At 42.1% G+C, this 144,179-nt stretch overlaps 3 protein-coding genes across 4 annotated transcripts; all 3 read right to left on the bottom strand.

Annotated features, from left to right (window-relative positions):
• Nucleotides 1-14,760: 14,760 nt before the first annotated feature.
• On the bottom strand, nt 14,761-25,473 carry si:dkey-118j18.2 (uncharacterized). Its single transcript, XM_061093462.1, has 5 exons — nt 25,093-25,473; nt 24,745-24,845; nt 24,476-24,635; nt 20,312-20,444; nt 14,761-17,569 (listed from the first exon to the last, which is right to left on the bottom strand). The coding sequence occupies exons 2-5, from the start codon at nt 24,762-24,764 to the stop codon at nt 17,349-17,351; spliced, it is 534 nt and encodes a 177-aa protein (XP_060949445.1). The 5' UTR covers nt 24,765-24,845; nt 25,093-25,473; the 3' UTR covers nt 14,761-17,348.
• Nucleotides 25,474-26,327: 854 nt separating this feature from the next.
• On the bottom strand, nt 26,328-28,841 carry timm21 (translocase of inner mitochondrial membrane 21). The gene is made up of 6 exons (XM_061093817.1): nt 28,306-28,841; nt 27,751-27,813; nt 27,554-27,651; nt 27,373-27,446; nt 27,093-27,198; nt 26,328-26,927 (listed from the first exon to the last, which is right to left on the bottom strand). The coding sequence occupies exons 1-6, from the start codon at nt 28,619-28,621 to the stop codon at nt 26,835-26,837; spliced, it is 750 nt and encodes a 249-aa protein (XP_060949800.1). The 5' UTR covers nt 28,622-28,841; the 3' UTR covers nt 26,328-26,834.
• Nucleotides 28,842-33,668: 4,827 nt separating this feature from the next.
• neto1l (neuropilin (NRP) and tolloid (TLL)-like 1, like) lies at nt 33,669-96,851 on the bottom strand. Of its 2 annotated transcripts, none has more exons than XM_061094129.1 (11): nt 96,824-96,851; nt 96,045-96,101; nt 95,795-95,929; nt 95,123-95,371; nt 54,059-54,100; nt 53,744-53,871; nt 46,418-46,500; nt 45,415-45,560; nt 38,852-38,965; nt 35,596-36,217; nt 33,669-33,756 (listed from the first exon to the last, which is right to left on the bottom strand). In XM_061094129.1, exons 1-11 carry the CDS (start codon nt 96,849-96,851, stop codon nt 33,669-33,671), a joined length of 1,692 nt encoding a protein of 563 aa, XP_060950112.1. The 2 variants fall into 2 exon arrangements, with proteins under 2 accessions (XP_060950112.1, XP_060950113.1); XM_061094130.1 differs by lacking the exon at nt 33,669-33,756 and adding an exon at nt 34,710-34,770.
• Between the last annotated feature and the right edge of the window lie 47,328 nt (nt 96,852-144,179).

The raw sequence follows: 144,179 nt of genomic DNA, 5'->3' as shown, positions 1-144,179 counted from the left end.
GTAACCATAGACTGCATACAATGATTGGCGACAAAAGTGAAGCCAAGATGTCTCAACCTCCCCCTGGTGGCTGGCTGGTGTACACGTCATAAACCCTACCTCCTCCATGTTAGCAGATGAGACATGGACCAAACTAAAAGTCAAAATACACATCAAATACATTCTAGGTAGTTCCTAATATTTCGGAAGATTGGATTTGATTGCTTATTCGATGCAATGAAAATGAGTCATGAGTCAATGCTCCCAGCTAGCACCCAATCAATCTGTGTTTAACCCCACCCACTGTCAACAATTAAAACAATCAATCAACAGTGGGTGGGCATAGGCTGCAAGACAAAGGCCTACGAGACGAGACAAAATATCGATTCAAGAATATTCCCTGGCGTTGTTGTGTTTCCCTCATAATGAAAATGTGCATGTGCAGTGGTTTGTGTCTGTCTTATGTGTGTCTGTGCACAGTGATCGAAGGAAGGGAAACACTAACAACGGGCCAAGCACTTGCGTTGGTGCCAAACCACGGTTGACCATTGCTAAACCTCCAAATCTCTCTTTCAAACCCACCATCTGTCATCCAGTTCCTCTGCCGCTTCGAGCCCCAGGTCAGCGCACACCTCACAAACACAGCCAGCAAAGCAGAAATCACTGGGACAGGCACACACACTTACTCTCTGTCATATATAGGCAACATTTTCACACGTGGAGGTCGAGATCCCGGACACGCATGCACGACTGTGCAGGAGGGACTGCCAGTTTGACTGACTCGGTGAAGTGAGAGTACAGGTGAGCGAGAGGAGGGTGTTGTTGGTCATTTCCCAGGAGAAGAGAAGGGGGGGGACAGTCATGGGGAGATGGAGGAATAGACTGAAAAGATAGGGAGAGAGCGAGAAGCTGGCCAGCTGTGAAAGACTGCAGTCATTCCTCACTCTGATCCATACCTGCAGACTCAATGAGCCGTCCAAACGCTGCAGCAGGGCCAAAGTCGTGCGATTTCTCAGGCTTACTCAGCCTTGCTGCGCCCCCCCCCCAGCAGCAGCAGCAGCAGCAGCAGCACCACCCAAGGCCTCCCAGTGCCAGGACTCCACAGCATCTACTTTCACTGCCTCACTCCACCGGAGGAGGGATTGGTCAACGATGCCTTAACTGTCACAGTGTCAGAGGATGTGTGTCTGCGACAGGAGGGCCAGCACTTCTAAAGGAGATGACCTCAGCAAAAATGATTCAGAGGTACTAATTTGCCACAAATTATGAGATGATACTTATTACGTCCTGCGTGGTAGTTGTGTTTGCATCTTTGTTTGTTTGTTAGTTAGCAAAAACTACTCAATTTACTACCATGATATTCTTGCTTTGCAGCCTTTCCCACAGCACGTGCATGCAGAACTGCATCAAGGTAGCTCTCATGTGCAACAGGTTCAGAGTGACAGCTAAAAAGACTACAGAGTGAAGGTGCATGTAAAGGGCATTGAGATAATGTATGTTTGATTTGGCGCTATACAAATAAAATTGATTAAAATTCAACCTGTGGGTCGTGCACAGCTGTAGCTGAAACTCTAAGGTCTGACTGTCTGCGTGGATGGTAAAGACTTAATGGACGAGAGTGTGACGTAGTACTTTTCTCACCATTTATATAGATTTATCAGTAATTGATGGATCTTGATGAAATGTTTAGGAGACTGATATTTATGATATTTATGTCCAGGTTGGTTTGTGACCTGAGATCGACAAAGATTGTGAACATGGAAAAACAACAGACTGCCAAGCATATAGGTAAGTTAGCATTGTCATCAACATACCCCCCCCTCTCTCGCTTGTAGCATCATCACAAATGTTTTCTTCATCTCCTCTTTGTGGGTTTGTCCACATCAGTCCCAGCACTGTCCAGCATGACAGAGTGTTCCTGTGGCTCAGTTCATCCAAAGGTAGTAAATGAATGGAGTGCGTGAGATAATGAAATGCAGCAGCAGTCCAGCAGGGTCATCTTTCTCGCATTCTGCCCAGATTCTGGCCGCCTGTATTTGTCTTTGTCCTCCCCTCTACGGCCAGTGATGGATAGCAAAAAGAATACGGCTGATGGTGAGAATTTTTCTCTTCTATTTTTTAAGTGTCTTATATTTATTTATTTATTTTTCGATTACCGTTAGCAAAGTGGCAAAAGTTAAGGGCCGGAGAGATGAACTCTCTGAATTCAGCTGTGGGAAGTTGGAGTGTTGGAGGCGTGAGGCCTTGCCCCAGTGGGCAGTTTCCCGGGCTTCAGATTAATTAATGTCAAACTGGAGAGGGTGAGGCTGAGGAGGACAATTATGAATGTGACTCCTGGGCAATGGCGTTCACCGGTCACAGTGAGGAAGTGCCGTCTGCTGATTTTCTTTGGAGTTAAGAAGATGTTTTATTCCCCGACAGTAATTTTCCGCAGCCAAAAAAGCAATTTAAGTGGAGACAGAGTAGGCAAAAGCTACCCATGGCTAAATGGATAGAAAAATAAAGCCACTTATGTAAGTACTCAAGGCACGTCTAATCCAGAGGAGCTGCAGAGGGGAGAACTCCCACCATCTCCTGTGTGCTCTAATCTTCTGAAGGCAGACCACGAAATAAAATTACATTTCATTTTTAAAAGGTTGAAATTGTCCAGTGCGTCCACGTGGCACCTACACAGCCACTCCCCCCCCCCCCCCCACACCCAATTCATCCCTAGTGGAGGTTTACGTCGATGCACCATCACAGATTAATCAGACAAATGGAGTGGGCACTGTTCTCCTCGTGGCCACAGGGGACCGACGCTGACCAGACCATCACAGGACACCGGAATAAAATCCTCCAATTTCAAACTCAGCAGAAGCAATTTGTTTTCTTTTGACACCATCTCATGTTTCAGGGTGACTCCGCTGGCCTCTCGCCGCACAGAACCGTCTGTTCTCTCAAGTCTAACCGAGGGCACGGATATCACACACACACACATGCTAATGTTGCATTTCACAAACACCAGGCTGATTAATGCGCACGTGCACGACTATGCAAACACTTTGTTGCTTTGTCTTCGTTCCTTTCGGGCTCTCGTGCAGACAGAAAAAAACACCTTCACCCTCAGACCCAGTTTGTTTGTATTTGCCTGAACTCCAAGCAGGTGTGCACAGGAAATCAAGTCGGCTCTTCTCTCGCTACGCTGCGTTTCTATCTCCAGAGTTTCGTTGATTTATTTTTTTTTTGCTTCTCGGGTTTGTCTGCAGTGGAGAAATTGTCAAAATATCTCAGGGCCTTTTTTTTTTTTAAGTCAGACAGTCTAACAGGTACACACCCACACAGACTGAAGAAACAGAGCGGATTCAGAGGAAATGTTTAACTCCTATTAAACTATATCTGCTTTCTGGTAAACGTAGAACGTCACATGTTTGTATTTCACGGAGCTGATACTTCAGATATCCCTGACTTTCACAGAAACAACCGGACTTCACCAAGGACAACAGCAGGCAAAGTTGACAACAGTCACCAAAACTTGCATTAACTGATAATAATCACACTCATTAGCAGGGTATTATCATTTCTAATTCTTCTCAGGAAAGCCGATCCGGTTTTATCATAACGAGCCTGCAATAAGGCAGAGGAACTCATTAAAAAGGAGGCACCGATTGGAAATACAGACATCCATCATGTGAGCACGTCTCCTGCAGGAGCCAAGTGCGAGGGACTGCAACAAGCCGCCTATTCCTCTCTTCGGGAACGAGTTGTTGTCGACAAGCGAGATGGAGCCTGGGTAATTGTTTTTTTTTTGCCTCACTTTGGACAAGTTAATTAATTTCAATTACCGGCAGCTCTCCAGTCTGGAGGTGAGAAGTCAGCGGCGGCCTATTCTGCGTGGAGGAGGTAGAGTCTGATGTTTACGTTTCCATTTATCAAAGACGACATAACTGCACACACGGGTGATGACGAGGGAAAATGTTTGGACAGACGTTTCTCTGAAGTTTTATTGAAGAGCTGCTCTGACTACTGATGGACGGTGGAAGCTGAGGAAAGTGGGCACCGTGAAGATGGCATCATGAGATGGAAGCCATCCCACTCGGCAGAAAGGAAGAGCCTCTTTTTGCCTGGGCTTTGAACATGCCTTTTTTCACCCCCTCTGGGAGTGGCGTTGACCTCTTCCCATCTTTGAGGCATACCTTTGGACGAGATGAAAGCCAACGTCTGATCACTTCAGTCAGGGTGTACGAGACAAACTGTGCGAGGACGGCTTGTGTGAAGTAAAGTGCCTCTAAAAGCCGGAATTTAGAGGAGAACAAGGGGCTGCCGACGGTTTATAATGGAAGTGGCCAGATTGAGAGGTGCTGCACTTAAAAGAAAAAGAATCATCCGAGCCTGGAAGACAATTTGTAAAAAGGCAATTCTCTGGGAGCAGAAGAGTGAGACTGTGTTAGGGTTAAATTAATCAAGTCTGATGACTGGTAAATGAAATCATTAGCAATTGGGTTAAAAGTGCGATATGAATTAAATTCATATAGGTCAATTTTGAATGAATACAATTATAGCAACAATGAATTTTTTACTTTAGTTCTAAAGTCAAAATGATTTTCATTGCCATTACATAAACTTTGATTACAATTCATTATCCTGGAGAGTCCAATATTTTTCTATTAAGCTATATTAACAATATCGGTGATGTGATTTGAGCCGAATGCTAAGATCAAATGCTAAACTTGTTAGAATTTATCCAAAGGGCCATGATTGTCTGAACGAAATTTCATGAAAACTCTTACCATAGTTGTGCAGATATTAAATTGAAAGCCAAAAATGTCGACCTGCTGATGACAGAAGAGTCTTACTGTCGCCATGATCGTTAGAATATGGAAAACATGCATGAAATCATTATGCACCAAACCAGATAAGAGCAGTCAAACCCAAAATGATTAGGATTCATTTTTTAAGATTATTTCAACAAGAGCCATTACGTTTCATCCTCTGGGGACCATGAATGTCCCTGCACATTTTCAAAGACAAGCCAGCCGTGGAGCCACACTACTTACATGGCTAGATTTTCATATTGGATTTGGAAATGTAACACTACTGTCTCCACAGTATAATTATAAAATATGGCTACTAACCATATTTTATGAAAAGAGCTCTTTCAATCCACAGTCTGGACGATTATAAAACCATAACCAGCTTGCTCTGGACTCCATGAACCTTTTTCCTTTTTAAAGGCATTAAATTTCTGTGTGAGTCATGCAGACGATAGATCTGTGAATATTACGAGCTGTTTGCAACAGTCTTAAAGGAATTAAATATTTATTTCCTCGTGATCCATTATTAATTCAGGAGTTCATCAGATGTCTGGGGGAGTCAACACCAGTAATGGAGGAATTCTAGAGACACTCAAACCAGTCTTGTTCACAAACGCTCATTTGATTTTATGAGTTGTAGGACTCTCCACGGTGATATCAGCTGAATTTCTTTGTGCCCTGCTCCACATTTTAAGCCGCAATATGCAAATCATTTCTTAATTGTAGACTTGAAAGATTTCCCTCAGGACGGCCGCTGATTTCCCAAGTGCGGCCTCTTGGTTGGAACAGGCAACAGAAAGAATAAACAACCAGATTTGGTGCTTTGTGGAGCCAAGCGCGCACATCTCACTTCACACGGCACATGTAATACCACAGCGGCTCCATAGGAGCCCGATCAAAACCCTTAATTGATTGGCTAATTGCTCAGAATCCCTCAACTGCACCCTGATGACCGAGCGGCGGCGCCTTAGGGATTGCGGGATTTGTGTCAACATTTCCCCGTGCCACCCCTCGTTCACTCGCTCTCTTCTTGCCACTCTTCCGCGGAGCGTGAAGCATGAGATTGGATTTACTGTGTAATGGAATAAAGCACATTGTCTCTCATCTGTGAGAGAGGAGGATAGAGCTGATAAAGCCCCCGCCCCCCCCCCCCCCCGTGCCCGACTGGAAAGTTGATCAAAAGCTTTGCATACAGGAAAGGAAGATTTGTGCTGTTCTTGCTCGCTTGTTAAGTTTACTTCCCCCCCCCAAAAAACATAATAACAATGCAGGGTTTTTTTTCTCCGGAATGCTGTTGCTATCGATTTGCTCCTTCGTCTTATTCCGGGTTCTGGAGGAAGAGTAGGAGTGAATAAAAGAGGTCATCATGGCGAGATCAAAGCTTGCGGTGTGACAGGTGCGGTGTTTCCTCCGAGAGGCTTGTCATGTAATTTGTATAGAAACAGACGTGATGAAATTCATACCCCTTGGTGTAGGTCATTGTTGTGGCAGCTGTGTTAAAGATTACTCAGCACTCTTGGCGTTTACGCCCTCTCAACTTGAAACTCAATCAGGGGGAATAAAAGGATCTACTTTTTTCTTTGAGATCTACAGAACGTCCTTATTTCTGTTCTTTTCTATCCACTGACTTTCATGTGAGTGAATGGAGGAGCATTATCAGTTAATTAGCCCTTATCAGCGCTGCAATTACAACGATAACACTTCCAGTGTCACACCAAAGCAGAAGTTACAATGTCGCCGCAACAATTTATTACCACAACTTTACTTCCCCTTCCCGCAGGCGCGTCAAGGCGGAGAGCAGAACATGTATTTGCTCGGGTTGGAGCAATGAGAGGGGAAGGTCAGACTTGATGCAATTAGTCCGGATCCTAATAGCTTCTTTGGGAAACTGGCTCTGATGGTCTGTCGCTCAATTCACGGCTTGAGTTTTCAGTTCGGTCTCTTCTGCAGCAGTCAATCACTATCTAGTTACGATGTACAGCCCTGACACGGAGTCTGCAGGGGCCACAGTCTGGAAAAAATGTTATAATAGCCGTTGAAATTTGTTTTTTAATTGAGCCGTAATGGGTTCAGCCTCCATCCATACGAGTGCAAATGAGGCAGAGTAAATAAAGTCCTCTATCTGGTTCCTTCTATTAAAGTCACAAACAAATAAAAGTACCTCTAGGGAAGAGGTAAAGAGAAAATGAGAAAAGTTAACATTCATTCTCAACCAGAGGATTCTTACTTGATTCAGTCTTGGAAGAACAATGGTGAACAGTGTCCAGCAGCTTTATTCACACGATTTTATCTTTCAAAAATATGCAATTAGCAAATATGGCATGAAATGATGGCACTTGGGTGGTCTGCCCCTGTTAAGGTGGCCCGTTTTTTTTCTTTCTCACTATTTCACATATTCCCCCTTTACTACATGAGCCACTTTTTGCTCCCATCCAGTCTACACCTTGCCTAAAGCATGTTTGCCAAAAAAAGGCCCACATTTATTTTGGGATATTTGGGCCACATTTGCTAGTGGGTCACTTTAGGCTCACAACCATTTTGTCGGGGCCACAAACAGGCCAGAAGTGAGTGTTTGCTCTCTGAGAAAAGACTGAAAGGATTTTATTTCAAGTGAATGGTACAATAAATGTTATGCACAACGTTTTACAGTCTGGACCAAAGTTTATTGACAGTGAGACCAATTTGCGACAAGCACTGCAGAAAAGGTTATGTTCAACAGTTTTTATTATTTGATATTTGACAAATCTTTCCAATTATATAAACTTTTTTTAAATGCCATAAATGAACTGTTTCATGCTTCTTAAATGTAACAAATTTGCACTATTCAGAAATTACAAAAAAATGAAGATCCTTGAGTTTTTGAACTGTAAGTTGGAAAAATCTATATTTTAAAGAACAAACAAGAAAGTTAGGGAAATCGATAATGATCAATATTTTAAAAAATAAGTTGCAGCTCCGACACTTCCCACACTTTCCAGAGACAAAAAGCAAAAAAACAATGGGTATTTGTAATATCCAGTTTGAGAAAAATAGAAATTAAAACATTTCCGAACTTTACAACCTAGAATAAGTATAAACAAACCAAATCTCTGTTGATACAAGTACAATACAGTAAACACCACAAACCTTGCAAGTCTTTGCAAAATTAGCTTTTGGATCCGGCCATATCGTCTGATAGAATATTCTAAACAGATGTAAAAGGTGGACGAGACAGAGGCAGGAGCTGCTGACGAATCACTTTACCCAATCTTTTTATCTCAAATCTTATCAGACAGACTCTCAGAAGAGTCGGCCAACATGACACATCAAAGACACTGGAGGTGTGGACGCGTCCATCCTCATTAGTATGAGAGAGCACTGAGCTGTGAGTGATGTGAGAACACAGACACACACACACACCTTGAGCACCACTCCAATTCCCTGCTGTTTTCACACACACACAGGCTCCCTGTATATCTCTGGCAATGGAAGCATGAAAAACCTTGGCACGTTCAAAGTCATGAAAAACACAAACAACTCATGTGTAAACACGCACCATCCGGCCCAGCTGTAGCTTTGTGATATTCCTGCACGCCAAAATCGAAAAAAGAAAAAAAAGAAGAGTATTCCTGGTGATGACAGCGTGAGCAATGCCTGGCACATGATGTTGAATTCTGCAGCGTCAACGTGAGCGGCTCTGACTGGCTGTCATCTTCAGACTTGCACTTCAAACCCCGCAAGGTGCTTCTCTTGAGGGGCTCCGCCAAGCCGCAGCAAGCACAGTTTAGCTCAAACATCACGACTCAATTAAAATGTGAATTCTCCCTGAGCTGATAAACAGGGAGCAGCAGTCCTCTCAGGTCCGAGTGGCCCCAGACAGGAGGCGACTTTTCACAAAGAGACCTGGAAGTGTGTGACTCCCTCCCAAGCACAGTCAGACAGCAAATGGTTTCCTCTACGGCATTTTAATGAAGTCTTGTTTTCCACATCAAACCGTGAAAACTAGGTTATACCCTTTATATATACAGTCTATGGGTTATACACGGTAACAAAGACACAACATACAACGTTAGCTAGTTAGCAAACACAGTATCAATAATTACAATCAAGGTAAAAGTAAATAACAAACAGACAAAATACCTTGTTGGCTGCATGCTCTGAAAAGGAATCTTCTTATCTTCTCGTATACAACTTAACATAAGTCCTTATCACCTTTTAAAGGCATTAATCTTAGACATGTGTGTAACTACCTCTGCTTGCTTCTCTGTGTCTCGCACTCTAACAAGCAGCTCAGTGGAGGCGTCAAAATAAAAGTCTTATCTCTAATTACACAATAATGCTATATACAAATACAAAATATACATTGGAAAACCTTTACAACATATTAAAGTAATATAGTGGCAACAGTTATAAAGTGGCTGTTGGTATAGCAGGTAGCATCGGGGCCCCGCGGGCTGCTGGGGGGAAATACACCCAGGGTCAAAGGTCGGCAGGATTTCAGGCCATTCAGAGGGATTTACAGACTCGCCTTCTCTCTGCCGACTCCCTCACCTCTCCTCTCGCCTCCTGCACGGCTCCAATCTTCTGAGGATTGCAGGTCTTTGTCTGCTATTGACAGCTCCCCAGAAAAACTCAATCTGCTCAGCGCCAGCACCGTTGAAGGGTTTTTGACAAACCCCGCAAAAAGTGGCGAGACGTTGTCGACACATTTCATCCGACTCTGAAAAGCTCGGTAGAACGAGATGCACGTCACGTCAAACCCGACTCACCGAAGGGTAAACGCAACACATCGGAACGCTGAATCAAGATAAGAATAACGACATCTCTCTGAGTGAGACGTTTTACTTCCAGACTGTTTTCACAGCGCGTCTCGGCTGACTTGTTTTTTGACAGTGCAGTGGGAGCAGCAGAGGGATGGATGGATGGATGGATGGATGGATGGATGGATAGATGGATAGATAGATAGATGAATGCTTTTCTTCATAGACCAGTGCTGAGGAGAGCTGCAGGTCCTCCAGGAGGTGAGGTGTTTTTTGTAACTCTACCCTCCGTCATTCAGACGAAGCCACTGGTGGCTGTGAGTCACCAACACAAGCTCGGATGACAACTTTCCATTTGCAGAACTTTTTTTTTTCTGGGATTAGACAGGCAAGACAATTCCAAACTGGTATACCAGCAGATTAAAGAGAGAGCGGGAGAAACTCTCCTTCTTTTAGCAAGGACTCGTATAAGTGCTGGAGCCATCAACAATGAGTCCTGAAGAAACTGTATGATGATTATATCCAGAAACATAATAATACATTGTTAAAATTTAACAACCTGCTATCTTGGCTGCAGCGTAGTTATATCCAGTCTTCACCAGATGCTCATCGTGACATTCAGACATCCTCACTTAGCCTGTCATCACAAAGGCAGCGCAGACCCCTGCCCCTTAGATTATATCTGCAGCGGTGGGCCCAGGCTGAACCTGCTTATCATACTTTCAACACTTGATGTTAACCAAAGCAAGAGAGAGGACGGCAGTGTTTTAGATGTGAGGAAAACAGTCAGTGCTTCTCCCATTGTCTTGTTTTTCTTTCCTCATCACTTATCAAAGCCTTTTAAATAAAAATGCTCTGATCCCACATGAAATAACTAATGCATGTCGGCTGCTGACACCAGTGCCCTTTAGAAAAGCCTAAGATGGATAATAAAAGAAAACAGATCAGACAACCCAGCAAGATTATTTGTTTCTCGGTGGTGGGAGATGTTCTCGGATCCTTAATAAAACAACGTAAATATACTTCATTACAAATTAAAGGTCTTGAAATAAATCTTTTAACTAAATGTGCAAATGTAGCGTCAGCTAGATGTATTCAACTGATTTGAAAAATAATGAAATGTCAGTAAAAGTAAGTATAATTATACTTGATATAATATTAAACTATGAAATTATCAATGCTGACCTTTCACTTTGAAGCTGGCGAAGTGGAGCTATTTTAGTTCCAGCTGTTCCAAGCCAAAGACTTTGGCCCCACCCGAGGGAGCCAAGACAAATCTGAGGGGTCATAATTTGATTCATGGGGAAGAAGAAAGGAACAAAGAAAAACAAAAGGTGTGCTTCAGAAATCTGTATTTAAAACATTCTCTGTGTTTTCTTTTTTTTCCAGGGGGGAAACATCAGAGACATGCCTCTTTGCAGATCACTTCCACATGTAAATATCTTTCAATGTTTTCCACGCTTTGACTACATATTCCAAAAAGCAATTGACTGAATATTTGGTTGAATGAAAATGAACCAAATTAACAAGCAAAGAAAGAAATTAGAGCAAGAAGAGCTGGTGCGGAGGCAGAGAAATGAAGAAAATCTGTTGAGTTAATGACCTGCAAAACTCATTTAGGTTCCTTGATGATAGAATTTGAAGCATAATAAAAATAATGTTGAAAAAAACAAATCTGTGCTCACATTAGTGGTGGGTATTCCGGTCTGAAATGACTGAGGCCAACAGAAGTATTAACAGCAGTGTTTCTGACATCGTATCCATCCTCACCCATGTCTGGAATGTGCTTTCCTGCTGAATTCAAATTGTGTGGTGCTCGTTTTTCTTTTTGTGTCATGGCCACTGCAGGCATACCAGCCTCTAAATACTTGTCATTTGATAGGTAACGCACCTTAATGCAAGGCTGGGAAGTGCAACAGGTCTTTTGACAGACAACAGAGACCTCAGAGACCTCGATGATCCCGAGGAGATTCGGTGGAAATCCTCGAGGAGTGTTTTGTACTTTGTGAGCTGTTGTTACCGACATGTAATATGTAAGGTGGTTCAAATGATGCATTGTTAGCTGTATCCAAAAATGCTCATATTTTCCCTGAAGCAAAATAGACTTTATAAAATCATATATATTATATTTAACAGACACATTAACACACAGGCCAGGAATTTAATGTTAAAGGTGATTTAAATAACTGTTTGCAAACGTAGAATAACATCCGATTAAGCAGATATGTTTCTATTTTCATAATAAACATGAGAATGCTGACCATTTATTTCCATTTATCACATGAGAGCTTCACATCCCATACTGTTCTGACCATAAAGGTCTATATGCACGTTGAGTTGCCCATGCTCAGCTTATTTGTATGCAGCTTAGTGATGCAGCAGCTGAGAGGCTGAGATATGAAAAATGAATGTCCTTGAGTATATACGCCGCTGTTCGTTCTACGTAGGGCTGCTGCACAATTGATCTTGATGGTGCCCAATTATTTTTTCCATCTAAAAGCATAAAGTTTTGGAGCAAAAGTCAATGCCATTTTTTTTCTTCCTGTCAGTAAAACGTGTAATAAAAGACATCAATCTACACTGCAGCACTTCTTGTGTCACCGAGATTTGGAGCAACAAGTGCAGGCAGCTGACAAACGCAGGGCTGGAACCTTCAGTGGTGCAACACTGCTCTCTAGTGGCGCATCGGAGAAAAATGTGAATCTGTCTCAGAAATATAGACGTACCAATGTGAACATTTCAGCTCTGAGGTCCCTGTAATCATCCTTCATGTCCACCATGACTATGAAGAGACGAGGGACCAATTTCTCATTTAAGGCTTCAGTGGTTCTGTTATGTATATCAAATGGAAATACTCAAAAGTACACACAAATAAGAATAATAAAAACACTATAAACTGAAATGTAAAGAATACAGATAGGGGGAGTTAGCCCTTGTGTTTCTTCCATTATTAACTTTAGGTTTGGACGGAAAAGGAACAAACACAGCAGCCAAAATCTGGTTAAATGTTGATTTTGGCATTCGACTGTTGTACTTTGTTTCACTTATTTCTCAACACTGAGTAAACTCAACATAGCAGCGGTCGATTTGGATTCAAATGAAGAAACTCCACTTGTTTTGAAACTCAATGCAGTAAAAGGTCACCTTTAATAGAAATACCTTTCTACATTCTGCCGCAGCTGCTTCTAAAATGAAAGAAAGAAAGAAAGAAAGCAGAGAAGATGTGGATGTTGGGCTTTGATGGATCACAGAATGGATGCATGAAGTCAATTAATTCCTACGAAAATTGACAGATTGACTGCAAAGCCAAGCAAAATGGCAACAAAGAGATGAAGAAAGGTCGATGAAGTGAGTGAAAATGACCAGAGGAACTCAAAACATCTGCATAGAAACTCCAATCACCCACAGAGATACACAGCAACCGCAAAATACTAAAAACAACTACAAACAGATGCACACCGGCTACAGAGATACTTTTCTGTGTTCAGGGGCCCATTGTCTCATACTCCATCCACACGGTTGGCAGACAGACGCCGTCAGTCGTCTCACGGTACCGACTTCTCCCCGAGACGTGTATGAAGTGTTTTGGCAGCAGTTGGTACGTTTTTGGACGAGGGATCAACTGTTGTTTTGAGCCGCAGATTGAGAGCAGATTTGCACGACCCTGGATTCACCCGTCAGATGACGGGCGTGAGGATTCAGATTGTTTCTGAGAGCTAAAAGGCTGCAGGGGGAAAGTTAACTCTGAATGTGGGTAACTTTGACATAAAAGATGTAAGAGGCGCGAGCAATGAGAATACTAAAACAATTTGCCGCTTCCCCAAGGAGACGGTGACGTGAGAGAAATAATTCAATTATGGAAAATATCAAATATCACAAAACCAATGACATTGCTAAATGAGATGAGAGGATGAGTGAAAAGAGACTTTACAGATCTATCGAATCACTCAGCTCCTTGAATACTGAGGCGTTGAGACGTTCAGCTGACAATCCAAACCTGCATCTCCTCCACCCACTACACTTTATTGATCCATTTTAAAAGCACATGTCTTTTTTAGGGGTGAGTGAAATGTATCTGCCAATGTCACCCCCCTGCACCTCCTCCCTCTGCCAAGGACTGGAGACAAGAAGCAGCGTGTCAGAGACCTTGAAGGATCCTCAGTCTGACGACAGAGAGAAAAACCCCAGGGACATCAGAGCAAAGCGAAACCATCTATACCACCTTGGAGTATTTGCTTTATCCGCCCTGCTGCACCCTGCCCAGTTCTGAGGCAAAACAGACAGAGTGGAGGAAAGTGCGGTGACCCGGGCTGCCCCAGTTTGTCACACAGTAATTTAGACTTTGAGAAGAGCGACAGTTGTTATTACCTGACAAAAAATACAGTGTTTTTACAACTCTAGCTCGCTTTCCTTTACTTCTTCTGTTCCCTCGGTAAGAAACCACTGAACAATCTCAATTACGTATTTGATCTTTGTTAATAATGTATAATATAAACAAACTTGAACGGGTCTTTAGGAAGCAGAGTTGTTGTGGCACAGTGTTTGGCCCACACTGTCACACTTTCATCCGGCCCATGTACGGCTCGGAATGATAACACTTCAAATCTGTATTGTACAATCTGGGAATGTTTCAGTCAGAGTCAAACAGGGTGAAACTGCTTTCAGTTACGAAGCTGCACACAACTTCCTGATGCTGACAAATGTAACCAAACTCCAGCTCCTCTCACATTTAAATTAGAGACTCTGCTGTTATTCTGTGCAGTTGATTAATTCCGTTGTCTTCAGAGCTTTTATTACTTTTGTTGAATTCGGTTCAACTACAGACGCATTGACCTGTAACTGTACTTCTGTGCTTTTATTTATTGTTTACTACCTCTGCCAAGGAGGTTATGCTCTCTTTGCCATTTCTCTGTCTTTCAATAGAAGCCATTTTCTTGAAACTTGGTGGGGGGACAGCACAAGTTAATAATAAAGATAAAAGATGTGAAATGTAGGACCTGGTGTTCCTGGAGCTTGACCAATCCGAGAGGCGAAAAATCACAATTCCTGCTTTTACCCTTGTCTTTTTCTGAGTTGAGTGAAATTGCTCTTGTATCCCTTTAAGGTTTGAGCTCCTAAATATAAGTTTACCAAGATATATGCGACCAAGATAAACATACAATGTACCTGGGGAAGCCAAACAAGAGAAATAATGTATATCCACATAATCCTGAGGAGACTCCGTACACGAGTAAAGAAAACAACACTTGCGATATTATGAACAACAGTTTAATACAGAAGACACATTTCCCCAAAAATCAGACAAAACATAAAAATCCCCTCAACTCACAAAGCTACTCACTGAAGAGATCGGACGGGTCACCCACCACAGTAATGAACATGAAGTGGACAAACAGGTCGTGGGTTACAGTGGACGCCTGTAACACTAAAGTTTGGGTGGTCAGTCTTCATCATGCTGCTGCTATAGTGATGTCAACCGAGGTCAAGGCCACGCGCTTGTACAAGCTGTGTCGTATAAACGCAGCCTCTCAGTTGCATCGTCCAGATTGTGTAACCACAGGAGAGATTGTGTGGTAGCCTATCAGTGACGGCTGCTCCACGATTTGTCATCACAATACGGAGGATTATCATTGTAACACATTGAGTTGTGACATTTTCAGATTATTTTTATACATATATAGTTTCCCACAGGCCCAAAAATATGTTTATACAGCATTTAATTGCTTTTCTTTTTCTATCAGAAACTGTACACAGATTATATTCTTGCGGAAACAGAACATGAGAGGTGGAGCATCATCATTATACAGACTTATCTGAAATGCAGTGACACATAAAAAGCAAAGAACACATTAATAACCTTTTCCAAAAGCAATACTATAACAGAGAGCACAGGAGAAGAAACGACTGACCTCTACCAGCCTGTGGTAGATTCACATGGAGATGACAAGGAACAGAAGCTGATGGCATCATTTTCTTTTGGGTCGTTTTCATAGGAGAAAAAAAAGTGATAACTGAGTTTTGACTTAAAGCATTAGCAGGAAGCCGGGCGTTTTGTTTCAGGATTGTAACACATCATCCAAACTGAATATTAAAATTCACAACATCAAATCTGATCCGACAACTGGGTCAACAACTACAGAATATGTGTCGTCATGAGTTCAAGGACTTCAACTATTCTGACCTGGAATCTGTCACATCTGTAATGGCTGATCACAAGCTCTTAATACAGATGTGAGCGCATACAGAAGCATTGAGGACACATTTGAGATCCAATCACTCAGATCACATTGGGACGTATGTGGCAGTTGTTAGAATCAGATTGATTTGTAAAGATGTGCAGGGATTTCTCTTACACACTCATGCACACACACGCGATGGCGCAGCTATCCTTAGTAGGACGATGCATTGACTTTCAATCATTGTGAGCAGCCAAACCAAAGCCTATTTACCTAAACTTAACCTTGAATAATTCATACCAAACCCTTACCACAAAGTACATAATAAACCAAACCTTAACCAGGACCTCAGATATGACATTTGAACTCATTCGGACCAGGCTTTGGTCTCTATGAGGTCATGTCTGAAAAGGGTCCTAAAGATGTAACATAAACAAGTAGACACATATTTACATGATTTGAACAACATGATTTGGTCTTTGCGAACAGAAATGACACGATTACTTGCATATAGAGCGGGGAGGTGAGATCATATCACAAGTGGTCACAGGAGACGCGTTCAGGACGTAATTTAAAGTTTGGTGTGAAGAGACGACCTTCACGCCGACCACGTGGGATCAGAACTTACAGGACGGAAGTTAATACCAGGGCGGAACTTAAAGGGCGCCTTTCAGAAAGACCAAAATAGATGTTTGGACAGAACCTTGCATCCCGGCACGTAGGTGTTAATGTAGAGCAGGAACAGAAACAAAACGGGGCGGGAATGATGACAATCAACAGAGAACAATCTCTTGTCTACTGCCACAATTTGTTCCGTTTATTTCATCAATGTGTTCCCTTTTCCTGCTCACCCTCGCTCACTTCCATTCACAGACGTAATAAGCACTGGAGTTGCCTGATTATGTCCCCCAGGAATAATCACGATGATATAATAAACAACAACAGTAATGCAAACGAGGTCATCTTTAAGATGGGCAGTGCAATCGTTACTAATACTTCTTTGTCTGCACATTAACAAATGTGCAAACAGTTTGAAGAAGTTGAGACTGTTCATTTAATGTCCACATGTACATCATTAGACGCCATGGATTTTAGACGCTACGAGTTTTCAACCTTAGACTGTTGTACAGTTATTGTTTTGAGAACAGTGTCAACACACAAGCATGAACTAATGTGTAGCACAGCAGCAAGTACTAACAACTGCTAATCCTCTGATTTTCCCCAACTTCCCCCCCTGCTTTTAAAGTGAATTAATCTGTGAAAGGAAGTGGCTTCAGACTAACAGAAAACTTGGGAGAAAGAAAACACACTTTAAAGTCTCTGTCTCTCTCTGCTTATCTGTAGCTCCGCGATTTCCTGGGAGCTTTGAGTGGAGGGTGTTATCCTCGTCCTAGCTGGGAGGCAGGTTCTGCGGTCCTGACTGGGGCACACAGGCTTGCTGTTGTCATCTGTTTTCGCCACGCTCGTCAGATGACCACTTTTTGATGACAACAATACAAGTAGAAAAACAAGTCGGCTCTGAAAACCACCAAACACGCACGCACACACACTTGCGTCCAAATAAGCTTCTGCTCTCATGTGATGAGAGTTAGGCTGGCGACGATCACTGAGGTTGAATGTAGGAAGGCAGTGCATGGAAAAGGCAAACTGGCATCGGGGATCGATTAAGCGGACCTGCTCGCCGACTCGCACTCACTTAGGCTAATAGGGCCGTCTTGTAGACTGACTTGTGTGAAGGGGGACGCTGTGTAGGGAGGCGGGGCTTCGTTTATGCTGGACGAGTCTCCTTCCTCAGGAATTAGAGGAGTGCAATGGGAGGGACAGGGGGCGTCGGTCTCGTCGACTAGGGCACACTCGCTGTAGGGCGGGGGCTTGAGGTCGTCCTCTGAAAGGAATAGGAGGAGAAAAGTCAATCAGTGAAAATATATAAACAAGGACACAAAAGTGATAACATCAGGGCTGCAAGATTAAAAAAAATACGATGACAATCTAATCTAAAGTTTATGTGACCAAGATTTTGCTGCGTTTGCACTAAAAGGATTGATTGCATCAAAACAAATAAGAACACATTAGAATTTGTGCACAGCAAGAGGGAGACAGGGCACCACTGTGAATACGTCACTAAGATACCGTGAAATAAAAAGTTAATTACTTTTTCCTTGAGGTTGAGAAATACAAGAAAAGAAAACCACCATTTCAAAATAACAACTGGGTCAGTGGCAGTGAAATCACCTGATTATGTCGATGCTCTCGTCTAAAACCACTTGCTGCACTTCTTCAGTTTTGCAGCTTCTTCTCGTTGTTCAATTTGTATAGTTTTTCACGCAATTCATTTCGATCACAGACTTCATAAAGAAGGCACGCAAAACGGTGCAGATACATTTGGAAATAAAGGCTTTCCTACAGTACTGATACCTTGATGGAACAGCAAGATGAAAGCAGATCTATAAGAGCAAACCCTAAAAACCCCTGAAACAAGTGATAGGAAAAAGCTTCACTTGTGACGTATCACAATTAGTGGTGAACTGACTCCATTTCCGACCATATAACCACGTCCTGCTGAACGAGCAAGAAGGAGTCATTCGCAAAAGTAGAGACTAAAGCTTGAGCGGTCGTTAGTGATGTGAAAGCGGCTTGGTTATAATGGAAACACTATGACTGTCTTTCCTCTCCTTTAAACCTTACTGTTAAGAAGAAGGGAGATTTTAGCAATTCATTAAAAAATATATAAATGGATGAGGGTGACATAGAGGGAACAGTAGGAAGTGGGCAAGATATGAACAGACTCCTGTTTTCTCTATTACTAGATTTGAAATGAGTTGAGATTGCACTGGCACATGAGCAGTACACAAAAGGCTTAGCATGGTGTATAAAGAGAACTGGGGGTATCATTGTGATTAGGTTACTGATACTTGGTGTACTTTGTCTTTTTTAAAGCAGAAGAACTATTCCTGTCAGTTTACAGAAGTGCGGTAGCTTCGTGCTTTCGACTCCATCTGGTGTCAGTTTCCTGGTTGTGGTCATGACCCCTAAATGTGCAGGTACCTGGGTTAAATAATAATACGTTCTCTTTGTAAAGTTAAGGGTGAAGCAGGCTGCCACTCATTTCTAGCTAATCTTTTTCCAGGACATTTTCAGTGATGATCTATGACCACACCACACACTTATAAGTCTCTTTGGGAGTTTGATTGAAAAGATGTGTCCTCTCAGGTTATTATTCATCTATGAAATCATCTTTTACGTCATGACAAAGTGAGTACAGACATAACCTTTAAGTGTTTTAAAGTCACAAATTACTTCTCTCTCCCATCCAACAGTTTGTTATTCACCTCCTTGCTGGTTAAACATTTTTTGTTTATGAATTATATGTCAATTCTTGTCTGAACACCATAAACAGATCTAAATGCTTGATTCAAAGTGAGATTCTGAGTTGTTTAGATTATTAACTTCCGCTGACTTTGATCAGCATATCCCACTAAACTTTATCCCTTTTACTACCCATAATATCTGAAGTCTTTAATAAGGCTTATGACGTTCAATAGGAGCGGCTGCGACAAAAGTTGTATTGTCATGTTGTTTATTTTACCTAAACCCTGCTGTGGGCTATATAAAGAGACAATGCTAGCAGAGTGAAAAGGGGCTGTTAGCCAATATTTAGCCAGTGTCCTGACTCACACACTCAAATTCATTGCTTAACCATTGCTCCCAGTCAGAATTGAGTCACAAACCTTAAACCTGCAGGCAAAACAAGCTGGCAAGCATGTGAGGGCTGAGCAGCTGAATCAAACATGCGGAAAAATTTAATAATATTAAATTGTTTAAAACAGGTTTGGATGAAAGCAATGATTTATGAACTACCACCTACCACAGCCTGCGGTGACCAATGGGTAAATATTAAGAATGATGTAACTTGCATTTTTCTATTAACTTGCTGTTTTGGCCACTTGAGTTGTAAAGTAATTCGAAGCTGTATGTGCCATGACTTGGGGGATGTGTTCACAGCATTTCCATAACATTAAAAGACAATGACCTATGAGCCTATTCAAAAAACTCGTATCCATAAACTAGAATTTGATCGTTGAACGTTCAAGGCGCATGTGTTTCTACTCTGTCACCAAATGTGGGTTTCTTTTCTAATGTTGTCAGAAATCGTTCTAAGAGAAGACAACACGAGAACTGAAGAAAATGTCTCTATTGTTGTGATGATGAAAACTCTCATTGAGAAAAACAACTCCAGTGCAAACCCTCTGCTCGCAGTGACCTCAACTCTTAATCGGAGTAAATAAAACAGTGTAAATACAGCGACCGTATAGTCAGCACAGACTCTTCTACTGTTACTTACACCATGAAGAGAAGGACAAAATGTAAACACAGTTATTATGGGAAATGTAACTATAACATGATGGTGCTGGATCATCTATTATATAAATTTGCGGCGATGAATTAATAATGTAGACCTGTGCCATGGAGTCTACGCCGTGGGCCACTTACGGCAGTGGAAGACTGGCTTGCAGGAAGTTATGGGTTAAAAAACTAAGAATGTAGAAGTTTAGTTCAACTTTAATCATCTGAATGAATGAGGAAGGAGCAGATGCATAGTATGTGTGTGTTTAAATGCGTGCGCTACCTCCAGAGACTGCCTCATATGGTGGCGGCATGTCGAGGTGGGAGACGGATGATGTGGGCGGCAGCGTTGTGGAGGGCTCCTCTATTGACAGTTCATCCTGAACACCATACCAGCTCGGCCACACAGATGTTTGCTACAGAGGGATGGGAAACACACGTAGTTAATGATACACACAGAAATGCAGAAGTGCACACAAGCTCACATAGAGCAAACACACAAACACAGGCAATTTACACAGTCAGATCCGTGAGCTGGAGCGAACAGTTTGTACACCTCTGGCAATATCTTGATTCGAAGTGAGCTGGTTTTTCTGCACAAAGCTCTGGAGTGGTTCTCTCTCACACACACACACACACACACACAAGGAAGTACAAACATCACTTAACAAACAGCCAACAATATTCTCATAGAAGAGCGAGATACCATCCGTCTTCCAACTCTTTGCTGTGTTGTTTTTCAGCACCCGGATGACCAGCAGGTTAGACTTTCACCTCAAACCTGCAGGACAATTTAGAACCCCATAAAGTTGTTTACACACACCGCAGGAGTTAGAGGCCTGCCAGTTCATCACATGAATAGGCAGTGGCTGTGTACATTACAGCCACTGCCCATGAACCAATGAAGGCTCAGAATGAAGGAGAGCCTGCAGCTTCTGTCATTCGTCACAGTCAGTTTTATCAGATGATCTTTGAAGATGCTTTCAGACACGCACTGAACTCCAGACAATCTGAAATTATCCGGCGGGGTCATTTGCTGTAGAAATTCTCTATTTTTACTTCGAAAACTCTAGAGAACAAAAAAAAACAACCAAAGGAATGCAAATACTTCAGGGTGAAAAAGCCATGCATGCGGAACAGACGGAAGATGTTAACTTTGGGTTGACGCCGGTGCTGATGTGATGTAAACAAGAACATTGAGCTTTCTGCAATGGAATTTAAACGTCATGCCCCCCCCCCTGCATGCTCTACCCAGGCACCACCCCTCATCTGATGGCTACGGAGATTTTCCAGTTGTTAGCCGCACAATCTCCTGCTGTTTTCTTCATATGTGAAAGACAAAGTTCATATTCATTTCTTAAAAACTGCTTTAGCGAGATCGGCAAGCATGACAGCAGCACGCGTTAGCTCTAATGTCCTCGATCTCCTTTGAGGAAGTTCTCACTGCTATTTACTTTTGTTAGTCAGCTAACTGCGATGGGAACAGGAAGCAAACACACGCAGATCGGGCAGGAAGGTCACTGATGATAGACTGATAACCTTGTGGACTCATATCTCAATTAGTTCAAAATTGCCACCCTGTTGTTTTTGCGGTGATGGGGAAAGATGCAGCACAGACAGACCATCACGTTAAAAAGCAAGAACATTTATAGTCTATAGAATAAAAAAAAGAAAGAAAAGAAACTAATAAAACGGGTCCTTATAATCTAAGTACTATCAATCTTTCCCGACTCTATCTCCAGCCAGAATGTATCAACGGGTTTTTTTTCTTCCCCACTCTTCTGGGTTCACTTTGTCTCTTCAGGTAGCCACGGATAAGATTGTCCAAGAGGATTAGTGAGTGATACTACATCAAGACTTTTCCCCCCACTGTGTGTGATTCATTTAAGTCCAAGACTCGAGTCTTCTTGGCGTCCACCCAGAGAACATTCAGGGTTCGGAGTAATGGATGACTGTGGGGCCTCCCTGCTGCACATTCCATTAAAATCTAAACAGGGAACATTATACACCAGAAACAGCGGAGAGAACAAGAGGAAGAGGAAGAAAGGAAGGAGCAAAGAAGAAAAACAGAGGAGGAGAAAGGAGAAGGCTGCAGGAGCAAACTCGGGAGTTGCTGAACGAGAAAATATTACGACCTGGTGGATGCTCAGGAGGAAAAGGATGAGTGCAAGAAGGAAATTGGAGATCTTCTCTGTTACTGGACATGAAGCCAGTATGTGTCAGATAATAAGATAACAAGAATGGCAATCTCATGCTTGAAAGGAAATTTTTTGAAAATCAAACATTTCCAATAACAAACAGGATGTCACAACTGGAAATCTAAGGCCAAAAACCGTTCAACTCTCCAGTGAATTGGTTATTTCCTGTTGCACAAATATTCAATCAAAGCTAAAAATATCTTTGCCTGTGCCTCTTGCATTTAACTGAAGCCGAGTGATGATAGAAAAGGGCTTAAATGAAATTTGATGCAGAATTGGATTTCATTGAATCTGCTCTCAGAAAAATGCATTCACAAGTTACTGTGCTAAGTGGGCAAGCATTAGAACTGAACGCAAGAGAAACCTGTTTCATATACGATTCACCGGGCATATTTTAAGAAGGTTGTGAATCATGGCGATTGCTTCCAGGTGTGCCGGAGAGGCAGTAAAGCACAAAGGCCCTGGAGGAAGCACGAACATGATGACTGTTTAAACCTGTGGCGTAGCCCACAGAAACAACGCCGTAAGAGCTGATGTTGTGGAAAGGCATTAGTTCTGGAGCTCTTGGAAAACACAAACAGATAAAGCTACAGTCAAGGGGGCAATAAAAAGAGAACCCGGCATTTTGAAGTCGTTTTCAAAACACAAGATAAATGAAGAGCACGAGTTGCAAGGATAAAGAGAGGCTAGAAGGAAACTGTGACGGTTATTTCAATGATCGTGTGACATTTAAAGAGCAGCCCGAACAAAACACTATTCACTATGTCAAGCAAATTAATCATTAGAAGAGGCTTATTTTTTTCCATCTATCGTACGATTTACAAACAAGAACAGGAAGCAACAATAATGCCCTGAATCAGTCCTGTCCTGCGGTCTGTGACTTTAGTGATATTTGCACACACACAAAATTCTCTCACGCATGGTTCAAATTTGACAAACATGCTTAAAAAACCGTGCACTCACACAACCTTGCACTTCTTTGTTAGTGTAGAACTGTCAAAGCTGGGACTTGCCCGACCAGACCTCTGGTGTCAACAAGGTCAAACAAACTTCACAGAAAAAATGTCAACACCCAAGTGCACGCAAGACGAGAGGCGTGCACCTTCTTAAACATACTTCACTAAGTAGGTAACTGAAAGTGAAATGCAGCCTGTGCTGTCGTTGAAGGGAAAGTGACTGACCAAAAATCACATGCCCTCTCAAGAGAGAGAGCAAACAACTCTTCCACGAAAAATTTAACACAACCGTGGCTTTTATTAGAATTGCTCTTGCTTAGTCCTTGTATGTCTGTTTGCGAAACTCAAGTCTCACAGCTTACATAGATTCTTTCTGCTTTACAAGAACCTACAATTCAAGTCTGAGGTTTAATCTTTTTCCTGAAATTGAAGTTTTTTCCGTCTAGAAGTTGAGAAGTGGTAAACTTACAGTTCCTCTGCAGAAATGGTGACACAAACAAATCCCCTAGGTTTATCTTAATAGAATGAAGTGTGGGAATACACGGATGCATTATAAGGGCAGTTCTGTACTGCAAGTAGTAGTGGGGTTTATTTATATCGTAATGGTGAGAGAGGAAGACAGACTGGTTGGTCAGGGGCTCATCCTGCACCAAGATGCCGACCCAAAAAACAGACAGTATGTTTCAAATTATGGAAGAGCAGCAGAGTCATCAGATTAAAACTACATGGAGGTTTGGGATAAACTAAACTAATCCTGTCAACCCCTCACAGCACAAACCCATTCACACTCCCATATAGCCCTACTTGCTGCAATGCATTTTCTAATGAACACCACGGATATAGCCCTCAGAAGGAGAAGGGATCGAAACCGACATGCTTCTGGTAAGGGGATCTACACCCTGAGTCACGTCCGCCCTCATGAAGGTGGAAGTGATTCAAAACTACCAGAGCGACACACTTGTCTTGTCAAGTTTCCAAACCGAGTTTCATTTCCTTTCCAGAAAGAAACTGAATGCTGATGTTGAATGATTGGAATGATTTGATTACATTTTGTGTATAAGATTCCATTACTTTTTGTCTAATACTTTGTTCTATGCTCACATTTTATAGAACAGTGTGACACAATCTAAAAATATGTAAATTCAATGGAAGTGTTTGAAAACATGCGATCCCAAGTGTGTATAATTAGACCCCACCACAATAAATGTACATCCTGAAGGCAGGAAACCACTTTGGCGGTTGACAAGTAGCTCATGTGAGTAAAATGGAAGACACACTAAGTGCACAACTTACACTCTGTCTCTCACACATCTGATGGAGGTACGCTCTTCCTCCGACTATGACTATCTGGGCGTTGCGTGGGTTGCTCAGGTAGGCCGCCAGCTGCCTCTGTCTGGATCGGTACCAGCACACGTAGAAGAATATCTTGATGATGATGAATATGATGACAACTCTGTGGAGGAGAGAAGATTGGGTTGGACAGGGAAATGGGTGGATAGATGTGTGCAAACATGTATATATGTATATAAATAACTAAATGGAAATACACAAGATATACTCACATGTACCAGTACAGCTCCATGTTTGTGTGATGTCACTGAGCTAAGGCTCTCATAGTTGGGGAATAAATCTCTGATCCCTGGTCAAAAAGACTAAAGTTGTCCTGAAAACACACATAATTTGTATCGTTTATTCAACCTAAGTGGAGGAGATCACTACCACGTTTTAGTTGTATTCAATACTTTAATGATTATTCACAAACACGTTAACAAATCAGACGTAAAGCTCACACGAGTTAAACCCGAAGGCACTTTTACTAAACGTTAACAGATGATAACTTTCAGCGCGACGACGACTCCGGGGTAAACTTTGTTACCACAAACACAAAAGTGTGCTTTTTTTCCACTTACTTCCTGGCGACACTCCGGCTGTGTGAAGTTATCCGCTGCGGAGGTTTGTCATTTCCCCCCTCGCCCTTTGTGGGACGTGATGAGCTCCAGGAACCAGCGGAGGCTAAGTGCTAGCTAAGTTAGCTAACGTGAAGCAGGCCTAACAACAACACACATTAACCCAGGAGGAGAACAAAACAACAGCTGGAACTGACCCGTGTTACACACATGGCTTCCCGCTGTTACACACAGAGTCACCCGCTAGTTACCCGGGAAGCTGCTGGTTCACTCCGCCTGTGATAAACAACCAGACTGGTCTTAGCTCGGGTTAAAGTGAGTTAGCACGGTTAGCTCATCTCTGCGCGTTCAACGGTTCAACGCTGCGTTTCGTTTCACAGTGGGCGGTGTTCTCAAGAGTGGTGCGTTCACTGTACGCCGTAAAACTGGCACTCCTCAACACTTCCGTTGTAATTAACTGGATTGAGGTGATGTTGTTGTTGTTGTTGTTGTCGGGATGATATTACTTTCTAACTAACATATGGCTGCTGGGAGTGAATACCTTAAAAATACATCAGATGAAAGACTTTGAACAGTAATAAAAGTTATCGACCATCAGAGTAGCGCATCCATGCAGCAGTGGTGAAGAGTTGATCTGTCCTAGTGATTGTACTGATGTGGTCCATAAATAGGAATATTTCCGAGGGTTAGTAAAGGTAGCATAGGATTCTTCAGGCAACCTAGTTATTATGTTACAAAATGTGAACATACATGTAATGTCTAATATCACAGGATCCTATATGTGTAATATAACAATATCATACATGTATCAACATATACATAACATGGAGACAGACAGTATTCCAAGAATTACGTGTTCATTGTTTACTCATATGGAGGCTGAGGAAGTCTGTCTCCTCTGTAAAATCTTTCAAAGTCTATTAAAGAATGATTCAAAACATAAATTTAAATAAGTATAAACATATAAGTGAGTGAGAAATTATGAAATAATCGTCACAGGTCATATCAGGTTGTTTCGTCTCTCAATTCTATGCCTCCATCTAGTGGTCACAGCTCCAGAGAGCAGTCTGACAGTTCAGAGAGAAACTGCAGAATAATGCAACACAAATAAATGATGAAATAAATGTTTGTGAATGTTTTAACAAAGCAGACGAATCAGAATAAAGAGCACGTCTATTTGACTGTGTTCATTCCCAAGCAAAAACAAATGTATATGCAATATTTTCAAAATCTTCAACTCCTTTTTTAACTGTTTTATTAAATTGGCCACCAAAGCTCCAACTTAAACCAAACGTACAAATTGATACAGACAAAAGACGAATCAGACATGGTCAGAAAAATATAAGCACAGATTTTTCCATTGTATTTGTGTCTCTGTGCAAGTAAGAACCTTTTTATTACAATTTAAAATCATTTTGATTAAATGTTACTTCAAAATTCATTCGTCTTTTAGTCAAAATAAAAACCGAAACAAGAAAATATTGTTTTTTGGGTATTTTTTAAGTTACATTAACACAAAAGAGCCAAGATCATTTTATATTGGTCAAGAGACTTTGCTTAGCAAAGCTCTTCATCAAATTTAAACCAGTACATTGTTGCAGCAAAGTTTCAATCAACTACGACTGTCACAAGGCGTTTTATTCGTAAATTACAGTTTACACTCATAGCTATTTGTCCAATAACACAAACCTTCCTTTGAGAAACACATTATCCACATTATTGTTCAGCTAGTTCGACATCTTCTCTTATCGGTTATCTTCCACAATGATCGACCGTCTTGGGTATGTGTCCACTTCCACAAATATGTATCGAAACTCGTATTTTCCTGTTTCATTGTTCTGTAAAATGACAGCAAGTTATAAGTCTGTTGAATTTTAACCTTCACTTTAAATGTATAATTGTTAGGTATCATAGTTAAACAAGAACTGTACTGCTTTAACTGGCCATTAAGTCACATCTATTGCGAATGATGATTTCAAACAGTGAATTGAAATAATACCAACCTCTTTCGACTCTGAATGTACAGTTCCTTTGAGACCTGGTTCAATGCCTTCGATGTAAAACTTAAGTTGGAGATGCTTCAGTCCGTCCTTCAGGTACTCTGTGTGACTGAGATGGAAACAAACAAACACATCTGAGATAATACCTCAGTACTACCACTACATAGATGTTTACATAAGGGCCGTACAACTAATTCAAAAATTCAAACCAGAACATAGGAGGGATTGTTATACTTATTCACTGACATATTAAAACTATGTATAAAATCTATGCAATTCCTACCGAACTTGCTGTCTCCTTCCTCGACGTGTGGTCTCCCCATAACATTTGATTGGCTCCCCGAATGCACCGATCACCTACACATGTAACAAAAAGGTTAATAAATCCATGCATACAGTCAATTGATGACCAGTTTATAAGTCTGATACTGTTAAGCATTAGCAGTCAGTGATCTCATTCTTACCTCTGGGTTTGACTTGACTTTGTCAAAGGCTTTTCCATAGACTTTATTTGGACTGGAGGAAGAAAACAGCTCCTGGAACACCACATATAAGAGGCCACCTGAGACACACACACACACAGGACAAAACATGTCAACCTTATAAATCTGTGATAAATCTGTTTGAAAATTAAATGAACATATACAATTTTTATATTAACCTGTCACTCCAAGTCCTATTAGAATAACTATCAAGTAGGTGAAGTCTCTACCAGCCTCCTTCACTGTAAAAGATTAGAGATGGAAGTGGTTACAACTGTGGCCATGATAACAATGATAATAAAAAAACAACAACAAAAATGGCTAAATATCGTTACATATTTTGGAGATAAATCTAGTATAGATCAGTCCATGTCTATATTTATCATGTTAAAAGTAACATGAATGTGATATTATATTACATGAAATTATATAATGTCATTATAAAACCTTCTTTCTAATTTGTTTGTTAATGAAACTTAGCAAACACTTTTAAGGTGAATTACCGCCCCCTACAGGCGGTAGTATCGCGTTACTACCAGGTGCTGTTAAAAACACTGGCATTTGTATTTCCAAGTTGTGTAAATAATTAAGTGAACTGTGATTTAATTACTATTCAAACATCACAAGCCTTTACTCACAGTAGACGTTTCAACAGTGTGAAACCAGTCGGATCGTTTTTAAAACGACAGTATAAGCACAGAGGACACGTGTCTGTCTCTGAGAGTCTTGTTTACCTTTCTGAGCACCTGTAGGCTTCTGGCTCTGATACCTGGACACGGATCTGTCCCTGTCCTCGGGGCTGCTCCGGTTCCTGTCCGGGATGTCCACATGGAGACTCCGCCGGGAGAGGCAGCTCAGAGCGGGCAGAGCGGGCAGGGCAGCCCCGGCTCGGCTGTGGAGGCTCGGCGTGAAGGACGAGGTCCACACGGTCCTGTGGCTGTGGAACAACAAGCTAACCTGCGTGAGTTTACACGTGTGCACCGTGTAGTGATGCGTGGCCGAGGACTGGAACCCCCGATGCAGGGCTCTCAGGATCTGTGTGTAAGCCATGATCGTCCTTCCAATGGAATCAGTGCAACCAGCTAGCAACTTCTGGTGCTATATTCTTGAGCAGCGTGACAGCGAGCTAAAGCTAAAGCTAAGGAAGTAACCCCACGCAGCCAATAGGGAGGTAATGTTATTATAGAGATCAACAAATAAACGTTTACTACTAACCTACTCGAATACTGTGCATGATCCTGTGCCACAGGGGTGGTGTGTGTCAAACCAATCCTGGCGCATAGTTGTGTCGTCACACATCATCCAGAGGATTCATGGGATATTGAGTTTGTATGAGGAAACATAAACTGCCACTGCCACTGCCACACGTCTTCACAGCCTGGAGAGGGTTCATTATTTATAGTGTTAAAGGGGTATTATGTATGAGCTATATATTGTTTTTAAAGATAAATGACAATTAGCTTCTCTAAAAAGTGAAGCCAAAGCCTCTCACTCTCCCCCTGGTGGCTGGCTGCAGCAGGGCCGGCCCTGGCAATGTTGGCACCCTAGGCGAGATTTCAAATTGGCGCCCCCCCAACATACACACGCAAACTGTCATGCATCCACAATAACTTTGGACTGTATACAGATGCACACACAGACAGACAAAATTGTAAGCTATAAAAAACAATAAAAATATATAACAAAAAATATAAAGAGTCTGAAATCAGCTGTACTGATATCATATCATGTCATGTGGATAAAAATAAACATTAATGATGTCCACAATCGGGGTGATTCTTACCTCTATATTGTTCTTTCTTCTCCTCCTCTACTTTGTGGTGCTTTCTGAATTGTGCACCTGATAATTTCATCTTTTTTGATTCATCTTTGACTCCAACCGCGTGTCTGTTCACACAGGGAGCCCATCCATCCATCTTCTTATTGAGCTTAGTTCCCCACGGGAGTCAGCAGGCGGTTTGGCCTAGTGGTTAGAGCAGTCGTTTTTCAACACGAAGGTGGCGGGTTCATCCCCAATCTTTCTTATCTTCGTGCCGGCAATATACTGAACTCTTAAAATTGGCAGGATTTCCATCACCTAGTAATTGCAAAATATATTACACTATGTCAATTTAAATTAATTAAATATAAAAAAGAAAAAAGACAAATTAAATTAAATTAAATGAATAAAAAAATTTAAAAAAAACTCTGCGCGCAATTCCTGCGCAATGGGCTTCTGCGCAGGATGTGTGCAATGGGCTTCTGCGCAGGATGTGCGTGCGCAGCTTCTTTTTTTTTTTTTAATTTAATGTAATTTAATTTTTAAATTTAATTAAATTAAATTTTTTAATTTTTCCTATTTAATTTGAAATGGTTATGGTTCATTTTTGTTTAAAATGTACATATTATTAGATATTGTGCAATGAATAGGTGTTTGAAGTCCTGCCAACATGACAGCCTGCCAAACTTACCCATGAGTTCGGACCCAGCTCCTGTGTCCACTGGTGTCCTGGTTCCACCCATGGCAGCGTAGTGGCGTGGGGCTGGCTCATCCCTGCGGCCCAGGGAGCGCATTTCTCCGTGCTGGTTCAGGGGTAAATGATGCTGGTCTTCACAGGTGATTGACCTACCCAAGCCTGTAGCCGCCCCCCACCCCCCACAGGAGATTATGTGCTTGTGTGTGTGTGGCCGCGGCGCTTCCCGGTTCTTCCCGGAATTACGCTGCCGGTGCGAACATGGGCGAGGAAATGAGGCGGACCGCTTTTCGCGGCGCTTCTACCTCCGGTGCGTCCCGGGGTTAGAGGATGATGGTGTGACGTTAATATATTGTTTTACATTGCATGTGTCACGTCATGATAATTCAGTCGCTTGTGCCGCCCTCTCGGCAGTTTTCACCCTAGGCAATCGCCTGTACCAGGAGCCGCCCCTGGGCTGCAGTACAGTCATAATACAGAGTTCCATTATACCTCAGAGTTTGGAATTGCATACCCAGGAGTAAGGAAGTTGCAACAGGAGCGCACTCGCAAGTCGGAATTTAATCTTGGGAAGGTCATAGGAATGTGACATTTTAGCGGCACCTATAACAGTACACGTTGATTTGATCCACTGTTACTATACAAAATTTACTTTATAGCACATTTAGATGTTGGGATATTCACGCTTTATGAACTAGCAAACTTTAGTTCCATACATGTTTCTGAATTCTGGTGAAAACACACATAATCCTTTATTCTGTTGTTTGATGAGCTAAACGCAGTCACATTTACAATAAGTACAGCTAAAAGAATATCCTAATCTATTCTAATATTTGTCTAAAAGTATTGGGATCAATCTGTGTTATAATATGTCTTCACCATGCATTGTTCAATAGCTTAAAATACGTTCTACCAGGTTGGAAAAACCTTTACATTTCCAATAAAAAACAATATTGGAAAAAATGCCGGACCGGTAAAAGAAATCCTCACAATAAAATCAGTAAACATTAGTTTATTGAAAACGTTCTGTCATTCATTTTCTCTTTCTTATGTGGTTTTAAATAAATCAGCAATGGATTTTTTTTAATTGAAAGAGACAAAAACATAAATAAGGAATGCTCAGACATCAGTAAAGTGGGAATAAATGAAGGTTAGTTGATGGGTCAGTAATCATTGATCAAAGTTTCACATCACTTTATTTCATACATCCTGTTCTTTTCTCTTCTTCTTCTCAGGGCTTTAAGTTATTAGTTAAAAACAACCTGATACTCTACTAGAAAGGCATGAAATCAAATAGAACTTAAACTCAGCAGCTGAAATATGCAGTTTCATATTTTAATGCCTACATGAATATGATCTAAAAAAAACCTGATTCTGTTGTTTTTTCCTCCACGAACAATTTTACATTAAAGGTTCTCGATTTCTCAGAAAAAAACAAAACAACTTTCAGATACGTATCTGAAAGGATCAGTGTTCCATGGCTCGTCATTGTGGAGCACAGGTCGGGGGGGAAAAGCACCTCAGCGTTCCAAAGCAAAGACATTAAACTCGGTGCATACAAGCACAATCCTTTTTTTTTTTTTTTCCTTTAAAATTTAATTTTCTCATCACAACACTCTACATTGGTAAAGTTGCTCGGGGCAACAGTTCGCTCAAGATGCATAAAGGTGAGAAACCTTAGCTCCGAATGCTGTCAAACTTGGCAAGATGCAGCGGAATGATGCATCTGTCTGATGTATCTGCAGAGAAATGAAAACACTATTACTTGAGGTCTCTCCCGGGCGCCACACGTTTCTCATCCGCTGCCTCGGCTGCATCACATCGTTTCGGCTCAGACTTAATTACCGAGGTGTCTTCCTCCATCTACGTGGTGGCAGGTGATTTGTGTGTTTGTGTGTAAGAGAGTGAAAAACGGAGCCAGAGAAGGAGGAGTAAATGTGCGAAATGTTTTTTAACTGTTTCTTTTCTGTTCCGTAAGAGACGTGTCGACGCAGCTGTGAACCAGACACAACACAGAGAACAACAAAGTTTGTGTAGAAAAGAAAAGAACGATTTTATTGAGAATCTGCAGGAACATGAGTCTGTGTATGATCGTGGGTTAATGGAAGGAAAACAAAGCGGAATGCATGGACGTAAAGAAAGCATACTTTACACTGAATACAGAAAATAACGTGCACATAATGTAAAATACAACATTTACACAGTGAGAAGAAAAAGAACAGGTACTTTGACAATGACAGCAGAATAAAAATAAATGTGTCATATGCAGGTGCGAATGAATCACATGTTTTCATGTCACTGTGCTCAGAGCTGATCTACTTTTCTCACTTTTCACAAAATGCAGGTTGTTTTTTAAAACTTTTCCTTCCTACAAAACCAGCCTGCAAACACTGAGTTTAAATTGAAAAATAGAGCTAATTCTTCCCCTTTGCGGTACATGTATAGGGTTAATCTCATCAGGACAAACAGGAAATGTAATTTAACTTGTCTGTCAGTAACCTGGGATAATTAATTTGTCTGGGATTCATTTAATTGTCCTGTATCATGATGCTCATCCTTTTGATTTGGTTCTGTTCTTCCTCTAAAGCAAATCAGCCACAATAATTAGACCAACATCTGAAAAAAGCCTGACTGGGAGACGTGGATGCCGTGTTGCTGACAGTTTGAGGACTAATGGGACAGAGAAACTTCTGACCAAAAGCCAATAACACAAAGGAAAAAAATGAAGCTTTATTGTTATTTATTTTTTTACAAAGCATCAATAAAATCAGCCCTGAAAGATAGTTTGAGTACCTGTAAAAAGTGCCATCTGCCCTAGTATAAAAGTCTGTTTCAATACAAAGATATTAAGCTCTAACAGTAGAAGAGTTAGATGACAAACGAAGAAACAAAAATCTGTTATTTGCCAAAATGAAGCTGCTGTCAGAAAGTTAGTCAATACACTAAAAGGGAATTTGAATTAAAATAAAAACAATGATATTATGTATTCGCTCAATTATCTTATTAATCTAATGATTTAGCAACGCGACTGCATGCAATGCAATTAATACATTTTAAAGATGCTTTATTTTAACCACTTATAAAGCCCATATGATTTATGTATTAGTGGATGGGGGCCTTTCATATGTTATTCTTAGTATGTTATTGTTTAAATGGATATAAAAGAAGCATGCACAAGCCATCCAGCTGGACCTCACATAGTTATTCAAATTAAACTGCTTCTGGTTATTCAAATAATATTAAAATCTAATTAGGTTAGTCATTTATTTAGTTTAATTCCAATTTTCTCTAATGATGTAAATCTTCCCTCTATAATTTGCTATCAAAATCAAAACATGTATGCTACTCATTTGAAAAAGACATGCATAAAAATGAAGTTGAAGATGTTTATCCACATTCATTTTGCTATCAGCGAGGACGATGACAGATATGATCCTGACTAATGTCCCAAATTTAAATGTCAATAATCAATAATCAGATTCATCTTAAAGGTCCATATTATTCCAGCAGGACAAAAGAATCTGGACTGCCTACAGTACGTACACAGCACTGAGCTTAACAGCGTCCGACTGTCCTTTGTGTTGGTCTCTGCACATGGACAGACATTCAGTCGCCACAGTGTCCCTTCATCATCATCAGCATCATCATGCTGGTGTAAATCTCCGTTCCGCTCTTTCATATGTCAGTGACGCCCGTTCGTATTGATCCAGGATTTCACTATTCTCAAGAAGTCTACATGATGGAGACAATGCAACATAATGTAGAACATAAGCAGACATACGCACACACGCACACACACACAACAGGACAGCACACGTAAAGACAGAACAATGGGTAGCACCTCATGTGACTGCTCCACCATATGCAGACATTAAGTTGCAAAGTTTTCCTTTAACTTTATAATAAAGAGCTACTTATCAATTCATATTCATGCAACATTTTGTACTTTATCAAGTCGTGCTTACAGCAACCTCATTAATGCACAATTGTGGAGCGTGCACATGAAATGTTACACACAAGCGCAAATATTATGCTTCACAATTAACCAAAAACAAAAATCAAACACTAAAAGTGGCATAAATCATGCAGATTCAGATACAGGTCTGGATACGTGTGATTAGTACAGATTTGATAATTACGAAGAGTTTAATGAGATATTTAAATGATCTCAGTGTGCTTTTTTTTCAATGTGTGCAAAAATCATCCCACTGAAATATTGCCATGAAAACACCTGGGATCGTGTTTGCTTTCAAATTTGTGCTCTTACTTTTACATTTTTGAAATGAATGATTTGCTGGGATAAAAAAAGAGGTTAGACACGTTCATTGATTGCACAGCTTCAATTAAAGATGCCTGATAAAGGTCCATGCTGATGAGATATCCACTGAGTGATCAAATGTATGTCCTCGGGCAAAGAGGACATACAGTGTAAACTGGAGCATCACAAAGACGTCAAACAAACCCACTAGGAGGACAAGATGGCTGCAAGCAAGAAAACCATCTTGGTGGGAAATAAAACAATAAAAAAACAAACACATTTAAACAAAATATAAACTTGTGCAAAAAATCACAGAAATGAAAAAGAAAATACAGAAAAGTATATACTGACTGGGTAAATGATGACTACACAACAACATATAGAGATGTTGATTTTTTAATAAGGGTGCTTACCTTGAGATTGTCTCTTAGACCCTAGTTGTGTTGTACTCTGATTCATGTTTGCTCAAAGAGCCAATGAGGCAGAACCTGAAATGTCATGGCTCTTTCATTTAATATCAAATTTTGCATAGAGAGGTCAGAACTCATATTGTGTTACACGACAGCAAAACACTTCATCAGGGCTCGGTTAGGTCTCATGGGAGCCTCGCATGCAGATAAACAGTCAAGAACACTCGCATAGAAAAGGGCATGCAGGAGAAAGTTGCAAAGTCTTTTCTCCTTCACATTGAGTTTTTGTACACAGTTACTTTTCAAGCGGTGCAATTACACAGTAAATTACTTTTGTTATAAATCGGAAAATCTCTCATGCCAAAATGTGAAGCTATATAACTCATGTATTTTCAGTATCATAGTTAAAATACGAATGCCTTTTGATTGATAATTTGCATTCATGTCAATGAAATTAGTAATTTCTATGAATATCAGGCACCGATTCAAGCCCTTGTGTTTAACAGTCAAAAATGGACTGATTATATCTATCAAATTGAGGTTTGTATGTAAAAGCTTCGGATAAACCTCAAAGTACAGTTGAGTTTTATGAATATAACTTATAAATCCCCATTTGAGGAAAGGTTACAGGGAGTGCTTGACATGTTCAAGGAGGAGCATGCAAAAGGTAGCGTAAGTTAGCCCTTTGTGGAAAAAAGTGAAAATAGAAAGGGGACAAATAACAAGGATCAATGCAAACAAAGAAGCTTATCATAATTCTACAAAAGTAATGAGAGGAAGAGGGAGAAAGCTAAAATAATGAAAACAAAATAAATGTAATTTATCCCACATTCATTTCAAACACCCCCATAGTTAACTCTATAGTTGTTGTTCTTCCCTCATCAGAAATCTATGGATACTGACCGCTGTACTGCCTTTTCGTGGCGTGAAAGCCGGTGGCTGGTGGTGGGAACTTCTTCCATGTCGTCGTCCAGGTCACATCCATTGTCCGCCGCCTCCTGTGAGTAGCTGTGCTTCATGACCAGGATGCTCCTGCGGTTTGACGTGGCCGGCAGCAATGGCCGCACTGCCATGGGCGGCTGTGGAAGGTCCGTGAGCAGGGTGCCTCCGTCTCGGCCGCTCAAGTTCCCGCGGCTTCCTCGTCCGCTCAGTGACAGCTGGGATAAGTGGGCGGAGCCGGGGTTGGAGGCGGACCCACAGTGGTGGTCGTGGATGCAGCGTGAGGAGGCACGGCGAAGGGCGTGGTAGTTCTCAAAGTCTTCCGCCAGGTCGACTAAGTCTGCTGATGCCGCTGCGGCTGCGGTGGCACTCCGTAATGTACACAGCTCGTAGTGAGGCGGCTCAAACACCTCCTGGAACATGGTGGGGTCAAAGTCCTCACGCCGCAGGATGTACTTCTTACGTGGCTGCTTGATCTGGACGATGACGGAGACGATGAGGAGGATGAGGACGATGCAACAGGTGACACCGATGATGGTCCCGTTTGTGTTGTTCAGGTTGTCGAGGATGTTGGCTTTTCTTTTCTCTGTACAGTTTTAGAGAGAGAGAGCAGGGAAAAGACAGAACACATGAGAATATTACCCACATGGCCCTAAACCTGAAGATCATTAAAAAAACTACATTTCAAACTGTGTAATTAACAGATTACCAATTGTATTACCAGTTACTGACCATTAGTATTTCATTGGTTACCAACTAAGACTGGAAATGGTCATATTTCTGCAAGTTTATGAAGTGGGCATGGGGCTCTAGTAAGTGAAATACTCTGTATATAAAGAGTTTAGATGATGGGATCTCATCTCAAAATCAAAAATGCATGAGTTTAATGAGATGATTAAACTGTGTGTCTAGCACTGCTAATATAAGGGATGGTATCATGTTAGGTCAAACCAATACCTAAAGTATTAAACAAAGCATTACCTCTAAGGATGGGGGCATTTCATCTAACATTATTTTATGGGATTGTGTTGAAAAATAAACCCTGTTCAAAACCAGCACATTACCTGTGTAGTATTTCTTAACTGTTTGGAGGAAACCGAACCCATAGCTCACATGTAAAGATATCTCCTTACAGCCCAAACCTGTCATGTCCAAGGTTAAGCCTGTTACTTTTATCAGGTATCAAGCAGAACAAGAAGGTTCTATAAATCACAGCTGTGCTCTCTTTATCACACAGGAAACTACACAGAAGAGCACAAACTGACAGAGACAGTACAAGGACTCGTAAGGACACGTGGGGCTTATCTGTGGGGAGATGTGTGACATTTTAATACTGGATGAACCAGTAGCACAGCGACAGTAAATGGATACATTCAGAGGCGTAAAGCAGAAAGGAATGAAACTTGACATTTTACCACTAATGAGGACAAATGTGGGCCCTGTGGTGGACCTATGCATTACTTGAGCAGGGTAAACCGCTGAGAAACATGGCCGCCTCCTTGCTGAGTTCTGCACAATTTTAAACTTAGATGGGTATCTTAGTCTCTGTGAGGAATTGGCTGTTCAGGATCTACTTAATTGAAGAGATTTGTCATTGGTTTGGCTTAAAGAGAGAGATAGTTACAGTATATACAGAATACACAGACATCATCTCCAACAACTGTTGTCTTTGATTCAAAGAAATGAGGGGAACGGTGAGGCTGAAGCTTACTGTGGAAAAGTAGATTGAGACTTTATACAAGGTGAGACAGAGTTTGAGTTTTGTGAGTTTGACAAGAACTCATCTTAACCATACGTTAATGATAATCAAATTCACGTATTTAATTGATGTGGGAGTTGGGATGCGTGAGGGATCAGGGGAGCTGCAGTATAGATCCCATCTTATATGTATTGGGATGAGGTGATGGGTGGGTAAAGGTCAAGGACCAGAAACCTGGTTAATTGGAAATATATAATAGTGCGGAGAAAAAGTAGCTCATCCCCAGGGTCTTGACATATTGGATTAGAATCATAAATGTCGATGCTGCAAAAAGGAAACTCTCAAATCAGAGGTGCAGATTATCGAGCTGTCAGCATTATCTCTCTAACACAGAGATTTTACTTGGGTGTGCCACCCTGTTACATTAACGTCATTTTAGCAATGTTTGTATCCGACCAAGAGAATTATGCCATTCACGATCGATTAAACGGCTTTAACCCTTCTGTACCGGTTTATTCTGCTAGTGCAGGAGCACACTGCTGATGATTCCACAATGTGCCAGTACTGTATGAAGGTATGGATCCAATGGCTTTAAAAATTCTGTGTGGAGAAGAAGAATTTGATAGTATCACACACTCAGGAAGTTCACAGAACCTCGCTCAGCTTGAGCCACCTTCAAAGAACATGAGAGCAGTTCTTGTAGATCAACCTGGACCCAGATGAATTGAGTTTGTGATGAGCCTCATGAAGCCAGTTTGAGTTTTATAACGTGTACATCATTGTTATATATAAACTAGAATTGCTGCTCTGTGGTTTGTTAGGTTGTGCCATCAAGTAAAGTTGTAGGAAATAAGGTCTCATTGAATCAGCAGTGACTACACATTGTCTAAAGTACAACCAGTTTAAACTACTATAGACTATATACAAGGAGATGATATATTCTATATTCATATGTCGTCCATCTTTAAATGCAGCCTGTGGTTCAAGCTCTAACGCTCTGCCACTGTCCATGGTGCTGAAACCTTCAAAAGTACTGGGTGTCTCAACTCTGATACTTCCATCTGTATTCTTACAAGTGGGACACTATGACCATGTATATTCTCCGGCATAGTTTGTGAATTTCATGAAGGACAATATCTACCGGCTGCTTGGCTCACAATTTACATATTTTACACATTATGTGTCCTCTTTTCTCAGCCCCATTTTCAAAAGCAAAAAGAAAATGTTGGCGGCCCTTGCTGCATAGCCAAGTTGGCAACTGTTGAGGGTGATAAGTGTCTTGAGCAGCATTTCAAAATTGACTATTATGAGTGCACCATCTGGGCAGTCATAATGCTCTGCATATTGTTATAATTGTCAGTGTGCACACTTTTAAGCACTCGAGATAGCAAGTGTTAGAATGGGATGATTGATACACAGCAGAAGTCTCTTCCCTGGGTGCTGCAACTTTCTCTCAAACCATTTAAACCATTGGTTCATGTGAGACAAAAGGGTCAAGTGAACTGAAATGTAACATCTCACCTTTACACTGGTTCTCATCCCAGGGGTAGACACAGTTCTGCATGCCGTTACACACCAGTGTGTTGTTTATGCACATGTTGCTGTGACAGAAGAAGGCATCTGCATCACAAGGAGCTGGAAAAGAAGAAGGCAAATCAACATGATAGTCCTGAGAGCTTATTATGTAGCGATTACCAGGTCAAGAAGCCATAAAAACTGTTTGGCAAAAACTGCTCAACTACTTCTTAGTGAATATCCCTTGGAGCACTAGCTGAATTTGAAGTACAGCTGTAGAGAAGTTCTAGTGTGCCAGATTTTGACGAAATAAATTTGAATGGGAATTACTCAAATCAGACCTGTTCCCCATGAACCCATCTGTTCTTCATGAATTTTCATCCTCAAGCTCCTCTTCAAACATTTGCAGAGGCAACTCGAGGATGTGACTGAATTCCTTGGAAAATGTGTGCGTGTGTGTGTTTGTGGAATTTGCAGAGATTGCAATGACATTTCCAGAATCATCCGCACAATTAACAAACCCAAAACAAATCCTTCCTATTTATGCGAGATGATGTTTATTTGTCCTCGGTGCGCAGCCCTTGTCGGCACGTAACCAGGTAATAAACACGAGCATGTCCTCAAACACACCATCCATCATGACACCTGCCCTTGCCATGAGGCCTGCTGGAGACATAAAGCTGCCATTGTCTCCGCCTCCGTGAGTCACACATCAGCAGAACATGGTCGTAAAAATCGGAGTGATAATGTTTCAGGCTCCATCATCATATGGCAACATAATCATTTAAACCCAAGGTGCCCTTTCCTCTCAGCAACCAATCAGATAAATGCATAAACCACCTGATCGGTCAATTCATAGAGTGGCTTCCCCCTGTTATTCTCAGTAGAGCATTGTGAGTGAACCATAGGGTAAAATAGCTTGTCCCATTAACTCTACAGTGTCATATCACAGGAAGAATTAGGCAGAATTATTATCTTAACTAAGGCGGTCGCGTTCGTGTCTGCATTTTTCAGTTTTTCTCAAATAAAAATATAAATGTGGTTTCATGAGGGGACTGTTGGGCCTTTCTAGTTATAGGATTTATAAAGCTGGAATTACTTCTTTGAAATATTCAGTTCTACTGCAGTAGTGACAACAAGGCAGTCTTGGATTCATATATTTGCAGAAACAGAATTTTTTTGTTTCTGGTTATATTTATCTTTAAAGGTTTGAAATTGAATTTCAGGCAAACCTTTTCTTTTCCTTTCTTCTTTCCTTCCATCTGTTTTAGTTATAGTAATAATAGTAATATTGAAAGTGTAAGCAACATTTTTAATGTGATAGCTGATTGAGGTGGAGGAGGTCATTTCAATTTGTTTAGGAACAGTAGCATAAAATAGAAATTGTGTTTAGTGCTGTATTTAAGCAAATGTACTTAGCCAGATTCCACCACTGCAGATGTAATTAAATAAACCACGTACCATTGGCCCAGGGGGAAAGAACTTGTAGAAGTTCTTATGAAACCACCTCCAATTTGCACATTTGCTAAGAGTTACCATTTTTGCCACTGATATGAATGTAAGGGATAACTCTATCCTGTTGCTGGTTGTTTGATATTGGAGGAGACATCCTCTCCCCTCTCACTCTCTCTCTATTAATCTCTCTCTCTCTCTCTCTCTCTCTCTCTCTCTCTCTCTCTCTCTCTCTCTCTCTCTCTCTCTCTCTCTCTCTCTCTCTCTCTCTCTCTCTCTCTTTATCTCCCGCTCTCCCCTCTCTCCTGCACAGCACTGGCACTGTGCACTAAAGCAGCTTGCCAGTGGTATGGCAGAGCTGGGGACTATCTGACAGTGTTACCACCGTGATGTATGGCTGTTTTCAGCCCAGCACTCATCCCAAGTGAATAATAACACACCAAATTAGAGTGACTTATCTCTATCTCCCTCTGTGTCCCATCCTGGGACTTTGCCAGGATTTCTAGGGCCATATTGGCTCTCACTGTGCGTTGCGATACTCCTCTTCTCATTTTCTCCCCACTATCTCTGTTTTTTCTACTTTTCATCCTGTTTTTTTTTACAGGATATGCCAAAAACTGCAACAATTGTTTGCTCACAACCACCAGAGGGAGCTCACTCCTTCTCATTCTGCAGCCATACCCCCCCCCCCTCTCTCCTTATGAACACCACAGGGTGAGACCCGACGTTACAAAGAGCGCGATCCACACTAATCTCCTGCAAAATTAATTTCAAGACTTTGTAATAAAAGTGCCCTTTTGCCCGCACAGACACATTCACAGTCACTGCTGGCAGCATAAATTAACTCCTTAATGAGTGGCTGATGAAAATAGTCTGAGTGTCTCTGCAGAGCGGAGTGGAGGGGGGGGGGGGGGGGGGGCTTCTGCAGTGAAGCGCTGGAAGCTTCACATGAGTGTAATGAATTTTTCAACTCAAATAATCAACCATAGATTTGTTTTGTGTGATTTTGTTTTGTAGCAGTGCAGTTAGGCTATTTCTACTCTGATGTCATCAATATAGTTTTCATTTTGCAATACATTTCTGCCAGCACTGTGATCTCTCATTTCATCAACATGATTTTTTGGGTTTTTCTTGCCATCATAATCTAAAAGAATTAACAATGAAACGGATTTATAGTAAATACCGGGTTTTCCCGATACTTTGCCTGCAAATGCTCCTCATTGATGCTTAAAAGGCTGACCCTTTCTACTTGGAACTGATCTCCCTTCATCTGTCACCAGTGAAATATGCTGTAGAATAGATTTAAAGATTATTTTATTTGTTTTTACAGCACAGCATGGACCAGCACCCGCTTATATCTCAAATCTCCAGAGATCTTCCATATCCACACGCCCCCGAGGGGAGTGAGCCTTTGCTTGTGCCATTTATTTCCACCTTTAAATTAACCACCTTTTTTACAACTGCCTCATAAAGGCAATTCATCATTAATATTAACATTAAGATTGTCTGCTAGTGTGACTTACTTATATATCCATCCATCCATCCATCCATTATCTATAGCCTGACACTTATCTGAGAGCTGGGGTGGACCTTGGAAAGATCTTACTCACCTTTTTTAAATCTTAAATTCTTTTTTTTTAATAATTGTGTTACATCTTCTGTTAACTAATAACTACTGCACAGTATTCTTCTCCCTCCCAACACCACCAAGATAACAAGTGTGCAGAGAGGATGTTATCTGATCTGAGACAAGAGCAAAGATGCATCCGTGAGCAAAAATCAGCACAGTATGTTGTTCTCCAATGCTTCCGTGCATACGATTAAGAAGCTTTACAAGAGACGGGATGTGATGTGTGTATCGGGGCCAGAGTAAAATTTCCATCTGCAGCTCCGGAGACAGGTATCCGTCGATGAGGCGTAACGATTCTGACAGCCGAGACGTCTCACAAGCAAATATATCACCCGGGACATAATTGCTTCTTGGGTAAAGATAGGTTTCGCTTGCTTCTGCCTCACATATAGTTGTGTGTGTTTGTGAAAGTGAGCTCCGGACTAAAGTGAGATGAGCAGGTGTGAACTGCATGAACGATAAAAGTGGAAGTTTGCATTTGGGAATGTCGCTCTCCCACCGTAGCGACTCTCTGGGAGTCAGCAGCTTTGAATGGTCCTCTAAAAGCTGCTGGTCCCACTGGGAACCAGCAGCTGGGAAAAAATATAGAAAGGCTCAGGATCTACTGTGGCAGGGGAACACTTATTGTAAGAAGTGCCCTGTAAGCTGCAAATCCAGTTAGTGCACCTCTAACACACATACACACGCACAAGCACACATACGACCCCCCCCCCCCCTCACACACACACAAACACTGGCAGTGGTTACACAATTTCCTTTCACTTGGGTGAACGGAATGTAGTAATTTCTTACAATGCTTTTGTAGTACACATCATAGTATTGGCCACATCTGCATCACATGCCGTGATATATATTATTAAGACAATCATAACCCAAGGTCTTCTTACGAGCTTCTTCAACAGCTTTCAACAATGTCTATGGAACGCCTACTACACACTATAATGATGACTGTGGTTGTCTGAGCGAATATCTGCTGAATGGTAATAGGATTCGGTGCAATGAGTGGTTTTAAATCTTCCTATTACTGTTTGCATTAAAGTTTTTACACTGGTAAATATCAGTCCTTTTATCATGCCTGATGTTTTCTCATCAAGCTCCAGGAATGTTTCTCCTTGAAATCAAGGAAACTGTTGAAGAAATTGCACCGTCTAACAATGTTGAAGAAAATTCCTGGATCCGGCCCCTGATCCAGATCTGCACCAAAATCAAATTCCCTTCCCCGGGTCATGCTCTCGGTTTCAAAGCCCGAAACTTATCCCAGAGCAAATGAGGAAAAATCTGTAAAAATCATTCATAAACATGTATAGGTATACATACATACATACATCTACATGAAGATGTACATAATATTTAAAAGGATCAGCCACAACATACAGGTTGTTTGTTTTCAGGCAACTTGTTTTAATGCTGTGGCTGATCGGTGTACATGTAATCACATCAAAACCTCAAAAATACTAAATGTAATCGCACGTAGTACACACATGTAAATTTAGTTTCACTGGGATTTTCTCCAAACTAATCCCTCTGCATACTCCCATAAGCTGCATCGCTCCACATGTACCAATGCACAGTGCTGTGTACTACTTTTGCAGGATTCTTGGAAAAAAAACAAAAACAAAACAATCTGCCATGACAACGAGGTAAGAGCGTACACCAGACGGAGTTACTTGTGCTACGGAGTGTGCTTTCCGGAGCGCTCACACACCTGCTTCATTGACAGCTTTGACAGGTTTGGTGCAGTGCTGCTGAGCTGTGGTGGATGTTGCTCTAAAGGCTGAGGTCTGGCTGGGGGATCGCCTGAGTGACTTAGGCAGAGGCGTTGCCCCGGCAACAACACATCCTGGCTCTGCTTGGCGAAAAAAAAAAAAGACGGCCTTTCAAAGGGGACACTGACTCCGCAAACCCAAACCTCTCAGCTGCTGCTGTCACCCGCTCCATAGACAGTCACACGACCGTCATATCTTAACCCACAGACATGTTGTTGTTATATATACGACTGGGTGAGGAGCATCAGCTGATCGTCCTTCAGGGTTTCATGTTTTCTTATTGGTGTGGCTGCACTTTGTGGCGTTCAATAAATCCAATCAGCTGCGTCCTTATGAAGGAAAAACAAACTGAACTCACTTTGAAATAACCGTTCTAGGAACATGACTTTATCTAAGATGCATTTTCTCTGCTTCTCAACAACAATAAACAAAAAATGTGAAGCGCTGTGGAATAAATAGAGCCTTCTTAGAGGAAGCATCTGGATTTGGGTTTGGTTTCACCACAGTAAAAGACCGAATCACATCTTAGAATAAAGTCAATGCAATTCTTATAATTAAATAAGTTAATAACATTTTTTTGGCAGCCTGTTGACCTATATTTTGAATCTAACCCTGTTTGCTTTGAGATATATAAGATAGATAGATAGATAGATAGATAGATAGATAGATAGATAGATAGATAGATAGATAGATAGATAGATAGATAGATAGATAGATAGATAGATAGATAGATAGATAGATAGATAGATAGATAGATAGATAGATAGATAGATGGGCAGATGGTTAATTGGACAGATGGTTAATTGGACGGATGGATAGATGGATAGATAGATAATGTATTCATCCCAGAAGGGAAATTACAATGTTCCAGTAGCAATTAAAAACATAAAAACACTTTTACTCTTTATTTTCAAGCTGTAAAAGTGCAGATGCAATGTTCAGTAGTGCAGTGTGTGTGTGTGTGTGTCTGTGAGTGTGTTGGGGTTGTGTGTTTACTACTTTTTCGTCTCTGGGGCATTTAAAGACCCTCAGTGACGTTGACATGATGTACAGGCCATACTCATAAGCCTCAGACCATCGGCATTCACCTCACTAGTACAAAGAATGCCCTCTGCAACCCCTGTCAAAACTACACGCTCTATCACTGAGGAGCATGTGAATGAGAGGACAATTGTGTGTGTGTGTGTGTGTGTGTGTGTGTGTGGATGAATTTTAATCTCTCCTAGGTGTTTGGCTCAAAGAGGTAGATGTGAGCATATTGTAGCTCGTCCTAATATTCCTTTGACTCTGTCTCTGTTTCTCTCTCTTGATCTCTCTTTATCCCAATCTCTTTTACCTTTATGAAAATACGGGGAATAAACAGCACACCTGTGGTTCTTCCGCAGTTCAGCTCCGATCCAACGATAACGTCATGTTCACGATCACCCAGCGGCGATATTCATTATAGTGGAAAACATGTCCCTTGCTTTCCTGCTGGGTGCTGTTTAAATGGTCATAAAACTGAATGGAAACCTCTGACAGCACAGTTTCAAAGAACAACCTTTGATATAACTCAACATGATGTGGCAGCCCTCTTTTCTTTTGGCATCAACGTCCCTGTCGTGGCGTCGTGAAGCGTTTGACAAAGCTAGTCCGAATATCTCATTAGGTTGCTGTAAGCTTCTTTATAATAACCAGTACATGTGCGCCTGCGGGTGTTTGTTTTGCGAGTGTTGCCTTACGTTCTTGGTAGGTTGTGAAAAGGATGCGGAAGCGACTCTTGCGGCTGTTCTCGTCCGCCCACATGCGGATGACGCCCAGTGTGGAAACCAGCATGATGTCGTTGGCCACCGTGGAGCAGTACTTGCTCTTGAGGTCTTCCACCGAGCTGAGGCGAGACGGCGGGGGAAAGAGACGCATGGTTTAGTATCGAATAACAGCCCACGTGTGCTGTGCTTTTCAATAATTCACATCAATTAACAGGATGTCAAAGCAGCCGTGGTCGTGACACATATTTAAGTCCCGTAATCCAGTGATCGTGAGTGAATGTTGTCGTTATCAGATTGTTGAGGAGCTCATATTTTGTTTTAAGAACACTGCAGTTCACTACTTCATTATGTTCTTATCTCAACACACCAAATATGTTATCAATGATCATGATTTCAAGATATGAGTCTTAAGAAGTTGTATTCTTACTATGTTAAGAAAGAAATACAGCAGTCCAAAGCTTTGGGGAAGATACTTATTTGCTTGCTGAGCTGTAGATGCAGTAGTTTTTTTTTTTTTTTTTACCAGTTAACACATTATTCACAGCAGGATAATCACCACTGCCGTTTCAATGCACATGTCTTTCTGGAATGATACGGGCCCCTGACACATGGGGAGAGAAATTAAAATAAACTATGTGAGATAAATAATTGTCCAATGAATAGGTTTCAGTTTTTTTTGCTGTCTGGAAAGAATCTGGCCACTGAATAAAGCATTGCCTGATAGTCTACATACAAAAATAAATGATTAGTTTAATATTTGTATTGAAAAGCTGATTCGATCATGGATCAGTGGATGGTACTGATCAAAAAGGACGCTTAAATACCATGTTAAACTTCTGTTCACAGTAGAAGCACAAAGTTAAAATGGTTATCTCAAGATAAAAGAGACGATTTAATCATGATTATGAGATAAGGGCCGTAAGACATGGAGAAATTGAGTCTCTGTATGATTCATTGAAATGTCAGAAAGTCCCACCTGCCGCCATCGTACACTGCCACAAAGTTGCGCTTGCACTCGTTGGAATTGGCCATCTCATAGTCGAGGAAACGCAGGTAGATCTGTCCAAGAGACGGAGAGGAGAGGAAACACAAGGAGGAGAAGAAGAGATTAATTGAGGGGGAAATTGAAGGAGGTGACAACACACTGGAAAGACATGAACAAAACGAAAGAGAGAGAGAAGAAGAGAGGGATTTCAGCTCCTTCCTATTATGGCCTGTGCATTTCACTCATTATCCCAGTGCCTGATATAGCAGCTCTTTAATGAAATGAGACTGACAGACTGCAGCTTGTACAAAGTCATTACACACGCATATCAAATGAGAACTCGTAGGCAGACAGAGTCTATTAGCTTTGAAGTCATTATTCATATTTGTTGAGATTAACCATTACACAAAAAACCTACACCCTCGTTCAACTTTACGTAAAAGTGGGACATTTTCACCACATGCTTTGGATATTCGGGGGAGAAAGTGTGCACGGACCCAAACAGCCCCCTTGCTGTTCCCTCTGACCCTGCATGTTCCAGTGGCCTCGGCATCCTTGCTTGTCACTCATTCATCAGGCCAAGATCACCCAATCACAGCCACGGTTCCGGTCGGCTGTGCACAGCGCTCGCCGTCATTACGGGTTAATGAGCGGCCCACTCCCGAAGTGTGACTGGGAAATGTGGCGCTTTAAATGCACAAAGACAAGAGCCGCAGATGGAGCACGATAATGGACCGCGCAACGTCGACTCCAAAATGACGGGCGAAATGGATCGAAGGGTGAAAACAACCTCGCCAATTCCACTGAGGTCTCCTCCTGGTGTCAATACTATTCCATCGAATTAAAAAATTGGTCTTGTAGTGCCACTATGTCGGCTAAATTAGCTCCGTCACAGGAAACAGGGCATTTTGTTTTGTCTCGCTGAGATAGTGGATTGAAATACTGTCCAGTGTCATGGCAGAGATGGATACACACATGTATAAACTATTCACAGGGAAAATCTGCCTTTCATAAACTTAATTTGTGCCCCAGGATTCATGGGCTTGTATGGATATTACTGTGCTGATCCCTGCAGGGAGGGCAAGAAGATTGAAGAGGCTCAGAGGACATTTTTTAGCTCATGTCACCGGGGAGTGCTTTGGTTTCCAGTACTGCGCCTTTAAATGTGATGGGGAGCTCAAGATGGTGCATACTTAAGTGTCCAAAATCATTTTTCTTAGTAAAGTGGATTAATTCAAAGAAACAGAGACTAGATCAGTGAGTTGAGAGCAAAGTGGAGTTGTCACTATATATGACTTAGATATGATCCCTGACTAAATATCTCAATACCAATACTGAAATGATACCCTGGCTAAAACATCAGAAAAAAGATATTGCAACAGGTAGAATCTAAACTGCTTTTTACAGAGTGTATTTAATTTGCCACAGTTACTAGTGTGCAGACCAAGGATGTGTATTGAAATTGAAAATAATTGGATCGAGGTCATAATATTATTAAATGTTTTTATTCTTTATTTTTGCTAAGAGAAATTAAATAGTGTTTAAGAACTTATTACACCTCAAGGGCTGAGATTTAAATTATATTCATATTTCGTACCAATAGAAATAATTCAAATAACAGAAAGAGTTATTGACAAAGCTGTTGATGCCATGATTCTCATTAACAGTAATGATTGAGTTTAATTTGATCATTCATGAGGAGAGTTATTGATCTGTATAGATGTGAATGTTACAGCTTGTAAGTGATTGTCAAGATAGTCTGAACATGTTATTTATCATATTCGTTAAAGGTCAGAATATCTGCCTGGGAGATGCTTTGCCGAGATGGAGGTGTCGCCTCACTCGGTTTACTCAGGTTTCAAATATATTTTCCATGCTTTGTCGTGTATTAGGATTTAGGGAAAAGTAGCTGCTGTGGGTGAATGCTGTTTGAAAGTGGCACATGACCAAAGAAGTTAATGTGAAATTATAAATCAAGGTTAAGGTTGTGGTTAGGTGCTCTCCACCAAATTTCCCTCCATTTGTGTTAAAGTTCAAGAAGCAAGTAATTGGAAAAAGTACCAATGATTATGTTAATTAGGACACTTGGCCCCGTCATTCCATTGAAGCCAAATTAGACATGGAGGTTTGTACCAAGAGTGCATTAAATGCAGTAGTCTGTAACCAATAAAAGCGAATTCAATCAGGGGGGACTAATTATAAATAGAAAAACATTGTTGATAAAACACTTCGTTTTTTAATAGACTTCATTCGGTGCTAATGGCTGATAAAAGTAATGAAATTACCTTCATTACTGAGCACTATCCCCCATCATGACCATCATAACTGAATGCTGCAGGAGTCATGAAGCGGGAGGTGCACAGACATTCATGGTTCTCTGAGTAGGAATCGTACTGACATTTAGTTTTTAGAGTCTCCAGCCAACATCAGGTCAAAACTGATTTTTTTGTGCATTCATGTTATAATTATGACAATTATGACATAGCTGATCCCTTAACTAATTATCAGGTTAACATTAAATTCTGCTCCCCAGAAGTGAAGCCTGGTGGCTGGCTGCAGTATAGCTCAAAAACCCAGCCTCCTTAATGTTATAATGCTTTGGCAAAAGTAAAAGTACACGTTAGAGGATTTTTTGTCACAGATTGTTTCTGTCATTCGAAGGGAGTTGTTGTCACGTTGATGTTTGTTCGAGTGTTTCGGTAAATTCGATTTTAATTAGGTATTTGGACCTCGATACTGCGTCTCATGATCACTACGGCAGAAACACTCAAGATGGCAGTGCTTGTATCCCAGATGTTTCATCTTCATTTCTGAAAAGCGAGAGGAAGTGGAGTGCTAATAGTTGCAGGCTATAGAACAAAGTAAAAGGAGCCTTTTCAATTATCGCTACATCGGCAGAGTAACACTGATATAAGAAAAAAGCCTTTCCATCATGTTGCCACCCACACGCACCTTTATATGCTTTAAAATCACATCCCTATTAATAACCACAATCTTTCATCCCTGTGATATCTCTTCCATTCACTAAAGCAATACCTCAAACACGTGGCTGGGTAGGTGTTAAAGAACGCTTTGTATCTCTCTGTGAGTTACAGCAACAGATACAAAAGCTTTAGAGGTCTTTCTTTCTTTTTACAGCTTCCATTGATGAAGTCCTCTAACTGACCGGGCGATGAAGAAAATTCGGAGTGCAGATGGCATCTCAAAGCCACGTGACGGCAATGGATCAGATAGATACAATCACCAATTTGTAAGGCGTGAGATTGGCCACAGCAGTAAAATAGCCCGTTTCGTCATTGATTCCGCGGCGTCTAATAATGGCTCAGAATCCATCACTGACTGCCGGAGAATATGTTCTCACTGTTCTCTGTTAAAAAAGGCGCCTGTAACAGCGTCCGCGCTTGTTCATTACGGTCCGAATTAAGGTCCATGTTTGAGCCATAACCACCGGGGAAAAAGAAACAGGAGGTGTCAGGCAGTGGTCGGGGGGGTGACTGACCCTTATGAGTCCAAATGAGGGAGGTGAAAAATATTTTCCTCTCCAGCTAACAACAGTCAGCTAGACTCGGACAGCTGTCCAAACAGGACAGAGGAGGAATACTACTAGAAAAACAGAGTGCAGTTGACAAGAGGTGTAATTATGACAAACTTAGAATCCAATTATATTTGTTAAAGCATCAATTATGCCTTTATCTTCCCTGACGTGTTATCTTTAAATGGGAAATTGCTGCCACCGGCTGCATGTTGTTTTTTTGCATTACTTACAAACCAGTGAACCTATTTTTGTTCTTTCTGAGAAATCTCTCTGTAAAGCTGTCATCAAAATGACACATGGAAATGAAAAGCGATCACGTTATGGCATTAAAATTGGTGCAGTGCTGTCACTTCTGGCAACAACACACGGTCATTATTGCTTACTTGCAGGTACACCTTTCACTCAGTCCTCAACTCTCATGCCGCCCCTTCTCTGCCATCTGCCGCCTCACCCCTCAACTCCCTCTCTATACATTCAGACCTCCAATAAAATGCATTATTAAGTACATCTTTCCCATTTTTTCCTCCTCCTCTGTCCCCCTCTCCTCGGCTCTTCCTCTCTGGAGCTCTCCGGTGCAGTCTAATTAGAGCCTCCGGTATAGGATATCATTATCTCTCTGCTGTTTCTGGCACACTGGGTACAGTGCAGCACTGTATCAGCATCGGGAAATGAAAGCCTTGCCCTGCATGCATGCACACGCAGTGATGGAGAGATGGTGGCGGTGGGTGGGGTGTGGGGGGGGGCATCATGTGCATCTCCTTCACTGCAGTAACATGTGAGCATAAACGGCTTAGACAGAAAGAAGAAGTGAGGAGCCAGAGGAGACAAAGGGAGATGCTGTAAGTTTTATACATTTTATGTGTAACTGGGTGTGAGCGCCGGTGACGGGGGTATAAAGCTCCGGGCCTCTGTGTAATAGATAAAAAATGTATTTGCTGCCTTGTCCATCAGTGTCAATGACTGTCAGCCTTTGCCCCATGACTCGCCTTGTGAGGCGCTCCTGCAGGGCCAAATATGACACTGATTCAGACCAGGTGAAATACATCATCACCCTGCTGGGCTCAGTCACTCTTTTGCTCTTTCATGCACAGACCCCGGCCTCGGCTTCACACGCATGGATTCAAGAATGTGCCACAAAACTGACTTATGGCCCCCTTTGGCACAGAAGCATCAATGTATTGGCTGACTTGTTCACTTTACTTCTACTGAGCTCAGACAGCAGGAGTTTCAGGCTGATTTAAACCCCATCGGAGGAGAAATGTGGTCTGGAACCTTGGTCAGTGCTGATGTTCGGCTACAGAGCCATTCTCCAACCTCCTGAGCTGCCTGCAGAATCATCTGGGCCACACTGGAAGAATAAATACAACCTGTGTTGACCGTGTCTTTCAGAACATATCCTCATCACCCTTTTGCTTTTGCTGATTGACGTTAGAGCAAGTTGTCCCTCCACACCACTCTTCATTCTGTTTACGTCTGCTTCCCCATGAGGTCACTTGAGAGGCGTGAGGTGGTGCATCGCTGCCTCTGGAGCAATAATCTAAGTTATATTCTGCAGTGTGTATATGTGCCATTATTTTATAATCTTGTATTGTGTGTGTGTTTGCATTTATAGCAAAGAATATCTGTGAAAACTCTCCTTATGTTTAGAATGACACTTGTGGGACTGGGGAATCTGTGCAGCTTTTTTGGGGGGTCAATAATTGAAGTGGATATTCCCTGTTCAATAGTAAATATTTTGTATAGCTTCACAAGAGTGCTAATGATAATGTTTGTAGGTGGGCGACAGAATTGTACAGTTCCTGTGGCCTTGGGGCTTAAAGCAGCTGAATCTGAAGGACATTTCTGAATAATAAAAGGTTAAATAGACCTTTTATTCCAGGGGCTTCAGTAGGAAATATGCAACCCAAGAATATGCCAGATAAGAGCAACTGCCATGCCCATGAATCACAGGCCCCTCCAATATTATCAGCCGGTCATATCATAAACCAGTGTGAGGGTGTGTGTGTGTGTGTGTATACAGTAAAAGAGCTTGCAGCACAATATGAAAAAGCAGCGTGAAAACCAAATAAATGTTTCCATCTGGGACCAAACACAGTTCAACAGCTTCACTAATGTATAATGAGTTTAAAAACATCTCCATGGTGGCCACAAATAGGAAAGGATAACATCTTGTAGCATTAACAGGCGCTGAAATAGTGAAACAAATAGTGACACGGTTCAGCTGCACAGCTTTATCTCATACTTGGGGGTAATGGCACGATGCATACATTTAGACAAATAGGTCCCATAATGAAAAACTATACAAAAGTCGATATTTTATTAGGATTGACGTCTTACTACTGGCACCACTTGATTTGTGAGGTGTACCGTTGGCTGTTTGGTTGATTGAAGCCTGATACACAAGCTTCTGACGTCATGTTGCTTGCCGACGCCATAGGATGACCCTAGAAGGATCCGGCCTTTCCAAGCTTTCATTTCTCTGGGATGGAAGAATGCATTGGTCTGCTGCATTTGTCAGAGCCTTCGAAACGGGACAGCCTAGTCGTGCTGAAATGAAGCAATCGGCCTTCAAATGCATCCTCCAAACGGTGCAGCCCCAGATTTCTGGAATTAGTGGATAGATATTCACACTTTATGCTAAAAATATCGAAGTAAAAGGCCGAGGATACCTCTACATTTACTGGCACAGAATCATGAATGTGGCCAAACCTTTTAAATCCTCAGTTAACAGCTTCATAATACTTCCTGTCCTTGGAAGAATTGTTCGAACCATAAAAGTCAAAGTAAAAATGTGTCTTATTTTGCTAAATTAAATGCACCCAGCAGAGGGCTAACAGCATTTAACCACTGGATTTACTGCAGCCATGTACTGCACTGTGTGTGTGTGTGTGTATGTGCACGTATATGATGGAGTCGTACAGTATAGACTCATGGAAAGTTATGGCATTTATAAAGTTGCCTTTTCCTGCTCTGCTGCTCTACCCTTGGGGAAACTTTTAATCCCGTCAAGTTAATGCAGCACAGGTACCTCTGGTAGATAAGGAAGAGTGTCTCATATGTATAAGATGTAGGGAAGGTATGTGTGTGCGTGTATGTGTGTGCGTGCATGTCTGTTTTTGTGTATGCATGCAGGGAAGCATGGCGAACACTGGAAGAGAAAACAAATACGGGTGGTGGAAGGCCTTAGGGTCAAACTGCATGGCAACACTATTTCATCAGCACAAGCCGCCCTCTCTCCGTCTGCCTGGTCTGCAACCACTCCCTCTCCTCTCTCTCCCTCTATCTTCCATCCCTCCATTCCTCTTGGCAACAGCTTGCTGATTAAAAAAATGGACCTGACTCCAAGTAAACCCTTCTGCATATCTGTCTGACCCAAGCAGGGGAACAAGTCTCCCCACAGCCACAAGGACTCACATTGGGATCCTGCTGACAGCTACAGACAAACCCCCCCATGCAATATCAAAGCTTCCTGATGCAACCCGTGATCTCCCTGCATGTGTGGATGGATGTTGGACGGAAACAGCAAATTAATGAGGAAAAAAACAACACACCCATCCTCTGTAGAAGCTGAAGAGACACACGGTGTTTGTCAAAACGAACAAAAGTCTTACAGCATCTATTATCCTTCTTGATTTGCTTCCTGACGTAACTGCACTCTGCTGTCATCAACCCAGCTTGATGGGAGCACACAATTTCATTTCCATTTTATTTTATTTGACATTTCAACGTCCGCCTTGAAATCGAATAAACAGTGGGACGCGAGCGGAGCTTATGTCACTAACCTTGGAGCGTGGCGGAGCACGGATGTACCATTTGCAGTCGACGGCCTCGGCAGGGTCAGCCTTCCCGTCTCTGGTGATCTGATGAGACTCCACGATACCTTCTGGACCCACCATGTCATACTGACAGGCTGTAACAAACACAGAAAAACACACAAACACACACTGTCTCACAAATCTGACACACACACACAATATATATATATAACTGGAGGAAACAGTGTATAACCTTTATTGAGATGGAAAGAGTGTGAATGTAGAAGACAAAGAGAAAGGAAGAAACAGAGAAAGAAAGAGAGAGAGGAGGAGTATACCTACAGGGCAGAGGTGGGGGAACTCCCAAGTCTGCAAAGTCCGGATCTGAGGAGAGAGCAGAGGAGGGGATATTCATTTTTAATACACGATTACAAAATCAGGATTCTTCCACAGCGAGAAAAACAAGCAGGTGTGACATGGTACCGAGGAACTTCCCACAAAGAGCTGCTCTTCCTCCGGAATTATTTTGGGACCCATGAACGCTTTGCTACTCCTCTCTGGCACCGGCAAAAAAGAAGCTGTTACACAAACCATCTGTCATGCCCCCAAGTCAAAAAAAACTTGTGCTCATAGGACACAGGCTCCTGAGAGTGAGATGCTTTATTTCAGGCTTGTGACACATGCTTGTTGAACTCTATGGAGAATGCAGACTTCCCAAAATCAACCCTATTAATGTAAAAGTGTCGTTTTTCTTAAACTTAAACGAAAAATTGTTAATTTTCTATGTAAAACAAATTAAGAGAATGAGAATCCGCACTCTAAAAACACGTAAAATGACCCTCATTAGAGCCACAGTGGAGTCGACCAAATTTACCGGCAATTAAGACTTTGCAAGCAAATTTGGAGGACGAAGGTCAGACCTTAACGCTGCAGATGTTCTCTTGGGGGTTGAGTCCACACGGTAATCAGTAAAATGTTCAGCTGCGTGTCAGGGCAACTTTGACAGTGATTTGGTTTAATTGGCGTCAGTAGATTGAAGACACGAGGACCCAGAAGCGGTAATAAAATCACTGGTATGAATCAAAACCCTGTTAACCAGCTGAACACAGTTGTGGAGGAATCATATATCAAAGATGGAGGCATGAGTCCTGACAGTAAGGTCGATGTCACGTGCCAGCTGACTTGCTGATTTACAGAACGCATGATACGCTTCAGTCGCATTTAGCATAGAAAAGGGCAATATTACATTTCGATATGGGGGAGAGGGGCGACACAGCCGAAAAAAAGGATTTAAAAAGAGTTTCTGATTTGAAGTAAAATAGTGTAATAATCAGGTTCTCTTCATTAAAAGTGTGTTTGTATTTATGTTATTGTGTGATAAAGGATTTGTGCATTTTACTTGCATTTCTTGTAATTTGCAATATGTTTTAACTCATGGCAATTTGAGTCTTTGGCATATTTATAAACTGTATCCTCCGTACTTTATTTTTGGTATTTGTATATGTTATGATAATACGTATAATGACATAGCTGAATGGGGCCTCACCATACAAACTAAAAGTGCTACTGCAAGTTCTATCTTTGTTCTGTGTAACAGCATCAAAACAACACAGAACTCAAGCTTAACAGAGATTGATGAAAGAGCAGACATATTAAAAGTCCTCAACAAAGGTTTCAGAGAATTTTAGTAGACGGCTGGGGACTATGAATCTAATCCTCCACCAAACACACCGAGAACAAAAAGTTGAAGTTGAACAAAGCGGCGCTAAGTTTGTGTGTTTTTTTCGAGTGAATCGGATAAAGGAAGCGCATAAAGTTTTGAAAGTCAGCTTGAAGCCAAAAAGTTGAAAAGCAGTTCGTTCTGACTAATGTTGCAATAAATTTCATCAACAAGCAGCGGCCTTTCTGAGGTGTGTTCCCTCTGCTCGCTAGTGCGGCATCACGGTCTCCTCTCACATCTCCAGAGATTCACTATCACTGCAAAGACGACAGAATCTGACTCTTGAACTGTCTCCGCTGCTCTTTCACGACCGTTTCCGCACATGTGCTTTGTAGGGACGCTTTTGCGTGTCTGAGCCCCAGCTGAATATGAAACCACCTTTGAAACGGAGGAAGATTGCCATCAGAATTCACCTCAACAGAGACAAGGAAAATTGTTTTCTTGTTATGAGCACTCCTGTCACTTATCAAAAAGTGCAAATAGCTCAGCCACATTATCCAATACGATTGTGATGAAAACCAATTAAGTCGTCACAGGATAATTGTTCTTTGACTCATTTCTGAGCTCGCGTTCCAATATAACGGTGTCACATCGTCACTGATGCTGTGACGTACAGTTTTGTCTCTGAAATAATAAAAACTCCATGCTTCCATTTGACTCCAACCTACGAGCGGTTGTGCTTTCAAAGATACGCCATTAGCCAAGAGCCCCGGGGGTTGCATTCATTTGAGGACAGACCCTGAGGAAATAGGAAACAAAAAAAAAAAGGCCTCGCATAAAATCAGATTGTTCCTCTCCAAATCGAGACACGGCCGCCGCTGACTGAGCTCAGTGTGGAAAATGAGCTCTGATTGCGTGAACACCTTGTCTAAACGTCACTGTTTTTCTTTTTCTTTTCTGTCTGTGTGTATGCCCCTAATTTTCCCGTCTAGACATGAGTCAGAGCGCCGCTGTGCGTGCAATGGACAAGAGGAGCAAATCCCATGTACCTGGCAACGCTGCGTGAACATCAGATACAGAAAAGAAAAAAAAGATGAATGAAACGGTGGTTGGGGGGTGGGGGGAGAGGGAGGAAGGAGTACTCAGTGTGTTTGATGATGACATTCACTGAATAAAAACCAATAATCAAAGCAGAAAGATTCTTGGCCTGATTTCAGTTGTGTTGTCGTGGGACTTCAGAGGAGATGAACCTCAACCGTACAGTGAAGAGAAAAATACCTGTGACAAGTCGAGCCGGGCTGCAGAAAAGAAACCCTCTGTCATCGGAGCTGTCAACACCAAGCAGTAAAACATTTGTGTGAACTCAGAAACAGTGTAAACGAGCTTATGGTCGACTCAAGAGCTTCTCCGGAGGCTTTTACTCCGTTTCCCTCCTCGTTCACTGTTGCTTTCAACCAAGGCCCAAACGATCCGATTGATGAAGAGCTGAATGTCATCTCGTTTATAAATACGAGTGACTCCTCTAGTCTTGAACTTTTTTCTCTCTTTTGTGGGAAGTAATGATTTGTTCAAACAAAACCCAGCCCTCTCTGCCTCGCTAGGACCTTGTCTCCACAACTATTCCCATTAAAATAAATATATTTTATCGTTATTTAAACTAAAACTTAAACGAAACATTAATTAATCAACAAATCATTTCCGCTGTATATCTTTTAAAGCAGAGGTCTTCAACAGGGGGTCCGCGACCCCTAGGGGGTCCGTGGAGGTACTGCAGGGGGGGTCGCGAAATCTTCGGTTGATTAGACAATTTTTTAATTTTTTTAATAATTTTTTATTTTCGAACCAATTTTTTTCCACAAATTTAAATGTCTTAAAATACACATTAACATGCATCCAACATATTGTGAGGCTGATTTGACCCTCTGCCTGACAACCTTCATCCGTCCAAGATTAGATAAGTTGTGTGCTACCCATCAGGGTCCGACATCTCACTAATGTGGGAGTATGTGTGGCATCCACAGATAGCTTGAGGATTCAATGTCTCTTCTACATGTATGTTTAAAATAAATATAAATATAATATAAATATTACTTTAATAGCTCAGTGTTGTATGCAAGATGCATGTTTATAAATGGCAGTGGCATGGCCACCCTGTACCTTGCACATGTTTAAATTTAAAAACATGAATATATGAACCCGTGTAATATCTGAATAGTTTAGTATTGAATGCACAATAACAGGGTAGCTACATTTATACATGGCACTAGGCCCAGTTTATTATAAAACACAATTTTACACAATATATATAGTAGGGGGTCCCTGCTCCATCTCTCCATCAGTTTGGGGGTCCTTGGCCTGAAAAACGTTGAAGACCCCTGTTTTAAAGCAATAGACGCAAAACATTTTTGAAATGATCCACGATCCCCGTATTTAATAACATGATCAAAACCACTGGTCTTGGTCTTGGTCTTGCGCCGGTACACATGTCTCATATGATCAGAGTGCATGAACCAGTTCAGCTCCTCAGGGCCTCTGGTTTTCGTACCAGTAAGCTGTTACAAAGTGCAGGAGCAGAAACCTTTGGTGAGGCAACCTTTTTGCTTTTGTTCTCCAAGCTGCCGGAAGTGTGGAAATCTTTAAAGACACACTTAAAACCTTCAGTATCTCTTTTACCTGGTTTTCAGTTTGTACACATTATCTTACTGCATCTATTATGTTGTGGTTTTTTTTTTTATCTGCCTGTTAATATCAGTTTGTTTTCATCCTATATCATTAAGTTTTATTTCTTCTATTTATTGTACTGTTTGAAGTTTTTATGGCTTTTGATATTTTGGGAAATCTACAAATTTGCACTTTTATCGTTAGTATTTTTATTTGTTTTGTCTTGGCATTGCCTGTGAAGCACTTTGAGCTGCACTAAACTGTATAAACGGTGCTATAGCAAATACAGTCTGATTGATTGATCTGTCCAAAGCTCAGTTAAGCATTAAGACAGTTGACTTTTATTTTTTTTAACCTCTGGGCAGTACCATGCTCGCTTCTCGCACATGGATTTCTTTGTATTACTCTTGATCCATGTCTATGAATGTTGCCTTTATCAGAATGTAAACACGCTTGTGGTGGGCAGGTAGTCAGGCGGGGGAGCAGTCAGGCACGAGGGATGAGAAAATCAAAGTGGAAGAGACTTAATGAAACGGTGACCTTCAGGTCATCTGTGCTGGTTGCGTCAGAGATTTATGCTTTGGCATCTTTTACCCCCCACTGTCACAAGGCCAAGCAACCTCTGAGGAATGGCTACATGTGCATGCACACACACACACACACACACACACACACACACACACACACACACACACACACACACACACACACACACACACACACACACACACACACACACACACCCACACACACACACACACACCATCTTTTGATACAGGCTATTATTAACATTGGAACAAAGGTCCCACTAAGAGGCTGCTCGGCCTGTAAATGGCACTCCTGCCACCCTTGACCTTTTTAGTCTCAGGCTCCTGAATTTCAATCAGGCGGACTCCATCCCATCCGCCATCAATCACCGTCCTCTCCCTCTCTGACCTCCTTGATTATTCGATTCAATCAATTACATGGATTGATAAAATGATTGATGAACTGTATAAAGTGCATGTACTCTTCCCACAGCAGGTGATTTCGCCCTGTTATTAAGCCGGGATGCGTCGGGTGAGTCGCACCGGGTCATCTTTGGTGACAGATTCGCAATTCCAAAGGATGAATAACAACAATCGCACAAAATACTCGCCGCAGTAAACACGTATAGAAATGTAACCCCTGCTGTGCGTGGTTGGTGTAAAATGTGTTGTGGTCCTTGTGTGCTGCAGCTTCGCTCCGTTGCATTGTGTAAACGCCTCTGCCAGAGCGAGTTGAATTCAGAGCACATCCACACGTGGCCACACCCTCTCCCCTCTTCATAAAGCCCTACTAAGAGTGTAATCTTCTGGGGCTTACTGTATTTACCCTGCATGTGCAACATAGAAAATGCTCACTTTAAAGCACAAGACACAGACTTTAAGCTCCCCACCAACGGCGCTGTTCACGCACATATGGAGCCGCCTGAGGAGCATCATTCTCCAAAACGTAATCCCGACACAAATAGGAAAACTATACAGGCTCAGACCAAGTGCATTATGAATACAACCTTATTATTAAAGCATTGCCGGCGAAACTGCAGAGATTCTCAGATCGAGAACACAGTTCAGACAAATTCGGTGAAAGTGAAAACACAAGCAGCTTGTAAGTGAGAGCTCAAATTGTGCTCAACACATTGCTCCAAAAATATGTTAATGAAACCAGCAGTGGTGATTCACTTTGGCAGACAGACACAAAAATAGTCATTACATTACATTACATTATAGTGGCAAAAAAAAACTGAATCAGATGATGAGTAAGAGCTAATTAGCTCGGTTTAGTTGTATTGATGACCACTGTAATCTGTTGTAATAATTGCACAGTCACATAAGGCCCATTCAGACCTGCTATTAACATAAGTTTCAAGATCTGATCAACAGTGGACAGATCTGAGATCAGTTGTGAAAACACCAAAAGTTTCAAAGAATATGTTTTCATTTTGTGTCCATGTAAATGTCTGATTAAAATGTACTGCTGGTTTACTCCATGGACAGCAGTGAATGTTTATATACATAAAAACACATACATAAATAGCACATAACAATTTACAAAATATATTTGGTCTTTTTTTTATGAGTTACACTCAACCATTCTAAATTATACATTTTAACATTACTTTTTAATGTTCATTTAGTGAGCACCAGCTGTTGGTGAAAGTTTTTTTTTGAATAAACATCCCTAGTATGATATCATAAAAAGTTCATAGTAGAGCTGCACAGAGCACATTGATTCTCTCGGCCTCTCATGACTCTCCTCTCTCTCTCTCTCACACACAAACACATTGACAACGAGCCCCTCTGTCATAGTCAGACCGGCTAAAAACAAAACAACCTGGTCTTTGCGAACACAAACGATGCACACGTCGATTTGCATATAGAGCGAGGAAGTGAGATCCGATCACAAGTGGTCATAGGAGACGGATGTGGAGACGCATTCTAATGTCAGGTGTGAACTGACGTACTTAGAGCTGTCCCCTCGTGATTGGATCACTGGAGACTGAGGTTAACGCCGGGTCTGGAAAGGGCCTGAGTAATGTATCGCTCTTTAGAATTCAAACACAGCACTGTTTTATTGATGAGTCTCAATGCAGCTCATTTGGAATTGAACATTAGGCTTCACTGCCACATCTCTTTCAGTATGAGCTGCTGAGAGCCAATGTATGTAAAGCAGCATGTGAATACGGCTCATGGTAATCATTATGTGGCAACTCTCCAGGAAGCAAATGACACAAGCATGTGGAGTGCGTGCACGTACACACATAAGTGGCCCTCGACACACAAAAACCCTGAAATTTACCAATGGCCTCGTTTACTTTCCGCTGCTCGGCGGTGACATTTAAATAAATATCTGATTAATAATCTGCGCTAAAGTGGTTGATCAAGCTAATGAATGGCTGCCATTAATCACTGGGGGCCCAGGAGTGGAAGGAGGTTGAGAGACACACAGCGAAAGAGGTGGATAGAAAGGTAGAGAAGGGAAATATAGAATTGTTTCAGTTTGATGACTTCCAGCCATTTCAATCACAGCGAAAGAACACTTCTGGTAGAGGTGATTGTCGCTGTCATACTCTCACAGTTTTTTTTATTGACTGTGTTGTGTATCTGCGGCTTTAAATCAAGCCGTTAACCCGGCTTTCAGCTGCCAAAGCAAACATACACATTACATAGTGGACTATTCAGAGAACACTGCCAGAGAAAATAAAAAAGGCCATTGTGAAAAATCCTTTTTGATCAAACGGCGGCGTGCGAGATTAGCCATTTAGTTAATACCCGCTCGCCGGTGCTTTGTTGACCCCGCGGATGACAGCACTGCTCCACAGGACAGTGCCTGTGAAGAGAGGAGGCCACAGGATCTGCCGTCGGCTGATAGGATTCACCACACCCTGCATGGGTGTCATGGCCAGTGAGCTGGGCCTGTGCCCTGAACAGCGATTAGCGGCGACGTGCACCCCCGACGCCACGCCACGAGCAACGCCAGCTACACACCAACGCGCCCGCTAACAACTGCACCGAACTCATCACCACGGGGGAAAAGAGAGGGAATAAAAGGTTGTGTTTATGGTGCAAAAAGTGATAAATCCAGGCAAGGTTAAGTCTACTTTACAATCCAGCGCACAACCCGCCCTTGACCTCTATTCATCACAAAAGCCACCAATAATGAACACGCTGAATTCAAAGTGCCGCACTGTGATTCAGCGAGGCGAGCCTTCGAATGGGAAATTATCAGCGGGGGGGAAATAAAAAGCTACTAAATAATCCTCACCTTTACGTCAGCCGGCATTGTCCTTGAGCAAAGCACTTAGCCCCAGTGTGTTCTGGAGGAGGTGTACAGTATCCAGAAACATTGGTAAAAGAAGAGAGATCGTTTGTCAGGTGTGTCAGCATTCGGAGGACGGACAGTAGCAGCCATTCAGAGGCATATACGTTACAAAAAATGTGATCTCTGCCCTTGTGTGCGGACTGATGATGTGATACAGTATTGATCTCCATAAGGAAGGCAGTTATAGAAAAGCTCTCGAAGCGGATAGGGCTACAGCGTCGGACTCAAGGACACCTCAGCAGAGAACACGCGTGACTCTCAGGGTCATGTGGTTCATTTGTAAGCTCCACACACTCCAGCAGCCCTTCATCAACACATTATGTTTCTAAATGTGATTACCTGAACTGATTTTAAACTGTTTATCCATCGTCTTTAGCTTGAGGTTTGAACTGTTCATTCAATACCATTTGGCTGTCTACCTTCTATTGCTCAGGCGCTACAACTGACTCAGTGCGTAGATATATTTGTACTTTCAATGATATGTAGGAATATTTATTATATGTTTAGCAATTTCAACTCTAGCTAACAATTTGACTATTGTCAGGTTGTGGAAAAATGGATGTCCAAAGATGCACGACATGACTGCTCCCCGAAAAGTAAATCCAAAGCGTCTTTATCACTATTTAGGGGTGGCTGCTATAGCGGTAAAAACTCCTCCATTTCCGTGAATCGAATGTCGATCAAAATAAATAAAACATTACACGTCAAATTGATATTTCTGCAGTTTAGGTTAGTTCTTGAGTTTGGTTTTAAAAACTAGTTTGATTCTTTGAAAAGGGGTGAAACGTCATGATTGACAGCTGACACTGGTGGAATGGAGATGTCAGTGTCTGGGATATTTTGGTTTTAGCTACTTGATAACTAACTGGTTCTAATGCACTGTCCATTGCTCAGGTGTTCCAGCTGACTCAGAATGTGGATACATTTGTAATTTAAGTTGATGAGCTACTCTGCCCGTGTAGGGCACTAGTACCCCTTGTTGGCAATCACTGCTCTCATCCAGTGTAATCAGTAAATAATACACTGTATTGGGAAATTGTACTAATCTGATGTGATGGTGTATATTATGTGTGTTTTGTTCAATTACTTTCTTCATTAGTTTTGATGTTTCCAGCCCATTTAGCATATTGGTGTTGAAAGAGAAAACCTCTTAATTGTTAAATAATCTGTTGATTTGTCCGTTCATCATCCTCTGTCCACAAATCCCCCCCTTGTGGTGTGCTCTCATAGATAACACAGACGCTCGGTTCATTCTGCAGTAAGCTACTGCACATGCCACATCGAATACAAGCGTCCATGAAGATTCCTGCTTTGGGAGGACGGCAGGGAATTTGGTCTCTGGGATGGAGTTTCACTTCATTTTGCACATTTATTCACAGTGATGGATTTGAGAAATCTGTTTATGGCTTTGTGCCTGTGTGCACCCACATCTGTGTGTGTGTGGGAGTGTGTATTATTCCATTGATCAAGCTGTTAACTGCTCTCCTCCTTCTCTCCTCCTCCCTTCCTCCCAGAATGCCCCATGGAAACAATTACAAGGGCACAAAGCTGATACTGAAACTACTCTAGTATAGCACCTTTGTGAACAATGTCCCAAATCCTGTGTGTATCTATGGCTAAGCACTGTGTTGATGTAGGTGAGATGTGGAGGTTTCACTGCTTCATAGTTGTGTTGTTGTAGTAACAGCTTAAATCTGTTGTAAGACGATCATACCGTTAACTTTGAAAAGCATTTGTCTGCAATAACTAAAATCTGTCACTGCTCAGTGAGTTACCTGCAATATGGAATCAGGTACGAATTGCACATCACTGATTGAAGAAGTAATTTGATTACAATTTACTCTGCTGCAATTGCAGACCAAAGCATTAAATTGTTCTATGCTTTGCTTTCATTATTCAGCCAAAGGCAAAAGTTCCCCTTAAACAACTCCAACTCCTCTTTTTTAATCTAACACCAAACAGAAAACAAGACTTTATTGTCTAACAAAACCCACTCAAAGAAACAGAGCATCACTCAGATGAGTAACTATAATTTAATTAGTGACTTTTTAAGTGTAAAGTACTGAGGCAAAACAATGACATAATAAAGTGAAGTAAGTTCCTCAAAACTATAATTAGTTACAGTACTTGAGTATTTCCCATGACAGACAAATAAACACAAATACATTTGTGTGGGTGCCCAAGAAGCTCAGTCAAAACTCAGTTCAGATTTACCCTTCACACTATTCAAAGCTGTATCCACTGATCTTATGCTGAGTCCTGCCTGCCTGCAGAGGACGGTAAAACATTCATGGATGTTTTGATGGGTCACTACCATGATTGGGATTTTTCCTTGTGCTGATGATGGTTAGTGTGGCTGTGACAAGACAGGTCAATGTGTTTGTGTGAGTATGTGTGAATGAGAGAGAGACTTTCTTCCTTTCTTTCCTGCTTGCAACTGTGTATCCCTGTGCGCACTCGACTGTGTCACTGTGCACGCGTGTACGACACGTTGACGGCTCCAGCGAGAACCGATTCCTGATGGAGCAGTTAGTTGTCCCCAGGCATCACAGGTGCTTCTTTTCTAAGTGACGCCCACTGACAGACACATTCCATCCAGGTTCCATTTGGGCAACCATGCGATAAATCAACACAACATCCCGCTCCGCCACTCATTACCGCACACAGTGTCTGAAGGGGCAAAGGGGCCGAGCGAGAGAGAGATAAAGGGACATAAAGGGACAAAGCGACAGTTCTGCTGATTTGCCAACAATACCCCTCCCCAAGCCTCCCCCCCAAAGAAAAGGTAATTTGAGAGTCTGATTGCTTTCTTGAGATAGTGTTTCATTTCCCTGTAATAGAATTATGAGGTGCAGCAAAACCCTGTCTCTATTTTCAACGCATCCGTTGCAGGGGGCCCGGGGGGGAATCAAAGGCTCACACACTTTTCTAAGCCAACAATTGGCAACAATTTTATGATTTGACCCAGTGGGGTGATAAACCGCAGCCAAACACTCTTAAACTAACAAACAAGTTGCCCGGGTTAGCCCGGTAACAATTTTGGTGCCGTGGTTTACACGGTTTAAGATTAGGGAATATTACGATTTCAAAGTGAAATTGTGTTTCAGTATTAGCCTTAAAATAAACTCTCAATCAGCAAGCAGGGGAAAAATAAAAAGGGGGGAAACATCGCTTGTGGAGAGCGACTGGCAGGCAGAGAGAGATTATGACGGAGAGATTAAGAAACAGAGAGAAAGATTTAGATAAAGATTTCGGCATCTGAGCTCCACAGTTTCCTTTACTTTCGCAGCACCAAAGTGATTGACAAATTGTTGAAAAGCACCGTAATAGGATTTGCACTGCATTAAGAATATTACACCACCAGTGCAGCTGTGCAGCACAACAACAGCTCTGAAGGGACATGGCCATTACACCGGAGGCTGAGCAAACCTAAAAAGTACAACGGTTAACTGTCAGCTGAACTGGATACATTTCTAATATTCATGTTCCTTTGAGAACATAATCCCTACAACACATGGACGACTTCACACGCATTCCTAATATATTTTACTAGAAACTAAGCCGGCAGCATGAACTGTAGTTCACCGGGTGTTATTTAAAGAATGACACATTTTATTTGGGGATTAATCTAAAGAGATTTTCAACGCTGAATACATGAGAAAACAGAAAATGTTACCATCAATCAAGAATGGTACTTTTCGTATAGTAAAGATTGATATGAAATAATTAAATTAGACAGTGGCTTTGAAGAATGGCTTTTGAAATACAATTTTCTAACTTTAAAGACGGTATCACCTTAAATGTTGTGCACCAGTGGTGAATAAAAAGAGGAGTATTATAAGTTAATCATTGAGACCACAAGCAGAACTCATTCAACTGCACATGCTCCCAAAATGTACAGTCAGCATTTACAGGGGAGCTCAACGGAATATACACTTGAAAGACAGTTTACTAGCCACAAGGAGTTCTACTCAGCGTGTGAAATCACTTATATAAAGTCTTTGGTGTCTCCTAAAGAAGCTTCATTATGTCAACAAAATAAATAAAATTCCAATCACAGATTTGAAGTCTAATCAATTTGACCCAAAAGCCTGCAAACAAACTTGCAAGTTGAGGTTAGACAGATAAAGCATTTGGCCGGACAGGGAAGGTCTGTGGAAAATGTACTCATAGTTTATGAGAACTGCAGGATTCATGGTTTTTGGAGCTAAATGTCAGGATACAGTATATTGGCCTCTCCTGCACCAATTTTAAACATTTAAAGCCTTCTCTTGCAATTCAAAATGCAATGAAAAAGCACTTCTTTCATACTAAAGCATCCACCTGGAACAGCTGCTTTATGGAGTTTGACACCATATCCTATTGGGGCTAACTTCCTGCCTGTGGTTTGCAGCCTTGCAGGTCAACTAACAGTTCCCCTCTGGAGAAGATCTAGTGGCCTCGCTGTTTGAAAGTGCCATGAGCTATAATACCACTCCGACCTCTCCCTACGGCTTCTCTCCTCCTGATTCGATGCTAAGCTGTGACAAGACTTCAGCAACACCTCTAATGGCTCAAAACTAATAAGCGCCACACTCTCTCTTTACAAATGTCGGCAAGTTGCTGCCTTCTGTTGACACCGCTGAGATGCAGCTCCTTTTCATGCCCCAGGACTGGCCCCTGTGACCACACAAACACCACGGGCAGCCGGGCCAAGTGAGCATGACACGGGGAAAGATGAAGTGAAGCTGCTGGACCCTGATATGTACAAACCCACAAGCTTCGATCTTCTGTCTTCTTTATTTTGACCCCTGCCTGTTGGGACACACCAGGTGAAATTGGCTGAATCCCACTGGAAATATTCAGTGTGTTGTGTTACCCGTGTTCGGTCCGACTGAGTCTCTCTCTCCACTGAACCCAGCAGATACATTAAATCCATGCAGCTGCAAGGGGACCGATTCTTTTTCCTTCTTGTTTATTCAATCTGCTGTTTAAATCTGATCAGACTGAGCTGAATTAATTTGCTGTTTTACGTCATATTTTTTACATAATCATTGCTTCATAAAGGGTAAAAGTAGGTCTGATCAGTTTGAATTGGATTCAGTTGGATTCATTTCCTCTCTACAATATCGTAAGCTCGTAAAATCAGTTATATACCATACTCATTGTTCAAGGACTAAACCATCTGGCATCGCTGGCGCTGCTCTCCATCTTGCTCTTACCCTCCCTGACTCTCGCTGTTCAGTTTATTTCCAAAACACTTAAGCCTGCTAAATTTAGCCAACCAATGCATTAAGGCCATAACAAGCAGAAAAAATTATATATACACCCAAGTCCGCAAATTATTCTTGGGGATAATACAGGATGGAGTCACTGGCAGATAACTAGCACATCGGGTTTTCATATTCACCGGAACATTCATTTCATTGCATGATATTCTGATTTTTTTTAAATATTTCCCCGTATACATTTGAGTTTGTGTCAATTCTCCCAAAATGTCAGTTTGAGTATGAAATCGGATGAAATTGCCAGGTATGTAATCATCCAGTGTGATTAAACGTAATGATGGCAAATATCCAGCCTGAGGGCTTTTCCCTGCAGCATACAGTTGCATATTTTTCAAGCCTTGGCCATTACATCCAAATAAGTAAATGCAATCAACCGAGGAAGAGAGATGGGAGGGTGGGGGGCTGGAGGAGGGAGGGGTCATACTGCAGTCACATACTAATAGAAATTAAATCTGTATCTGCACACTGAAGACTGCATTTACACTCGCAAACTCAAGTTTTACTATTCCAAACAACTCCCAGCGGAGCAGACGAGGAGGTAATGGAGGGTGACCACAGTGTCGGATTGCATTATGCCAGCTATTGGGGAACAATTAAACAGCCAAGATGCCTGAACAGTGAAGTGAAATGAGACTTGCTTTAGAAATTCACACACTTAAGTGTTTCGTTAATTTGAACTCCTTGATTATTTCAGTTTTATAGCAACAGTGTTGACGCGTGGACAAATGAAGTCGGAACGCAATGAAAGGAAAATAACGTTTATCGTTTTTCAGCTTTCTTTCCTCATCCGGTGAAGAAGGTTCAAAGCAAAAGCACTCGAGCATTAAACAATCACATCACACTTGTAATAATACTGTATCTGTACTAACTGTCCACTGAGGGCTAACTCAACGTACTTACAATCTGTTCCTTCATCCTCAAGGATCTCTCTGACGAATCCTGCATTTGTATCTCAAGGTAGAATAAGTGCAGAGAGCGGAGAGGCTGCCTTAAAGCACTTATTACCCCAACTCACTGGACCAGAGGAGGTCAGAATGTTTGAGTACCTGTCAATTACTTTATCATAATGATCCAAATCTGAAAGCTCAGAACTTCTTCTGTACTTTTACAGTCACGGCTGCTCTGCTTTCATCAACCGCGACTTGCAGTTTCATTTATTGATGGTAGTGGAAGTCAGTGCACACCCACGTGCACACAAGCTTATAGAGATACTTTTCCTTGACAGCTTTAAATGTCTGGGGTTTTATGCAAGATGTGAGTGAGGATGATATTTGCTTTATAGCTTTGTAAGCACAAATTTGTTTTTACCATGAAGTGAGATAGGTAGACGGTAGATGTTGTTAAAAGCACAGCAGCTTAGGGACAACTACAGTGTCGTTTTTTTTGCAGGAGTTAGAGGAACAGATCAATACCTTCCTCATACACTGTGAGGCCAGTAAATATTAACTACTGCCTGCAGTGGCTTAGCCTGTACCTTAACATGAAGACTGGAAAGTGTGAGCCTGGTTCTGTCAAACCTAATGGGGTGCAGACATTTTCTGTAGTTTGCTTTTTTACGTATAAAGAAGTCAGCAGGAAAAGTCTGCAGCATTTAGTTGAGGGGACATAGGGGATATAAATTCCCACTGCGGGAACCAAACATATTTGTTTTCAGCACATCACAGCCGTCATCAGCTCCTTCTCTCTTGTGTGGCACCTAATTTTCATAATGAGATATTTGTATTCTTCTTTTTCTTTTCTGTTTCAGGTTGGTCGTATGTTAGAAATGTGATCGACAGCCCCACTTGCTCGGTGTGAATGCACCAGACATTGTCCTGTTGTATTCTCAAATGAGACATTCAGACATTCTCTGGACATTTTACTCGAGGGCAGGTAGGAAAATATCTGCAGATTGTCCATCAAGGCAACTGACCCAGGCTTTTGCTTTCTCACATGCTGCCTCTGTGGAAAATTTCGGGGGAGAATGTCTGGAGACCAGTGCACGTCTGCAAGCTGCACGAGTGAGCTTCAGAGGAGCTGGTTGTTTGATTCAGCCAGCGTTGCACACAGCCACGTGAGGTTTCCTTCAATTTCCAATCTTTAGCTTATTATTCACCATCAGACACGAGAGTGATATTGACTTCTGCTCACTGTCAGGCAAGAAAGCAAACAAACACATTTCCCAAAGTGTCGAACTGTTCCTTTAAATCAACAGCCTCCCAGTAGAGAAGACGAGAGATGTGTTCACCGCAACTAAAACAAGACAGCGAATGGAACCACTGTCTCACACAGACACAAATAGATTCCACACACGTAAATATCCTTCCACTCACCGCAGTGACATGTATGATTAAGTACTGGTTGGCACAGCAACAAATATCAGCATGCACACAACTATCAGCTGAAAACTACCTACAAACCACTGGGTCCATCCTTTCCTACTCACACACCAGTCTCCCCATCACCATGCTGCGAGGGGAAGAGCTGCCTCTCACACATCAGATTTCATTACACCCTCATCCCAGCATATGACCGATCACTGTCAGCACAGACAGATTTCATTGAGAGGTGAGGGAGATATGCGGTTGTTATGGTGTTGCGGTCAATCAAACCCTAGGTATCATCCCGCAGGACGAGGATGAAGGACGATGTGTTTATTTATATAGGCTGATCTGTGCGTATGTGATGAATACAAGCGTGAATATATTAGTCCCTGCATCTAATTATATGGCTGAATGTGTGCGTTTCCACACATGCCCGGCTGTAAGTGCCCAGATGTTCCATCTTGTCTCACTGTGTGCTGTTGATTGCTTTTATGACTGCTCTGACATAAAAGCCATATGTCAATCGGACACATCCTTATTGAGGGACTCATCGTTTCAGTCAGCCACGGAAATGCCTCCTAATAGGACGGCACTGCTGCCAGGCACAGCGCTGATGGAAGAGCACATGCAAGCTCTGTTTAGTGTTTTCAGTCCGACAATATGAGCACATAAAAAGCAAAGCCACCTCGTAAGATAATGAAAGGTTTGCTCCTTCTTCCTCAAGCAGTAAGAGATTGCTAGCGTAATGCATTGCATTCATACAGATAATGAATAGCCTACAGATATATGCAGGGGTTCAAGGTCTCATTTCTGCAATAACAAAGCCATTGATTTGAGTTTCTAAAGCCTCTAAAGGTCCTCTGTCCTGTTGAGAACCAGCACTCTAACTCCATGTAGATTAGGGAAAAGAACAAACATATATAATCTACCTGGAAATAAGTAAGTCAATCATTTTGATGTACATATCTCAAAAATCTTAACAGAAGCCATCACAGTGCAATTTTCATGAAGATCTGTTCTAGAATGTTCTCTCTGGATTAATTTCAAATTGATACGACGGTCTTCAATGAAAAGAAATGCCATGAGCAGATGATATCTCTAGCAATATAACACAATTGTCTTGTGTTGTTGTGTGACTGTAACACTTGAAGTGATGGAAGTCTCGGTCTCTCTGTGTCTCAGTTCATCACCAAAGTCCAAAAAGAAATATCTCCACAGCTGATTGCTGCATCACTCATATATTTGGTGGAGATATTCATGGTGCCGAAAGGATGAGTCCAAACAACTTTGGACATAATCTGACTTTTCTTGTAGCTCCACAACAAGGTTGATATTTGAGTGAAATGGTTCTACAGTTTGTCTGAATTTTTTTTAATTCTTGCAAATCTAATGACATGTGCATCAGCTGTGATTGTAGCAAAATGTTAGCATACCAAAGACAAACAGTGATGGACATGCTAAACAGGTAGATTATTGTCTTGTTTCCATATGGGATGACAGGAAGTAAAAATAAAGGAGTTGCTAGTGGTCTACAGGTAAGAGAAGCTAACACCCTCTCCATCCCACCAATTGCTTGTAGTGTGGACTTCCCCCGGCAGCAAGAAAACCAGATAGCTGCCAATGACTGTAAAATAGATTGTTAATAGTAAAGGAAAAGCTTTTGGAAAAATGGCTGACTCGTGAAGGTAGGACACTCGTGACATAATTTGGTGAAATATTTACCGATACACTTGATATTGACTTTAGGAAGCCAGGTATCAAGTGTCAAGAATTTTCTCCTTTCATCCTCAGCGGTAGCAGGAGCAGAACAGTCGGACTGAATCTATAATCAGTCAGAACCAAGGGCTCAGTGTGAGACTGCCCTTGAGGACTAATCTATATGTGTCCCCGGTGCTGAGGATGTCCCTGGGATGTAGCATCGCTGAGTCTGGATACTCAGAGGACTTAGGGGCTTGAGAGTTAGGGGCAAAGGTCTAACGATTGAATCGATGTGCTGCTTCTTCTGGATCTTATTCACATCCTGTTTGTTTTTGCTTTGATGTACCTCTTAATCACGATCCGTTTATAGGCAATATGACAGCCTGGAAGCCTGTTTCACACCAGACGATTGTTAACTGTTAACATTAGCAATGAGCTCTGTCTTTGTTACGTTTTTTACATTTTATCCAGATCGTGTTGGTTCCAAAATAGTGACACCTTCATTAGCTGCGTGTACTGACATAGAGTGACGTGAAGGGCGTGGCTCTAATGTCAAGTCTTAATGTTTTAGTCTTTGTTTTAGTGGATAAAATCAATAAACCGGTTAATTAGTTAATTTCTTCATCATATTTTTGTATTGGTGAAAGGGAAATAAAGAGTTGGGTATGCTTATAAATTAAGTCATCTAGATTTCAGCTTTTTTACTGTAGTCTACAATGCCATTTATATTAGAGAAATACACACTCGTATGAAACTGAATATACATCTTCAGCCTGTGTTTTTCTTGTTTTTAGAAGCTTTGGGTTTCTTTTAAACTTCTCTGTCATCCATTCTCAGTTTGATTTTAATCTGGAAAACAATGAAAAAAAAAAGAAAGAATATAATGATTCTTGCCATATCCTCTCTGGGCAGTTTTGATAGCTTTGTCCTCTATCAGCTCCTGCGGTACATTTTTAATATTATCTCACTAAAATATGTTCACACTGCTCTTCAGGGAACTGCTGGCACACTTTTGCTTCCTAAAACCTAACTTTATAGTTCACTTTCAAGGGGGTAGTGCTCATCCAGGCTACTTTTCAAACAGCTTCACGCCACAACTCTGAAAAGAGTTAGATGGTACAGATTGAGTTAGGGTGCACACATCTATTCCTTTAAAAGAAGCCCCTATTCTGCCTATGTTTCTATACTGCACTTACTTGTGTATGTGTGTGTGTGTGTGTGTGTGTGTGTGTGTGTGATTGAGAAAGAGAGCGAGTGAGAGATTGCAGCTGTCAACATGCCTCTCTTTCTCTCTCCTGTGCTGTCACCCTCTCTCTACTTGTGCTTGCCATCCCATGGTGCAGAACAGAGAGGGGTTAGAAAAGCCTCCCTCGTCCTCTTTCATCTCTCTGCCTTTGCCCATCATTCTCGAGATGGAAATGTCAAACAGACAGTCATTGTACCACTGTATGTCACGCTGTCAACATTGTCACCCGTCAAATGTACTGCCCGATGCATGCATTCTACTGCTTTCTGTTTAACATCCAAGCTCCAAATGCTGGAGTTCAACGTGTTTGTCATAAGAAGTTTGAGCGTAGGTTTCAGGGGCCGTGGTCTCTGCGCTCCGCTGTCACTGGCAGGGTCTAAGGTCACTAGCCTTAAGGACTCGTGAGAGCGGCCCACAAACATAGACACCATGCACGGACCCTGAGGTTCGCATCATCTCAACATGTCACACACATTTCGAGCATCACTGTGCATCAGGGATGTCGAGCGTCGGGCTGTTAGTAATGTGACAACTGCGTCAAGACACCCGTCATGATGGGCAGCAGTGTCAGTGTGATGCACAGGGGTGCAAAAGCACAGTCACACTATCACTCACACATCAGATGTTATATGCACCGGAGCCTGGGCCAATGTACAGTGTAAATAACTGCAATGTTTCTTTTTTCCACGTTAAACATAATAATATGATAATACACATTATTTGTATAGCATCCCGTGTAGCAAATAGAGTTCGTCACAGATTGAAGTTAAGTGTTCTAAAAGTCAGTTTGACATTTTTTCCTTTTCATAGAATTGTAATTATCATCCCAAATACTTTCCTACTCTGAAACTACTTCTCTTTTCAAAAGTAATAAATGAAAAACTCTAACTCCAGATGTACAACTTAAGCTACCTTGTCAACAAACAAAAAGTTATATTTTTTTAGTCTGTGTTACTCACCAAAACTCATTTGTCCTTGAGCTCAAAAACATCTTGACTGCATTTCCCTTCTTCATAAATTATTTGCAAAGCAGATTTTTCTGCATATTTAAACTGTGCAAAGTTATTTTTTTAGTAGCATTTCATTCCATGTTACTGCCAGAATACGGCAGAATTTGAATAAACAAAAAATCCGCATGATAACTTCACTTAAAATCATGTCAGTCAGTTAAATGGTTTCCTTACGGCAAATGGATGAATCTCAGGCCTTTGTTTGTGACTATGATATAATGATCATAAACACAAAATACATCTAAAAATTGCCAAAACCTGGATATTATTTACAGAGCCAATAACACAGCTCCAAATGAGTCTCACAGACCAATAAAGTCCAACAAGTCATGCAAATGTGACAAAGATGTGAGTGCACTTTGATTTCATAAAATTTTCATCACAGTGCCGAGTGTAGGCCAACAACTTTATATTAGTCTTAGTTTATGAGTTTACATCAAGAGCTTTATGAGGGCGCATGTGAAAGCATATGGAGCTTGTTTCTCTATTCGAGGGCATGGTCTTTCATTTTGAGAGCATTATTTCTTCATTTCATGTTCGGATTTTGTAAAGCATTCCCTGAAAGCTCTGCCCTCTCCCTCAAACAACCTCCGCTGGAGCACCAATAGAAGCTCAGATGCCAGTACACAAATGTCCTGAGGTTCCGTTTGAGATGGTCAGACACTTGCTTTTAGGTTTTAAGAAATTACCCCACGGAAATTACCCAGCCAATAGAATATCATGAAAAACATGTACCAATGAAAGCGTCACAGTCTTATTGTGGGTGTATTCACGTTTCTTATTGTCGCTTTCCCCCTCACGTTTAAATTTAAATAAAGACTGACAACCCTAATCAGTTATGACGTACTAGGCAAAAAAGCCATGTGTTTCTCTGCTATCAGCCTTTCAGTGGTAATGAATGAGAGAACCAATAGCAGAGTTAAACATTACAATCTTATGAAACTAAGGAAAGGCTTAAATTGTGTCAAACACATGCTTGATGTACTTCTTACTCCTAATTGAATGCCACAGCAATATTACAGGAGATTACGATTCAAACTCTTCCTCTGTCTGCCTTTTGAAAGTCAGGATTTTGGAGTTTGAAGGAGTTACATTTTCTCCAACCTCATTTAAAGCAGTGATGGTTCCTTTTTTCCCACGTAATTCTTGCGGCTTTAAGTCAGGATAAGGCCTACTTGGCGGCGGGACCCTCGCCCGCACCCACTACAATAAGCAGGAAACAGGACGCTAGCCAAAGCACTAGCTCTCAGCACTAGCTGTAGGGGTCTAAGCAGCAGGGAGGCTGTAGCACAACATAGCTTTTGCTACATGTCTGCCAGATTTGGGCATGAATAAATAAACAGAGCAAGATCTGTCCAATTTTCCCCAGCCCTTAGGCTTTAAACCAGAATACTTCTGACACCTGCTATGATCATTCATTATCCTCCCCTCGCATGCATTATTTCACGGGTGCCAAGTTAAAAATAGTCTATATCTATTTTTGATGGGTGCCAACGAATAAGTGAGAGAAAGCCCACTTGTGCTTGACACAGCAGATGAGGAGATTAGTGCTGGTTAATCTGTTCAAACTGTTTTTCCCACAACCAAATTACTCAACAGATCACAGTTCGAAAAACAAGGAAGCTTTCTGGGGACAAGACGGACGCCGCTGACATCATCTCCTGCTGCATAACTGGTGTGCTGAGTTTTTTGGAAAGCACCGACTTTGAAACAACTTTGCAGCATCAAATAGTAGTTTGTGAAGGACAGTGGTCAAGCTGCCAAATTCAATATTAATTTGAATCGTTTACGTAGTCCCCACTGCCTCCCCTGTTTATTTCTCTGAAAGCAAAAGTAAATGGGTGAATGGACTGTGTTAATAAAGTGATTTTCTTGTCTCATCGACAACACAAAGTCACATTCAGCCATTCACACACATTCATGTATGGTTACTTACTGCTCCCAGAGGCAATTTGGGGTTCAGTGTCTCCAAGGACAATCAAGGAGCTGCTGATCGAGCCTCAGACATTCTGATCAGTGGACGACCCACTCGATCTCCTGAGCCACAGCCAAGATAAGAAGTGTGGATAAAAAGATTGTACTTCCATTTAAACACTCGCAGCCTGGACTGTGTCGAGGATGGACAATATGTAACTGCTCCCAAAAATAAAGCCCCTACTCAATAGCCCCCTGGTGGCTGGCAGCAATATGGGTCATAAATCAGACCAAACACCCCAAATAACTACTGCAAAAAGCTACATATGCCATATACCTGCCTTAACTCACAGGGCTGGTTGAGTTGACTGTTAACAGGGGATATGTCAAAGACACAGCAGTGCTCTGTAACCCCCGTGCTGAACCAAGTGAGAGCTGCAGCTAGGTCTGGATGTGCCTGTCATAAGCAATCAGCGATTCACATGCTGGTGGAATATCTCTCCAGGAAAGATACTAAACCGGGAACTACTGTGACATACAGTATGTGAAGATGTTCTCACTGTAACTTTGGATAAGAAAATAAGTTATATCCTTCTGCAGAAAAAACGGATTGCATACTGTATTGTGCCATGATGCATAACAGAGATACAACTCAAGATAATTATTTCAATCAAAAATCATCCGAGAATATGTTTTTAATGCTGAGAAAAACAATTTGCCTTGAATATAGCGGACGCACTTGGAAGAACACGTATGTGAAGCCTTCATACTGACCTAGTTTTCTGAATTCATTCGTGATAAAATGATCTCAAGTACAAACGAACATAATGTGTTTATGCTAATAACACACATAATTACAGTATTTCTTCTCTATGAACTCAACCATTAAACATTAGTTAATTGATTTTAGTGCTGGTGGAAAAGGTAAAAGAAACTTGGATTTAATTACTGCTCAAGTCCTTATTTAGTGGCAGTAGACAAAACATGTTGTGTTATCAGCTAAAAAAAAACTGTGGCTTGTGTAACTTACGTGAACGAAAAAGTTAAACATGAGATAATTACAAGGGGTCTATTTACGTAAGAACATTGACAGATTGCTTCATCCAGAATAATTGGATTTCGTTGTTTGATCAATAGGAAGAATATATGAATTGCAATTGAAAAAAGTTGATTAATTTGTATAAATGTGTTAGTTAATATCAAGAAAAAACTAATTAGGAACAATTTTGTGAGTTTAATTAATTTGAGGGCTAAAAGAATTCCCAAATTTCCATTAATTCAAATGTGTCCAAGTGAGGATTTTCTCCTGCTTCTGTTATATATGTTGTAAACTGAATGTAATTGGATTTCAGACAGCAGTCAGACAGTTTAATGTATCACTTAAATTTGGGAATTTAGACACGACAACCGATTCCTCAATAAAGAAGATGATTGTTCCTAGAAGCCATAACATAATAATGACTACATAAGTGCTAAAACTGTCATGAAGTTCGGCAATGAAGCAATTCAAAAAAAGAAGACACTCTGTGCATCAGCGTAGTGAATCATCTAAAGTGACAGAAGGTGACAAAGGAAGGTGAGTGAAGCCAAAAACATGTCCAGCATCTTGAGGCAGGTTACAACATGTCCACTGACAAATGCCAGGAACAGGGGGGAAACAGAGACAGATTCGGGAAACAGAAAACTGGCCCTGAGTGTTGAAAAGGTGAGAGAAGGAGAGACACAGAAAGGTTCTGGAGAGGCATAAAGGACGGGAAGGAGGGAAGTGAAAGAATACAGCTGTTAAAGGGTGGTGAGAAATGGGAAAAGCAAGTGATGGTGAGTGGGTAAAAACCAAGCCTGACAGACGCAGACAAGGATGGGAAAAAAGACAAGCGTAGAGGACTGCGAGTCAGAGGCAAGTGATGTGGCGACTCGGGGTTATGTGTGTGTTTGTGTGTGTGCGAGTGTGTGCGAGTGTGTGGTGATGAAGGATAGCTATCTAGCGAGAGAGGGGGAGAGTGAGCCAAGTGGTCCAGCACCATCCTCGAAGGAACAGCATCGGTCTGAGCAAAAGAGAGAGGAGCAATCAATAACTACACAGTTGAGGTGTGTGTGTGTGTGTGTGTCTGCTTTCGTGCATGTGTGTGTGTGATACTGGTGCATTGGCCATTGCAGCTTTCTTCCACTGCATCTATGTGGAAAAGGGAACAAATATATAGTATGTGAATGCTGGGAGGGTCTGTGCAAAAGAAGGTTTGTTTGTAACTTTTAGCGAAGCTATCCATCTCGTTATTGATCAAAAACTTTAGAGACGTATGAGACTTTGATGCTATGCTTACTATCCGAATATATTGAGTTGTAAGCACTATATGTATCATAGACTGTTTATAAATATGGACGACGAAATCATGACATTTTATTCTGTTTTCATTACATCAAATAAGTAATTACAACCAAACTTGCCTAACAAAAAGCACTTGAACAGGAGCTACCTGACACGATAGATACCATCTTTGAGAAATTGCATTTGATGTAATCCACTAACACGGAGGAGGCAGAAATTATGACCAATAGCAGCCATCCACTAGGGGGCAATGAAGACGCCTTGGTTTTACTTTTGGGGAGCAGTCCATCTTTATATTCAATGCAATTGCTTAGCTAATTGTTTCAATGTGGAAATGCAGCTTAAAAAACGTTGCGTATCCAGCAATAAACACCTAGTAGACGTCCATGTTTATAAACAGTCTATGATAGAAAATAGTGCAGCTTCCTGTTGAACACAGCAGCTACAAACTGAAGCACATGGTCAATATTCTCCCTTTATCTCACATCTCCTTTCACAATATCACAGCCACAAATGCACCAAAGACGACGGACTGCAATCTCACTCGGCAGCGGCACGATATCAACAGCCATTGTTATTTGGTGCCCGGACCTAACGAGAGAGCTCCATTCAAGACTGGGGAAATATGGCTGCTCAGAGGATGATCTGTCACCGTGCAGTTCAAAGTGAAGCATGATCAGCTTTATGCAAATATCTGCCTCTCTGTGATGTGTGGAGGATGCAAAGTGCAATTCACATAATGAATTTTCATCCCCAACATGGGTTTACGTCAACGCTCCTTCACAAAATTATCATTATTAAAATAGAGCTTTATTCATCACTGCCAGGAAAGTATAGAAACATTACTCTGCATCGGAACGGACACAGATGCATGATGGATTAAAGTGTGTCCGCAGCTATCTAAAAAAAAATATGACTATATATACTGTATATACACTGCATTTTATTTTTGCGTGTAACCTTTGAAGTCTAATAAAAATGGGAGAAACACTCTGATCTCCCAGTGAGAATAACCCTGTTGGTCAGATTCACTGCAATCAAAAAGACAGTCTGTTTCTTGACGCGTATCAGGGGGAATTAAGACCCCTGAATGAGAAATCAAATCACACAGCATTTCCTTTCATCTTCTCTCGAATCGATAGCATGTCAAGTATGTTGGAGCGGACCTTGCAGCGCTCTGGCATAATCTACCAGTGAGGATGACTACTGCCTCTTCATTTTCCCTTTTTTTCTTTCTTTCATGTGACACCTTCATGTTCAACTCCCCGTAACGTCAGCTTCGTTCAGTCACGCTGCCACGCGCGGATTAGACCTTCATCAGAGTTTCTGTCCTTACAATACAAACATTTCCCTCGTCCAATTTACTCTATTTAGGCTCTCGACCCTGCGCTGTGGTTTGATGGATGTCTAGATAGCTGGCAGTGGAGTGGAGGCTTTGAAGTCCAGCCTCACACTGTGAGACTATTCAGGTTGACTTTGATAAACCCCATTATAGTGTCACTATCTCTCCCCTTCTCTCAGTCTTTCCTTCTCTTTCCCCTCTTCCCTCCGGTGCGAGTACGAGCGACGGAGGAACGGGTGTGAGGAGAACACAAGGCGGCTCGGACGCTGCCGGGCGAGTCAGTGAGAGAGTGAGGAAGTTGATGAAGGCGGAGAGGAAGAACCACAATGTGCCTCTTGAAGGCAAATTGATTGCGGCGACTGGATGAAAAAAAACAAAAAATCAAGATGGCGGCACAGGGGAGCGTTACAAAAGATTTAGATATTGCAATTTCAGGCTTTAGTCACCGGAACAGATTGAGAGATGAGTATCTGGGTCTCGGGATGTGCAGTAGTAGGTGAATATCAGCGTGATCACCAAAGGATGAATGATTCGTCAAGAAGGAGGTCGGCACTCTAAATGCACGCAGCCGCGGCAACGCCCCATTCACCACTCGCCACTATCTAAATTGAAAAGAGTATTTATACCAACTTAGGGATCAGAAGTTAATGGAGGCAGTCATGCCATCAATTGAGTTACATAAAAATGTCTGTCGGAAAAAGGGCGAGATAACTACGTCCTTTTAAAAGATTTTTAATTTTCTCACATTGGCTTTTTGTGCCTGATGGAGGGGTTATGTGTGTGTGAGTGTGTGTGTCTGTGTGTGTTGGGGGGGGGGGGGGGTGTTGTAGGCATATTTCTATGAGAGTTTTAATCAAACATCAGAAGGGTTATTAACAGGGAAATGTGCAACAGAAGTAGGATAAAATAAGGATCTCTCTCCAACGGAATAAAACGCCGCTCTATGGTGTGCCGGCTAATCGCATTGGCCAAGATGCGGTACAGTATTTCGCAAAGAAAAAAAACAAAAAGGTGCGACGGTACTGGGAAAGTCATTAAGAAATCACTGTTATAACACATGTTATAAAGCCTTTGGCACAGAAGAAGGACTGATGGTTCCTCCTGCTCTGCCCTCATGTAAACTCCTTTGTCGCTCAGTGTCTAATGCGCCATAATCCCATCTGTTAGTTTAGAGGAAAGTACGATCATCTGTGTTGCTTCGCAAATCTGAACCCCAGGCAAACTTCTGCCTCAAGCTGATGAAATCCTTCTCACATTTAATGAAATGAATAAATCCAATCCCAATCAGGATTGCACTGCAAACACCCCAAAAGAGATTCCGGAGCTTGTTGAAATTAACATTACACTCACTGATGAAAAAAAAAAAGCAATGTCCCGCAATAACTTTAAGACCGGTATCTGGAATGTTGGTTAATGAGAACGTCCTGTGAAAGAAAAACAATCCCAAAGGTCGTCTGGACAAACGTCTTATTACGACACACAGTTAGGTTTTATTTTTAGATGACTTCTAGCAGCCTTAGTAATTTAGATGACGAAGAATGACAGAGAGTCTGCACTGTGAGAAGGTCAGGACGGCCCAGTGAGCTGACAGAACCCAGGACTTCGACATGGGAGAGCGCTGTTTGTCTCCCACGTTATCCACAACCGCTCTACACCCATATCATGACAAAGGTTCTAAAACTTTAAGGAAGTACTCGTCCTAACCCGAATGCCCTAGCTGGACTGAATGTGTGAGTGTGCAACGTGGAACATTTTGCACTTCATTTAGGCAGCCGTGTTATTTTTCTGTGCACAGTAGAATAGACAATGAAAATTATGTTCACCAGTTTCCATGTCGGTCTGTCAAATATGCAGCAAACACAAATATAACACAAAAAAACCTGCAATCACTTCCTGTCGCTGTTTCAAAGTAAAAGGCCTCCAGGGTTTCTGTCAACTAAATCCATTCATTTGTTTTGCAAGATTTTTCATTTTTATTGCAGGACTGGAAGATGTATGTCCTCATTAGAGCCCTGGCATTTAAGTACATAGTCCTACTTTTATTAGAGGAAATACATTGATCATAGCAGAAACCTCATAAATCACATCTGCAGCAGACCTACAGCAGACACGCTCCCTGTGACGTGCACAAGATGCAGCAGATCAGCGAAGAAGCCGTCACGCCCTGCACATGCACCCAGTGTGGCCGGGGCGTGCCTCACCATACCGTGACCGTTTCACAACAGTGACTTCATGCCGATTATTGTTGCCATGGTGATGAAAGTGCAGCACACTTGCCACTCCTACAGGTTGCATCTGAGGGACAAACCTCCAAATACAGGATTAGGCAGGACGACTTCACCTTGTGTGATGAAGTAGCAAAAAGCTCAGAGTACATTTCCTCTGTGGTGCTAAGAATAGTTTGAACACACTTCCCTCGCTGGCACATTCTCCATTCATAGCTGACGCCTGAAGGAGTACCCTAAAAACCATGGCAACAACTCACTAGCTATCACAACGCCTGCACAGCATCACCACAATTACTCCCTCGCTGCCGAACACGGCGGCAATGACTGGGAAGTTATGGGTTTCACCTTTAAATAAAGCTTTATAAGGGCTACATGTACAGCAAAAGGTTATTACCTCCACTACAGAGCCTGAGAAAAACTGGAATTCAGGCACGGTTTTGCATTCAAACAAAGACAACTGGAAGTGCTCACATGTCTAGAAGCCAAAGGGGGTCCTTGGCATTCCAATGCAACAAACATAAAACATCAGTATTGGAATATAAAATGTATTTGTTGACCTTGTGCAGCAGTACAATTAACCAGCATACACACATGTACACAAACAAACAAACGTATACATTCACAGAAACACATATTCACATATAAGGTCATGTATATTTTATTACAAATAACCACCACTGCTTCAGGATTAGGGCAGAAGCCTTGTATCCTCCCTACTCACTCCCTCGCTGACCTACGCTCATATTGCACTCAACCAATAAACACCAACATTAATCAGAAGTTATTACGACCCGTTCAGTACTTGAAGTTCTCTTTACGTTTGTTTGATTCACTGTAGAATCTGCAAGGCGTGCATTTTCCATAAACACGTTGAAAAAAATTGGCACATACCACACCAGCCAGAACACATAGACACGTAGATGGAGCTATAAGATGCCATTCATTGGCGAAAGTGTTAACTAATCGTACTTGTTTTTACATCCCCAGTTGTTTTTGTTGCATCTCAAGGTAAACGCCTTTTTAAACAAGAGAAGAAAAAGACAGTCCACAGCTTCCCCATTCAATATTCTGTAAACGGAACTTTACTGAGCTCCCGTGACTTGAATGTAATGAATGGAAATGCATCACCGGGGAAATAAACTACTTGAATTACTGTCCACTCAGATCTGAGTATATAAACAACGTGCTCAACTAAACAGGCTCCTTATGGCCTCTCACAAACTTCAGGCTCGTGAGAGGCAATAGAGAAATATGTTGCGTGTGTTTCAATTCTCCCTCAGAGCGTGGCAACAGTGGCACAATCCTCGTTCTTCACAGGAAAAACACTAACACTAAACTGTCAAATTATTTTTACAGCAGCTTTGTTTGGACCAAAACCACAGATGTTTCACAAGTTGTGTGTCAAAAGAGCTCGGAGCTAAAACCTCACTCCAGAGCGAGCGCCGCCATCAAATTAATATTTAAGCCACACCAAAGCCCTTCCTCTCCACACACACACACACACACACACACACACACACACACACACACACACACACACACACACACACACACACACACACACACACACACACACACACACACACACACACACACACTCAGTTTAAGCATTTCCACTGAGCTCCTTCGGCCACAATCTGAGTTTCCGCACGATAAAAATCAATGAGTCAGACTCCGCTCTTGATCAGTCAATCTCTCCTATAAACTCCAAACACACAATGAGGTTTTTTAAAAGGGGTTTAAACTTAATCGCACAACAGCCTCACCCACCTCCCACTTGTCTTTATTCCTCTGTCTGATGTATGTCTGGACATTAACTCACAGATGTGTGATTAAGTCACAAGGAACTATAAAAAAAAAAGAAATCCCCGGGTATATGAATCAGTCCACTTCCCACTTTGCCTGTTCTATAACAAAGAGACGGAGGGTCGGAGAGAGACTGTGAAATACGGACTTAATCAGAAGGTGAAGTTGGAAGACTTTGGAATACTAGAAAATAAAGTGTTACCCAGAGGGCGACAAAATTCTCAGCCCAGCCTCCCAGATTCAACCTAATCTTTTCTAATTTAAGAAAAAGAAAATTATGTCCCCGTGGCACACGGCTATCGAGGGAAGGGATGGTGATTTTAATCTCACTTGAATTCTACATCTCACCAGAAGAGGCCCAGAAGGATTAAGCCTGAATATGTAAGATTGCTGTACATGGTGCGGGTGGTTATGAATATGAAGTACGTGCTGTGTATTTTTCGATATGAAGTGTGGAAAGTTCACGTTATTTCTCTCCCCTCTACTGACAGGCCTGTTTTAACTTCTGCCACACAAACTGGAGAACAAACGTGACCCCTACAAACAAACCGGAGAACAAAATGAAAAGGATTTTTTGATGTGAGGGTTCAGATGCAGCCGCTGGAGGTGCAGTGTGCACGTCTGTGTTTGTGCGAAGGGATTAGGAGAAAAAATACACATGTGAGTGTTTTTTCCACAAATCCAGCTTGACTCGCGCTTTGGATGAGCAACAATGTGTGTTTGCATGTTTGCTACTCAGTTTATATGAACAGTGAGCATGCATCAAACAAAAGTAATCCCCCCACCACACAGACACAACTGTTATTAGCTCTCTTGTTTACAGAGACTCTCAGTATGCGCGACCATTGAGGGATGTTTAATTTGCAGATGTTTGCAGAAAACAGATTTCAGCCTCAGTTGTCTGTGCATTCTAATAATTTTCTAACAGTTACTTTACTGTTAACCTGACAATCCAGCGTCACCAGTTAATGCAAATTATATAAAATGTGCTGAAATTGATGAATAATCAGCTGTTTGTCAAACCGGAGGATTTCTCAAAACAATTTTCTCCCCCTGCAGCAGATCAGATATGTCATTATACGGAATGAATAAACAATCACGGAGCATGCACAGAAGGAGATAAAGTCAGCAAGTCTCAATTTCAGTCCTGAAGAATTGAAGCCAAACAACTGTCACTGAAAAAACTGTTATCTCGTAAAGCGTTTTTTCATGCACGGAAATTTCAACATACAGAAAGCAGAGGCCCTTTAAGCTTTTTTTAAGGCTGTTTATATAGAAGCGCAAGAAGCACTCGGCGCATCTGGGTATTATGAGGAGTCGTTTGTATGCATGTTAGGCACAGCGGCTTATTAGAAGCCACAAGGTAAAAGCCAATTGGCGTCCTTTTACAGACGGTGGCGGGAAAAGCCAGTGTCAGCTCGCTGAATATTCAGATCGAAGCCGAGCCTTGAGGGGACATGGAGCAGTCCCAATCTTTTATCAGTCTTCCTCACAGCATGGCTATAACCTACTCACAGCAATCCAAATCTGTTCCTCCATTTCTGAATCTTGCGTTGTTTTCTTCAGTCTTTGCCTCTCATTTGTTTCTTCATGTCCCATTTACTGCTCATACAGTAGATGCAGTAAGGTAGCAGTGTGGTGCTCCTCTGGCTTCTTTCCTGCCTCACTTTCCCCTTGCTGTACAGTTCCCTGCATAGGGGAATAATGAGAGCCAGCACCAGTGGGTGGCCATGTGCGTCGCATTGTATAGGAGCGCTGTGATTAATCGAGCTTGCCAAGTGGAAAATGAAATGCCAGCGAGGCCACGCTGTCCAGCAGCCTGTTAGTGTTGGTTTGAGATGAACACACATGATCGACTTTCTAACTTTTCCAGGTCCTAGCTCCTGGCAATCTACCGGCAAGACTTCGGACCCAATGGGGGAAGATGGTCCTATTTGACTCGCTGGACTTCAGTGGTGTACAGTCATCGGTTTGAGCGGGAAATTAAAGTTGTCCTCTCGCACCCTCCTTTCCTTCCATAAGCACAGATGGATGAGCGATTTGAGCTTTGACAAGCACGTCAGACGACAAAAAAGGGAAAAAAAGCTGTTGGAAACCAACACCTCGCTAAAAGTGTGTTTATGTCAGTTCTGATGCGTCCTGACATTTTCAGCCTTTGAGACTCAAGGTCTCGGAGCCAAGAAAATGCTTGACACCTCCAGCGAAATGGCTCAACATGTACTGAAAAGATTGCACAGAGCACTGCACAACCTGCTTCACACCAAATGTCACAAACAACATTAGGACGTCGAACAGTAAACATTCACATTTAACCTGTTTTTTTACCGGCAGAAACAGTTTAGCAGCGTGCACGCTCACATAATGGATCCTCTGGGTGTGGTGGAGATCGTTCACACACACACAAAAGGGAAATTAAAAGGAACCAAGCAGGTCTTTATGTGCAAAATTAGGCCTTGGTTGGTCAACATGGAGATTCTGCTGTTATTGTCATGAATAAGCTGCAAAATAAGGCATCACTTCAACAACCACTTCAAATCCAGCACAGATACAGACCCATCTTGGCCATTTTGTTCTGCTCTGTATACAATTTTTGTTCCATTATTATTACATTGGATATTTCTTCCTCCGTTGAACCTGGGGAACCCTAGAATAAATAAAATATGATGGACTGAGGGAAGCTGGAGAATTACAGTCAGCTGCAAACCATAAACCACTTGTCTTGGTGATCCCATAAGCCTATAAAATGGTAATGATATGCATTTACCCTCCAACACGGTCCCAGCAGTATATATGAAGGGACAGGGGTTATATGACCCTGGCTGCACTTTCGTTGCATGAAATGCGCCATCAACTCATTTCACTGTCGGTTCCTACAAGGGGTATTAGAGATTGTTGTGGGTGCCCGCTTAAATTCACAACTGTTTTATCATTCTGAGATGTCGGAAGGATTACTCAAACTCCGCATTTCGTAATCCCATCATCCTCCTGCCCGGCTTCATTGCTGAATGTTGACATCACTCACCCAGCGGCAAAACAAAAAACCTGCCATTACCTATTGGATAACCGTGATGCCGACTGTGATTTGGATTCTTTTGGAATCATTTGCTCTGAGATGATAAGATAAGAGTCCAATCCGATGCCACAAAGGATCTAAGTAAATGGGGGGAGCGATGTGTGGGTAATGAAAACACGACATTCATCATTTGTACTCCTTTTGAAGACTTTTCATCCCGGTATGTTAATACGCCAAACCCCCGCAGGAAGTATCCCACTGATGGGATGATGAAAACAAAAACAAAACTCGTCAAGCATGGCGAGCAATCTGCTCTGTGATGTCCTTCAAAGTCAGACGCACAGATCAGCAGCGACTAGCAAACAAAACTCATTCACCTTCCACAAAAACAAAGAGACCTTTTCAATCAACCCTGCAGAGAATAATTCTCTAAGACATTTTCAATGGGCCGAGGCCTTAATGTGTGTGGAGATAAAGCACACAGCTCAATCCCTTCGCTGCCTAATACAGCATAATGGAGAGAGTCAGGCGCTGGGCATGACAGCCAAGGATCCAGCATGATGATAGGCTAATGAAACAAAGAGCCCAGAGCGAGCTGTTATGCCCACAGAGGACGGGAGCTGCGGGAGAAAAAAATGCAGTTGCAACAGCCCAGCTAATTTTCAATGCAGTTCAGAGAGCGTAGACCACATGCATCATGTGTGCACTAAACACTGTGAATACACAATGGGTCGATCTGCTGTGTGTGTGCAGCGCAGGGAAGGACTCCGAGGTTTGAATAGGAAAGCAGCCAAAATTGCAGAGATGCATGATGTAGACAAACATGCACAGATGTACCAGCCACTTGCATGTACACATATGGTGTGTGTATACAGTCGACACATATTCAGAATCCCCAAAACAGGCCACAAAAATAAACCCACACCCACCACGGTTTACATTACTGCAGGCTTGCAGCTGCAGCAGAGAGGTACCCTGACCTGCGCAGCATCTGTAGCTGAACAGCAGGCCTGGCTAACAAACTGCCACGGAGGATGGAAGCAGGAGGCAGACTGAGCCTCTGATTGATCTGCAGGGTAATTGGCTAGGAGCGGCTGAGTCAACCAACGGACGTAAATATCAGCCATCCTGCTGAATAGTGAGTTAAGTTGCACCGGACTATAAACTGTGACTGCTTGTCCCCTGAGTGAAGGTTCGTCGTCTGATAAGCTGGAGAACATTCTGTGCCGAGCGGGAGGGAGAGAGGTGCGGTGATGGGAGGAGTGGAGTACAAGAGGGACCGAAAGAGAGGGGGAGGTCGGTGTCACAAGCTAGTGGCACAACATAAACCAACGAAAAGCATCCATGTTTTACTGATGTGTGTGTACCTGAAAACTTAATGTACTGACTATAGTGGACAAAATGACTCGCTCGGTTGATTGAAGCCAAAACATCTCATCCCCTGCTGGCTGGCTGATGTGTTAGCAGATGGGACACGGCCCAAACTAAAAAGTCAACGCACACGTTAAATATATTTTTCTCAAAGATGGTTTCCGTCTTTTCTAAGTAGTTCTTATCACACTGTACATTCAAGTGGGATTATCATGACATTTGTGTCTGTTTTTGTGCTGGATGTGTAAAGTTTGCAGTTTCATCAAAGTAAAAATGTGAAATGTGCCCAAAATGGCCACTAAATGCAAAATAGCAGGCTTCCTGTTGTGTTTTTCCAATTGCACCTACAGACTTTTTTGTTTGTCTGGTCATGATACATCTGTATATTGAATTTTGTGAAGACCGGTCAATGTGAACACGTTCCAGGGGTCTCGGGGGGCACCGTTGAGCCATTTTGCGACGCCCATTGAAAATTCCTTCAGAATACGTAAATTTCACCACTTTCTAACTTTCTGCAAATTTTTGTACGAATTTGAGCATGGTTAAGCCCTCAAAAAGCCAATTAATTTGCCTGAATAATAATAATAATCCTTACAATTTCAATAGGGCCTCACCTGACCTTTGATCAGTGCTCGGGCCCTAATAACTATGCTGCTCTTTGTTTGTCTTATTGTCTAAAACCTGTGTGATCATCTGATTGTTTGTGTTTCTTGCTTTTATTTTGCATGTCATTATTCCCAATAGAATCTATGACCAGGTTAAAAAAAAAAACTGGGTTATCTAAGGGAAACAAATGACACCTCAGCCTTCATATAGATCGGGTGTGACACACATAGGAAGCGTGCACTCGGCAACGCCGGCGAGAGAGGGGAGCAGAGAAGAAAAGAGGTAGTGTTAGATGAAGACAGAGAGAGAGAGACGGGGAGATGGGCGAGGAGAGCGAGGGTGTGACCAACCTCTCCCACAGCTGCAAGTGGTGTGCCTGCAATGCTAACTCGCTTCATCCATCTCGTTTTGCTAAAACAGAGGCAGAGTGAGGGGAAGGGTGCCGTCTGAGCTCAAACGCACCGCATACGAGCAAAAGAATTCTCTTTGAAAGGAGATTGGTGCGGGCAGTCGGATCTCAAACCCACCAGGCAAGGTGAGGGACTTCAAAAGAGAGACGACCAGCTCTCTAAACACACGTCACATTTCTCTAAACCATGACCTTTTGTAACATTGAAATGAGTGATCTGAAAAATAAACACAAGCAGAGATGCAGCTATTTCCCCCTGTGCCAAAGTCATTCAATTGATAGCGTCACATTGGGGAAATTGCATAAAAACACCCCTATGCTGTGAGAAATGTGCCCCTACATATCTTCCCCGGTGAGAAAAAGAGAGAGAGACCCATAACAATCAGACAAACAGAAGGCAGTGCTAAACAATCAGGGAGAAAACGCCCAGGGAATGTGACCGGCACTATAAGGAGCACTAATGACAAGAAGCATTAGAGCAAAACATTGGAAAGAGAATCTCTTTTGTCCTTTCAAGATTTATTATGATTGACTAGATGCAAGTCGGCAAACAAACTCCTCACAGAGATCTGGGGAGAACACAAGAAAACCCACCGCGGGAGAATTCGCTCTCCATTTCTGCCTATGAATTTCATCTTCTCTCTGTGCTCCGCAGTGAATCCGAGCCCCTACCCGTGTTGGGGCGAAGAAAATGAATTTTTACTCCCAGTGCCTTAGGTGTGATCGCAGCATGGGACAATGTTTTGACAGTGTTTTTATTGGATTCGAGTTGAAAGGTAACGCAATAGAGAAAATCCAGATCGAATCTCATGAGCTTTGTTGTGTCTACGAACATGAAATCTCATTTAACTGCGTGTCATGAATTTGCAGCTGCTTGGCATTTTTCACACTTAAAGATTATTAAGATTTGGCTGGATAAGATCCATTCAAGGAGATTTTGCAACTGCAGAACAATATCCCAACGTCCGACTTGGCTCTGTGCATACTACTGTCCATGTTACCCTCTGACATATGTCTTAATATATTTTTAGGTTTAGAGAATTGTCAGTTTTAATTTGAGATTCAGTGAATGGCAACGATCCTATGTTGTGATACTCTATGTCTCTCTTTGGCAACCACGTGAATGTCACTGATTTGTGGATGCAAACAGCAATCCAACAATTAAATGTCGAGCTGCAGCCGGGGACAGGCTTTGGAGACGGAGGTGAAACTGGGGAGTCACTGAACTTTCTGTCCAGCTCTGCGGTGGAGCCGCCGTGCAGTCAGTTCCCTCCAAGAGCGACGAGTCAATCTCTATCGGTTCAATTTTCAATTTTCCAGGTTGAGCCCATCTTGGTTCAATCGCGTGACTCTGCCTTCTTTATGAAAGGCCCATATATCCTATTCCAGCCATAATCATAAATACCATTTGACTCATTTCATTCCAAAACGATTCTCAATGCGGTTGGAGCTTGAAGCGGGGAAAAGGCGTTTAGGACAATCAGAGTTGTCTTCATTACAGATTCATTAGTCATGGCCTAAATTCTTAGATTAGAAAACATACAGTCGCCTTATGGCATTAATATTATCTGTGTTACTGTTCCAGTGATCCATCTTTCCATAGTAGTAAATATGTTGTTTAATTTAGCAAAAATCCGCATTTAAACTAAATACATAAGAGGTATAAATCGACACAAATCAAATATAGGATGTTTTTTTTTTTTTCATGTGAGAGCATCTGCCTCAGGACCAGGTCCTGGCTCTGCAAACAGCATGTTCAATGATCGGAGTGCAGGGAGCAAGATGGGGGGGAGAACTTGCAGCTTTTATTTGCTCTGGCTTTGGCTAAAGGTGCTGAAACACCACTTAATCTACCAGTCCACAGGGTTCCCGAGGTCACGGCGCCCGAGGACAACCTGAACACCAGAAGTCTGCTCAAACAGCATTGAATACTCGCACACGCACACGCACACGCACAGAAATTAACACACCGTGGTTCTCTACTCTATAAGTTTCCCTGCTGTGCATATACATTATCCAAGTGAAATAACACTTGCTATTTTATATCGTGTCATTACTACGGTACATGGCTGTATATATCACAATGTCACAGTCCAACTGTTCTGCTTTGTTGCTGACCTCCAGAGGTGAGGTGAATCTAGGGCAGGCAACTTCACATTTTATGTGTGTGTATATATATATATATATATATATATGTATATGTATTTATAGAGCTTTTGGCTGTTAAGACATCACAACACCACACAGCGTAACGTCACACCTTCGCACACTGCCACAATTTCAAAACTCAATTTTTGCTTCCCTGTGAATATATTTGCGCAAAAATAACCAGAAAGCGAGAGAGGATGAAACAAAGAAAATAAAAAACACGATATAAAAATAATCTAAGGAATTCTTCTGCAAACACAGTCTTTCCTCTGTGGCCCGGGGCTCTCAGTCAACACTGCTGTCGTGGGTGGTTTACAGCTTTACTCCTCTGTCTCGGGCTTCCCTGTCTTAATGAAGAATGACTGAACTGCCTTTTTATTTGTGGACAGAAAGTTGAGCAGTAGAATGTTATGACTTCTGAAATACACTCACAGTAGCTCTGCATGCTACTTCAAAGTTGTCCAAGGATAATATGTTGAGGTTAAATCTACAGCACCTTACACACATAATGCCTGGTTTCTATTTGAGAGTTAGATCAGAAGATGTAACATGGGAAGCTACTGCGAGTACAACCGCCTGCTGGTTAGCTTAGCACAAATACTGGAAACAGGATTAAAACAAGTAGCCCAGCTCTGTTGAAAGAGTCCCTATTTAAAACGCGAAACTTTCTTGGTTTAATAGATACAAAGAATATTAAAAGACATGTGTGGGTTATACTGTTTCTAGACCTGGTTGCATGCCATTGTGACATTGTCATGACACCAATGGAGAAATAACCCTCCTCTAACATTCTATTTTTACTCTTAGGTTTTTTGCACGGATTGAAAAAATGACATGAAACGTGCTGTTTTGTGAGATTTCGAGTTGCTGCTGGTTTACAGTCTTACCATCAGTCCCTCTTTTCCAGTCGTTTGGCTAAGCTAAGCTAAGCTTTTGGCTGTTGGTTGTACCTTCAGATACACTGTAAAGGCTACTCAAAAGTGATGTTGACATTTTTATTCCCGTAAATTTAGAACTGAATACTATAAATGAGTAATAGTATTGAGTCAGGATCTACAGTATAAACTAGGGCTTGTTAGCTGCAGACTAAAATAGAGCAGCACCAGAAATCACAGGGGGGAGATTGGTCGATACTTCAGGAGACACAACCATAGGACATGAGGAAGAAATTTAAACAATGAAACAATTTTAAGAAAAGACTTTGGAGCGGGTAAGAAACTAAAGACATCTATATGACACATTTACTTAATTCGCCAAGGCACAAGGGCAACCGGTTCCTGCAGAACAGCTGGACTGAGAGTGCACAGGGATTGAGTGCCAGTTGGACGGTAGTGATGGAAACGTGGAGGACTGTGCGAGACTGCTGCAGGAGCACTGCCCCCCTCTATCGGACGAGCTGATCTTTTTTCATACCTGAAGCCTGCCTATATGAACCTTGAGGTGGGCGGAGTTGCTTCCTGCTTATTCAGTAGGTTAACTTAAGAGTCTCACACCTGCCGCTTATCACATGGGCTCCACGGCCTGGTTAGCTTTTGTTTACTGCTCTCTATCCAGGTGCTACACATGTCTCATCGCTGCCAGTGTGACACTTTGAAGCTGAGTTAATTAAACAGGAAATTATAGGTATGATTCTCAGAGTTTTGTCCCACTACTCTTACTTTCTATAAAAAAAAAACTATAGCCGCAATGTATTTCGCAGTGCCGGAAAAAGACTGCTGTCTTTGTGCTTTGACGTAAGAGGAGACCTTGCACGAGGCATCTGGGTGTAATTTGTTTGACAAATAAATTGCGCATCACATCACTGTGGCAGCCAAATTCATTTAGTCACTGTTCTGAGTGAATCTCGAGTGTCTGTTACACCCCCATTTCCCACATCCTCCCCACATATAAATTGAATACGTGGCACCTGCAGACTTTAAGTGCTTCCCTGAAGTACCTCAACATATAATATGGCACTAGATGTTGCGAGATTCCAGTTACTGCTGCTTCATTCACTAGTGCTACTCGCATTAGTCATCAAGGGCTGTGAGCGAACATTGGCAGGATGCGAGGGAGAGACGTAAGAGTTTTTATCACTTGGCTCCTAAAATGACTTAGGAAGGAGAGTGAAAGGAGCTCATTCACGTCAGCTACATGGCCTCTTCTCCGTCACTCTCATTCATCAGTGGAGGACTGTGTGAATTAGCTCGGTTCACAGAGCAGATGCAAATGTGAGACCCTATTCATACTGTCAGATTTCACATTATCAAGTCGAGTGAATTCAGGACTTTTATCCTCTTTAATTATGTAAATCATACGCCGCAGATATTTCCTATCAAGTCAAGAGGCATGAGTTTTTTTTTTCCTTTCTCGCAGCAACATTTCAATGAAGCTCCAAAGAGAAGCAGGAAGAAGGAAATACATTTACATATTTGAGAAGATGTAGTCTTGGTTTTTACCTTTACAAGTATAAAAGCTGGAAACATATATTATCTGTCCTGTGAAGTTTTCTAGATGTAGATTTGAAGGTGTTTTGTGCTGTACCTAATCCAGTAGGGAGGACTATTTTGTAGACTCAGGGAATTAGGGCTCACTTGGTATCAAACCTTGACAGGCTGGATAAACCTTACATATTAACAAAAACATTTTTATATTAAAGAAACATTTCATATAAATATCAGTTGAGTCCTCATTTACATTCTTCACTGACTGCAGAAAAGGCAACCACTATTAGCTTAGCCCAGCTCTGGGACCTCTGTGTTTCTACAAGGTCATGAACCCAAAACAAATTTTTTAGGAAATTAATGTGTATGGAAAGACGTTAAGGGCAAAATTACCCTGTAACGTGCAATGGAAATGTTTTACTTTGACCAAAACATTTTGTACTTACTGAGGTCTACTTCATGATCTGACATTAATGAGAAGAAAGAGAAAAGAAACTGGAGGTAAATACCAGAATCAACCGGAGTTCTGAGATCAGGCTGAGCTCACGTACAGACACTGACATGCTAGTGTGTAGCTAACAGCTTCAAGCCAAGATCTTTGTAGTTTTTAAATCACCAACAAAACAAAAAACTGCAGAAACTATCAAATGGTCAAATTTGTAAGAGTAAACAAGGCAAAACAATCAGGGGGAGAGCAAATACATAATTTCCCTATGCTAACCATAGAAGGAATGGTTCATTCCTTTGATAGCTAGCATAGTTAACATTGAGCTGAATGCCATCTTGTGACTCATAAAAGTTAAGTTTCTCAACTAGACTTACTAAAATACACACTTCCAGTAACACAAGTGCATTTCTGAAGAGTGAAACTTCTATCAAATCTGACAGAACAATTGATGTGTAAAACTCAGCTGCAGGTTACGAGCCTCACATCTCAGCTGAAAGCAATCCCTGCAGCAAAGAACGCAACAGCTCCTGAAACTCTTCATATTTGTGTCGATTCATGTTTGACTTTTCTTGCACTTTTTTCTCCTTTCCAAGTTCTTTTTAGAACTGTATAACAAAAAATCGTATTTGACACTGTAACTTTCAATGTGATTACAAGGAAATGCATTTGAGCAACAGCAGATGTCTCTTGTTTTTTTTCAGTACATTTTTACGTCCCAGAAATCTTCTGCAGCAGCACTACAGCTTAACAGCCCATGGTATCAAATCCTTTGGTCTATAGCTCAGTACATTTCATTGCTACAGTCTGCAATTTTTCTTTTACCATAATTTCCAATGAACGGCTTTATCGTTCGGATTTCTTGATAACAGCTCACACACAGACAGCGGAGATAAATCTTTGACCCCTCTTGACCTCAATACCTTTGTTTTTAAATGCCAGTAGCTACTAGCCTTAGTTTTTCAGGTGAAATGTACTGCATTAGTGTTTATTGTCCACACAAGGACACTCTTACTGTGTTTCTCCAATGGTAAAATGCCCCTGAAGGTGCAGTGGTTGTGGAAACAAACTGGCATAGCGTTATTACCTCCTGGCACGGTGCCTTTCAAGCCTCAAACACACTAAAGAAGTTGACAGTGTTATTAAACCCAGTCAAGTGTAGGTGAAGGAATATTAAATCATGGTTATGCTCTGATTCCTTGTCATCAATCCTCACAGAACTCCAGTAATGGGATCTCAACCAAAGATGAGGCAAATTAAGAAAGCCAAGGTTTTACACATGACCATAATTGCCCTGATTGTGTTCGACAATACAGATTACTTTGCCACGCTCTCTCAGCTTCTCCCGGCTTCTCCCAGCCCTGTAAACTGGCGAGTGGTGCTGCTGAAGAGAATTAAAATCTGACACTGTTCCACATCACTCCGGATACTCGGGGAGAAGAAATAACAGCCAGTCACAAGAGTGGCCCAGCCAGTGACAGTATATTGCCGACGGAAATGCTGAGTGTTTGCAGGCAGACAATCAATAAAACTGCAAGAGGCTCCCTCAAGGCCGAGTTCCCTGGATGACGTTTGTTATTCATTTGGAACCCCGCTGTTGGAGCTATAAAGCATAGATAGACACTCTTACAAAGAAAGAAATGCTTTGACCAATGCAGTAAGACAAAACATTTCCAAGAAAATGTACCTGGAGTGAAGTTGTAGCTTGCCGAAAATCCCACCGCTTCCAGTTCTCCATCGGTAACAAATTTTATCCACAGATATCGGCCGCTACTCCTGATATCGGGCGGGCTGTGCTGACCGCAGTAGCGTCCGAGTATTGGGGAGAAGCCAAAGGGTCCATCCCGAACCTCGATGTTGTCAAATTTACATTCCCAAGAGGACTCGATCGAGTAGTTCTCCTCAAAATGCAGATCGATGCACTGCCTCGGGGGTGCTGGAAGACACAATGAAAATAATTACCACTGAGCACAAAGCGGGGAGTAAAATATTAGCCATGCTTTCGCTGATGAATGTTCGCCTTGTTTCAATTTAAGCACACCCACACGCTCAATACACCGCAGCAGTCCTGGCTGCTGGTCAATTAATCTCTAAAGCAGTGGAGCTGTGTCTTCAGTTCCCGTGTTCACTTTGCTAATATTTTAACCTGATTATCTTTGGCGATAAATCGAGCATCATCTCCGTATGTGGCAAAAAATAACAGCCTGAAATAGCCACTTGCTGTTTAATAAACCATCTCATCATTGTCTGAGCTGTTACTGGGATCCACCCCCCCTCACACCCACCAAGGACGACCACAGGAATAAATAGCTTGGATCCCTTTGTTTTTTGTCCTATACTGCTTCTATAGAATATTTACCTTCAAGGATGTAAACACACTCGGTGTCTGGGGGGTATTTGTTGGGGTAGTTGGGAGAAGTGAAGATCCCTCCGTCTGCTTCTTTCACCCAAGTTCCACATTGACCTGCAGGCTTCACTCCAGAATTGTTCTTTGCTAAGTAACACAAAGCAAAAGAGGGGGGAAAAAAGAGAAGAGTCAGGGATTAAAGCGTGGAGGAGAAGCCAAATCTGTGCAGAGAAGACGAGGCGGTTGTGGTGATGGAGATTACCTGCTGTATCCTTCTTTGTTGCCCCAGACAACCCAAGTATGAGAAGACTTGCAACTACTGGAAGAACAGAAGGAGACACAAACACATCCTGGGTTGAAGACTGTGCCATGAAAATTATTATCTTTGTTGCATGGGCTTGATTTCAGCCGAGTCAGCGAGGGACACATTTCAGGTTCTTGATGTCATGCCCTGTACATCAGCATTGCGCTATAATGCTAAAACCCAACCTGAGTGCAACCTTATAACCTGCAGAATCTCAAAACAGCAAATAACACAGGAGATAAAGATGGTTACAAGCAATTGGGATCAAATATTCTGCTCTTTAAAGAACAAATGAAAACCGGCATGACTCTGAATAGAGAACTTTGTGCAAACACATACTTTGGTGTTTCAGCCATAAATCTTCACCACACCCCTTAAAAACAATGAATCTTGAAAAAAAGAACTAAAAAATGACATTCAAATTATTTTAAAATGCATTCAAAGACAGAGGCAAGTTGTTTCAAATCACTTTCCAAAAACAAAGGGATGACGAATTCAAAGAAAAACTAAGAACTCGCAGTGTGACCTTCAAGGATGAGTTTACAGGTTGCAGTGTTTCTAAATCACCTAGTGATCCTTTATTATTTTTACCCAAAGAAATCACTGATTAATCTGTTGCTCTGATATTTAAGAGCCTGATTCAAGCATCACTATACTTCTTCCTCGGTAGCGCATGAGCATACGCAATAAGAGGCTGTGACCATGTGTGCTTCAGCTGATGAATACGGATGACTTACCGTGATGGAAGCTGTGCCCATGTACCATGTCTGTTCCTTTCACAAACGGCTTCAGGCTCAACTAATTCCATTTAGATTTAGGAATACTGGAAAGGAGAAAAAAATAAATAAAGATTGAGATGAGTTTCTGGAAAATTCACAGCGGGGAGCCGCTCATACCATGAAAACCAATCGGTGGAAGAGGAAAAAAGAAAAGAGGCAGTGGGAATTTAAAAAAAAAAAAAAAATCCTTGCAGATGTGCCACAACAATTAATCACCAGTTTCATATAAAACCAGAAACAGTTCTAAACACTCGCCCGATTTCCATCCAAACGATTCCAATACCCGTTGGTGCTTTGGATGCACTGAAAGGATTAATAGTCCCGTCATCAGCCCTTCTCTAATCGCTCCACCTTTGCCTTCTTCTTTTGGGGAATGTCATGGGCAGCCTTGTTTCGTCCGCTTTGGTCCCTGTATCAGGAGAGGGGATCCTTCAGGAGCATGTAAAACCACGCCACACTCATCTCTGCAGCGGTTTGCTTTCCACTCTCTTTGCGCTGCGTAAAACAAAACAATCCCCCTGGAAAACAAGAAGAAGCCACAAGAGGAGAATTAAGTGAGATCTCCGAGCATCCTCTCCGCGTTGCCTTCTATCAAGTGGAGAGTCCCCCGCAGCCAGCAGGAGTTAATGTATGATCCCCCTCCTCCTTCTCCTCCTCCTCCTCCTCGTGCCGCGCATCCAGCTCTGCCACTGGCGTCCAATGCGCCACTGTCCTGACGCACGCATCGGAAACTTCTCCAGGACGCGACTTCATCCACTCGCCATTACGCACCGGCAAAGAACAAAGCAAAGTAGAGAAAGGAAGCGCTAATATGCACGTCGATGCGCGTGTATGCAACAATAAGCACGTCCTGCAGAATCCATCCCAGCACACGCATCCCCCGAGCAAAGGAAATGGAAAGGTAAGCAGAAATAGGCAATGAGATAGGGAAACGGAATAAACAAGCAGTAAAAAAACGCACAGGCGACACGTCAGAGTCAACAAGAGTGACTGCAGAATGAAATTGGCTGGAGAATTGCAGCAAAACCATCACATCATGCCTTTCATTGGGCGTTTGGTCATCAGGCACAACTTTGTTCCACGTTAAACTTGCTTTTACGTATTAAAAAGAACCTTGGCAATGTCCTACAGTAAAAGCTCCACCAGATTTGGCCCATGTATCCCCTTGTCTCCAATTTCTAAGAAGCAAACATGGAACACATGCATAGTAAGATTGAGAGTTACGACACTGTTATGCATAAACACCAATAACCATTAAATCATGCTTTCCAAGAGGCTTTTGGTGTTCCACAGGCAAAACTTCATGCTGTTGGTTAAATACAAAACGCTTTCACTCATTGAAGAACATTGAGGATGTTCCTTTAGTGATGGGGATATACCCAATAGCCTGCAGCCTAAGGTTATCGTGAATTTTGTCCTTGTTTCCAATTCCAAATAGGAAGCAAACATGGAAAACATGCATAGTAAGATTGAGAGTTACGACACTGTTATGCATAAACACCAATAGCCATTAAATCATGCTTTCCACAGGACGTTTGATGATCCACAGGCAAAACTTCTAGCTGTTGGTTAAATACATCTAAAACACTTTCACTCATTGAAGAACATTGAGGATGTTCCTTTAGTAATGGGGATATACCCAACAGCCTGCAGCCTTCAGCTTATCGTGAATTTTCTCCTTGTTTCCAATTCCAAATAGGAAGCAAACATGGAAAAAATGCTAAATAAAATATAGGCTGCGGAGTAACATCCGCATCACATCATGTTTTAAAAGGCTTTAGGTCATCCATTGTTCCTGGTTAATCACATAAACCTCTTTTACTCATTAACTTTCCACATGTTATTGTAGTGATAGAGATGTATGCCACAGTAAAGGCTCTATACCTGCCGTCTACTTCAAGGTTATCATTAATGGCATCTTCAGGTTTTATCTCCTCACCTCTCTTTGTTTCCAATTTCTACAGGAATTGAAGAAGTTAAAGTCGGCAAAGAGGCTTGTTTATTTTTTTCCCTTTTCTCTTGTCACTTTCTTTTTTCCCCTTACAGAGAAGTGACAGAGACCCATTAGTTTCTGAGGTGTGAGTGTCGGGATGCATCCAGGGAGTGTGTAGCTGCTGTCACACCTGATGACAAAGCTGATCAGAGGGTGCTCAGGGACAAGGCAGGGGCTCCCAAAATAGTCTTGGCACCCACAAGACAATATCCATCTTCAGATGCTCGCGCTGCAGAGGCAATCTTGGACTCGGTCCGTCTGCATGCGTAAGTAAATGTCGCAAGTTCGAGTCCACTGGACGCTTCCGAAACAGCTTGAAATAACCTGGTCCTGATAGCAGATGCTCGTGTAAACGCCTTTGTAGTGCAGTGACAGACTCGAGCACAATGACTGTCTGTTCTCTCTCGTCTGTGTCTCGCAGAGGGAACTCTGTGTGTTCAGTGCAGGAGCCCTCTGGAGATTTCAAAGATTTACTCAGAGACTTACTATCGTCCCTCACAACCTCCTCTTAATTACATCCTGTCCCACAGACTGGCCTGTTACTCAGGACTTGAGAAGTGTGTGGTTTCCTATCAGGTGATTCCAACAACTTTGAAGGTGCCACGCTGACTCTGGGAGTACATGTGGGAGTGGGAAATCTCAGAACTCTTTTCAACTACTAGGCTTCTGCTAATCTGTTGTACAGTGATTTAATGGACTTGGGATTTAGACCCCCTCCTCCCCATCCACATCCCAACAGAAGGACTGAAGCTTAGGCAGTCACTTTCTCGCCACTGTACACTCAGCTCCCATGAAGCCTGAAATACACAGCATTGGCTTTCTCCCCCCAAAATTTCACAAACACAACAAAGACATGGGCTGAAAAGAAATTCAAAATGTCAATTTCCCTGCCTAAGCAAAGCCTATTATAGATCTCATAGTCTGAGGGGGATGTCAATAGCATCCGAGCCAAAATGGGACGTAGTGCTCAGAGCTTGTTATCGATTAACAGTGGTGCTGCGTTGGTCTGACGACTTTATAAGCACAGCACCGCACATTTCTGATGGGTAAACTCGGCACGGCTGTATGGGAATTATTCAAATGAGTCTTATCTAGCCCACGGTATGCAACAGTAGCCCTGGTGAATTTAACAGCAGCCTCTAGTTGAGCTCTCTGGCATGTTCAAACTGTCTGACTGAATAGCAGTGAGGCGGTGGGAGCATGGCAGAGAAATAATTCATTCAACAGCAGCCTCCTGGTCTGCCATTTGCAATTAAGGAAGTCTATCGTTTGGCCGTAGATAACTATTGTGCCGCGTTGGCCTCACTTGAATTTGTAATTGTAATCAGTTTAGGGAAATGGGACATGCAGGCAGAGAACCATGCATTTTACATACATAACTACACACCACATACAGAGAGGAGGATATCTACTACTACTACTACTACTACTCCTGCCTGTGTATTCTCTGGCGGCTTTTCTCAAACACAGACGCTCTAGACTTTTACTTGCATGTACGAAGCAACGAGTAATTAATGATTGAATCTTGTTCATTTGGCTCAAACCCGATGGGTAAATTGGGCATTCACCTTCTACTTAGTGCCATTGTAATGACACTGCAAGCACTGTTCCTGTTTGTCAGTCTAACAGGGGACAGCGCTCTGGCGGATAAACACTTAGGCTAATGCCTCATGTCCACTGGGACTCAAATTAACCTTATTAGTGATGCATTGAGCATTTCATTGGCCTAAAAAATAAAAAATCAAACCATTTATTTGTCATTCATTGCGCCTTGTAGTTCATTAAGCGAGAGCCAGTTACCAGAATGTCTTTCTCTGACCACAGGCACATTTTGAGCTGCTCTTTATGCTACGTTAAGTGTCTGGGTCTCCGAGGCTGCATCCCCTATCTCCTGCAGCCAGCGAGAAAAAAATTCTGTCAAATGAGAGCCACATGTGGTATCATTTCTTCACCCAGGTGCCTCAGTTAGTTTGCAATGCAGCTTTTGTTTTTAAGCCCTGTGGTCTTAGAGAGAATATTCGACCATGCAAATGGGGGAAAACAGAAAAGTCAGATACACACGTCGATGAGGAAATTGACAGAAAAAATAATCACAGTAAAAGATCAAATATATTTGCCACTTGTGAAATAAGTATATACAGGAAAAATCCTGATATAGGGTAACTGCATAGAGGTGATCCATATTTTCCATCCAGATTACATCTGATAATACAAAATGCCATTAAATGATCAAATTATCGTACAGCATGGAAATGTTGGCATTATTGATCATACATTGAAGAGATAAATATCTCCAATATATCTTCAAAGACTAGTTTGAAATGTATTCTTGCTACTAGGGCCTAATACAAAATACAGCAAATACCTTATTATCACTAATCTTTCCTTTAAAAAGATTGACTATTCAAGTAATCAAACACCTTCTTCAGCTACACTTTGAATGTAAAAGTCAGAGCATAAACGTCAATAGAATATTTCAAAGGGCTTGAATGAAAAGCTATATGTTTCCGTTTCAAAGGCGTCAGTCACGATAGGTGACTGTTTGGTTATAAATGTCTGCAGTTTGAGAAAAGGCCTGAGCACCTCTGACATCTATAACTCACCCTGTGGTGTGTGTCGACTTCTCAGGAGCTAAAGAAAATCAACATTTTCATCAGCAAACTTTCTTTTGAGGAATCCAAAAGCACTCAATGCTGTTTCCACTTTGAACTGCTGCACATTCATCTCTCTCATGTCTCCTCAATGCTGCAACTCATCTGTCAATCACTGTGGCTTTATCCATCCAGCAATTAATCTCAGCCCAAGAGACGCAGCTGCACTGTCTATGAACCTAAATGTCTGCTGAATTGCGGCGCCTGGTCTGCACATTTCTGCTACAGTTATAGCATTGAGACAGAGATAGAGAGAGGTTATGTTAGAGGGCTATTTTTTTCCCCTTGCATTTTCCAGCTGCTCTTTTGTTTTCATGTTTCTCTCTGCAGGCCTGTCACTCGGCCTTCCTGTCCGTGCGATCCACTGCATCACAGGTGCCCTGGATATCAGCGAACAGAGCAATCTGTTCTGTACCTGCAGTCCCAAGCCTCTGGGTTAAACTGACTGTGTAATTCGTCATTTGACCTCATTAGCCACTTGGTGCGTGGGTAGGGGGGGATGCCCCGGACACCACGGAGTGACACTCTGTGGGCCATGACACCCTGAATGGGGGAGTTTGTCGCCAATGTCACAGTGCCACTAAAACCCAGTTTTGTTATAGAGCCGGGATTTATTTGGGGTGTCCAACAAAATATGGCTTCAATCAGATGCAGTAGGAAACAATGGTAAGAAGCTAATGCTGTATGCATTTTATTTGCATTCATTAGAAATATCTGTGTCTATAGTGAACGTCCGATACTTCACCAACAGTAACTGTAGGCGTGTCCGGTCTGTAAAGCTTTGGACTTCACCCGTGAGCTGTAACGGTTTGTGTGGAGCTTAAACAGGATTAATGGTCTTCATTTAAAGAGTTTTAAGTTGTGAGAAATTGATTTAAATGGGAGTTTGGCTGCTGTAATGTAAGCTGTTAACCAGGCTAACTAGATTATTATGTATATCTGAAGTGTTGGGTTACAGGTTATGTTTGGAAAATACCCGTTCAGGACCAGTGTACCCACCAGAGGGAAGCTGAGATGTTACTGCACCAGAATCTGGAGCCCCATCAATAATTCTTTATCCTGATCAATCTCTACTTGTAATATTGAAGCACAGAGTTTAGGAATATTAATGTTTCAGCATTTGAGTATGTTTTTCTAGGCCAAGTTCCCCCGTCGTTTGCATCTTGGCCATCTGGTAAGGATGCATGAGAGCAAAGGAATCTTTGACCTTACACAACGTCCACACAAGCAGTTTAGTGAAAGCAGCACGTTGAGAGGGGAAGAAAAAAATAGTGCCAGCCGTTACATGACCTGTGTCCTATTTACATATTGATTAACATTATCTGTTCAGACTAGACATGAAGCAGTTGACTTAGAAACCTTCACACTTCCTTTGTAGAAACACGATTAATGATTTAGTGTCGTGTTGTAGCCAAAAAGAGGATATTTAAATTCCTTCTACTAGATTGATTTATTTTAAATTAAGCATTTGATGATTAAATAATTAGAATAAAAATCATTTCGAGATGCATTGAATCATTAGCATTTACACTAACTGTTAGAGATAGTAGTAATTTCAGGAGCCAAATTTCAGGAGCTTTAAGTAAATAGTGTTCTTTCTTATATAAGAAAATAGGAGTTCCTGACAATCTGCTCTAAATTGTAGCTTTTAATGTGAATTTTCAAGCTGTATGCACATCTTGCACAAACCCCTTTTTTTTGTGCGTTATGATATAAATATTTAAAAAGACGCATCAGACTCTAGTTCAGATCCTATACCTCCACATGTATGTGGTGCCGTGGCTTAGCTGGTTAAAGCGGCAGTCTCGTAAACAGGAAATCCTGGGTTTGAATCCCAGTGGTCCCCATTGAGAGGCTCAACTGAAGTCTATAAATAATGAAAACCCTTAAGAACTGTAGGCGCTGTTTTCTGCGGCACAGGGGATTGAGAGATTTGTCCACCAATCAGAAGGTCAAGCTCCTCAAGTCTTAAGTACCCTTGGTCAAGACTCTAAACCCCAATGTCTAAAATTACAAAATCTTGGTGTCATTACATTAATAATATATTTTCCTTACATTCGCATCCCTTTTTTAAGTTGTAAAAATTATATTCCTCCTTGTCCTGTGCCCATAGATCCACTGCTGGCTACACCGCCAGGGAGGGAGGGTGATATCTGTTGAAATGTCAGGTGGGCTCTGTGTTGTGGGGGGGGATGGCCCTTTAAATTGCCACCGATGTTTGAAGACAGAGCCCGGCTGGGAAGAGCCTCTCAACCTGAAACATCCCCGCTGTGCCTCCACGTTGTCCGCTACCTCCATGTTTGAGCACGGTGCATTTCATTCAGTTGAACCGTAGTCTCTGATGTTGCTTTGGAAAATGTCACAGTGTTTGTCCACTTTGAGTAAATACGCTCCGATTAAATAGGAGATGTTGGTTTTTGAAGAATAAAAGTCGCATAAAAAAAAGATAATAGAGTGTGGCTAATTTCTAACATACACAGTACATTTTGTAATTTTTTACTGACTAGCACAACTTGATTTTCCAACCAAAGCTTTTCTCTAGAAAACTGCTGCAGTAGAAGCTCTATAATTTGAAAATGTCCAAAACCTACTTCAGGCCATCTATGTTTTTTTGTCGATGACACATTTGTCTTTCTGGGGCACAGGGTGGCAGCTATTGTTTATAATGGAAGAAGAAGAAGAAACATGAAAACAAAATCTCTTTGAAGGAGGTGATAAATAGACAGTGGCCAGCAAGTGGCTAAATGAGACTACTTCATTTTGTCAAGGACATTAAATGCTGTTTTGTCCAAACACACAAACATTATCCACTTTCTGGACACAGTTGTATTATCTGGTTAATTAAGCAGTTTGTGATGTTTGCAAATGTTTCCACGGAGCACAAAACTTCTTAAAATGCAGTTATTTTCAACTAAAAAGACAAAAGGACACATAGCATATGGATTCACAGTCCTGCCCAAATGCTGCAATATGGCGGATCAATAATTAATCTGAGTGGTGGGCTCCTGCCATATCGCCCTAATCTCATGCCACCAACACTTCCAGAGATCCTGTTCAAATCATTTCTCTGCGACCTCTCATTTGAATGAGCTTTTTCCCATTTCCCTGTCCTGTAGCACGGCGTTTGTTCAGTGTGAATAATGGCTGCGAACGTATTAAGGATGATTCATCTGATAAGTATAATGTCATAAACAGTAGACAGTGAATTGCTCATAATATCTTGTTTAAAGGTTTTCATGCAGAGGCTGATCTCGACAGCTGAAGACCATTAAATGAGAAAAACCATTGTACTGTATGTTGGTGAATAATAAAAAGGGTGGGAACTTGTGGAGACTGTATGTGCTCTGCTCAACATTCAGTCTGTAGCACATTTTTAACAGCTTGCACGATAAAAATGATACAAAAAAAGATTTATATTCTTGCTATAGATGGTTTATAGCACGTTCTAGTCAACAGTGTTCCACAACAGTGAGGCACAACATTATCTGTATTCTTTTTTATGTACTAGCTTCTTGCATTCTTGCCATTAGGCCTGCTGGTGTTATCTCATCACTGCAGCTCTAACACACACATAGTGGAGCACCAGGCAGCAGAGGAGGGGAGGAAAATACTGGAGGAGAGGAAAATAAACGAGATGATGTGGGGGAAGGGAAGAGAGGAGAGGAGAATGATTAATGATGACTGGAGAGAAGATGGCCAAGGTGGTTAGTGAAATTAACAGAGGCTTAGCCAGCAGCAGACCACAGGGAGCAGAAGGCGCTTCACAGACCCGCACCAACTCAGATCCAACTACTGTTTGTGTGAGTGAGTGAGTGAGTGAGTGAGTGAGTGATTGTGTGTGTCTGTTTGTGTGTGGAAACAGCATATGCATGTGTTTTTGTACAATCATAAACACAAATGCTGTTAGATGCAAATACGCACTGAAAAATAGACTTACTGTGTAATATATGGCAAAATGAGCAGCGACACAATCACACAAGACATATGCAGTTTACATTTTAAGCAGTTTCATATATTCTTTACAAATGTTTTGAGTCGTCTATTTGGCCCTTACATGCATTCATATAATTCTACATGAAATAGTTACCTTATTAAGACAAATCACTAGGCCAATTTCAGCCACTAGGGGTCACTCAACCGAAACTGACTTGGTCCGACAGACTCGCTGCCATTTCCGAATTGAGCTCAAGCAACAAACATTGACGACGTCTTTCTTTTCATCCTTGCAGTTTGTTACGGACCTATAAGAAATGGCTCGTGAGGCCCGGAACACATCAAATAAACGAATCAGAAACAACTGTTGCCACTAAATAATAACAAATGTTTATTGGTTGAAACAAACAAATATTTAGAAAGGCAACAAACCAAAAGGGTTGGAGGTTCCCGGCCAAAACAAACAAAAGAGAGGGGAACACTGAGCCAGCCATCGGCCGTCGAAGTCAGTGTTCACCCCCGAACTAAGTCTGCCTAAATAACCCACTACCTAAATGAAAGAAAAAGGTTATCCGAAAACAGGACTACCGGGAACCCCCCCCCCCGAACCAACTACCAACATAACAAAAGCTCAAAAGGACTTCTGGCATGGGGGAAACCGGGGCCTCGATCTCCTCACCCGTTCACCTGCATTGAAGAATAGAGAGAGAGAAAGAAATTCACAGCCTCCTTAAGTCAGCTCCAGCTGACGAGGTGATGAGTCTCACCTGAGGACTGGCTGCGTGGAGAGAGAGAGAAAGGTGGAGAGAGGCACAAACACACACACATTCTCACACAGAGCCCCACCTCCTGGCCACACGTAACACCCCCACCCAGAGCTTGTGAATAGCCGGGGGCAAACGTGAAGACCAGGGAGGAAGGAAAAAAAAAACAACACATTCACAAGACCTAACACCGTGACAACGTGTCGGCCAGGACGTTGTCCCGCCCCTTCACATGCCGAATGACCACGTTAAAGGACTGCAGGAAGAGCGCCCAGCGCATTAACCTCTGGTTAGTGTTCCGCATCTGATTCACAAAAACTAAAGGATTGTGGTCCGTATACACAACAGTTGGCGAACTCGCGGAACCCACATAAACTTCAAAGTGGCTCAGCGCCAGGACCAAGGCCAACGCCTCCTTCTCAATAGTAGAGTACACGTGCTGGTGTTTGTTGAACTTCTTGGAGAAGTAAGAGACGGGATGTTCAACCCCGTCCCCCCCCTCCTGAAGCAGAACAGCACCCGCACCCGCATCACTGGCATCAACAGACAGTTTAAATGGACGATCAAACACAGGGGCACACAGGACTGGGGCCGTAGTCAACAAAGCCTTAATACAGTCAAAAGCACACTGACAGCCCTCAGTCCAGCGAAAACACACCTTCGGGCTCAACAAGTCAGTGAGGGAAGCAGCTACCGCAGAAAAGTTCTTACAAAAACTACGGTAGTAGCCCGCCATCCCCAGAAACCGGCGCAATTCCCGCCGTGAACGAGGGACAGGGAAAGAAAGAATAGCCTCCACCTTGGAGTGCACCAGCCTGACTTGGCCCCGACCAACCACTTTGCCCAAATAGGTCACTGTCGCCTGGCCAAACTCGCACTTAACAAGGTTTAAAGTAAGATTGGCGTCACGCAAACGCCCAAACACAGAATACAGCTGCTGAATGTGCTCGTCCCAGGACCCAGAATACACAACAATGTCGTCCAAATATGCCTCACAACCAGAAAGACCAGACAACACAATATTCACCAGCCGCTGAAAAGTTGCTGGCGCATTACGCATGCCAAACGGCATCACAGTGTACTGAGGGAAAGCGTCTGGAGTCACAAAAGCAGAAATTTCTTTCGCCCGAGGAGTCAGTGGCACCTGCCAATATCCCTTTAACAGGTCAAGTTTGGTTACATACTTGGCACCGCCAACATTATCCACACAATCCTCAACTCGGGGAAGAGGATAACAATCAGGCCTAGTGACTCCATTCACTTTCCTAAAGTCTGTACAGAACCGGTCTGAACCATCAGATTTCATAGCCAGCAGACAGGGAGAACTCCAGGGACTACAGCTGGGTTCAGCAATACCGTGGCCCAACATGTAGTCCACCTGCTTCTGCAAGCGTGCACGTTTTTCTGGATTAACTCTGTAGGCATGTTGTTTAATCGGAAACGAATCTCCTACTTCAACATCATGTTGCAGCACCTGGGTCTGAGAGGGCACATCAGAGAACAGTGACATATGTGAACCAATCAAACGGACCACATCCTCACCCTGAGACGGAGGCAGATGCGAAACACAACCATCAAGATTAACCAGCAGTTCAGAGTTCTTCAAACGCCCATGAACAACAGCACTGGACAAGGCAACGACATCACCATCAAAATCCAACTCCTCAGACTCCGGCAAATCGGCACCGGACAGCGCCACAGCTGCCTCACCCTGATCAATCACTTCAGCACCGGACAGCGCCACAACAGATTTCAATACAACAGGGGAGGGTGAAACAGACCCTCGCTCCAGATAGGGCTTCAACATGTTGATATGACAAAGCCGACTTCGCCTCCTGCGGTCCGGGGTCGCGACCACATAGTCACGAGCGCCAACCTTCTCCCGGACAACATATGGCCCACTGTAACGTGCCTGTAACGATGACCCAGGAATGGGCAACAGCACCAACACTTTGTCCCCTGGTCTGAAGCTACGGCTCTGCGCATCTTTGTCGAACATACGCTTCATCTTGCCCTGGGCAACAACCATGCTCTGTTTAGCCAGCTCACAAGCACGATGAAGTTTTGAACGAAAATCACACACATAGTCCAGCAGATTCTGTGGTTCTGCACTACCAACCCATTTTTCATGTAGCAATTTAAGCGGACCGCGCACCGTATGGGCAAACACAAGCTCAGCAGGACTGAAACCCAGCGACTCCTGTACCACCTCACGCACAGCAAAGAGAAGCAGGTGGACACCCTCATCCCAATCCTTACCATACTCGAGGCAGTAAGTGCGCAGCATAGATTTTAGGGTCTGGTGAAACCGCTCAAGCGCACCCTGACTCTCTGGATGGTACGCGCTGGAATGACAATGAGAAATGTCAAGCTGCTTCACCACCTGTGCAAAAACCTTAGACATAAAATTAGACCCCTGGTCCGTCTGCACCACCCGTGGCAAACCAAACAAGGAAAAAAACTTAGTCAACGCTTTAATGACTGCAGGGGCGGTGATCCTCCGCAGAGGAATAGCCTCAGGAAAACGAGTGTTAACGCACATAATGGTCAGGAGAAACTGATGACCCGCCTTTGTACGGGGAAGAGGCCCTACACAGTCTACGATAACACGTTCGAAAGGCTCCCCTACAACAGGAATCGGATAGAGTGGAAACGGGGGAATGGTTTGATTGGGCTTACCAGAGAGTTGACAGACATGGCAGGTCCTACAGTGCTGACGCACATCGGCTTTAAGACCCGGCCAAAAAAAACAACGCAACACTCTATCATATGTCTTATTTACCCCAAGATGGCCAGCCAGAGGATTATCATGGGCCAGCTTCAAAACTTCTGGTCGAAACAGCTGTGGAACTACAACTTGCTTCACAACCCCCCAATCCTCTTGAAAACCCAAACGTGGTGGCAGCCACGCACGCATCAGCACCCCGTCCTTCAAGAAATACCTGGGAGACCCACCCCCATCATCATCATTCAAACCCACAGCCGCAAAAAGAGAAACCAGCGTGGGATCACGCTGCTGTTCGATAATAAGCTGTTCACGTGACATGGACAATTTAACATCTGAACTGTCCAATATAGAAAGGGGAGATGGCGGGGGAAAAGGAACCGGGCCTGGGGAGGGAAGAGAAACCGGGTCTGGGGAAGGAAGAGAAACCGGGTCTGGGGAAGGAAGGGCTGGTAACACTGACGAACCGTCCCCAGCCATAAAACTGTCACTCAATTCTACTTCCTCATCACCGGACTCAGGCTGCAGCTGACGTTGCTTTGCTGCCATGGCACGGGTAATGGCGCAGACAGAAAACACCCCTGGGAACTTTCTCACCAACTCATCTGAACACCCAGACCGGGGAACAGCTGTTACTTCAGGATTAAGCAGGACCTTCCCCCCGCTAAATCGTTCCCCAGGATGAAAGACACCCCCCCGACAGGAAACTCATCACTGACACCGACAATAACAGGCCCCGTAACCAACTCCGAGTCCAGGTGAATGGTGTGCAAAGGAATCCCCACAAACTGCATCCCAAACCCACGGACTAACGCAGCCGAGTCGGTTGAAGATTTCTCAGACAGAGGCAACACTCCACTCAAAATGACCGACTGAGAGGCTGCACTGTCCCTCAGAATAACGACAGGGACTTTCGGGCCTCCCGCAGTCAGCGAGACCGCCCCCTTCATGACGAAAGGCAAAAACACACCATCAAGCTCCGGAGACTGCCCAGGATGAGAGCGTGACAGAGATGAACTGGGAGCACTAGGAGACTGACTCAATGAGCTTTCGGTTTTTAACAAATTAACAGCTTTAGGAGGCTTGTCCCTTTTGTTCAAAGCAAAACAGTAATTAACTGTATGGCCACGCTTCTTGCAAAAGGAACAAACCCTGTCACTCTCCTTACCCCCTCCACTCTCCCTACCCCCCTGCGTCACAGGGGGCCTGGGCGCAGAGAAGCTGCGACCCAGGGAGGACTGTGGCTTATCATAACTGTCCCTATGAGTCAAAACATATTCATCAGCAAGTACCGCAGCCCTAGAAATTTCTAGCACGTTACGGTCATTAATGTGTGTCACAATTCGTTCAGGCAAACAATTTTTAAAGTCTTCCAGCAACATCAACTCACGCAAGCCAGCGAAATCAGAAACCTTCATAGAGCGACACCAACGATCAAATAACACTCCCTTCTCATGACCAAACTCCACGTATGTCTTCTCATACGACTTCTTGAGACGACGGTACCTCTGGCGATATGCCTCGGGCACTAACTCGTAGGCCCTCAGCACCGCCTCTTTGACATGATCATAATTCAGGCTCATACCAGACTCCAAAGACGCGTAGGCATCCTGGGCCTTTCCCGTGAACACACATTGTAAAAGCAACGGCCAAAACTGCCTAGGCCACTCCAGGGTCTCAGCTACACGTTCAAACAGGGTGAAATATTTGTCAACATCTTTATCATTAAAAGACGGAACGAAACGGATGCATCTACCTATATCAAAACCACTGGCGGCAGGAGGGGGAGGAGAAGGAGGTGCATGCTGTAACTCCAGCTCCTTCAGATGCACCTGCCTCTTTGTCTCTTCCTCCAGCTTCCGCACCTCCAGTTCACCCAACAGCTCCTTCTCCCTCAGATCCAGACGGCGCAACTCAATCTGCAGCTCCAATCCCCTGAGACGAGCCGCTTCATCCACATCTGACCGTGACTCCACCCCCTTCATGACCGCTTCACTCAAAAGACCCTCTTTATACAACACAGACAGCAGCTCAGTTTTTATAGCCTGCTTCTTCATCTGCTTAGTCACCGTAACTTTAAGAAAACTGGCCAGAGAAATTAACTGCTCTTTAGTGCAAGAACAGAACTGCTCCATCGTCGGATGAGCAACAAACTCCTCAGCACTAAACGCCATGACGAGACTGGCCACACTGATCAGACCAGGGCGAGAGGAAAAAAAACAAAAAAAACAGACCGCTCACCAACCTACTCCCTCAAAAATACCACCCAAGAGGGCAAAACACAGCAGCACCAAAAAGAAAACCATGGTGCACAAACGTGCCGGCCGAAAAAACACTGGCAACCACACTATGAAGTCCAAGCCAACAAACTCTGTCAGTGACGACCAAGTCACACCACAAAATCAACTAGACACGGCCTATCACAATAGACACGGCACTCACAGTTGGAATCAACAGAAACACTGAAGACCCAACATGTGATCTCGGACGAGCCCCCAAATATGTTACGGACCTATAAGAAATGGCTCGTGAGGCCCGGAACACATCAAATAAACGAATCAGAAACAACTGTTGCCACTAAATAATAACAAATGTTTATTGGTTGAAACAAACAAATATTTAGAAAGGCAACAAACCAAAAGGGTTGGAGGTTCCCGGCCAAAACAAACAAAAGAGAGGGGAACACTGAGCCAGCCATCGGCCGTCGAAGTCAGTGTTCACCCCCGAACTAAGTCTGCCTAAATAACCCACTACCTAAATGAAAGAAAAAGGTTATCCGAAAACAGGACTACCGGGAACCCCCCCCCGAACCAACTACCAACATAACAAAAGCTCAAAAGGACTTCTGGCATGGGGGAAACCGGGGCCTCGATCTCCTCACCCGTTCACCTGCATGGAAGAATAGAGAGAGAGAAAGAAATTCACAGCCTCCTTAAGTCAGCTCCAGCTGACGAGGTGATGAGTCTCACCTGAGGACTGGCTGCGTGGAGAGAGAGAGAAAGGTGGAGAGAGGCACAAACACACACACATTCTCACACAGAGCCCCACCTCCTGGCCACACGTAACACAGTTCTTTAGCAAAAAGTAATTGCTCTTCAATATCTATCAGCTCCAACTCCAACCAGTGTTCTGAAGTAAACAAAGGAGTTGCCCTTTAGGTGCAAATCATTTTCCCAGCTGAGGTGTTATTCACGTTATGCAGAAAATGGCAAAGAATGATCGCGATCCATTACGAGTGACCAATATAAATAGTGGTAGAACAAAAAAAACTTGCTTACAGTGTGTTTTTCCTTCATCATATATCGTTTGCTCTAGAAGTTATAGCAGAGATGGACAAAGCCACGGAAAAAGTAAAGAGGATATGATGCAATTAAAGGGTGACCAATATGACCTTGAATAAAACTGTGGCTTTCCCTAAGTCTGAACATTATTGATTATTGTTATTTTCAAACAGTGCATTTTTAGCTTATACTATAGAGCAGACATAAAGACAGATTCTTCCATTCCTTACACCAACTATCTGGTATTTTCAGCATTGGAAAAAAATCCATTTATCACCATCATCCTACAAATCCCCCAATTTAGTTCCTCATGTGAATATTTGATGAGCCTAATGCACAAACCGCACTTCTGTTGCTGAGGTGTCATTACAACCGAGCTTCAAATCAATTGAAATAATCAACAAATTGGAACGGACACACAGTCAATGAGGACAGAAATCCCTTTTAGCGGCCCTCAGGAAAATCAATGTTTTTAATTGTGCTGTGGGACAAACAATTCAGCTGTTTACGTAAATCTCTCCGGCGCTCGGTGAGAGCTCATCGTAAATGCAGCTGAGCAGCGTCCGGACTGGAGGAGGACGCTGTTGCCTCAGTGACAGACACAAGAGATTAGCTCACAGATAGGAGACATTGAGTTGGTCAGAGGTTGTGCTGAAATGAACGATAATGAACATCTGCTTAGTTCGGTGCAATTCAAAACATCTCATTATACAAATGTCTTTCTTTCCTTTATTACTATACTGATGATCCCACGATTGGAGAAGAAGTATAGTAATGTTCACACATAAAGAAATGGGTTGTGTGAGTTGTTTACCATTTGTTAATTACTGTTTGGGCTCACTGCTGCTGTTTCTATGTGGACAGCCAAGGACCCAGGAGACAACAGAGGAGGTCTTGGTGGTCCCTGCGGTGACGCCTGTCTGTAATGAATTGGTGTCACTTCAGACTGAATGTTTCCGATGGCTGAATACTGATAGACAGGTCAGGCCAGTGGAGATTAATTGGAAGCATTGAGTCATACGTTTCTAATATTGTGTTTAGGCAAAGACAAACAACCTGTTGACTTCTTCATTCATTAATTTCAGTGCGGTACAAGCCCATACTCTTGGTCCCACTACTTTTCTTATTTTATTAGATATTGTCAATGTTTGACTTTTTTGGCCCTGAACTGAATCAAGCTAATGGGGGAGTTCATGTTTCCAGACTTTGTGCTGCTCCCAATAATCTCTATAAATACAAAATAGGGGAGTTTACGATGTTATTCTGGAGTTACGGTGTAGGTATTTTGGGCATACATTTAATTTTCAGACATTTTAATTGCAGAGAGCTTGCTTGGGGTGAGTAAACACAGCAAGAAGCCTGCTGTCTTCTGTCTCAATTAATTTGACTACAACGCCGGAAAGTTGGTTTGTTGACGTCACCATTGACGTTATTTGACCTGAGTTCCTTGTGGCGGTGTTGCGTTTGATTATTTTGTGTATATAGTCGCTGCAATAGGTAAAATCTTCCGAACAACATAAACCTGTCTCAGTAACATTTCAAGGAGAGGGTAAAAGTGCAGACTTTCCACATAATACAGTCCTCGGGATGACATGATGACAAATTTAGGGTGGTGCTGTCATAAGTCTATTACACGGGAGAAAATGAAAAAGGAGAGACGAAAAGCAAGACTTGGCTGTCCGTGTATCGTGATTGATTTTAAGATTTTTTTATGGATTGAGCAAGTTTAACGACATTTTCTTATTTTCCACTCGTCAGACTTTCCACCTTTTTCCACCTCTCTCCATGCACATGCAGGTTAATGTGCAGACCAAAGGCGACCAGACCTTATGCGGCTACAGAAGGAGCCCGGGTCTGTTTCCGGCTCAAATATGTTTATTCAGTTCTGGAGACTCTTTGGCTGTAATCAGCTTGCATAAATCTCTTTGATGATAGCCTCTGCAACATCTGCTGGAGCAATAAAAAAAAAAAAAATTCCAGGCAGGCAATAAAAAGTCAATTTCAAGTAATGTGAGTTGTTCTGGAAGGTTTGTCCCCAAAGAAGTTGCCATGGTGTGACTATCACCCTGAAAGCATGATGAGGTTACCTATAGTCGTTGGAGCTGCAGTGCTGAGCAAGCTTTGTCCTTCGCTGCGTATACGTCTTTCCCTCTCCTCCATCACTTCCTCCTCCTTTCACGGGTTTCTACCTTTACCTGCAAAATCAGAGTTGAAAGGTGCAGCCGTGCGTCAGAGGTAACTTTGTGTCCGTGGACGGGTGTGCGCATTCTCACTATTTACTCTTTGAAAAAGCAAAACACCTTTTGTCAGATGATAATTAAATATATAGTAATTTCCGAAAGTAAAGTGTTTCCAGGGAATATTTTAACACGTCTGAGGAAAAATCTAATTTCTCTCTGTCATGCCTTTTGCGTTTGCTGCTGAGCATGTTACACTGAACTTAATCATTTCATAGCATCGTGCTCTCATGACTCAATCACATACATGCAAAGCACACTGTGTACACAACTCCCCATTTTGCAACCACAAGCTCACACGTTACATTTGAAGGCAGTTTATAAACCAGCAGTCAGCATTCATTTGGCCCAGGTAAGGTGAATTCATCCTGGAGCTCTGAACAAACTCCTGAAGGAAGGCGTACAAGTGAGCAAACACACAACAAACAGTATAATGACAATGACAACTTCAAAGTTAATGCAGGTGTTTCGGCTCTTTTGGTCGAGGCTAGCTGCTTCCCCCCCGCTTGAAAGTGAACTTGAAATTACAATCCCGTACACTACTTTGTTGGTGAAAAAAGTGCATGACTATGTATTATTTTACCGAAGGTTTCTAAATACTTGCTGAATCCGCTTTAATTTCTATTTCTAAATATGTGTGATGTGCATGTGAACGATTTAAAGTGTTTGAAGCCAAGTAACAAAGCTATAGTAGAACATGCTGATCACGCTTTTCTGTTTGCTTTTCTGTGAACACAGTTTAACTCCAAGCAGGACAAGTTCAACGTGTCACACATTTTCACACTGAGCAGTGATCTATGAAATCTCACCCCACCTGCCTCAGTGTGTCCTCTGCCTCTCAGCGCAGAACAAAACAGCAATTAAAGCAACATCGTGTTCTCTGTCAACCACATGAGAAGAACCACAGGGGGCATTCGCATTCGGAGCATTTATAATGAATATGACTTTGGCAATTGGGTCATCGCTGGAGACTGTGCAAACAACTGTGCTTCTCAGTCTTGGAGCTTTACTCACGTCTAATTAAGTCCAAACAGTTTGGCTGTCAAACTGCTACATATGCCAGAGTTAAGAGAGCGCTCTCCGCACTGTTAAAGCACGCGGCCGTCACAGATGGGCTCTGTTGTGATGGAAGGGGAGCGCGAGTAAAGCGGAAAATAAAAAGTCAGCTTTGGCGTTTTTTCGGTAAACACAGAGAGGGTGTGCATTTAGATAGTTTGTTACGCCTGAAGAAATCATGCGGTCCTCTTGTCATGTGTCGGGCGGAGTTAATTGTGCAAGAGTGCTGTGGGTGGGTGTCTGTGACTGGGTAATTTACCCATTTTGTGGGTGTGAAAGCCACTCGCCGAGCAGGGTGAGGATTCACAATGCTGTAATCTCCCCCACTGCTCTGGACTTTTATTTTCGCCGTGTAGCTGCAGAAGCCCTGCTGAGGGCTGAGGGACAATTAGGATGCCTTGCTACGAATTGCAGCCCGAGGTCTCTCACAGGGAGCTGCCTGTGTATCTCCGTGCCAGACCCCCACCAAAAAAATAAGCTGGTTCCATCATTAACTAACCTGGCGTTTAAATTTTACAACATGTTTTTCTGCTGTGTGAATTACGAATTTGCTTTTTATTTCACGAACGCTGTGTGGATCACATGCTGAGGGAGGCTCCTGAATGTGCAGCATGTTTTTTTGCTGGAACATATCTTTTTTAAATTTCATCTGGGCATTCATCAAAGGGCGGAGCTGCAGACAGTGATGTTTCCGTCTGCCCGGCCTCAAACGGGATAGTTTGTTTCCGTGTGTGTTTAATGTTTCCACCACAGCAAGCTCCCCTGGTGCCTGTGGACACTGCTGAGAGAGAAAGTGTGCATTTTCTTACTGAGCTGTTTGAGAGACAAAAAAATAATCTTATTTGGTGATGTCCAGAAGCAGTGTGGGGTCATGGAGGGGTTTCTTCACCCCCATTTATTGTGTCATATTTAAGTCGCTTGGTTCCCCTGGGTAGTGGCTCTTAACTGGGAGAGTTTTGGCGACAAAACAAAAGGCAAAAGGCAAATCGGGTTCATTGGAGTGACCAATTTTTTCAGCCAATTCGCTAAGTGGCTGGCCGTGTGTTCCTCTTTTGTCATTCATCATTTGCCCTGGAAGTAATTGAAGAGACTAATTAATAATTAATTAATTTTATAACACAGGTCTATCTTCAAATCTTCTGTTTGGATACCACCCGCTGACATATGTAAATAACGTGACACAATCTTGACTATTTCATCAATTAATTAATTGTGTTCATTTCATTTATAGGCTTGTGTTGTATTTTTCTGCTGTCTCTGCATATGTGCGATGCAAACCTACGCACCACTATCTCAAATTTCCACCATGCTGATTTGCTAAAGGGTTTCCACAGACTGATTCAAACTCAGTGTTGTGTGTTTTACTTACTTGTGTGTGTGTGCGCGCGTGGGTGGGATACCGAAAGAATGTGTGTGTGTGTGTGTGTGCAAGTTTATTTGAGCCCATTCCTGTGCATGACAGTCTCAAGGCCACATCATTAGAGTAAGGGGGCTGTAATTAGTGAGTCCATGCATATTAAACAGCACCCTGCATCTCCAGACCCCACCAGCCTAAAAAAAAAAAGCCAAAACCAGCACTCTGCTGTCACTTGCAGCCAGTATGAGCCGCTGTTCATGTCCAGAAGGTTTCACAGAACGCCAAGCGTGATTAGCCACCCCGAGTCAGTCGTCAGGGATTCTTCCTTTTGCCCTCCACCCTTTATGTGTGATGTGGAATATCTGATTACACACAGATTAAAAGAGAAGGGAACAGAGGCCATTGATAGCAACGTCGAGGGCTATCTGAAGAAAAGCGGAGATATGGCGGCTCAGACAGGAATCAGAAGGCGGCTGTCGAGTTGCGATGGAGGTACATCCATCTGTTTTTCCGTCTGCAGCTTCACTAAACAAAACAGGGACAAAGAGGCCCCACTTTTGATTTGCTGTCTCTCAAATGACAAAGTGACTCGTGGCTCACCATTTAAAAAGGTGCTCGACTATAGGAGAGAAAGGAAAGGATTAAAGAAATGCTTTGTGCGATAGTTGTGTACATGCCGGAGACAAATTAAAGGTGACACCGAGCTGCAGAGCGGCTGCTCCTTCCACATTTCCTCTCCATATTTATTACCCCTGCAGACCTCTGTGTTGAGTGAAGCAGCCGCACAATCAAACTCAAATTATTAGGGCCAAAGGACCCAGAGTGGGGGCAGTTGTAAATTACATGTACCAGGGTACTTATAACACACATGTACACACACACACACATACACGCACACGGTCTTATCTCATACATTTTAACTGACACATTAAACTGCGTTGGGGTTGTCGAGGACTTTACATAGATTTTAAGAGCAGTAATTGCTTTTCTCTGCTTCCATTTGCACTCCATGTTTACTCTAGTGTCAGGATGTGTAGTTTCCTGCATCAGTTATGACATAAATAATTGGACTTTTTCACAGAAGTCACGTTAGCAAATGCATCTGGCTTTGTTGACTCCCATCCTTGTGATAATTGCGTATTCAAGCATCATAAACACACACATTACAACAAGACACTAAGTGACTCTTTAAGTTTGCTATTACTCTTGATAGATTTGTGACCAAACGACCAACTTAAATAAAGTGATTCACATTCACTGTGAGGTGTTACTGCAGCTCAGCTGGGCTTCATTTTCATATGGTGGCTACCTGGAGAAGAAAAAGAATGTTACACAAGCAACAAGCACTAGTTGGAATTACACAGAATATCAGATATTATAGATATATGAGTAAAACAAGACGTCTGGATTTGTATTTTTAGGAGTAGTAGATTTAATTTCCTGTTCATCTTTTAAGAGCAATGCTCGCAAAAAAACATCTTGCTTATAAAAGGTGCTGTTTTTACTACATTAGTTGAGATAATCATCTGGGCAATCAATGAGTTACCTTAACTGTGTTTCTGGTGTGAGGTAAGCTACCATTTTTACAAATAATAAGCTTATAGTTCATACAGGGTTTGTTCAAATTAATTAAAACCCAACGCAGTAGTCGTTTACTTCTTAACAACTTGTCGACTTATCGTAACATTGATCATTTACTTCTAGCCGCGGGCTAACAGGGCATGTGCCAAATTTCTTTCGTCCTGAGGATGGGTTTCTTCTTGTAGACACTGAACTGTTTGCTTGTATCACTCACACATGTTTTTTTATGCGTTTGGATTTTGAGAATAGTTAAATGCCAGATTTCCCGAGAAGTGCGCCCACAAACTGAACAGATTACAGATCAATGGTGCTTTGAATTTCCCCTGACAGTGCAACAATGTTTGTCTTTTTCTCAGTAAGCCATTTGGCTCTTTCAGACAAACAACACTCTCCATGGCTCCCTTGGTAACTAGGTTACAGAGCAAACCACCTCTGAGCAGTGGAGTATTGAACATCTGAAATCATTATGATGGCTGAGTCACGGCTGATGCTGGACCTGTCCGCTAAACACAAGACACAAATATCTGTGTCTGGTTACATCTTCTTCCTGTCAGCCCTCTTTCAACTACTTACTCAGCGGGCGGCTGTGGCTGAGGGGTAGAGTGGTCGTCCTCTGACCTGAAGGTCGGTGGTTCGATCCCCAGTCTGAACCATCTGCATGCCGAAGTGTCCTTGGGCAAGATGCTGAACCCTCAATATCCCCCCATAGAATAACGAAGTGCTGCAAGTAGATACACTGTATGAATGTGTGTGTGAATGGGTGAATGTGAAACTGTACTGTAAAGCGCTTTGAGTGGTCTTCATCAGACTAGAAAAGCGCTATATAAATACAAATCCATTTACCATTTACTTCCTCCTCAACGCGCACACGCACACAATCAGCAGCGAATGCAGATGTACAGCTTCTCCTGGTGAGTCACCTTGTACCCTGAAGTTAGAGCTTATTACGAACCAAACTCTCCAGAGAATATCAGACTGCAAACAAAGAAAAAGAGAAAACAATGTGGAAGCACTATAATTTAATGTCTAATGAGAAATCAATGGGGTAAATAGGTTGCACAGATGGCCAGAAGAGATGGGTTTTGCCGATACTTGCACGACAATCCCAGTCCCCTCCCGCATCGTACGACACCACATTATAACTATAGAATCTACCTACTCAATCAATCCTTTAACCACAGCCACCTCGTTGGTGAAACAGCCGTTAAATTAGAGACAGCCAAGGTGGTGGCTGGCTGTAGTGGGCCGGACACGTTCCTATTCCTCTGCGAGTTTCAAGATGAATGGCTATTTTCATTATTACCTGCAGAGCTGTTGTAGCTCTAAATGATGAATAGCTCTCCAGACTTTATGCTGTTCATTCAAATGTTCCTGTAATTGACTAACTAATAGAAGTCATCAGTCAATACGCTCACAGCATCAAGCCACTCGCTCTAAACCACACTTTACAACCCCCCTTACTTCCCCACTAATCCTTTGTCTCAGGGCACATGCGGTCTCTGGTTGCTAAAAATACTGAAAGCACAGAAGCCTGAGATAAGGTGCACATCAATTCTGGAATTATGACGATTGTTTTTTTTTTCCGATTGCTAAAAATGACCGTGGAAGAAAGGACACAATTATTTTTATTTGGACATTTTCAATTTAAAATGTAATTTGTAAGCCTCTAATGACCTTGTTGATATAGTTCACTTTCAAATGATTTCCAATTACGTAGGTTTTCTCCTTTCGTCCATTTATTTGCAGCAGAATTACACACAAACTAGGGCAAGGACAACAAGAAACTTAGTGGCAGGTTGGGTTTGATAGATTTGATATGTTCCAAAATTTCCCAGAGAATGATGCCTTGTTTATAAAGTGTTTGTAATTAGTGGAGAGTTTTCACTCTACTGAATAACATTCTTATTAATTATCGCTTCAAAGAAAAAATGCATCATCCATGAAATTGCCACACGTGTTTGCTTATATACCTTATTTCTATCTCTGACTATGGTCGTTGATGTAGTTAAGAAGCTCTCTGACCTACACACAAAGCAGAACCCTTGATTTCCACATTACAAGGTGATATCCGTCTTGTGTAATGTTATTTTCAGTGCCAATACTTTGCAGGTTTAAAGAATAAAAGACAAAAAACATAAAAAACACATATATATTATAATCTCTTACTTTCTTTCAGGCCCACAAATTCCCCAATCATCGTTCTTGGTCAAAATATGAAACCAACTAGCAGCCACAGTCATCTAGCAGATGAAGTCATCTCACAGATGCTTTTATTCACAGCTGAGAGATAACACTCAGGCTTCAGTGCAGCAGGAGTAAACCTTGGAGTAAATGCTACATAATAGAAAAAGAGACGAGAGGCTATTTGCAGAAGAGACGTAGAAAACCAAAGCCTTATGCCGTGTAACTGTCCCGTCTGTCCTTTCCCGTCCCTGCTAATAAAAACTTGATGTTTTTACCGTGACCCTCATGTATCTGTTTTCCCCTCAGAGTTGAGCACATGCTGCACAGTTACATACCACACACTGACAATAAGTGTCAGGGAGAATGAGGTTGAGCTGAAGCTACACCTGTCGCCAGCCCACACGCTGGTGTTAACTTTCTTTGCTTTACTCTTGAGTCTCTGTTAATGTCCCATCTCGGGCTGTCACACCGCTCTGAGTCCGTGCAGGTGAGGGGAGTTGTAAGCGCTGAAAGTGATTTGGTTCAGAAGACATGGAAGAGAATCACAAAGGAGAAGTTCAATTGATTAGTCTTGGAAGTTGTGAAATAAATTGGTTTTGATATGAGGAGTGTGGAGACTTAAATTAGATACAGACGTTCTTTTTTTTTCTTCGTTTTTTAAAGTGGACACTGGATCTGGGATGAAAATCTGTAAAAGTCTTATTCAAGATTATCATATCTGATACTGATATGGTCTCTGTGGAGGAGGCAGACCCACATACCACAGACATTTGGAAAGCCCTGCTAATTTGCTTGTTCCCACTTAATTTGTACAGCATAAATGATGCATTGGGAACAAAGCTTCATGATGGGTCACAACGGGCGGCGACTGTCCTGCCGGAGACAACGTTAATAAAACAAGACATTATTCATTGCCCAGAGTAAGAGTGATTAATAGGTCACCTAAAATAGCAAGAAACATGCTGTCATGGGACCTTACACAGATTTGATTAAGTTATACTTGCAGAGGAGGACATGTGTATTCTGTCCATATTGTTTGGTGGGTAAACCTCTGGACACTCTGTTTCTGGGATGATGGATCATTTTGAACTGTGGACCTTTTCGTAAACCCAGTGCGATGAGGAACCTGGCAGCCTCGCTCTCCTCGGTTCTGAGCTTCTCTCTTATCAATGGGTTTAATTGTTTGCTCCTCTTCCTCAATGCGAAACAAAATAGTTGAACCTCTGGGCCAAATCACAGATGTTGCGCTGGAAAGCTCGACTCAGCTGGAGAAGGGGCAGAAGAAATGAGAGAAAGAAGACGAGTGCAATGACTTGTGACATGATCGTTGCCCCGGGTATTCTCTATCTCTCTCTCTCTCTCTCTCTCAGTGGGCGAACTTCTGAATCGCAGACTCAGCTGTCTATGAACACTCAGTATCAAATGGTATCAAGCCGATGAACAAACGACCACAAATCAGATCGGCAATGAAAAATGTCTGACAGGCGAGGTTTAGCATTTAACTGAGATCAGCCTCCTGAATAATGAATTCCTAATTGAAAAAGGTGGATATAATTGGAGCCATCCCCTGTGAGACAGGTAGTAATCATAGGCCTGCAATAAAATAACAAAATGGAGTAAAATCAAGTAGGATGATGAGAAAATCAATCAACAAAGCTTAAGTCGGAGCCCAAAGAGCTAAGACTCAATCCTCAATCTATTATCTATCTATTTATCTAACTATCTATCTATCTGTCCATCGAATAATTCCAGAAATCTGTCTGTGGCTCGCATATCCAAGAATAGTTCATCTCCTCGGCTTCACGCTTGGCATGTGTCATTAACCTTTGAATTAACAGGCTACCAGGGCTTTGTAGCAGCGGCGGCTGGGACTCATCAACAAAAGGGACATTGTCTGTCACGACCACGATTCTCCAGGTCAGAGCTCTGCGTACTGAGTCGAGCTTTTACTGAACTGTGAATAAACAGGTGAACAGATATTTGTTCAGTGGCGGTGGTGCAGCTTCAAGGTTCTTTGGACCGAGTCCTGCAGATGGTCTTTTGTTGCCGCAGCTCAATTTCTGCAGGTCACTTTTTTTTAGTTGCTAAGCCGCAAGCAGCGTCACCACAGGCCAAACCAACAGCCCATTCCACACAGTGTTTAGCACGGGCTTTGTCTTATTTAGTTCAGAGCATATTGTATCAAGCAATACATTTCCATAAAAGTATTTAATGGTCTGTGGTTATATGATCCACATCAGCAGTTGATGCTGACCTGGAAATGAGTGGACAATAATACTTACATTACATTCAGTTTTAGATTGGACTGAGACAATGGTCATTAGTTGGCTGCAAGAAATTAAAGGTTTTGTTGTTTATGGTATTTCTTGAATTAATTTCTCCAAACATGCTGTAGCATCTGTGAGGAGTTTTGCTGGATATTCATTTATTCATGGGTGCAGTTGACAGGGATTAAAGTTTGGAGATAGAGGAAGGGAGACAAACAGTCTCACTATTACCGAGATCTTACAAGAGAATCTGACAAATCTGACATGAAGAACAAAGTTGCTTGTGAGACAGTTATTACAATGATCTGTGTGCAGGGGAACAGATGTGTGTTTAATTTCTCTCTGTGCAACCTTGTGCTGGTTTGGTTCAACACCTGATGTTCTGGGAAATCATAATGAAAACGTTATGAGGTTTGACCGGGTATCATTGCCGCTGTGACTTTTAATGTAAAAGTGTCTCAGGTACTAATCAAGACAGGAGACCTACATAAAAATAAATGTCCATCTCATTTACATAATGAGATGCATGACTGAAAGAGACCAGAGGTACATTTACATATTTCAGAACTGATGATGAGTCTCTATTATCACGCCAGAGTTTTTAAACAGAGCTATAAAAAGAGCCTGAAGCCAGTTCATGTCCATTCATTCCTATTAAACACGACAACACAGAAAGCATATTTTTTAATTCGTCCAATAAAAGGCAGCTTTGCCAATTGTGCTTCACACGGTTGAATTCAAATACCAAAGTTCGGCTCCAAAACGAATTTGACACTTCCACTTCACAAATTGTGAAATTTATTCAGAGCTCAAAGCCAGATTAATGAATAATTGATTTACTGGTTAATTAATAGACCTTTTCTCATTTGTTTATTAACCGCTTTATTGATTGTGCCACATAAATATGCTCTTAATCACATTGTAAATTAATAATACCTATTAATCTGTTTTAATTAGCCCGCCGAGGAAGTCGTTAATTATGTGGCGGGCTGCCTCGACCCTGCACGCTCCGTGAAGGCAGTGGTCTAGGACAGGGGTTCCCAAACTTTTCAGCCTGGGACCCCCAAAATAACGGTGTCAGAGACTGGGTGGTTTATAATGTTGCGCACAGCCACGCACATGCACTATGCGTGCGTGCGTGCGTGCGTGCGTGCGTGCATTCTTGTGCATGTCTGCTCAGGTAACCTCTCCTTCTCCGCTAGCCTGTCCTGTTCCTGTGGCCTCCTCGATTTGTTTGGTATTAACGAATGTTTCATTGTGACTGTCAATAATTTTCAGCTGCTTTCCAAAAGAGTTTTGGCCAGCTACCGTGTGACTGGTGCTTCTGTAAATTGAACTGTCGCTAACCTGTGTCGTAAGATAAAAAAAGGAAATGTTTTTTTTTGTGGAGGAAAAAAAGGGGAGAAAAAGGAATAAAACTGATGGGAAATGTGTAGGCTATTTTATTTAGTGACTCTTATTTTGAAGAGGGGTTTTACCGGAAGGATGTGCTGTACTAAACGGCTGCTATGTCTCCTGTGTCTTCTTTAGGCTGAGGCCTTATTCAATACAACAACTAAACGCTCGACTACAATTTCATGGTTTTATTCTAATATCAACTCATATGTATATATATATATATATATATATATATTTTTTTATAAAAAAATTAAATAATTGTATTTTCTTTTGGAATGCATTTCGCAACCCCGCCCCTGTGTCTCGCGACCCCCCGGGGTGCAGCAGGAGTAAACCCCCTCTTTGGGAACCCCTGGTCTAGGAGATGTAAAACAGCGATTGACGTGAGAAATGAGCAAAAGATCCCATCACACTACAAAAGGCAACGCTCCCGAAGACATGGAGAAGAGGACTGACTGACTGACGGGCTCCACCGGTGATCATAGTGTTTGCACTTGGAACACAACACGGTAAATTTTTTTCGAGGCCCAGCTAAAGATGTTCTTTCTCATCACCCTCCTCCCACTGCAAGAGAAAAAACCACCACAACATCTTATTTGAATAGCTGTGACGGTTGTTGGCCGTCGGCCTGTGTTTGGTGTCACAACGAGCAGAAAGAGAGCAAGGATTCCTTTAAAACCTCTTTCATCTGGAAAAAACGCCTCTTTGACACAGCAGCCATCTCCGGTGCATTAGTGTCAAAAGCACCACCTACGAGTTCAACAGCAGCACTCAGACTCGTGAACCAGCAGCTCTTAGACACTAAACCTCCAAACCCTGCAGAGGAGAGAGCCGCTCTCTTTGTGACACACACACACACACACACACACACACACACACACACACACACACACACACACACACACACACACACACACACACACACACACACACACACACACACACACACACACCACGCGTTTACTTCAAAAATCTGCTGTGTTGGATGAATGATGTAAAACCTGATCACAACCCTCACAACTCATTCATCATAACATCATTCAAACTCTTTCCTGTTTATAAAAGCATTTCGAAATTCCAGAGATAAACTCGCCTTCGGGGCAGAGAACCAGCTGCAACGTGAGCATACTTGTTCATAAACTCGCTATGTGCTACGCATGTCACTGGAGTATTCTCGATTCAGGTTAACCAATGGTTATTGCAAGAAAGATGGTGTGTGTGGACCTTTCATGACAATGGCGAGCATCCTCCCTTTCATCCAACTATGATTAATGGGAAAAGGAAAATGGCACAGGGAAAAACTCTTTCTTACCAGGTACGTTAACACAACCTCCTCCACCATTGTTGTGTCTGTTGTCAGATACTCTGGACTAACCTGCAAACAACATAAAGGACACATTGAAGTACCAGTGCATTGACTGTTGCATCACGTGAAGCGGACAGATCTCTGTTTGTATGTGAAGGCAGCGTAATTGAGCCTTTGAAAAGTATAAGCCGACAGAATTATGGCCGAAATTTGTGTTTTACAGTGATTATCTGAGAGCAACTGTTAATCTCTCCATTTAAACATCAGCCATTTCCTGTTTTTTTTTTTATACCATGATGTGTAAAACAAAAGCATGTTTTAGGATGAGCCGTTGACATCACAAACAGAGTTGGACATGTAACAGTCCCACAAATCTCCTACTGTGGCTACCTCATACTTTTGGGGGCTTTTCCTAAAATACAATTTCTTATAACTACTGGGATACCAAATTAAATAAATTGTATAAACTGTTATTCATCTGAGAATAACTGCCATATTTCTCCACTGAAGACAAAAGTGATACAGAAAAAGAAAAAAAAAACAGATTTCAACCTAAAAGAGTGATTTTCTGGTGTAATACGGGAAAATCCACCTCTATCCCCCCTGTATCCCCCTGTTAAGGGAGGAAAGCCTGCTGCAAAATGAAAAAATCTTTTCTTGAATCCAGGCACCGAGCCAAGCACAATGTCTGTTGGCACTGCCAGCCCTAAGGATTCTACTTATTTATTTTTCCTTCTTTTTTTATGGTTTGGCACACAGGAGACACGGAAAGGATTCAGTCGAAAGAGGTCGACTTTTCAAACGCGGCAATTAACCTACGGCAAAAGATTTTTTTTCTTTTTTGGGGGGGGGGATTTGTCAAAAAAGAAAAGCTGAACTCCTAAGCTGCGTAGTTGCTTTGTTTTCTTTGACGGCGAAAAGGCAGAAAAAACTATTATAGAGCAGATAAAAGTTGCTTTAACGACACAGACGACTTTAAACAACACATTAGGACAAGAGGGAGTGTTACGTCGAGCGGTAACGGTAAATCAAAAAGGGAAAGCAATTAATTTGAAAGATATATCAAGAGCTGCTCCGAGGTCATATACTCTTCTGTCACTGCGTACTTAACAGCCACTTGATTTTCATCATCTTTACAGGCAAATATCACGGCTAACATCGTAAAAAAAAAACAGGAAGTACAATCCTGGAGTGTGCTCACCTAGCGTGAGATTGTGTTGTAAATTGCAGTCTAGCAAGATGTTCCGTTTAAAAAAAAACCCGTCTCTCCTTGACTGCCGCAGCTAATTTTACTGTACGACAACTGCTCGCTGCGCATTACTGTAATAAACAACCCGCGTGCAGCATGGAGGTGAAAGCAAACTATAAGGACACCTTTACCTGCCATGATTAATGAGGTCATTGCTGTTTAGCATCGAGCATCTGCCAGCTCCTTTTCCCCCCCACACGTGCGACCGCGGGGAGTCAGCACCCAGATCATGAGACGGGTGACGGCGGGTCAGGGGGGGCACATGTATGTAGCCGGGGGGGCGTCACGCCTGGCGAGCCCCCTCTGCACCCCGACTTCCCCACTGAACAACACTGTCATTAACCTTCAGTCACGGCTATCTGATGGCAAAGCCCGCTGGAGCAGCAACTCATTTGCTTAATAACAGACTCTATCTGGGAAGGAAGGATGGAAAGAGGAAGCCAATCAGCGGAGAACAGAAGAGAGAGAGAGAGAGCATATCCTTGTCTAATTAACACAGGGGATGGTGTGTGGAGTAGGGGGTTGACAGCACCTGCTAATTTATGGCGATAGATGCATTAAATGTTTAGGAATAGTTTAGAAAAGGCGTTGGTTGGAAGTTTTGGCGAAGTTCACACAGAGAAGCCCAAACTTTAAGACTCTGATCCGAGCTACTTTGGCTTCCTCTAAGTGTCATAAGCGTTCGGCACTTCAAACTCTTCCTTTTCCTTTTAAATGGTTATTTCCATGAAGCTGGACTGTCAGCTCACTAATAAGCCAGATTTGCGAGTGGCGCGCTGTTGGGGCTCGGGAACAAGAAAGCACATGAAGCTGTGGTTTGTCACAGACAGACGCAGACCCAATCCAATCTGCCTGGGATGCCTGATGAATTGGCGGGCCGCGGTGAGGATGGCAGACGGGCGGCCACAGTACAGCAATTATCAATCACACACGCTGTTGGGCCGCGCTCATTTTTCACGCCGCCGTCGTCAAACGGGATGGATGTCAGGCAGGTGGATTGATATGCAGTGAAAACCCTGCGCTGATTGTCTTATTCATCTTCAGACATAAATCTCTGCCGTCAGTTTACATTTAAAACAACCTCCTCTGGGTGTTTAAAATCTGGGTGGTCCGTTTAAGTATGATAGCATCAGGTATATTGACCACCGCTTGCCAGACAATTTATCAACCAGCCACTTCACTGGACCAACACTTAGTCTTCGAAAGGCACTCTGACTGCAGAAAGGAACTCAATGTTCTTTTCTCTGCCCGGCCCCAAACGTTAAGTCTGGCAGCCAGAGGATAACTACGTTACAGTACAATACAAGCAGTGAGAGGGACCAATATTTGGGGGTAAATTGCCACCTTCACTTAGGGTAATCCGAGCCTCGTTTCAGTTAGTTTCATGTCGGTGTGCATGGGAGAATAAAGAGTGATAAAGTGACTTTAAACCACATAATGGAGGCAGAGTGAGCGATCAGAGGGAACGCTGTAAAAAACGGTTCAAAGTATAACTGACGTCAAACGAGACGGCGCAGGTACAGGGAGAGGGAGGTTACTACGTGTCATAGAGAAAGCAAAGTTGGGAATCTAGTATGAACACTTCACTACATACGGAGTTCTACAAAAAGAAACCAATACTTGTCACAGGATTAAGACGTACGTTAGCCAGTGGAAAATTCATGACAGTAGACACCATTTTAGAAATACCATGGACAACCGGGGTTGCTAGCGGGGTACAGGGGCACGGACCCGAATTACATACGAGCATTTTAAGATGTGAAGGGTACAAAGATTGTATGGCAACTTCAAATCAGGTCAATGAGCAGCAGCATTAATATTACCTTTCAAGCTGTAATTCATTAAAACCACACTTCGATCTGTAACTACAGACGACAACCCTTTCTTAATTTCACTTTGGTGTTTGAATGTGGATGAGAATTATAGATGTCTCAAACAATAAGCGTAATGTGTTTTATACAATACCATTTTATGGAACAATTATTATTATGCTAGTTTTGGGTTTGTTATATTGGCCCATTATAATAATTAGAGGGTAATTATGCCTATAGGAGCCTGCTCCTCCTCTTTTATCTCCATCATCATCATCATCATCATCATCATCATCATCATCATCATCATCATCATCATCATCATCATCATCATCATCATCATCATCATCATCATCATCATCATCATCATCATCATCATCATCATCATCATCATCATCGTCTCTCTCTCCTTCTATCTCACTCTCCACATCTTGTCTCATACATCTTTCCTTCACAACACTGAGATTTGATTGATGCAGTCTTTTCATTCTCGTCTGCATCAGTGAAGAATGTAAACAAAGGGTCAGATGGTAACGACATGCAAAATGTTTTCCAGCCTCTGCTTGGATGATCTCAGAATGAAATCAGAAAAGGGTCAGGGATCCTGATTTCGACACAAGTTTAAAACCTTCGCACAAACTGAACTGAAACAAAAACCTTTCTGTTTTCGTTGAAAGTTTTCCAGTCTGACATTAGATGGTTGGAATTCAAGTTGGCTAACGAGCGATGCTATATAGCAGTTATCATAATGGACGTCCACTGATTGTCAGATATGTGGAAATGAAAGGCACGGAAATGCCAGTACTTTGTTTCTATGCTTTGGCAGAATCAGCTGCCTCTCTGCTTTGTGGATATAATAAAAGAATCCGTGCTGAGCAAAGAGTTCACTCCACTGAGCCAAACACAAACAATGATGCTGCTGATCGGATGAGAAAGTTGTTGATCTTACTGTTGTACGACCACAGTAGTTATTTCGAGGAAATTATTCCACCACCTATATACACACACCTCATGCGGTGGTGTGTGCCTAGGACTTCATAGCTGGCTGCGGGGGGGTGTTTGAGGTGGATAGATGACAACAGACCACGCCAGGTTCCCCTCCTGTCGGCAAATGCCAAGAATGTGAGCCTGCAGTGTACACAGGCTCAACAATACTAGACAATTAAAGACAGAAGACAGATGAATCCAGATCTCCTCTGAGGATGCAGATGGCCGGGTCAGAATGTGGTGTCAACAGCATGAATGCATTGACCTAACCGGCCTTTTGTAAACAGTCCAGGCTGCTGCTGGTGGTGTACTAATAGCGTGAGGTGTTTTCTTGGCTCCTTTTTGTTCCCTTGATACCAATTAATATGCCTTTCTAAGTGATCTGCACACCTTTATGGACACACTGCTTATTTTCCAATGGCTAAACTTCCAGCAGAATAATGTCACCAAGCTAAAATGGTCCCAACCTGGTTTCACAAAGTCACCACGTGTGGATCCAGTCAAACGCCTTAGGGAGGCAGTCAAACAGGAGATTTGCAGCATGAACGTGCATCTGACAAAATCTGCAGAAATTAGAGAGAATAAGAGAAAAATCAGGAAGTTCCACCATCTTGTAGAATCCATGTCAGGGAAAATTGAGGCTCTTAGAGATGAATAAAAGGTTTCACCTGTTATGTCCAGAGGAAGAAACTTAGATGACACACTTGAGAAAAAAGATGCTTTAATGAGACAATAAGGTTTGGTGCATGGACAGGCTGAGGCATCTACAAACATTGAAGGAAGGAAAGGTCAATAAACAAAGCTTGGACTGAAACTTACCGGGAAAAAACACGAGGAAAATGCTCTAACTCTGACAAGACGAGCGGGTGAGGAGCACAGGGTTTAAATAGAGGAGGTAAAAAGGCACAGGTGGAAAATAATCAAGGCGAGGCGGGGATTCAGTGAAGGAGGGAGAACACACAGGAAGTAAAGTGCACTGGCATGAAACAACAGAAAAAATAACTGAATATGCAGAAAAAGTAAGAAATTAAACATAAGGACCAAACACAGTTTCAATTCCCCCCCAAAAAAATGCAAGGAAGGCAACTTTATTAACTGAGCATGTTTCATGTCATAGAAATCCAATGTTACATAAAAGGAGACAGGAAAAATAAAACATGTCGCACAGTGCCATATTAATAACGCTAATAATAACAAAGCAGCATAAAGTATAGTAACCTATCCATCAAACAACCACACACACACACTAACGCTCTACAAAACAGAGAGGTTAATTAAAGGAACATGTATTAGCCCCTTATCTTATTCTTGGTACAAACAAGAAGTCAATGTCTGAACAAGAGCTCCAACCAACAAAGCCACAAAGAGATCAATCGACCAAAAGATAAATCAATTATTAATAAATCAATAATTTGTAAATAAGAATATAAATCAAGTCCCAAAAAGCAAAAAGACATAGGCCACCCAGTAAAATTGTGTTCCTAATATAGTGATCAGTGAGTGTAGAGTTACAAAGGAAACACCACAGCTTTAACAGCCATTTTAGATTTACACCTGACTTCACTCACACTATGTATATCTCCTCCTGTTCTTATGTCACATTGAACAAACCAAATACAGACAGAGCAAGCAACCCGATTATTGGTGGAGTGATAGATATGGGCACCAGGTATAGTGTCAGCATCCGTCATAAAACAAAGCATAATAACAGGATGGTTGTGAACTGGGAATAACTGACAAATAGTCTCTCTCCTTCTTATGCGGGTGTGGGAATAAAACACAAATATATTCGGAGGTTATAAAAAGAAGTGCACAGGCAAATAGAAATGAATCCTGCCTGAGGTATAGTGTGGAAATACAGGTCGAAATTAGAGTTATTTAACTAAATAATCAGCAATATTCAGACTAAATGCAGGCACTATTCACTTTAGGGCGAGTTAATGAACTGCAGCAAAGATTCTTCACTAGCAAAGACATTCAACAGGAGACATTAAAAGAGCTGTCAGGACCAGCTCTTCATCGCCTTTCATTCTGTCAGAGACGGAGATACTCTGTGATTTTTGCTCCGTTTAAAATTTCAACGTCTTTATTTCTAACTCAATGGAGCCTGAGCACATTTTGTTATAATTAATATCGTATGATGATGATTAACAGATTGAATGTGTTACAGAAAAGTGATCAAGGAGTCAATAGATTCAGGGCACTTAGCATTTCTCATCCGTACTGAAGAAACCTGGAAGCTTTTGTCTTTACTTCAGTATTGTAAAGTCTCATTTGAGCCAGTGCCGGAGTTGGATCATTTCTTACACTCCCAGTGAGAATTCAGATCTGCTCCTCGCACAATGACATCAAAGCACCGCTGCTCTAATGGTTGTAGAATCAAAGAAGAGCCAGTCAGCCAAACACAACATGCAGAGCACTTGTGTCACGCTACCGTCCTCATGAGTAAAACCTGTACTATAAACGATGTGACGCGGCGAAGCAACTGAAATCAAACACTTTTAGGCACAATGAGCATGTAATCCTCTCATTTGGATGTCATGAGGAATGGTTATTTAGTCATTTATGTTAAAACCTGAGGATTTTCATTATATCGAACTCAAGGTTTGAGACCATTTCTGTTTTGCAATTTTTTTACCCACCGCCATTTGATGCTTTTGATAACAGGTGAGGGCAGGAACAGAAACGAAAGATCCCAAACAGTGCAGAGAGGGAGATTGATGCAAGACATGATACCTGGATAAATAATAAAGGGAAACCAGACTCTGCATATGTATAGTTAGACTGTAAATAAAAATGAAAATAACCTGCGGGTCCAGAAAGTGGTCATGGTCTCAATCGTTAGTTACGAGTCTTCAGCAGTTCAGTATTTCACTTTATAAAGTATGGTTCCATTTAGAGTTAAAAAGATGATAAAGCACAGGGGCATGGATACTGTGTCATCGACAGCTGCCGCCGTCCAATGGGTGCAGGTCGCAGTTGTAGGTGGGCGTGCAGTGTTCTGGACCCTCCCACTTCTCCTCCAAATATGGTAACTTTTCAATCTAAAAAAAAAAGGACAGCGTAGGAAAAACTGCCAAAATAAAGATTTAAATATAGCAGTTCACAAACCAATCGGTGACACCACAGTTGCCACACGGTTCAAACTAAAACTCTAGTACGCATCGTTTTAATCTTTTCGATTGGAGATCATTACAGAATGAGGATTAATTTACCGTTATAGTGTCTAGATTAACTTGGAGATTTGGTCCTCCTATCATTGTTTTGTTTCTGAAGCTCCTCTCCCCTCCCTCAATCAGTGGCACTGCTTCATCGCTAACATAATTTGAAATGGCACTGGGCCATCTTTCACATTAGGGTTAAATCTTCCATTGGATTGCGACCGACATGAGTGTAAATGATTCCAATAATGTCTTTCCAAAATTGCAAATTAAGAGCAGAGAAGCCACGGGAAACTCCAGAGAAAAGAAATTCAGGAGGAAGGCAAAGAGAATATGATGAGGGGGAGAAGGAGGGAGAGAGAGAGAGAGAGAGAGAAGAGAAAGCTTTTCACAGGGCCAGCCAAGCAGCAATTGCTCTGCACAGTTGAGCAGTAGAGATAAGCCACAAAGCAGATGCCTGCATATCAAGTGCTTGCCTTAGTTGCCACTTTTCCAATAGCTGACTCACGGCTCTGATTCGCCGGAGGACAGGGGCGTGTGCTCGTGAATGCACTGTATTTCTCTCCTGTGCATGTGTGCAACTGTCATTGTGTTGCAGCCTGAGTGTTTGTGGGATTAGGAGGTGTTCAAGACAAAGGGAAACGTCTTTGAGAGGGTCATGGTCTGGTTATTACCTTTGCTCAGCCCCTGCGACAGGAACAGAGCAGGAGGCATCGATCATGTGTAGCTCCGTGACGGCAGGAGCCATTCGAGATGCTCTGGCAGACAGATCAGTGGTTGTCTGCTAACTTCAATGATTAAGAGCTGATTGAAAACTGAACTCCAGTTGCTCCTGGCGTTGAAAGGCTTGATGCTGATGACAAATGGATCAGAAGACGTTGATATACATACGAATGGATCAGCGGGCAAAAATGCAAATCATATTTCACGAGGTAACTCACAGATGTGTCAGTGCCGGTGTAACGTTTTCCATACTCAGCTGCACAGACAATTCCTGCAGAATCACTCTCAATAATATTTTTTGTTTTATTGTCTGCGGCATTGATGCCTCCAATCATGTTTCCATCCTTGTTCAATTCCGCCGCTCGTCAACAAGTCCCGGGGAAAATGGCTCCTCTTATACCTCCCCCTCAAAATGCAAGCTGGAGCTGCATCGACAACAAGCACGAGGGAAAATTAAGAACAAGATTTGTCTTCTGTGTTATACTGAATGGGCGCTATGGAGATTTTCCTAGAATGCAGGTGGAAGTATGTTTCCGCTCCACTTCTCATCCATCTCACAAAGTAATAGCCAAATACATGACTTGAGCCCAATGGAGGTAAATAATATAATTATATAAACTAAATATTTACTAAAATATAACTAGAATGGGAATTAGTAAAGTCCATACCTCAGCCGGGCCCAAAGGTGGACCCCCAATTAAATTCACTCAAACCATTTGCACACACTAAACAAAGCTGTAGTTTTAAATAGCAGACATCAGCACAAGGTAACAGATTAGCATTAGTACACAGTGTTACTACTGAAAGGGGCCTGTGAGGGTTGAGAAGTGTGTCAGTGATTTTTCTAGTGCTGATTAGGCAAACACCAAGATGAATGTTGTGCGAAAACTGGTTATTGATTTGGCCCATCACGAGAGACGCTCTCAGAGCGGCTATCGAGCCACTCGGAGACGCTGGAGGATTTGTCTTTGAAGGTCAATGAAGATGACGCCTGCTTAATTGAGTCCAAATTGAGGCATTTCAAAGAGTTATTCCAAAGTTTGGAGGAAGACATCATAGAGAAGAAAAAGAGATAATTAAACAGGAAGAGGATTGAAATGGTGGCCACATGTTAGTCAGTTATATATCTATAGGAAGGCCGGCTGAGCTTCCTGGTTTTTCTTCCTGCTCCACCTAAATGAAGTTAAACATAAAATTTTCACCAAATCTCTTTAAAATGTTTGATAAGGTGGAAATTGAGACTTTCCATTTCTTTATGGATTGAGAAGATTCGTGAAGGAGACATTCATTCTGACCTTATATAGGTTTTGCATGTTAAATGAATGCGAAGTGAATAATCCTAAACATAAAAGGACCTTCTCTCCTTCACAGACGCTCCTGAAACACCTTGTCAGCAGTCCGACCGATACCTCTGGGGGAGGTCATGATGTCTTATTACATCACGATCACGCCTGGCATGCATTTGTCTCCTTCAATCATCAGTGCATCAGGAAATTAGAGCTGGGAGATGCTCCATCGTCCATGATGTTCCAGTAATGAACGCTGGTACCTGGGCAGAGCTCTGTACATATCTTTTGCCAATTAAAGCCTGCCCTTTCACTGACATATGCATGGAACTTCAATTAAGTCAGCTCATTAAAATACAAATCTGGCCACAGCAAAACAAATGCCAGGTGTAATAACTGAGCTTAAACTTGAATGCTTCTTTCGGACGCCTCTTTCAATTACTTGTAATATATTAAGCTCTTCATTTCAACCTTTCACACCAGCTTGAGGCTTTTTCACGTTGTCAGCCTGAAGAGCAACGTGGTTTTGTTCTATTGGTCTGACATTGTATCCATCCAATGGATTTGAAAATCATGTTCAGCACCAAAAAGTGAAAAGCATCTTGTAGCAGTTGTCAAAATGAATTCACAATGTTATTCTTCAGAACCTGGAGATATGCAGCGGGTTAATCTCAGTGTGAAGGACATCACAATGACAAAAAAAAACAAACACCAGCCATACACTGACTTAAATACTTTCACTTTATGGGATAAGTTGGCAAAAAAAACATTTTGTTACGCTTCCGTGACCCACACTGCTGTAAATACGCTTCACTTCCTCATACTACCTCTGTCCTTTTCTAATCTGAATGCTGAATAATCAAGTTTCAAAGATGTATCGAGCAGAGCGCTGCGCACATCACTTTGACATTATCTCTCACTTTGATTTATTTCCACATCCACAAGCAGGGGATTTGTAAACACGTCAAGGCAACGTGGGTTTAGCCTTTTGATCTGACACGTCATTAAATGTGTGACTTTGAGCAGACTTTGTGCACAGGTTATGGCCGGGTCAATCAAGTAAGGCGGTGTTGGGTGGAGCCCTCGTTCAAAAAGGGAAAAACAGAGACATTTTGCATTGTATTGTAAGCACAGCAAGTTTTTGCAGCCATGTCAGGTTAAAGTTCAGTTTTGACCACAATCTAAACTGTTAAATAGAAGTGCACATACTGCAATATGAAAAAAAAACCTTTATAGACAGTAAATCAAGTCATAGCACAAATGATTTAATGTTTCCACAGTTCCAATCGCTGAAAATTACATTTGCATATGCACAAGGCTTGTTAGCGTTCTATTGGCAACGCAATAGAACATAATATGCGAATGAGTGGCCACGGACCAATGTCAGCGGAATCCACTTTGAAATTGATGTTTTAGTTAGATGAACGATCGACACGATAATCAGGCGAAAACTCGATCACATAACTCCCGGTGTTTATTGAGGGGCAGGAACCCGCTCGGTCTGAGTTATGACTCAACTTTCTGCTTCTTTTTCTTCCACGAGACAAACTTGTGGATATTATACTAAATAAATGAACTATTTCTAAAGATCTAAGTAGAATTGACTGATATAATTCCCGTAATGCTGCTCCCTAAATTATTTATAAATACATTTTACCCCACCCACCCCTTTTTAATCTCTCAGCTACCACAAAAAAACAATTACGGTCCCAGATGATGGAGCATTTCCGTATATTTGTAGTCTCAGATCGCACGACGCTGTGCTGTTCGATTCGGGGACATTTTGTGGCTTCCCGTCAAACCGTGTGAGTGACAGCAGCAGGAATCAGGGAGGATTAATTCAGTCTTTAATTTCCACCCTGCATGCAAAACAGTCGAGCTTGTCAGTTAAGATAAGCACAAACCGCTACGAGGGAGGTCATGAGAGAGAGATCAGTGGATTTAAAGCATGGGGGGGGGGGGGGGGGGGGGGGGGGGGTGCGTGTGAAGCCTCTTTACATGAATTGTAGTGGTAATGTTGTCATGTTGTAAATATTACAGAAACATTTGATGCATAATGTGCCGTCAGACTAAACTCGGCATCCTGCAGAGCTTTGAGGGCGAAAAAAACACATTTATTCACTCGTTTGTTTTCCGTGTTGAACCAGAGAAATTGTAACAACAGACGAGCAGACGAGTGACAGCAGTGAATCATCGTGTTTAGTCACCGACTGGAAAAGCAAAGAGACAAATAAAGGCTGGCTTAAGAGACAAAGTCCTCGCTGAATGCTCAATCTCCAGAAGAGTTTCGGTGAGGAAGCGTCTCCTCCGCTGGAGATTCAGCTCCACTGAACCAAGACAAGGCTCAGCGTGCTGGTGCTGCTCAGCCCCCTTCTGTTGGGAGGGAGAGTGCAATACAGGGAAAGTAGTGAGGCTTTGTGTTGAAGAACATCTGATATTTAGGCATAACCTTAGGACAAGAGGATGAAACGTGCTGGAAGACCGAGAATAGCACTTAGTTATAACATATAAAGTCACTAGATCTGGATTTTTAATTAGATCTTCACCAGAATGCTAACACATGAGTTCATGTTCTCGTCTGTATTTCTTTGCCTTTCTGTTAGATAGCAGGATTATGCAGAAACTACTGGATGGATTACCATGAAACTTGCTGGAAGGATGTAATATGGGTCAGGGAAGATCCCACAACATCTTGGTGCAGATCCTGGATCAGGGGGTTACATTTTTTTTCCCTTTCTCGAACACTGCGAGATTGTGCATTTTTCAACATTTCCGTTGATACAGGAGACAGCACAAGGACTCCAGGGGAAGACGTCAGCTCGTAGAATTCAGACTTTTAGAAAATGCAGCATCCTGTAGATTTTAAATACTATTCTGTCATATTGTGCTTTCGTGAGCAGAGTCTGATCAAACGCTTGTAGATGTATTTCCCATTTTTATTGTACTGAGCTGTGGCTAAACTGATGGAATACAAATGGTCGTAGTCCTATCAAGTAACTGTGAATTAACATTCATTAATTCAGGATCCGTTGAGAGTTTACTCATCACAAAAACTCATACTGACTCCATCATGAATTCACGATAAGGCCTGAATTAATTTCTACATTAAAACGCACTGCAGCCCGCGATAGTTCAGCATTACTCACACATGTTTTTGTGCAGCGTTAATCTTCATCTCTGGCCTCTTACCTTTACAATATTACAACTAAATAATAAATGAGTAAACACTCATTTAAAAAAAAAAAAATGATTCAGTGTTTCTTTAAAGAACACTGCTTGTCTGCATTAACATTTTATTAAATTGTGATAAACAGAGGATAAGCATTATTTTTCAAAAATAAAGATATAAATACAAATACACACATTCAGCAATATGGGTTTTATTAAATATTCAATATCATTGGGCAATTGAATAATCCTGTAAAAAATATATGATTTTGATAATTTATGGATTACACTTAATATTTTATGATTACTGTTTTTTATAAATGTAATTTAATGTATTTTTTGGCATTCATTTTTAATTTAGAAATAACAAAAGCTGTCAAATAATTCAGTACTCTTTTTAAAACTTACTTTTTTCACAGAGCATGCACACACCATCTTATGAATTTCAACAGATGGAATGTATATTACAGATATTGCCTATTTTCTATATTTATTTTTACTCGCTTATCAATGATGCAAGGCCTGCGAGCTGCACTCTTCGTTTTAACCATGTCAGAACCGGCAAAGGTAACATTATTAAATCATCAAACCATCGCCATCAATCACACTTTATCATTACAGAACCAGCTGAGGAGAATGGACAGGGGGGTTATCTGCGTGCTCCGTTTTGAAGAAGAGAAAATTCCTCTAATCCTGTTTATGTTTTCAAACAGTTCAATTTCACTCTGAAATTCAAAGAGCGCCCCAGAGGTGCCGGCAAATGTGTAGGCCCACAGCTTAGTCAGGCGTTAAAGGTAATCAGTTGGTGAAGCAGCGGCAGCAGCAGCAGCACTCCTCTTTTAATACAAATCAACTTGGGCAGACTTAACGCGGGCGCAGCCGATCGCATATATGTCGAGTTCCCCAGGATTCCATGTCAGGACTTTGCTGAGCATGCGCTGCTCTGAACTTCAGAAGAGCGGGAAGTCTCTCCTCTTCCTTCGCTGCACTATCTAAATATCACCACTTCTGCAGGCTGCATCCTTTCAGAGGAAGCTGACGGATTCAGAGCCGGCTGATTTTGCTGACTGGAATTCTCACACCTTCACCAGCCTGCTGCTGTCAGGGAGGTGTCGGCAAACCATTCCATTTATTTGTTAGTGTATCACAAAGACTAACAAATATTCAGTCGGTGAAATGTTGAGCAAACCTCTGGTGCTGCTACACCACCAACCAACACACACACACTGACACACACATGGTTCCAGGACGCGTTAACCGTAACTGGGACCTTATCTTCGTTATCTTCTTACTACAGGTACATTTTTATAACTGTGTATTTAAAAAAAACTAAGTTATATCCTGGAATTAAAGTACCTTCACCCAATGTGACAGAGGTGACTCCTTCCTGGAATTTCAACCATCAGCGCCACAAAATCAACGAAGAGTAACACAATCAGCTGAATGATTTTTGCTTAACCTTTGGTTTTACTGAATACGGAATTTTTTATCTTTTCTGTATTTTTGGGATCTGAATTTGGCCTAATGTATTCAAGCACAATGAATTAATATTATTTGAATATTTGAAACCTTATAACCCATTTTGTATTGTTGAAAAATAAAACGAACAATGGGTTGAATTTGGCGGGAATAAAATTCAAAAACATCTTCTTTAGAAACAACTCCGCCCCTCCACCATAAAATGAAGATGAAGGCGAATGGCACATTAACGAGAGGAAATCATCCCCATTGTCCTTTCCAGATGCAAGAGTGAAACTGTTATATACTCAGTCTGCAGCAAGTCCTGTCATTATAATCCAGTTGAAGTCAGGTTTAATGAGGTGACTCAGGTTGATTGTTTAAATGTCCGTTAGTTCCCATCAACACTTATTCTCCTAAAACCAGACTCTCGTTCACTTCGCCTGACTGTGGAACTGAAGAACTGGACTTTTAGGTAATTTCGTACCGGACTGAGGCCAATCTGAATAAATAAATAAAATAAGCAGGTAAACACGACCAATTTATTCATCATCAGTCACTACTTGATGCCTGCTTGATTTCACAAGTCAAGGAAGCAGATAGATGATGATGCCAGACGTTAGCCAGCGATTCACGGTAAAGTCGCCTCTAGAAGTTGTCAAGCGGTGCACGCTCATGAGTTTCTGGGGCGTAGCTGTGACGAGATGGATGTGCTCTCGATGTGTCTGTTGCATATTTTACGTGCACCTGCTAGATTTGTCCAGGATCACCAACCCGAGCTTTAACCAGCGTTTCAGCCGTTCTCAAGGCTTTTTCTTGTTTTTCTGCGTTTTTCTGCCATCCTCCTTTATTCCTGTCAGACATTATTATTATGGAGTTATTATGGAATACATTCATCATTGGAGGCAATCGCATTTGACTGATTTTATTTACGACTGAAGGTTAAAACACTTTATCACCTAATCCTGCTCTGCTGGCCCTCACAGGATGGAGCGAGAGTAATAGCTTCCCCTTCGGCACAGCTCACTCTTAATACTCCCCAAACAGTGGAAAATAAATAAAAAAAGACTTACACTAAATCTTGTTAATAACTCAGCTTTGGGGGAAGAAAACCGAGGCACAGCGTGTTCTACATTTCAAAGTGAAATACGTTTAAGGATTCAATTAACAACAGGTTAAAATAATGTACATCCGTTGCGGCGGGAGGTGACACTGAGCATTTGTGCGGTGTCACGTAAAATGAAAACTTGTGCATTTTCAGAGGCGGTTTGTCAAAGCTGTGTCGTCTTGTACCGCAGGAATTCTCTGAGAAGCCGCTGGAAGAGGGAGGCGTCGGCTGGATGATTTAAGTCCTAAATGTGGATTGTTTAAACAAGGTCTCACTGTTAGAGGCCATATTTTTTCCTCTATAGATGTGATACATTGCAAACCCCTACAGGTCGACAAAAAATATACTGTGTTTGAGTAAAGACCAGCGACCGCGCACAGGAATATAACTCTGTTGGTTAATTCCCTTAGATCTCCTGAGCTCGATTGGCTGTAATTCAGATACAAAGCCGGTTGGGTAGTTGCCAGTTTAGTTCTTCTGTTTGCAAAACCTACAGCAAACACCAAATTCATCCACAACAGAGGCTGTTTTCTTTGCTTTCATGGTTTAAAATAAAAAAAGAAGCATGTGAGTGAGCAAACATCACGTGTAACACTTTTCAGCGATGATTAATTGAAAACTGTGATTGTTCATCAGTGGTCTCTGATCTGTACTAACGTTTCTTTAATAATGCAGAAAAGGGTTGTTGTTGTGTACTATAAACACATCATTAAATGAACACAGTTTGTGCTCATTTCCTGTAACTGCTTTATTTGTCATGTGTTTGTCCGATAGCAGAAGCACTGGTATTAACAATTCATCAGGAGGACAAGTACACAGTGAGGCAGATATCAGTTAAAAACAGTGATGCTGTATTGCACATGTGGATGGATGTGATGAATGCCCAACCTGGGTAGTGTTTGCACAACGATAAAGGTTAACACCATCCAGCCATGTTAAAGCAAGTGTAAAATCCACGATCAGAATTTCATGGAAATTCTCTTTAGTCGTTCCGAGTAATCCTGCTCACAGACAAACAAACAACAATGAGAATATGACCTCCTTGGTGGAGGTAATAATAGGGTGACATTTCAAATGCCTGGAACTGATGAATAAAATAAAAAATGGAAAATATCTCATACTGAAATCAATTTCATTATAATATCTATAAGAGAAAAGAAGAATTTAACAAAAACGCATTGCACCTCTTCTTCAACCGCTCATATGACCATATAAGGATCTGTTCATTCTCCGAGATCCATCCGGTTTTTCTGTGTTGCTCTTCTCCTTTATATCTTGTAACCGTCTTCCCTTCGTGTCTCAGGTTTTTCCATCCAAGGTCAGTATATTACCCTGAGCCTGTCAACTTCCTAAAGTCCAATCATGGTTGTGACCTCTGCTCTGAGCGTGTCGTGAGGAGTCCTTGACAGACCCAACACAATCAAGCAGGGAGTCATTATCGTTTATCAGACACATTGCAACATTAGTGACAGCGCTCGCGGCGAAAACCTTCATTTTATGAATGGTCGCCCTGAAAACTATCCTATTATCATAATCCCAAAGTTATATCTACTGAATGAATCTCTGTTTGCAAATGGGCTGTAATGGAATAATGGGAACGTTGTGTGTGAGACAATTTTTTGTGCAAACGACACAAACGTGCCATAAATGAGTGATAAAATAACCAAGCTATGAATGCCTTTCGCAATAACTCGATGATGGCATCTTAATTTCTTGCCTCATGCACTACATGTCAAGTAGCCTTTAGTGGAGGAGTCTTGTAAAGCGGCTCTGAAAGCTCTTCATAAAAAACCTTGTGGCTTTCTTTTCCTTCTTTGCTCCGGGTGTTTATTCATTCACCTCAAAGAAAAGCTAGCTTTGGTTTCCTGCTGTGATATTTATTTTTAGTCAAAACAATAGTAGTGAGTTGTTACTGTTGCTGAGTGGCAGTTTCAATCAGTGCAGAGTAAAGACATAGTTTGTTCCTGTGTTAGAAGGTTTTAAACATCTCCATTGATTTCTTTAACGTATCAAAGAAGAATGAAAAACTGACACATCCTGTATGATCAGGTAAAAAATGGACAAAATTCCTTATAATCAATTTTTCACAATAGAATGAAAAAATATAATTATGTTCACATTAATTAAATGCATAAAACGACCAAGTTCACTTCCCTCCAGCTTGCCCTCCCTTGTATTCTCTCCAAGAGAAGAAAGCAAAGAGTGGGTGAACATACAGTACAGTGTGAGATTTACATACTAAACTAGACAATGGTTCATGTCCTGAAGTGTTGATGCTACGTGATCAGAGCACAGAACAGAGGCACCTTCGAAAAGAAATGAAAATATGCTGAGTGGAGCAGATGCATTTGAATAAGAAAGGAGTTTTTTATTGCACAATATATTACATAGCTGTCAGAGTTTGCTGTTTGTTGATGCTGGGATAGAAGTGACCTTGTCGAATGTAAATACTTGTCTACAGTAGCTGCCGGTAGATTTGTGGATATTTTCTTTGAATGTGTTGCTCAGGTTGTTTTTTTTAGACAGTACACTTCACCTTTTCAAGGACATAGTTGTATAAAGACATAAACACTTACTGCTGGTATACACACACACTCAGATATACACACACCCAAGTTTACAATTGACATCTTATTCTGATAGGATGAAATATCTATCTATCTATCTATCTATCTATCTATCTATCTATCTATCTATCTATCTATCTATCTATCTATCTATCTATCTATCTATCTATCTATCTATCTATCTATCTATCTATCTATCTATCTATCTATCTATCTATCTATCTATCTATCTATCTATCTATCTATCTATCTATCTATCTATCTATCTATCTATCTATCTATCTATCTATCTATCTATCTATCTATCTATCTATCTATCTATCTATCTATCTATCTATCTATCTATCTATCTATCTAAATATCTATCTATCTATCTATCTATCTATCTATCTATCTATCTATCTATCTATCTATCTATCTATCTATCTATCTATCTATCTATCTATCTATCTATCTGTCTGTCTGTCTGTCTGTCTGTCTGTCTGTCTGTCTGTCTGTCTGTCTGTCTGTCTGTCTGTCTGTCTGTCTGTCTGTCTGTCTGTCTGTCTGTCTGTCTGTCTGTCTGTCTGTCTGTCTGTCTGTCTGTCTGTCTGTCTGTCTGTCTGTCTGTCTGTCTGTCTGTCTGTCTGTCTGTCTGTCTGTCTGTCTGTCTGTCTGTCTGTCTGTCTGTCTGTCTGTCTGTCTGTCTGTCTGTCTGTCTGTCTGTCTGTCTGTCTGTCTGTCTGTCTGTCTGTCTATCTATCTACATATCTATATATCATCTATCTATCTATCTATATATAATCTATCTATCTATCTATAGATATATATCTGTCCATACATTGTGAATATTCTGTCAAGGTCATGCTCTGGGTTTACTTGCATTTGTAGTTAACATCTTATAAGTATTAAGCAATGATAAGTAGATGAGGTTTGATGCTGTTGGGTTTGCTTCAGGGAAATCAACAGGAAGTGAAAGTTTTAGCCAACTGGGCCTCAGGATGGATGATTTTAGTGCTTGACTCTCTGCGCCCGGTCGTTATCACCAGAACCAAATTTAATAAAACAATTCTGCTGTTTTCGT

This window comes from Limanda limanda, chromosome 20 (genome assembly GCF_963576545.1).
Source record: "Limanda limanda chromosome 20, fLimLim1.1, whole genome shotgun sequence".
NCBI classification, from domain to species: Eukaryota; Metazoa; Chordata; class Actinopteri; order Pleuronectiformes; family Pleuronectidae; genus Limanda; species Limanda limanda.
The sequence above is the reverse complement of the archived record's forward strand: the minus strand, read 5'-3'. Positions and strand labels throughout refer to the sequence as shown.

Excerpts from the sequence above, each read along its gene's own strand:
- si:dkey-118j18.2 (XM_061093462.1), bottom strand. The coding sequence starts at position 24,764 with ATGGAGCTGTACTGGTACAT. Across the intron at positions 20,445-24,475 it reads AGATGTGTGAGAGACAGAGT|CAAACATCTGTGTGGCCGAG; the intron begins GTAAGTTGTGCA and ends ATCCCTCTGTAG. Across the intron at positions 17,570-20,311 it reads ATATGAGGCAGTCTCTGGAG|AGGACGACCTCAAGCCCCCG; the intron begins GTAGCGCACGCA and ends TATTCCTTTCAG.
- timm21 (XM_061093817.1), bottom strand. The coding sequence starts at position 28,621 with ATGGCTTACACACAGATCCTGAGAGCCCTGCATCGGGGGTTCCAGTCC. Across the intron at positions 27,652-27,750 it reads AATAGGACTTGGAGTGACAG|GTGGCCTCTTATATGTGGTG; the intron begins GTTAATATAAAA and ends TGTGTGTCTCAG. Across the intron at positions 27,199-27,372 it reads GGAAGGAGACAGCAAGTTCG|TCACACAGAGTACCTGAAGG; the intron begins GTAGGAATTGCA and ends TTTCCATCTCAG.
- neto1l (XM_061094129.1), bottom strand. The coding sequence starts at position 96,851 with ATGGTACATGGGCACAGCTTCCATCACG. Across the intron at positions 95,930-96,044 it reads AACAAAGAAGGATACAGCAG|CAAAGAACAATTCTGGAGTG; the intron begins GTAATCTCCATC and ends TGTGTTACTTAG. Across the intron at positions 45,561-46,417 it reads GCAGTGTACGATGGCGGCAG|CTCGGTGGAAGACCTCAAGA; the intron begins GTGGGACTTTCT and ends GTCTCGCCTCAG.